At 40.5% G+C, this 144,179-nt stretch overlaps 3 protein-coding genes and 1 long non-coding RNA gene across 5 annotated transcripts; 2 read left to right on the top strand and 2 right to left on the bottom strand.

Annotated features, from left to right (window-relative positions):
• The first annotated feature begins 53,252 nt into the window (after positions 1-53,252).
• FHL2 (four and a half LIM domains 2) lies at positions 53,253-80,706 on the top strand. The gene is made up of 6 exons (XM_026103206.2): positions 53,253-53,472; positions 64,854-65,033; positions 73,694-73,868; positions 76,974-77,143; positions 78,796-78,982; positions 80,000-80,706. The coding sequence occupies exons 2-6, from the start codon at positions 64,878-64,880 to the stop codon at positions 80,149-80,151; spliced, it is 840 nt and encodes a 279-aa protein (XP_025958991.1). The 5' UTR covers positions 53,253-53,472; positions 64,854-64,877; the 3' UTR covers positions 80,152-80,706.
• On the bottom strand, positions 67,762-72,434 carry LOC112984964 (uncharacterized). Its single transcript, XR_003259624.2, has 3 exons — positions 71,894-72,434; positions 70,931-70,999; positions 67,762-68,393 (listed from the first exon to the last, which is right to left on the bottom strand). It is a non-coding gene; the product is annotated as an uncharacterized LOC112984964 (long non-coding RNA).
• A 1,778-nt stretch (positions 80,707-82,484) lies between the features above and the next one.
• Positions 82,485-93,791, bottom strand: C1H2orf49 (chromosome 1 C2orf49 homolog). Its single transcript, XM_026103207.2, has 4 exons — positions 93,603-93,791; positions 91,055-91,221; positions 85,741-86,113; positions 82,485-84,023 (listed from the first exon to the last, which is right to left on the bottom strand). The coding sequence occupies exons 1-4, from the start codon at positions 93,741-93,743 to the stop codon at positions 83,967-83,969; spliced, it is 738 nt and encodes a 245-aa protein (XP_025958992.2). The 5' UTR covers positions 93,744-93,791; the 3' UTR covers positions 82,485-83,966.
• Positions 93,792-95,983: 2,192 nt separating this feature from the next.
• On the top strand, positions 95,984-135,690 carry TGFBRAP1 (transforming growth factor beta receptor associated protein 1). Of its 2 annotated transcripts, none has more exons than XM_026103194.2 (12): positions 95,984-96,269; positions 99,066-99,767; positions 108,339-108,533; positions 109,483-109,637; positions 115,144-115,226; positions 121,548-121,889; positions 123,306-123,363; positions 124,782-124,925; positions 125,987-126,130; positions 128,072-128,231; positions 129,662-130,095; positions 130,958-135,690. In XM_026103194.2, exons 2-12 carry the CDS (start codon positions 99,083-99,085, stop codon positions 131,144-131,146), a joined length of 2,589 nt encoding a protein of 862 aa, XP_025958979.1. In that variant the 5' UTR covers positions 95,984-96,269; positions 99,066-99,082; the 3' UTR covers positions 131,147-135,690. The 2 variants fall into 2 exon arrangements, with proteins under 2 accessions (XP_025958979.1, XP_064359056.1); XM_064502986.1 differs by lacking the exon at positions 95,984-96,269 and adding an exon at positions 96,333-96,527.
• Positions 135,691-144,179: the final 8,489 nt, after the last annotated feature.

Raw genomic sequence — 144,179 nt, 5'->3', positions numbered from 1 at the left:
AATCACTCGAATTATGGTTCGTTCCCCAGGGCAATAACCCTAGATTACAAAAATTTACACAAAGTGTTCAAAGAAGAAAAAGCAGAAGAAAAAGCAGCCTAGTCATTTGGCAAGCAAGAGCTATTATTCTGTTGAGACTTGCTTAAAAGAATCGTTATCAAATCTTATTGTGTCCTCTCACCAAGGAAACTATGTGTAAGCATAAATTATTCAAGCATTCAGGATTTAGGATGTGCCAGAGTTGAAGTGTCCATCACTGTACCCTCCATTTGCCCTATGTTCCTCAAAACAATCCCCCTGTGCTGAGTTGCCTAATGATCCGTAAAAAGTTGGCCTGCTGATCACGCAAAGTGACTTTCCTATTCCATAGAAAGATGGTTCATGTCAGAGCTATGAACAGCAGAAGAATGAGTTGGGAAAACTGTTCAGAAAGCTCTCTCGCTTGAGAAGGGAGACATCCAGATGTTTACAGCTGTTGAAAGACTCAGCAACAAGCTTCAAAACAAGAGGCCACAGGACAGTGATTACAACAATAAAAATAAAGATGTTTTGCTGGAGATGTGACTGCTGACTGGAAAATGGCCTGTCTATGGCTCTGTTCCCTGCAGGTGCAGGGGGATAGTGTCCACCATCCAGCAGGCACTCAGGTATCACACTCTGGTTATTGAAGTGAGTCATAATATGGACGAAGCAGGGGGACATGCCTACGGAAATGTTATGAATGCCTAATCCCAAGCAGGCATGCTCAAACAGACTCTTTTTTTTTTGCTTCTCATGATTTGTCGTGAGGAGAATATAAAGTTGCAGATCAAAGCAATATTTCCAACTCAGTTATCATTCTTTCTGCTACTCCTACAGCACAGCACATCTAAATTTAGCTAATTCTGACCTCTTAACAATTTGTCAGTTTTTTTGCTTAGTCTTACCATACCTTTCTTGCTTAAGATCAATGTGACAGTGATTTTTGGAGACTGGGAGAATACTCTGGGAAAGAAGGATTCCTGTTATTACCTCTACACATCTACTTTCAGCCACTTATGGAGGTTGAGGCAATTGGACTTCTGGTCACATGTCATAATAGTTTTCTACCCCTCAAAATAAAACTGTTTTCTAAATGACAGCATACATAGATTGACCATGGCTATGAGTAGCTTTGTAATACTGTTCTCCAAAGCTGCTATAGTTTTGGCTGCTAGGTCTGTAGTACAGAAGCCTTATATACCTTTCCCAGGTGGATAACCTTGGGTAAGAAAGTGTTGTGGGTGGATCAAACTCTTTTTATCTTTAAGTCATTTCACAAATGGCTAATGAACAGCCATGGTTTGGCAGAAATTTTTATGACCTCCATTGAGCTTATTCTGCAACTGACTACCGCTTCTTAAGGTGAAATTGCTGGCTAAAAAGACAGCACTATCAAGCATTTGAAAACTTAAAAAAAAAATCATTCACTGATGACTTTGCTTCTGGAACATATGTTGAGCATTGTATGTATTCCCTCTAATTTGTTAGTTAAGATGTAAAAACGAGTAGCAGAAATAGCAAAGCAGAAAGCCTCAATCATACTGTTTATCCCTCATCTAAAGTCATAAGACATGGTGATATAATCAGCTGAGGTGATGCAGATGACTAACAGTTATATAGATACAGGATTATAATTTTGTGGAAGAAAATGCAGAGGAATGGTTGACTCACTAGAGCTGTAAGAAACAAAAGAGCTATTTTCCATGCTTAGTAACCTTAAAGAAAACACAATAAAAGCAGGAGAAAATAAATCATATGACCCAATAGATCAGTAAAGCCATCTTTACAGAAGATGTTGGGCTTTTTCCAAAGTACCAATTTAAATCATTTCTGCAGATGAAGGGAAAAAACAAACAAACAAACAAACAAACAAACCCCACATATCCTCACTCATGAATTTATAGAGAACAGGCCAAGAACAGTATCCTGATTCCCTTCTGTGACACAGCAAAGCTCTGCACAGTGATCAAAGTTGTACCTTTAAGTTGTAGCCCATGTGACTTTTCATTTATTTATTTTTAATAGATAGCAAAACTAGAGAAGGGCTTTACATCATCACCTGAAAGCGCAATGACTAAGGGTCAAAACTTTCTTTTTCTAAAGTCATACAGGGTGGGAACTAGTGATTTTGCACTCTGTGAGTTTATCCTGGAAGAACAGAGCTAAATTTATGGGTAGGAGGGTATTTCAGGTAGGTAAGTATTTTGTTCTGGTCACAGTCTGATCAGGTAAGAGATTTGGGGTCTGTTGATGGCTGAGGAGTGTTTGACCAACACTGATCATGCTGCCGCTTGGCAGATCTGTGACTGGTTCAGGACATACCAACTTTCCCTGACGGAAGGACCAGAACCAACCATTTCTAATGAATTCTCTCTTTTTCCCCTTTTTTTCCTCTTTCTTTCTCTCTCTCTTCCTCTTTTAACATTATAATTAAAATACAGTTTGAATAAGGGATAAGATTCCTGTCTGGACTTGACTTAACCTTTGTCAGTGAAGGCCATTAATCCCAGAGACAGGGAAATCTCCCTCTCTCCCCATCTCATTTTCCCTTCTGCTTGAACACTCCCCTCCTTTTCCTCCTAACCTCTCTCCCAAATGCTGTCAGTGAGATAACAGCCTCTCCTCCCCAGTGGGTGCCACTGGCTGGAGCGCCTAAAGAGAAGACACCCCGAGGCAATTTAGCGGGTCAGTCACTGCACAGTTATGAACTTGGCTGACAGAAGATCTCGTCCACCTGCCCTCCCTTTTTTCTTCCCAATATCAGCCTGCTTGTTTCCAGTATCTGCAATACAAAACTGGCAAGTTTAGGGGGAGAAAAACAAAAGTAACTCAGCAAAGGAAGGCTGAGAAAAGTCAGGGATGAGATGGAGAATCAGGCAAGAAAAACTACAGCTGAGCAGTGGGCAGGGAACTGGAAATAAAAGCCCATAGCTTTCCTTGGATTTGTATAAACTTTCTGCTTTTATGTCCATGAAAAGGGCTCACAACTCCCTCAGAACTGAATCTCAGGATGTTGAGGTAAAACCTGCCAGATAACTTCCCCTCGCTGTTCCTCCTCCTGCTCAGCACTGTTTCTCTACTCCCACATGGCACTTCCTTTAAAACACTAGAGCTAGTTCTGGGGAGAGTTTTGAAATGCCAGCACAAGGGCAAAAATAGGAACTTCACTTCCAAATACATTTACCAATTAATTTGATAAGGAGGAGCCTGGCAGGGAAGGTTTTCAGGCTGCTGTGCTCTGCAGAATGATGAAAGACTTAAGGGAGAGCAGCGAACCTGTTAGCTACATTGCTGCAGATGTCCTTCTGTCCAGTCATATTGGGTGTGGGCTCATCCAAAACCCAGTGAACCCCCTTGATAATTTTATAAAAACTGATAGAGGGATACTGCTCTCAAATAGATTTGCTTTTTCTCTACAGGACTCATGAAAATAAGCTGCTAGTTAGAGGGGGAAAAAAAGTAAAGTTGAGCTGTTCTCATTAGATATCAGAAAATCCACACCTAAACACAACTATAAATGCCTCAAACAAAGCAGAGGTTTCAATTTGAGCTTATGCATTATCTGAGAACAGTGGATCTAGGACATAGCCATAAGAAACTAGTTTTCTGTTTCGTATTTGTATAAGGCAATAGGACCTTGTTCTTGCATTTAATACTAAAAAGTCTCTGTTTCTAGCAATAGCTGCATATGTACTGGCATTTTTGGAGATTTAATATCTTATAGATAAGAAATCTCAACATATCACTATTTTAGTTCATATTTATTTTAGATTTTCACCATGGTGTCTGAAAGAAACCAAGGGATTTGTCAAACAAGTGCAAAAATTTGCTATTTGTCAGCTAAAATCTGTTACCTCAGCTTTACATAAAAAATGTTATCCTGGTTTGTGTGAGTTTCTGGTCTCTATCAGAGCTGCTAGACACTATGGCAATACAGATTAACATATGAAGAATAACTGTATCTAGTGCCAAATGGAACAGCAGAAAACTAGCTGTACCAGCTGGGCAGAAAATGGATGTTTTCCCCTTCCTTTGCAAGGGAAATTTGAGTGTCTGGGAAAAAAAAGAAGAATGGAAATCTCCAGGTTATCCTTTTTGATAAAAAATAAGAACAAGAATCTTTTAGCCTCTGAAATGGCTTCTGAGAGCTGTTATCTGGCCATCTCACAACCTCATTCTTTCCATGCACCAGGCTTGCTAGGCAATCAAGACCTGTAGCAGGTCACACTACTTTGCAGCTGAGGAGCCGCAGGTCCTCAGGAAGATGCAGTGCAGAGGAGAAACCAAGCTGAGGGAGGAGACAGGCTCATGGGGTGGCTGAACCACAGCACTTGTAAGGTCCTAGGATCAAGTTTTCAATTCTCAGGTGTTTGTTTTCTCAATAAAATAATCATTTATTTTAGAAAGCAAACATTTCATTAAGAATAGTTTAAATTTTTTTTTTGACAGAAAATTAATTTTGATGGAAAATTTTGGACTAGACATAATTGAGAAGCAGGGCATTTATAGGGATATTTAGTCTTATAGGGGTGGTTTGCGGTTCACAGCAACTGGCCAAAGGCAGTAAGAGTCTATGGTCACAAAAGCACAAAAGAGAGAAATTTACTCCTGCAAGAGTTTGTGCTTCCCTGGCTCTTGGTTGTGGTAGATGATTAATATATGATATTCTCATCAGAAACTCTGATATCTCTAAAGGATGAAGGCCAGAATATGTCCCAGGCTGATCGTGATACTCATTTTATTCAACAGTTAAATGATATTCCATCTTTTACTTCAAGCTCCAGAGCCTGAAGACAGGGATTGAGTAAAAATCTCAGCTTTCACTTTTTTAACTGACACCTTCAAGCCTGGTGATAGAGACAGAATGCCTGTAAAGGTAACATCTAATTCTTCCCTTCCCACGCATATCCAACCCTTCTTTATACCACAAGCTCAAATATCAGGAGGCCATTAACACAATCCAGAGGCAATGTTTTTAATCTCTAGTTTGTTGAAATTTGCCTCATTGTTTGTCTTTTCCTCAACATTTGGCATTGGCAATGATTAATGCTGCGAACATTTTCCTTGCCAGGAAAGATGTTTCTTTCCTCTCTTGAGTTCCAGTGGAGGCTGGAGAAATCTCTCACTACAGGGCTACCTTTCCACCCTCACCTCTAGGAAGAGCAGCTAAGGAGGAGGAATGAAATCCTATGCCCCTTTCAGGAGCAGGGAGGCATTTCCAAGTGGGAGGAAAGGAAAAGAAGCCATTTACAATCTTCTTGTGGGTAAAGAGCAATGGGGAAAGAGTCAACGAGCTCCAGACACCTGTCCTCCTTTTCCACTCCTGCAGAAATTTAACTCCAAAAGTCCTGATGATCATTTTTCTCCCCTCCTCAAACACAGCACTACCTCCATTAATAGCCCCAAGAAAAGCTGGTGGCAGACATCAGAGCAATTTGGCTGGCCTACAACCTGCTTTGGGTTGCTCCACAAAAATAAGGCTACCAGGATTGGGACAGCTGTTTTTTCTTAGCAGACTGTGTCCAGCCTATGGGTTAAGCACACCTTACTTACATTGATGCAGTGGTCTGAGTTAAGCTTTGCTGAATGTAGGGCAGATCTCTACCTGCCTCTTCTCAATTTTTGCGCTCTCTGTGTTCCCCTGAGATGGAGGGACCAGGAGAGACGTTCTTGGCTGCCCATTTACAGCTGGATGTTTGCCAGCCCCTTTTCACCTCCTGAACATCACAGAAGTGCCAGATCAGATTTGGGAATCTGGCCTATTATTTTTTTATTATTGTCCCAAGGATGGAAGAGTACCCTCTTCACTTGTCATCAACTCGTATGTCACAAGTCAGCTAGTTTACCAAACATGAAAACAATTTGCCGACAGCATGGACTTACACCCTAAAAGGAGAGGACAGACTTTAGCTGGCAACTTTGTCACCACCCTGAACAAAGGAGAGATATGGGGTATCAGTAGCTGCTTTTAAGTTGTCCTGAGTGCTAACTTGTTTCTGATTTCAGAGTGTCTGTCCTTTGAATTTTGCTTGTCTATTGCTAACACTGCTCAGTGAGCCAATACTTCTCAAGAGCTGTTATCAGTCACCCACCCTGCCTGGTCTGGGAACCACATATGCAGTTTTTGATAACTGGATACTTATCCCACTGTGATCAGTGGAGTGACAACTGCATCTTACTTGAATACAGAAATAAAAATTCCTATTTAACCCTAATAGTATATTAGTATATTCTAATTGCATATTCTTCCTTCCCTTATATACAGTAGCTACAGAATTCAGAAAGAAATCCCCAAAGTACATGAATAGGGCATGGAAGTTTTACACAGGTGTGGAGGAGGAGAGAGAAGTTTTAGGAGGGACTAGAGCTCACCTCCACTCCTATCGGCAACACTCCCCCAGTCTTGCCTCTCTGCAGCTCTTCTCTGAGATTTCCACCCTACTTTGTAACACCCTTCCACTAAGGGGATGTTTAAACAGGAAGGGAACTTCTTGAGCACTAAAATGCTGCCCATATCCGTGATTCGTTAGGAACAATGCTCTCTCTGACCCTTACATTTGGCCCTATAGCATGGGAACAGAGGCTGGTCTCCAACACCTGAAGTTCATGGAGTTATAGCAGGAACATGTTTTGTTCTCATAAAGGTATTGAGCACCTGAACAACAAGTGAGTGTAATTTTTTTCAGGTATTTGTGGTAAGATTCATCAGCCTTGATTTGAACACCTATGAGTTAGGGACTTGATTCAGGTGCCCCTGCAAAGGTGGCTCATGCAATGTGTGATGCTGGGGGCACCTCAGGCAGCTACTGGCTGCCACTCCAGAATGGCATGGGTCAGTCTCCTATCAGCCTGCCCTACACAGGTATTGCAGATACGCCAGGGCATCTCCAGAAGCACTAGACAGCTCTGTGTGGGCAGCTGCCTAGAACCCTTGATGTCTATGAGGTGCCTACATTAAGTTCTTTTTATAGGAAGAAATAGGCACCTCCAGAGGGCAATTAAGCTTCTAAGGAATGCTGGATGAATTGCCCTCTGTAGGTTCGTGTTTCACTTCTCTGGCCATGCCCTCAAACTTCAGAATTCTAACCTTCTTATACTTTGCATTGAGACAAATCCTACCTATTTTGTAGCAAAACAATGTGCAGGCAAAATAGATTACAGTCATTATTTAGAAGCTCATTTAGGATCAAGTCACAAACCAAACTATTTACAAACCTCCATTTATCCTCTTTTTCCACTCACGCATTGCCTTTCTATTTCTGTGCCTCTCTCTCAAGTTCCCCTTTTAATGGTTGCCAAAACAATGGCTACTTATATAATGCATTTGCCATAGCTGCTTCCCACATTTAGCCCCCAGGAGTGATTTCTCGGAGGTGAAGAGAGAGCAAGCGTCAGCATGCGTGAGCGAGTGAGCATACGCTATATAACAACACTGCAATTCTGAAGAGCCGTAGCTGCAATGTTGATCATATCAAGGCAGCGTTACCAGGAGACACCTCACAGCATGGCAGATACACTCAGTTTAAGTGTCTTCACCCTCTGGAAGGTAGTGGGTGTAACATTTTACATTTCTGCTTCACTCACACATGAAGGACAAGCAGCCTAACAAGGTCACATTTGTTAGAGGCATACATATTTCCATCTGCTCAGGCTGACTGCAAACAAAGTGCCTGACACAAAGTAAGACACTCAAAAAGGAATTGTTTAAGATGGATTGTCTAGGCAAAACCTGGAGGATGAGTGGTGGTTGTATACTGTACACTGAGATAGTCATTAACACATGAAATCAAAACCTAGTGTGTTTATTGAACAAAATGGTAAAAGCTACTTTTGATTTTCAAAATCCTTCCAATTGTACTGCTTTCTAGAGCACTAGTGACCAGGAAGAATTTTATGCCTTAGCAGTGATTTACCCTCAATGCTGAAAGCCTACTCCTTCACTTCTAATGTAGAAATACTGCAGAATGGTTCCTAATTACAACCTTTTCTAGCCTTGAGCTAGCGCTGTTTCAGCTGGTGAATCTTAGACAGGAGATGTGCAATGGCCAAATGCGGGCTTAGGCTACAACCTGAAGCTATTTCATTGGTGGCTGAAGACTGAGAAGCTCTCTTTAATGAAAAAACGTGGAAGTCAATAGGAACTTGACACTGTTTCTGAGGTGAGAAGGCACAGTCTGCAAATATTCGACTCCGGACATTAATTACACTAAATCCCCTTAAGATGAGAGCTATAGTTCCACTTGTTTTGTACTCTGGCCTCAAGACTCTTCACAGCAGTGATGGTTCAAAGCGAGATTTTGCATCCAACAAAGTCAGATATCTTGCATAATTCTAGAATGAAGATAGTTCAATCTTAAAAACATTTTCTTACTTAAAGAATTATTTTGGCTAAATATATTAAACCACTGCCTGTCTTCTACATGCCTAGATAAGGCATAGCCAATTGCAAAGGAACAGAGAAGAGTAGAGTGTCTAAAGCATAAAATTCCCCTTTCATGTTTTTCTTTTCAGACTTCAAGGGACATTGAGTAATTAATATGAAAAGGACATGAGAGTGCAGGATAAAGAATGCACAGATGAAACTTAAATGAGTGGAGTGCCAAGGCATGTCCCACACATGCTAGGAGGGTAAAGAAATGGGAGCCTGTGTGGTGCGGGGCAGTCTGCATGATCACGCTGCTGGGAACAGCGTGGCCTGGGGTAGAGGGGGTAGAGGGGGTGGGCAGGGGTGACACAAGGTGGGTGGCAGTGAGCAGAGGAGGGGGAGGCTGGTGGGTGACCAGGACTGGGTGACCCAAGGCAGACAGGATGCCCATTGATGCATATAGGTACCGGAGGCAACCGACAAGGATCAAACTAATGGACAGCTGGGCTGCATGGTGCCAATTTGTGTACTCACATGTGTCCAGCCTATTTCCAGCGGGTTCCTTCAGACCAGCTTCAGCTGGGAGCCATCATAGGGACTGCAGCAGGGGAAAGGAGCGATGACTGTGGCGGAAGCCCCATACCAGCCAAAAATATTCATTTGGCTTCATAGCCAAAAAGATTGGCCAGACTGACTCAACCCATGCACTGTATCATCCTACCAAGGGTCTTCCTGGAAACCCTTCCCAGACACCCAGGTGATGTTTACAGACAGCTTTTTTTACTGTCATTGGTGTAGGCTGACAGTATGCAGGTTGCTAAAAATTGGACATGGCATAAAATTTCAGCCATGCCAGAAGCAGGATGACATTCTCTAAAATTAAGAACAAATGCAGTCTGACACATATATCCAGAGAAATTAAGAGGTACTTCACTCACTTTCTACAGATGCTAGGGTATGAATGGACACTTAGAACAAACTATTAATGCTCAGGAATGGCTCCTAAAGCCATTGTTTATTTTTTAATTAGCTTAATTATTACCTAATGACAGGCACCTACCAGTGGATAGCCACTGAGCACCTTAATCAATGTCCAAGCCTTATGCAGCTCCTCATGGTCTATTTTACTCATTTGAAGGGGACTATCGGCATCAATTCATCACCTCTGAAGAGGTGCTGATAAGCAGCAGAGAGCGTTCTTGGAAACTCAGCTGCTGAGGAAGGAGAGCAAAGCTTGGCTTTGCGAGAACAGCCCCGAGGTCAGCAGCAGTTGTCAGGAAGGCATTTCAGGGGCCAAGTCCCCTGCTCCAACACCAAGGGAACTGCCTTAAGATATAGGGGAATAGCATAGCAGAGTCTTTTCCCAGGACGAACTCTGGTGAAATGGCATTGTTTTGTTCTCTTGCTCTTTTGTGTTGTATTGCAGGCATTTCAGAAGGAGTTTTAGCATTCTGGCTTTCCCTTCTCTTTTTTTCTTTCCTTTTTTCTTTTTTTTTTTTTTTTTTTTTTTTTTTTCATGTTTAGTAACCAGAGGTCTTGACTTCTGATTCTCTGGAAGGCTTCAAAAGACTCAGCCACAAAAATAAGTGATATACAGCTGCTCAGAGACCATGATAGTAGCCAGAATAATAGGCTGGCCCCAAAGTGGTGTGTTTCCCTGAACTGAACTGGTTGGGGAGTGAAACGAGAGTCCCCTGGTGCCAGAGGTCTCAAATGGCAGATGTGCTTCTGCATGAAGCCACGCTGGGGATACAGGCAGGGTTAACCTCTGTTTGCTCTAGTTGGCAACTGAAGACATTTCCCAGTTTAGCCCATGATAGCCCTCTACATTTGCAGATGTAAGAAAATATTAGATGTTGAATGAGTAAGTAAGGAGCATTTACATCCTTCAACTGGCCGATAGCACAATTTTTAAGGAAGGATTCATATTCATTAATAAATCTCATAATTTCGTCGTAATTGCATAGTAGTGCTGAAGAATTTCAGCATAAGAAAGCTTATTTCTGGAACTTTTCCACAGTACATGAGAATGTGCTGAAATAATCTATGATGTTAACTGGAATCCTCTTAAAGACAATATCCACATTTATTTTTAAACAAATATTTTCAGTTACTGCAGCACTGAAGAGCCAGTTGGGTCCAAGGCTCAAGTGCGTTAAGTGCTGTACAAAAGTAAAGCACAGGCGAATGCTCAGAATCTCACTGCACAGTTATAGCATATGCCAGCCTGCTCTGTGTTTTAAGTTGGGAATAACCATCTCTCTGAAGTAATGTTGTGCTTTGCATTCATTTAAAAATGCCTCCTGCTATGTGCCTTGGTTAAAACTAAGAAGGAAAGACTTTAGAGGAAAAGCTTCATTATTTTTCTAGGTGTGTGGGTTCCTCCTTCCATACATACCTTATCCTCTTCTGAAGAACAAATCTGAATGCTTATACACTGATTTATCTGTTTAGCTGGACAAGTGCTTTCCAAGCTGTGCTGAAAGCAGTATTGCTTCCCATGCACAGATTATTCCCTGTAGTTTGTCCCCCTTAATCAAGAAACTGAATACTTCTTGTTATTTGAGTCTCCCAGGCAGATTGCATGCCCTCTTAACAGGAGGGAAAAAAAGCGAAATAGGGATCATGTTACAGCTCAAAAGTGGCAGGAGGTTTCTGTTGAGCTCTCCGGCTTATTTTTGTCATTTGGCCACCTTCCCACACCAGATAACACCGATTTGAGGTGTAAGTTGTGGGCTCTGTGTGGTGTTAGAGATATGCTGGACAAGAAATACATTTTGGAGAAAAATTCATGGAAACGAGTCATGCCCAAAATTCTCTGGCCACCTCTGTTAAGCAGTAATACTGTTTGGGGAGTTTTTTTGTTGTTTTTTTCTTCTCTGGTCTCTTGGGAATGGAGAATTGCAAACACAGAGGCTTAGCCTGAAAATTTCTGACTATGGCAGCTTTCTACAGTGCAGGCACCTCCCTACAATACCGCAGATTTCTCTTTCAGTGGTCATTTCAACTAAAGGATCCTCAGTCTAACTCTCTGCCTTAGCCAGTTGTTTCTACTACTAGACTGCCACTTAACTTGTGTTGCTAAAACTGTTTGTGGGAGCCACACAATGACAGAGAAACTGTTTGGATTATAAATATGTGTATATATAAATATATATACTTTTTGCAGAATTATTTTTTTGGGTGGTTTGATTCCCCTAGCACAGGTTCAAAAGGAGCTGTGTCAGCCCAGCTGAGCTGGTTGTCCTCTGCCTTGCAGTAGCAGGGCTAAATGGTTGGGGGACTGGGCAGGGGGAGAAGGAGTAGAAAATCTGAAGATGGCTTTGCCACAGCAGGGGGAATTATCCAAGGAAACATGGCATCGCTTACAGAAGAGATCACTTGTACAATTCTGAATAGATTTGCTATCCATGAATATACTGTTGCTTTGTGAAGGGAAATGGACCTGTGAATGGGCAGAGGAATATATTCAAGAGAATGGAAAAGGGCAAATGGGTTACTTCGGGAAAGCTCCTGAAAGATTTCCTTTTGGGGAAGTTCAGATATTCACCAAATAGGGGTGTCTAGGCTTGGACAAATAAGCAGTACAAGCCTTTGAGGTAGCAAGCCCTAAAAGTATGTCTTCGTGGAAGAGGAAGGTGTGATGGTTGCATAGGCCTGCATCCCTGTGCTTGCTTAACCCAGCTATCTTTTTAAACAGAGGCAGGGGAGACCGATTTAGAGTGCAGGGTCAGCTAGAGCATGTCCTGCAGTAATTAAACACTGATAGTCCATCTAACCCTCAGGCTACCCTGTACCTACAGAGCCTATCTCTGTGTGAGGCAGACTGAGCTAACACATGCCACAATCATACCTTCACTGCATATTTATTTTTAAAGACAATTTAACCCACCTCTTTTTCTTCATTTGATAGTCAAGAAAAGAGAAGATTGATCCCTCAAGCACAGCACCACTGGAAGTGCTCAAGGCTGCATTTCTAGATGCTGAATACAGGGCAAATGAAGCACTAGAGAGTATGACAGACTACTGTGGATAGACTAGGTTACAGCCATGACCTTAAGAAGCAGTGCCTTTTAGACCAAAATAAGGCAGATATAGCAGGTTAGTTCAGGGTCACAGGTAGCCTACTACAAACTATTCCATTTGTCCTGTGGAAGTGAAGTTGCTCTATAATAAATTACAAATGCTGTATGTGACCTGCTGTACATCTCAGGTCCCCTTACACTCTTGCTCCCAATCATGTGCCTGCAGCTGTACATTCAGTTTTGAAGTGCTGAAGAGCTGTAACAGGCATTTCTGTGACATATGCATGTGTCTGAAAGCCTGGGCCCCAAAGTTGTTTATTTATAGGCTATTAGACGCACTCCTATTTCTGAAACAGGCCCTTCCCCCTCACATTTATGACCATTGTGACCCACATTCAGCTTACGCAGTTTAGGTTTTATGGTCTCTTGTGCAGTCCCTTAGTAGAAGATAAAAGGTGGACCCCAAATGAACTTCTCAAGCAGGGAAGAACCATAAGCAGAGGGTTAGATCTAGTAAGAGACAGAAATTTACAAGAGCAGGGACTCAGCGATCAGCAGTAGGTGCCTGACCCTAATGCTGGGATCCCGCACTCAGGGTTGGGCCATGGGAAATGGAGGGGCCATTAGGGGTGGGAACTAAGCTATCCAGTGCGCAAGAAATTAATAGATCAAAATGTATAAGGCAGCCCCTAAGCTCAGGGTTTGGGATTTCTTTGTATCACTGTTTTGGGTTTACATTCCAAAATCCCCATCTGGACCTACCCCAGGCATGCCCACAGCCTGGGGACACCAGATGAAGACAGGGTGTTAAAACAAAGTTGATAACAGCAAGTAAGGATTTTGGAGAGGGCACTCCCAATGACATAAGCTGTATTGCTTTTAGTATGGGCACCATATCTCCAGATCAAAAGGGACTGAAAAACAATCCAAAAACAGCTCCAAACCTCTCTCAAGTGTAAACTAGTTCTCTCAGTCAACTTCTTCTTTGAGGTGAAGAAAGAGGCCTAGAAAATACAGAGAGCTTAAACAAAAGGGGCCCACATAACTCTCCAAATATGGGCTGCCTCATTGCTGTAATTCCCCAAGCAAACCAATGTTTCACTAGCAAACAAACATATAGGGAACATTGATCTTCTTGCAAGTAGGTGGATGAAAATTGCACCGCCCCTTCTCCCTCTGCCTAGCACACCCGACAGTGCAGTTGCGATGGCCTGTGTGAACCCTACCAAGTCACTTTGCCTAGACGTGGTAGTGCCAGCCCCGGCCGTAATGCTTGTTCCCTGCCTGCACGCTGCAGTGACTTACAGGCTCAGGCAGCTTCCTCTGCAAGAGCTAGGCTTGCCACAGTACTATGTGTTTATAGAATGGTCTTCGAGCTCTGAATCATGCTGAGGTTAACAGCTGTTTAAAAATGCAGACCTCTTTTGTCAGCATATTAAATCTTGCACAGTTTTAACTGACTGTTCACATAATATAAAAACATATTTTGAAAACACCTAAGCCTGTAGTTAGAAGTGGTTTAATTTATTTCAAAGTAAAATGTAGTGAAGGCTGCCAAGATTCTCCAGTAAAAGGCCAAAAACTCTAGCAGAGGCCTAAGGATTACTAAATTAGAGGAAACACTTTTGAATACAGAGCATACCGGCACAGGAGGAGATGAGAAAGTGCTATGTTGACTGAGGAGACAAGATCCTGCCATCTTAAATCAGGCTGAATAGCTGCGACTGAGGGAATCATCTCACCGAAGAGAATGGCTTCCTTCTACTCTGAAGGTAAAAGTGCTGCAATCAAATGTGAAAATTTCAGTAGTTCCCTCTGATTAAATCTTTTTGCTCCCCCAAACTTGCATCCAGTAGTCCTCAGCTAACTGAGCTGTCCTCTCAGATTATCGCTGTGGTGGCTGATGGATGCGTACCATCGGACTGTGTATCAAAAACTCAAGGAGAGTAAACATTCAAATTGTTCTGGAAATCAACTTCAACAAGCTTATACAACCGATTTTCTTGGAACAGATTAAGAGCATGCTTAAGACCTCTGATTCAGGAAAAGCCTTAAACGTGTTAATGTCCATCCTTTGTAAGATATGTCATAAACACGCACAAGTCTCAATGCTGAGCGCATGTTTAGGCGTCTTTGTCAGGTTGTGGGGCCACAGTTGGAGATCCAAGGCTTGGAGCTGATCCCCAAGGGGCAGCAGGACTGGTACAGGCCTAGGTACCAAAGACATAGCAGCCTGCAAACTGCCAACATTTCTTCTCCCCTCCCTCGCCCTCCTGGGCTGACCTGGGGCACCTCTTGCGCATGGGGCTGGGAGGAAGACGTAGGAGCTTCCTCCTTCAGCAACTGCTATGGTGCAAGGATGGAGAGGGGAAGCTTCCCTGCAGTGAGTTGGACCTGCCACCTCAGCACGGCTGTGATTGCTCTGCTATTAAATCCTTATTAACTTGCCTTAAAGGTTCAGCCCAGGCAAGCATGTGATATACAAGGACTCCTCAAAGCAGCTCAGGTAAAACTATATGCTTTCTAACCGCTACTTTTGGTGCCTTATTTTAAGAGTCTATTAGCTTAGTGCATAAAACACATCTTTTAATACAGGAAATTGAGTTAGATTTGAATTAGAGAATGCCTGAAAATGTAGGTTGCTTGTTACTGTTTTTCCTTCAAATCAAGAGTGGACTACTAGTGGTAACACGGATATTCCTGAGTAATGCAGTTTAAGCTAGATGCTTTGAAATATTTAAACATAAAGGATCAAATTCTTCTTTATATGAAGGCCTCAGAGTGACAGGAAATAATATTTAAATGTACTTTAATTTTCATAGTATGTATCTAATCCAGGCTAATCTTGCAAAAGATGGTTTAGTGCATTTAGTAAAAATTGTTTACATGATAACAGATAAAATGAATATATCATTTTGCTAGCTATTAAAATATAGTTAATAATTCCAGTTCTAGTGCTCAGCTATAAGAGCTGCTTTCCATTTCAGTGAACTTTCTGCTGCGGAAAGGAAAGAAATGGTTTCTCCACATGGCTGACCATCAGGTTTTTCTGAGCATGAAAGCCAGCTTGTAAATGTTCAGTGCTTATCCTTGCCTGTCTCCATCAGGAGTGTTTTCTGACTTGCACATAACCAACCACCCATGAGCACTCTTTAAGCAGCACCACCATAAAACCTTCTTCGGCAAGCCCATCTGCAATCTGTCCCAGAGTATGCACATATTAGCTTCATTTCAGGAGGCTGTGTAATTTCTTTGGTGTTGTACAGCTATTTGAGTGAGAAAATGATGGTGGTCATATTACAGTCCGCCACCTAACGTGACTGGACTGCAAGAAGTTTGAAGGACAAAGAAAGAAACCTGGTCTGATGTGTGGCCCCCATTTGGGATGGGCGGGATGGGGTTGGTTTCTGTATGTGTGTGAAAAGCACTCAGTGATAAAATGAAGAAAATGAAGAAGGTACTTGTGGATCACAGATGGTCTCTTCTGCCCTTCTCACTGTATGAACTCACCTCTGAAGAAAATCTTTAGTAACTTGGCACACTATCAGGGGTAGGTTTTGGACTGGGTGTTGACGTGAAACAAGGATTTTTCTGAACTAGTCTTTACAGCTAATAGCTGATTTTTTTTTTTTTTTTTGTTATTTTGTTTTCATGGTGCTCACTGTTTAAACAAGTGAGGATGTTTAAACTAGCGAATTTTAAACAAGTGAGGATGTCCTCATACTTTAGGGCAAGCTGAGTGTGCTGTAGACTCCACAGACTGCATATGGCGCCTGAGGTGACACACTCAGATATTTATGTCGTAGGGTCTACACGTACTCAGCTGGTCCCCCCTTTTTGTATATTAGTAACTCTTAACTGTACATTACAGGAAACCAAATGACTGCATTGCACATCTCAACTTAAACCATAAAAATTCCAATTTTGTGCCTGGCATCTCAGGAAGACCCTTCAGCTGAAGCCAGAGACAATCTCTGTATTTGAAGTAATTAGGGGCTGCACTGCTTTTACACTTACCCAGCAGAGTGGGGCAGGCCAAGGGCTCCCCCTGGCCCTTCCCGCAGCTGCCTGCAGCTCTGCTTTCCGCACGTGGCAGCGTACGTGTGGCCCTGCTCCATGAAGTCCCTGAGGTAAAACATAGCTTACCTGGGGAACATGGAGAGCAAACGCCAGACATGCTGCACTGGCATCAGAACTGCACAGGAAGTAGTACTTTCAGCACGTCACAACTCACAGTGACAAAAGCAAAACAGCAAAAATAACTGAGCGGATGTTTCTGAGGCAGCTAACATTATGACGTTTTCTTGCAAGGCAATTTAGCCATGGCAACTTCACATAGCTGGACATCGGACTTCCCATAAATAGTTAGTATTGCAAATCTTCACCTTGCCTTTTATCTTTGTCACAGCGACTGGAATGCAACTCAGTCCCATCTGTGATTGTAATCCATGCGTCACTAAAACCACAAGGTATGCTTTGTACTCTACTAATGTCCACCCCTCCGCCCACCAGCACTGCCCATAAATCTCAGTTTTTTTTCTGGAGAAGCTGAGGCCCATTGACAAAATCTGAAGCCTTGCCAGGTATTTGCTTGAAATATTAATATATCATTAAAAAAAAGAAGCTCTTGACAAAAGACCTATCAGACATTTCCAAAGAGTGTCTGGTGAGCTAGAGTATCTGGAAAGTGTCTGCTGTGAGCATGATGGAAGAAGTGGTTCAGAACAGTCTTTGGCAGCAGAAAGCAGCTTCAGCAATGACGCCACGAGATCCTTCTGTGCTGCTAGAATCTAACCTAAAGCAGCTGCTATATTTATTATTATTATTGTTGTTGTTTATAGAATTGATAATAATAATAATAATAATAATAATAATAATACAAACCAGAGCTACCAAATTGCAGAAGGATGCTGTGTATTCCAAAAAAAGCAGGCCTGGGTACTCACAGCAGGCTCACTTGCCCCATAGCCTTACCTAGTTGTTTACTTTGTTGTATAGTGCATGATTCCTAAAAATGGCTGCATATTAAAAGAAAAGAAAACTAAAAACCCCACTGCATATATTTTAAGATCTCCTGAAAGTTCTGTATGCGCTATGAAAACATGTACAGTCCAAACAGCAAAATAGTAATTAAAAAACAACCCAAACAATCCAAACCAACAGCCCTTCCTTGAATATACAGTGGCAATTCTAAATAAAGCTGGTGACACTGCTTAGGGCAGGGGCTTTCAGAGGCATGGCACTATGGAAAAGCAGCCCATTCTTCAAGGGATTGACATTGGTTCCTCAGATATCTTGCACATTTGGCAGTTAGCACAGGCTGACACAGTGTTTTTATTCTGAAGTTTATTCAGGCACCCAAAATTATCTGACATCATGAAATATTTATTTATGTGTGACCCCCATACAACACTGTCAGTTTTTTAGGGAGGACACTGTACCCCAGGCAATAAGTTGCAAAACCTTTGCTCTGCTTAGAAAATTTATTTTTAAATTTTTCCACCTCTGCCATAATGATGCAGGTATAGTTAGTCCCCCTACAAAGCAATCTCCATTACTTTGTCTAAAATGACCAACATTAATGTCACAGTCAGAGGAAGAGGACAGTGATTCCTCTGCCATACAATGCAGAGCTTGCAGCAGCCCAGACTGGTAAAATGGAAAGTGAAAGATACAAGGTCACTGAGCACTAACTTTAGTTCAGACACTCTCATTTTCTTGTGTGCTGTGGGGTGTGTGTATGTGCAGCTTTCATAATAACCAGTACCAAGAAGAGATTTTTGGTAAATGTGAAAACAACTCTCTCTTCTTACTTATCTTTAATTGTAGCATACCTGTTCCCTGCTTTTTATCAAGGTTCAGTGTGTTCACCCAGGGAGAGGCATGGTCCCTGCCTGCGGTGCACCTCCGTGGCCTCGTTCTCAAAGCACCTGCAGCACAGCTGGCCAGCTGTGCTTCACCCCTTCTGTCTTTACCTCACCAAGCAGGGAGAAAGACCCTTAGAAGAGCTGTATTCAGAATCAGTCTGGTACAATATAGATATGCACAGAGCAGGGTATTCATGTTATCTAATCTTAATTACCTCTGCCAAGGATCTTTCATTCATGAGGACACCCAGGGGATGTGCACCCCTAACAAAGCTATCTGACCAGCACCTTCCTGATGGCTGTAGGAATCATGAATTTTTGGTGGGTTGAACTTCTTCAATCATTCCTTCTTTCTCAAAGCTGCAGCTGAGCCATGCCTGGTAATCAGAGGCAGTAGAGGTTATCACGGTCCTACCTGCATAACAGACCACTGCAAGAGAAAAACAAAATAAACTATTTTCAGGTCCATGGCTAGAGACAGCAAGAAACTATAGCAGGAAAGGCTTGGGTCAGGCATGAGTAAAAGGACATAAGCACTTCAGGTAGATTGATGGATATTGCATAGGCACTGCAGGTGTTTAGGAACAAGTTGACATTTTGTCAGAACATCTGTCAGAAATGAAGTGTCTATGGTTGATCCTGCCCAGGGGCAAGGAATCCAGCCCTGTTTTTCTGTGTCTCTGTGGTATCTACTGAGTTCCACAGCCAGGAAGAGGAAAGCTGGAAGAAACCACAGAGACACTGAATTTCTCAGGAAGCTGTGACATCTTAGAAAAAGTTAATGAAAAAGAAAAAGCTTTGGGGAAATGCAAAGACTATCAGAAATTTAAATTTTGAAACTTGCCTGTGGCATCATTTCTCAAAAAATTAAGCTACCGTAATAAGAACCGGCTTGATGAGGGGTTTCCCTTGCAGCGATGTGATTTTCATTTTCAGTAGAAAATGGTGCTAAGCGAGAACAGGGCTGTGTGCTTTTTGCTGCATGATTCAGTACCTCTGTGAAAGGGTCCGGTGAGGGACTTTGGTAAACCTTTTCCTGCACTGTGCCCCATACAAACTATACCAAATGGAGCTTATTTACTGACTGGGAAGTCTTTAGCCTTTGCCTCAGTCATTTGCAAAGTAAACTCCGGGAAGCAGCTTCTCTGTTGGTTTAACCCAGAGTAGCTCAAATGAATCAGTGGATTTAAAACAATTCACACCATCTGAACCTCTACTACCTTATCTGTATGTATGTGGCACTATTTTTACACAATAAACAGATATTTATCTGGCCTCTTTCACAGCCTTGGTGCAAGGGCTACAGGCAGACCTGTAGGCACCCAGGTCTGTAGTTGACCCATCTGTGGCATCAGCCTCTGTTTCATCTGTTAGGCTGCCACAGGCACAAATATTTACCTGTCTGACCTGAAAATTTGCTGTCTAAGATTATCTGCACACTAGAGAGTAAAATCTACACTTTGGCTTAAAGGCTGCTGGTTTAAAACACAAATGGCCTGGGCTGAACAGATAGTTTGGTGAACATCTGCAGAAATTATGCTGAGTTCTTCGGCCAGTCCTGGGGAAGACGGTGCATTATCTGGGGGTGTGCGGTGGTATCAGGTACAGCTTCATTCAGGTAAAGAGTCACAGCGCTCTGTGTGAAACTACACAGCCAATTTCTCCTTTCTGCTTGCCAGCTCCTTCTTGGAAAGGAAGAAAAGTTCAGCTCTCCTGTTGCTGGAGAAACCTGTCAGTGTGCTAGTTATACATGGAAAGGGAGATCACTGCTTGCACAGCACTGTAGCGCAAGGTTGCTAAGGTGCTTTTATGTTTTCACTCTGAGCATAAGGCAGGATACTCATCTTCATTTCTAGCCCGCATGCAGGGACTTTGAAGTCCCTCTAAAACTTTCCAGTGATTTCAATGAATCATACTTTAAAACTACTTAGCAGCCTGTTTTCTGCCTCTGGTTTCTGGAACTTTCCCCTGCGCAAGCTGAAGGGGGAAAAATTGAATGGACTTTCCCCTCTACAAAGATCAAGTTAAATAGTTTAGGCAGAGAGAAGCAGGATCCTGGATTTGTTGTTGTTGTTGTTGTTTTTTCCACAGCAGCTCATAATCTAATGCCTGGATTATTTTTAATGTTACATTCTTCTTCTTGCTGTGATTTCTAAGGAGAACAGCCTGTCGGGGCTCTGGCTGTAGTGTCTGCCAGACAACTGAAATGGAGCAGCAGGAGTTTCTGCAGAGAAATGCTATTAATGGCCTAACCGGCAGTCTGGGCTCCCAAAGGGCTGAGGAAAGAAAAGGACACTGCGGAAGGAGGAGAGCACAGAGCTGCTCCCGGCTCTCCTCTCTCCAGAACAACGCTTGTCAAAAAGTGTTATGCAGAGCAGAAGGTGTTCGGCGACCTACACAGTGCCATCCATCGAAGTAAGGAGATCACTCCTGAGCTATCGGTTGGCCCATATATTCGACAGTAGAGTTTACAAGCTCTTCATGGCCCTCATGGCTATCCCATTGGTTCAGGAGAAAGTTTAAGGGCAGATAGTGGTTTGTTCCTCTAGATTTTGGCTAATGCAAGCTGGACTGTTGTTTAGTTTGGGCCTGGTCCAAAGCAAGCCTTCATGCTCTGGTTTGTGTTCTGACCGAACTGAGCTTCGCTTTTCAATTTTGAAGAGGCATCAGAGAGCAGGCTCTGGGTGTGAAAACCGTATCAGCCAGGCTGCTGATGTTTTACAAGTATCACGTTTGCTTCCTTTCACATCCTTTTGGTTTAGGAGCACATAGATACAATAAACAAACAAACAAAAAAAACCCTAAAAATATCTTCAAAACATCTGGAAAAATCAAGATTTTTAGGTTTTACTGCTTAGCTTAAGCAGCCTTATTTTTAGGATCCTGCGTTGGAACTGATAGCACACAATCTACCATACAAACAAAATGAGTTTTTATACCTTTCTACTTTGAAGACAAAATGCCTTTTTATGGCCTTTCTATTAATTGGCTGCACTAAGTTCCAGTCTGTGGGCAGACCCTCTTTTTTTCCCACTGTCAGTCAAAGCACCAAGCATTATAGTCTTTTATTCAAAGGGGCTACTTTCTCCCCACTGATGGCCTGCTCCCAGCTGTGCTGGGCAGATGTTACTAGGAGTGGGTGGAAATGGAGAGTTGCCTCAGTATTGCTGAAGTGGCCAGGAGGAAGGAGCAGAAAGCTATTGCTACAGACCTGTCACAGATTTCTTCACTGCTAGAAGAAAGTACAAAACCCAGAGGTAATGATGGGTAGCCCCTCACCCAGGATATAGCGCGTTGCTAAGCCCTACAGCTCTTTCAGAGGCAGAGCTTGTTCTGCATCTGACATGAAGCTCCCATACAGCCTTCTGCTTTCTCACAGCAGGCCTCTTCAGTCAGAATGATGTGCCAATAAACATAGTGTCAGTAAAAAAAAGAAACCATCTGAGTGTATATAAAAATGGCCAAAGCCCCCTTAGCTGTGGTCAGCCTCTAAGCATCCCCATGATCTTGATTTTGCCAACAGCAAGTCCAGCTCTTGTGCTCTCCCTCTTACAAATGGCTTTGCTCAAGCAGTATCAAGTGCTGGCTTGGCTAATATCAATAGCGGATATAAAGGGAAATGCACACAATCACACTGCGGAGTAGAGAATGGTATGGAGCATGCTCTTGGATGCCCATTTTAAAATAAACCTTTACAGTCCAAATTCTTCAGAAGTCCATGACAGGATCAGCCTAGTGCCATACTCCCCCTGTATTTATCAGGTTGGATCACACTGGACATCAGCCTTTTTAGTCTTACACTGCAAACTAGCTCATTATTCCTAACCAATGCTGTGCTCGTATTTTCCACACTGTTTCAATACTACACTCAGACTTTTTAAACTGGTAGTTTAATTAAATTATGGCAATTGAAGTTATTTCAGTTCCCAAAGTATATGAAGAGGGAATGCCAAGCATAAATGTGGCACTTGAGCTTTCAGGGAAGAGGACAGACTCCATTCTGCATGAAGGTGAAACTTTCCAGGGGACTGAATTTCATCCACATCAGAATTCTGTAAAACTCATGTTCCTTTCGTACCTTTTGAGTTGACGCTCCAGGATGAGAGCCATCAAAATCACTTCTGGAAACCTTGTCCTACACAGTCAAGGAGAACTGGGAATGCAGCTATTCCTCTGAGTTAAAGACGAGTGTTTAAACTGTTTAGACAGACTCCCTTGCTACTGGGAGCACTGAGACAGCACATCTCCCTGCAGGAAGCACTAGCTTGCTTTGGCCTTTACTAGCCACCCGAAGCGCAGTGTTGCTCTGTGTTAGGTTACGTGATTAAAGGTTTATTGCAGCAAACAGTAAGACCAGTGAGGATCAGGTGACCAGTGGAGGAACCCTAGTAACCTGATAACAACACCCCCTGAAATGGCTCCTCCCTGAGGCCATCAAAGGAGAAGGATTAGACCATTCCTGGCTTGAAATCCTCCAAGATGTGTCAGCCAAAGAAACCCTCTCCCCGGACAACCATGAAAACAAAAGGGAAATACTGCCTAGGAGGGTATAGGACTGTGATTATTGCAGGGGGAAGAGAATTTAGGGACTGCATGAAACATTATTTTTTTTTTTGAAGGGCACTGTAGAAATGTGTGAGACTCATTAAGGGATGTTTATGGGAGGGACCAAAAGCTGGGAAATGGAGGGATCGGGGTGAACTAGGGAGGAACAAGCATGAGAAAACAGAGGGGGAAAGGAGATAAAAGTGCCTGGTCGAGTGTAAATAGTTTGATGGTCAGTTTACTTTCCTGACTGAGCCCTGTGCTTGATCACTGCAGTCTATCCTATATCCTATTTCCTATATCTTATTCCTAACGGGTGCACTCTCTATTCTGAGTGGTTTTGTGTGAATGCTAGCAAGACTCAAACTGGACTAGCAGAATAACAGGTCTGAGTACCAGCAACCATAGTGGGACCATGAACTTCCAGGGCTCATAGGCCCAGGCGCCAGCAGTTGGAGGAGACCTAGGGTCTAGGTGCCAGCTACAGGATAGACTTATGAGCTGCTACTGGAGTGACCCATATATTGTGCATATATTCCACTAACTGACTTCAATCCTGACCATCCAGAGAGGAGAAATGGGATCAGGCTGTTCATGCTGTTCATGTTGATGTGAGTGCTGTGTGTATTTATGTGTGTGCTAGCAAAGGCACTGCTTTCTCTTCTGTGTGACAGCAGTGTGTGTGTTGTATTTGCATATGTGTGTGTGTGCTACAGGCTGGACCTGGGAACACGGAGCCACAGCAGCCTCATGTCCATCAGGCTGGGACAGGAGGAATCCACCTGGGTCCCAAAGCACACCAGATTCAGCTGCCCCTAACAGTGTGAACTTGCTGAAGACTCTGTGTTCAGGCACTTTCCCAGCTCTCCAGCTGCTTACCAGAGATACTTGGTTCCTGGAAGACATCCCTTCCAAGCTGACAAGCTTCATTATCAATTTTCAAAATGGTCCATGCAGCATGGGGAGAAACATCTGGCCACTACTGGTTCTGTGTCTTTTATAGGAGTGTACAGCATTGCAGAAATGGTCCAACACTCAATTTAATGATTTGTCGCCTCTTTGGGAATGGAATGGCTGTGGTTTGCCAGTTATCCTTAAATCACTCCTACCACCAGACAGACTTGAAGATACTGTAAGGAATGCATTTATTCAGGAATCCAAAGATCAGCAATATGATCTCCATATTTAGAGACAGCTATACAGAAATAAAAGAAAACTTGCTTATGACTACAGATAGATTATCCTAACTCTGTCTATTCTCCATCTTAACCAGCTAAAAAGCTCTCAGGGTGTTCACACAGCTTTCAGCTGGAAACGGGTCCTTAAGCGAGACCTGGTTCAGAGCATGAATTTCATTGAAGGGGTCTTGATCTAGGGATATGTTTGTCTGTGTACATCGCTTTTCTCCCTCTCCCACTTCTCCCGTTCATGCTCCCCGCCCTTAACTTGAGATGTGCTAGGTAGGTGAAATCTCCTCCTGCCCAGACAGGGAAGATGTATCACTGTCCTAGTGCTTACCCTAACGCATGCTGACTGTGAGGGAAAGCTCCCCCTGGAAGGCAGAGCAGGATTCAAGCCTTTTTACATTAATTCTTTATACACTCAAAACACCAGCTTTTTTGTACATAAGCTAATCATAATAGTAGATATAAGCATACAAACAGCGCTAATGCATGTAGTTCATTAGATATTAGCTGCACTGAGACAAGAATCGGTGATAACCAAAGTACTTCAGGATGACAATGACTCTGGTGTGAACAATGCCCTTGCTATAGCCTGTGAGTGCTTTTTCTTCCTTTGAAGGTATGGCTATCAAATGAGAGATTTTGGAAAACAGTAAAGCCAAAAGTTCTGGAAAAGGTGGGCAGTGCCGCGGAGGAGCAAACAGTGCTCTGTGCTGTTTTGGTACCCTGCTGCAGTGTAAATGGAGCTTCCTACCACTTTTGTACAACCCAGATTCTTATTTTTTTAAGATATAACGCCCCCATCCTATTAAATTCTGTTAATGAAATTATTGCATTTCTATAAAACCCAAGTGATCTTTTTTTCCTAAAAATTTGATCTTAAAAAGGCAAAGCCGTCTCCAGAGCGCTTCCTGTATAAGAGGATGAATCAGGTTCAAACTACAGTCAGAGCCAGAGATCCCACAGGAGAGGGAGTTGGTGGTGTTTTTGTTTGTTTGTTTGTTTTTTGACAATCCACAGAGTTGAACCTTACCTCCTGCCTAAAAGCATTGCAGTGTGCAAGGTGGAGATTACTTTCCTTTCTTTCAACTTGTTCAGCTCCTTCAGCGCTAGACTCCAGAGTGCCAGCAGGCCTTTCTTACTGTACCCCACTAGGTCTGGCAGCTACCAAACCGCTTGAGGCTGAAGTGCTCAGCTGGAAAAAATGGTTGATACCTGTGGCTCACACATGAACTCAGAAAAAAATATCTGCCTTTCAATACACCCTTGCGCAGGAGCACATTCTTCCTAAAAGATAAACAGAAGTGGTGCTGCCTGCTGAGCCAATGCCAAATTTAGTGAAATCACAGACCAAAGAGAAGTGTGACCCTCTAGTCTCCATCTTGGCACAGTGGTCTCTGGAATATTTAATGCTTGTGCCCAAAAATTAAATGACAGATTTGTTTACAGAAGTGTTTTCCAAGAGATGTTTCAGCTATGCTCGGCAGCTGCCCTTATCGCTGGTCCTGGACATACCTAGCCTGTCTGGGTGATTTATCGATTTGAATGGCTTTCCATAAGACTTCTGTTTGCAAGACACAGGCATGTTCCAGCATCACAGAGGAGCTGTAAAACAACAGCTGAAACAGATGGCTTCAGTTCTGCTTTTGGTTTGGAGCACCCTGCCAAAACAGTGCCAGACATACATGTATGTGGGGTTTGATGAATGAGGAATAAAGTGAGAACATTTGTCAACTGAAAATGAAGAGGACTGATGTGCTTTAGGGAGTTAAATGGAGAGATTTGGAGAATGAGATGAAGGGGAAAAACTGCAGGTGTTTTGAGGAAATGCCTGTAAATCCTTGTGGTAAAAGAAGTGATGGTATGGATACTGAGGACTCTGAGACTGAGAGGATTAACTTGCGGGTTTAATGCCTTGAGTCAAGGGGGTAGGTTGACAGATCACACCTTGACACCACAGGTGCCCAGGACAGAGAGGAAGCAGGAGGAGATATGAAGTGCCAACAGTAAAAGGTGAGAGAGGCAGTGATGGTGGAACTTGGGGAAAAAAACAGAGAAAATAGCTACAATGCTTAAGTGGCCTAGTATTCAGCTGAAAAATAGTCTTATGAAGTAGATAGATGGCAATTACAAAATTCTACCACATTCATAGTCAGGCTATGTGTAAAAGCAGAATGCAGGTTCTGCACAATAAAGACTCCTAAGTCTTTAGTTATCCAAGGATACCTAGGACAACTTATTCTAGGAGTTAGCCTCTAGTTTATTCCCTTTAATCTGAAAATCAGAAAGCTATTTGTGTATTTTGGTCAGTGTATAGCTAACAGATTAGCTTTTTTCAGCTGACAAGACACACAGCAAAGATGCATCACTTCCTTGCTCAACATGTTTTGGTTTTGGTTTCTGTGCTCAGAGACTTATCAATGGCTAAATGTCTGTCAAGACTTTTAAATTGATATTTGGTCATAGAACTGATTACTTGTCTTTGCATCACTTAAAACAAATCTGAGCAGCTCTGATTACAATACAGGTTTAACTAAGGTACCAAAAAGGGCCATCACTCTCTTAAAAGTCATATTCCCTCTGAAGCTTTACAAACAACTGTGGGCATATAAAGATGGTGCCATTTTTAATGCATATGGCTTTTTTTCAACTACCAGCAAATTAACTGTGAGCTCTCATAAAAGACATCACTGAAACAGCTAAAGTATCAATACAATCAGTTTAAGACTTTTAATGTTGTGGATGAGAAAAGAGGCCAATCAGAGACTCAATGAAGAGAGAAAACAAGCTTTTGAGGCTCATCATGGTAACATGCAAGATCTGGAGAAGGGAAAGCAATAAGTGTCAGGTTTGACAATCATTCTGGCATTTGCATCCAGACTAATAGAGGATCCCTAGTGAAATTCTTCACATTGTGTTAAATGACCTAAAAGGTACATGGTTCCCCTGGGCTGCACTTTTAGCAGCATTGCAAGGAACTCAAAGGCTGACTTACCAGTTATGCAGCTGATTACGTCTTCAAGGGAAGCATATATACCATAATGCCAGCAGCTGCTGTTTACAAACACAGCTTTTTAATATCGCTATGCTTGTTTCAAATGACACACAGTAGCTTTCGGGAGACTAACCTGAGGCTTACATCAGGCTTACAACACCTGGCTTACATCAAGGCAGTACCAAAAAGGGAGATCACTGATCTTTTGGCCCTCCTGTCCTGTTCCACTGTGTACAGAGATGATACAAGGCTTAAACATTTTGTTGAAGATTTTAGGCTTATTGCCAGCTGCATTATCCCAATAATGATTTAGAATTCTTCCTGTTCTTTCCAGTTTCCATTTCTGCATTGTTTTGGGAAGTGTCTTTGAGGGCAATACAATGGTCATGCATACAACTGAGGGCTGAAATCCTACCTAATGCGTCCTAAGAATAGCCTATTGATTGCAATATGGTGTGTGCAGACAAGATGATTTTCGTGCGAGATAGACAGAACTTCTAATGCAATTGGAGAAAGTCACACTGATAGAAAATTTGTGACTGGGATGTACTAAAGGGACCATATTTGTGCTGGTTCAGTTCAGCAAAGCTCTCCATAGTGACAACTCAGAGCAGTTTATAGGCTTTTTAAAACAGGCAACTCAATCTGATTCCCTAAGGATCACTTGCCACCCCAGCACTGCCAGAGCACTTTGTGCTTGAGACCATGTCCTCCCCTAATATAAGCCTTGAGGCAGACAAAGTGGAGAAAGGGCTATTACAGCCAGTCTTGGGGCTTTTTGCTGGGAAATATGCTTATGACAGAAAGCTTCCTCTAATAGCTGTGGAGGTTTGGGAAATTCTTTTTCCACTAAAGTTTAAGTTCTCAGCATATTTTTAAGATCTTGTTCTCAACTCATAGTTTCCCCTATAAGTAGGAAAGCTGAGCCCCAGGGAGCTTAATTTGATTTTTTTAAGTGCTTGGCACTTGCAACTCCTCTGTCCTTCAGTGGGACTTGCAGGCACTTGCCAGTTTTGATAATGTGGATGTAAGTGTCATGTCCAAGGTCACCTCGTGAATTAATGCCAGACCTGGGATTATTATTACTTATTATAGGCAGGCTGGTGATTATACCTATGCTTAAGGCAATCTACATCTTCCAATACAAAAGCTTGTCTTACTCTCTTATATGTGCCAAAATATAACTGCTCAGGCTAAAATTCTTCATCTATACAAGCACCCTTGTAATGCAGGTAGGTGAAGCAGACAGGGCACTTGCTTGGTTGAGTTTGCTGGTGGCAATTACTGACTGTTGCTGCTGGGTTCATGATACTGTATGTTTCTCAGATAACAGTTATCTCCTGAGAAAACGCCTGTCTTCTAAAAGGAGTCCTGAAAGTTTCTTGTGCATGTATGCTCATACTCACTGACTGAGCTAGGTACAGTGGGGTAACGATACTAACACAAACAGGCAGGTGGTGTGAAAATAGGGTGCTGAAATTCAGTTTTACTGGGATTTCTTCCCTCTTCTGTTTTGAACTCAGGCAGTCACTCGGATCCTTTTGTCACTGCAGCTCACAGATAGTTACATCCCAGCATGTCGTTAATGAAACCTGTCTCGATTTGTCAGGATTTAGTTTGTAGTTTTAGATTTGGACTGAAGAAGTCTTATCATGACCCCAAAACAGCAGCGAAGACAGGATGAACAAGCAGTCCAGACAAAACAGTGAAGGGCAGAGGTGGGACCATGAGACAGCTGCTAAGAGCAGTGGCCTTTCGTGAGCCGTAACATTTGCTGGGCAGTTAAATGGAAAAGTGAAGAAGAAATGATTTGTGCTTTTCCAACCTTGATGCGCTCTGAAAATATATCTAGAGCTCCCTCTGCCTAAAGACGTATCATCCAGTCCTGTCTTTACTCAGGGCATTTGTCAATGCTGTGTCACTGGACTTGCAAAATGAGCCCTCAGATATAAGGTTATGAAGTAAGGGCTGAAAAGCAGCAGTGCAGACGGGGGACTGGATTACTTTCCCTCAGCGTGAGTGGGGCAGGGGTTGAAGAGGGGGAGAAAGGTGGGAGTTCCCTAGGTTTTCCATGCAAAGCTTGTTTTAAGAGGTGTTAGGTCACTAGGTATCTGAATCTTCAAATGAAGGTTCATCTGCATCACTTATGGCCTAGCATATATCCAGGTGCAGGTATTGTTTGTGCTGGAGGGAGGAACTCAGTCAAACAAACAGCACCCACATCTGAGAGCTCCCTCGGCTTCTGCAAGCCACCAGGCCTAGAGGAGTGCAGTCTGCCCTGACTGGATGTGGCATGGAAAGAAAAAAACCCCATCAAGGTCATTAAATATAGCCCCTGCTTCTGTCTCATAGAGTCCCCAAACCAAAACCCATAGCAATTCGAGAGAATGCTCTGGAGAATATATATTCTCAGGGCATTGGAGTCAGGCCTTGGAGTCAAGGAAATGGGCTAGACTAACCTACATCTGGCCCAACACAGGCATTTTTGTGGCACACTAGACACAGCAAGGGCATCTCGTTCTGAGTTAGATGCATTTCACATAGCTTTAGTCATCAAAAGTTAGCTGGTGTGAGTCATCTACTCTGCCTCTGTAGTAAGCAGCAAGAGATAGGCACCTCCACATACCAAAGAAAGCATATAGATAACTGGCTTAGACTAATGCCAGCTTTTGATGGCAAAAAGTAGGTGAGGTGAACTGCTGATGACAACGCGCATGGCAAACACAAAGGTCGCAGGGCTCCAAGTGTTTCAGCCTGCTCTCAAGCCTGCATTTAGCTCTGCCGTGCTGACACACTCTTGGAGTCTTGACTCAAAAAGTGGTGCGGGAGGGGAAGCCAGACTGAAATCCTTGGATATCACACCAGCTTTATTGGTTGGTATGAGAGTGCCTTAACCTCGTCTGTTCTCTGGAGCCCAGATGAAGTGATGGTGGTGAGGATAGCAGCCTTGTGGGGAGGTAGCTGGGGCTGGAGTCCTTCAGGGGCATCTCAGTACCTGTGGCCCCAGAGGTTGCCAGGTTCCCAGGAAGGGAAAAAAGGCTGTGTGCCGGTAGGTTTGTGTTTGTGAATGTTCTTCTTCCAGCTGCAGGGAGGCTGGGTTCGATGTTTCATGTGCACATGTCTAATTCAGAATTGGAACAGTGATAAACTGTGATTGCAAAGGGTAAGAACGGATGAGCTGATGGCTTGCTAGCAGAGCTGAATCTCCAGTTCATAACAGCAAATGCTAATCCCATCTTCCTCGCCACATGGGCCTGAATGTAAAGTGTTTGCAGAATCTTGACTACTGGCAAAATCTCCACAGACTCCCTCTTCCCCTCTGGCTCAATATCATATGTACAGAACCTATCTCTAAACTCACCAAATTAGATTAAAGGCTCAACAGCATCATAATGCAGTTTTAATCCCCTGTGCTACTATCAACACAAATGTCAGGGCAGCAAGGTCAGGTTCTCATGAATATCTGGTAGTAGAGTTCTTTGGAAAAGACAGTACCAGTGCAAGCTGGTGAGATTTGGTTTGTTAAAACTCTTACTGAAAATTTACATCCTTCTTGGATGCCCAAGCTCCATCATCTTCTTGCAAAAGATGGCACGCCCAAAATCTGATTGTGACAGATTAGTGCTAAAACTTCTAAATTCTGCACAATGAATGGATAACAGGACCTCATTATGGTTTCCACAGAAGACTGTGTTTTAAAGCATGGAGCATTTCCTTTTCAGTGAAACTGCATGGGAAATAGTTATTCTAGCACAGTCACCTGCTATTGCCTTAGTGCAGGTGGTTGGCTCAAATTCTTGCTTTGTTTCCTCCTGGGACCATAGTCCTGGGAGCAGCAGGGCTGGCTGTGAGGCAGACGGGCCCAGTGTGGTGGACACATGTAGCTGGCAACAGGGGCCATGGAGATGCTGCTTTGCTCTCCGTGTCAGAGCTCTGAAAAGCTGGGAGCTGTCATTTCCTCAGTGAGCCTCATCAGAGAAGAAAGCAATACCCAAAATGAAGCTGGACCGTTTTAAATTAGGACAGTCAATGGCAACCAGCTTTACGGGACAGTTTTTCAGAGAGAAAAGCAGTAACATTTCAGTTAATGGGTCTGCAATCCACCTTTCTAAAGTAGCTTTAAGCATGTTAGGAGGCCATGTTTACCCAAAACTGGTCCCCCAGTGCTTGATGTTTACACCAGATCCAAATATGCTCTGTGATCAGACTGACATGTGGGGAATAAACACATCATCAGTGCCTGGTATAGAGTGGACTGGGGTTGGGGACAACTGTCTTTTATCCAGGTTGGTTTTACAATGTAGCTGGGATCTTTGAATCATACAAACAAAAAATTGGCTAATATGGAAAGGTTGAGGCTTTCCAGAGCTGTCCAAACATATGTGCTAACTATCATGTTTTTGCTGCTTATACAGCTTTTCATAACTGTTTATCATTCTGGGAAATGAGAAAGGGCTGTTTACACAGTAGCTAAAGGAACATGTGGCAAAAGGCCACTAGCTCTAGGATGAAGAATATTTTCATCAAGAAACAACTGTAGGATATTTCTCTTATCTCCTTAATCTAAGTCTTTAGGCCATGCTCATAGTCGATGGTGTCTGGAAGCAGGGAATTTTTGTACAGACAAAAGGAGACATGTGAAAGTCATTTGTTCCAGGAGACTTGACTCAGGCTGTCAGATTGTGTTGCTTGGCACGGGCTGAGGACATGTTGTTATAAGCTTTTATGTTAGGATGAACCCTCCAAATGCCAACCTCTGATTGGTTTGGGGTCAAAAACATAAAACCTAACTGGGCTCTGTATCAAACCATAAATCAATTTGTCATGTCAGAAAACCTGGCATGCTTTTTGTGTTAATATCAAATCTCCACAGCTTGACCCATGTTTGCTATCCAGATGAATTATTCAGAGAAAAGCCAGGAGGTGAGAATATCTTCTAATGGATATTAATATGCCAATACTTGTTTTTCAGCTTTTCAGATACTGTTGTATATGGATAAGGAAGCTTGTGTATACATACTGCCATTTACAAGTGGTGGGAGAGCTCTCAGTTGCATACTGTAGTAGTAGTTAAAGTGAATAGTCTTGTGTTCTTACAATAGCAGGATACAGGTTCTATTATTCTTTGTAAAATATTATGAGTTGCTATATGAAACTTGAATTTACCCTCCATTTCTGGATATAATTTTTTCTGCACTTCTTTTAGTGTTCTGATTTAGCAAAACAGTTGTTCTTCAAAGGTTTATTTTAATTTACCTTGGGAGAGTGAGTGAAAGATAGGGAAATCCATTACGGAAAAGGTGGCTTTCTCTCAGAAGTTAATTCTCTCCAGAATGAAGGTTGTTCAGGGAAAGAAAAATAGCACTCGTAGAGGGCTTGTGTTTGTGTAGGAGTATTCATGCAAAAAAATAGAGGTTGTCCCTGTCAGAAGGAGTTCCTCTGAAAGCTGGGATAAGGAAAGGGAGAAAATGGCTCTGAAAATGTGTATCTTTCTCAAAATGACAATCGAACTGGATTCTCCCCATAGCATTTCCCTCTGTTTGGCCCATCTCTAGCATGAGGAAAAGCTGCAGGTAACAAGAAAGGGGAGAAACAGATGCAGACACGAGTGCTGCCTCCTCACACTTTCCCATGAAGCTGAAGTGTCTTGTGGGACGCTTCCTCTGGTCTCTCGCAGGGAGCAGCCGCTGGCATCACAGGCAGGGCTGTCACAGCCAAATGCTGTGCCAGGCCCCAGGGTTCAGCCTCGTGCTCATAGCCTGGGCTGGCTTGGAGGTGCCCATCCACAGCTCCCACCTGCCCAGCCGCAGCCACCTCATTTCTGGGCACCATGCGAAAGACCCCAGCTTGGGGCCGCCATCCTGACAGCCAATAGAGTGACACTCCCAGGCACAATTTTTTTCCAAACTGTCTCAGTGCTTGGGGTGAAGAGAGTGGTGGCAGGGTTCTCCAGGGATGTGGAAATAATAAGTAAATCCAGCAGTGGTATCAAAGCCCTCAGCAAATACAGGACAGCTGCTTCAGCCATGAGGAGGAAGGACAGACGATCTCAGCTTAACAGAACAGTGCTTCATCTGAGAAGTATGTTGCTGTGTAAAGCAGAGGGTCATTTGCCTGTTTATGGCCAGATTGCTGTCAGGAACCAAAAGGACCCATGAGGTTGCCCTGCAAGGAGAAGTGGCATGCACTGAGGCAATTGCACTGTATTCTAGGTGAAACTTCTGGGTGAAAAAAGACAGGTTAAAATAGTTCAATTCTGGGTCAAGGACCATGTCTCTGCTGCAACGTACTCCAGAGTAGTGCATTAAAGTGAGAGATGGACCTTGTACTAGCAAAGAGATAGGTTGTAACCCTAATTTGGCGTGGAGTCTTGCTTGGGCAGCTTTTCTTCCGAAGCCAGAGAGGCTTTGCCAATGTGAGCTGCTGAACTTTTTTCACCTCTAATCTCTCAATCTTTAAATGTGTGAATGTCCCCTTAACCTAACGTAACAACTCCATTACAGCAGGAAGGAAGCCCAAAGAGGAAAGCGGTCTCCTGAGTTATGGCTGCCCACTGCTAGCCTGGCATGGATTTATTTTATGACCTCAGGCTAGTCACTGGAGCTTCTTTTTCCTGTAAAAATGGTATATCTAGCAATGCCTTCCCCCACACAAGGTGTTGCAAGAGTAAAAAGTGGCAGAATATGAGGTGCTCAGACTCCCTTGCAACAAGGCTGCATGTCTGAGACTGATGAATGAAAGGAAGTTAGAGTCTATTACATCCTCAAAGTAGTCAGCATTTCCTAGAGTGTTTTTGTTAATCCTAAAGCTTTGACAAATAATCTGATTTAGAAGCTAGACTCCTACAGCTCAGCTAAAATATCAGGCCATTAAGTTACTCTTGTTCTTTGAAGGTCCCTCCCAGAACCTCACTACAGTAGGTGAGTATATTTTAAGATCAGACATTCCCAAATCAAGCAGAGCAACGGGCTAGGGTTGCTCAGGAGAGTAGCAGCCCTTTCCATTGCAGGTCTTGTGCTACCGTAACTATGATGCCTTAAAAGGCCAGCAGCACAGAGGTGCTGCCGTTCTTATCTCCTGTGGGTGGCTGGTACTTTGGAGATATTATATTTATAGCTTGTCTGAAGAACAAATGCCTGACTGCCTGATTACTAAATGCATAGTTTGGGTAATCCAATAAAGCAATAAGTCTCCGCATTTGTCCCTGTCTTCTCTCATTCTCAAACTAGCAAGCAAAGGCACCACCGAGTTGCAGCAAGGTAAGAAAGTGACTTATTTTGATTTTTGACGTCCCTTGGCCCCTTTACTCCTTTCATCTTCCCTTTCAGGAGGAGGGCTGGAAATTTGTCAACACTTTCTATATAGAGATCATGAGTGGGGTGCTTTTTTATTACAGGAAGAGTGGATTTTCAGTTGTTTGTTCATTTCTTGCTGTCTCTCAGAGCACATATATAGTGTCTCACTTTGCATCTCCAGTCTGCTCTTGGGAACCAGGTGCCAAGTAACAGCTGCTCTTTAGTTTCTGTACTAATAATATGCTGTCATGTTTTCATATTCTCAAGGAATACAACCATGTCTAACTATAGACACTTTCCTGGTTTGAATAGGAAACTGAATGACTTCAGGCAGAAAGCTTTTGATTGAGTTTTTTTTTTTTTTCTCTATCAGCATTTTCTTCTTTGTGATGACTATTTGGAAACTGAATAGACAGTGAAAAAAAGGGGACAGAAGGAACATTTGACTTTCCTTTTTTCTCTTTGACACCATTTCCTAATTCCCTTGAAAGAGAGAAAGGCAAATTACCCACGATGCTTGCTGATTTCATGTTTAAACAATTATTTGTTATGGATTACAGCAGCTGTGTGAAAGGAAAAAGAAAGAAAGGCATTGAAACGTAACTGGGTGTCAAAGCAGGAATTCTTCAGAACTTGTCTATAAAACAGCATTAGCAATAACTGCCAAATGCCAATTATTGGGCTATTGTTACATTAAATTACTTTTAACCTCGTCTCATGAGAGCACTAATTTTCAAATGAAGCCAGTAAAAGAAGACCTCTTTGGAAAAATAAGATTGTTTGTGCATGTGTGTATGTGTGTTTGGATGCATTTACACATGCATTTTTATTATAAACATTCTTATAACAGAGACCTTTTCAAGCAAGGATCACAAAGTATGATACAAAGGTAAGAAATATTAATTTATTTTTAGCCCGAGATCTAAAGCTATCATGCTTTGCACAAAAGTTTATTTGCTATTGCATTATTTAGGAAAATAAATAAAAGAAGGCTTATTTTCAAATTGCTGGGCAACCACTGCTCCACGGAGTCTGATAGAGATGTTGGACTTCTGGAGAGCAGGACTGCTTAGGCCTGATCCACATCCAAGGCCTGTACAAACGGCTCATCTTACTTCAAAGCATTTGGGACTGGGTCTAATGCCTTTGGGGACTTCAGAGGCAAAAGGGAAGATCCTTACTTGATACAAACTACCAAAGATCTATTGACATTAGCTGAAATATGGATGTTTCCATCAACTGTTGATTGGGCCCATAAGCGTGGAAATGTTGGACCCAATCCACGGGTTGTTGTAATAGTGAATGAAATACGTTCAGAAATGCTCCTGCTGGGAAAAGCGGTCCTGGGGCCACCTGGCTTGAAACAGTCTGTGTCCATCCCATTACGCACGCCCAGTGTCTGAACAAAGTGGCCACATCCCCAAGGTATCCTGGGAACAGGGTGTCCCAAACCATGCCCAGGATCTGGCTGGGAGACCGTCAGCCAGCGCAGACTAAAACTGCACCAGGGACCATTTGGACAACTGACCAGTGTGGCCAATTGAGTCGCAGTGCCTGGAGCACCCTGTGGTCCTGTTTGATTTATGAGTATTGTCGTAGCCCTGAGTACACCTCTTCATGCATCCAGCCTCGTTCCTTTACCACTCCTGAGGTGGACAATCTCCATTAATGTGCCTCATCCGGTTGAGCTATCCTGGCTTACTCTGGTGGGGGCCTGTGACCATCGGTGTAGAGAGTATCAAAAGAGCAAGGTGAGAAACTAGTTTGTTCCATTTTTTTATGTGAAGAACAGCGCATAACTTAAGCTGAAGAAAAAACAAATGTAGAGTACCGAATTGGCTGCACACATCTATCTTACCTAGAGGCTTACCATCCCCTCACTGAAGCCTGGGGAGGCTTAACTTCTTCAGACATTGCAGCAGGGGTCTCTGCACATCTCTCTGTTCTCCAGCAGTTACTGTCCCACCACTAGCCCAGGATCTGCTCTTTTCAGATCCTTACAGAGCTCCGATCTTCTCGTTCACAGCACTGGCAAAATGAGTTTTGTAAGTTGCGTGGTGCCCAAAGGTACGGGCTTCCCACTAAAGAGTACAGTGTTGTCTTTCAGCAGTCCTCCAGTGTGGACTGGGAGCTGCCTTGCTCAAGCCCATTGCCCCACGTTGTCTCGTTTATCCAAGACCCTGCCATTAAGCTGAACTGACGTGCCTCTGCAGTAAATTGCACAATAAAGAAGTCATGTACAAAACTAATATTTTTTAATAGAGTAGCCTCACTTCTGTAGTGCCAGAAATTTACTCATGTCCTCAAATTCTTTGTCTATCATCCAAGCCTCAGGCAAAAACAATAGATACCACAAAATCTTTCTGTTTAGGTACTTAGTGTTAAAGTATCATCACTGGTGTATTGATAGTATTCCCTCTAAAAACAAGAAGGAAAGTAGCATTCCAGTCATGTACAGCAAAACATTAGGCCTTTTAAAAAAGCTAGCCAAAGATCCTTAGCTTGAAAAATTTCAGGAAGATACATGCTAATGTAGTGATTTTTCACTGCATTTGAATTTAAAAGTGAAATAAGACAAAAAGTCCAAAAGCCTGTTCCCAAAGTGAACCTATTCTAAAGGCAGTCTTTCCAACAATAATACTCTGTTCTTACCTAGCATTTGAAAATACGATTAATGGATGAATAACTTTACTTTTTCCCTTCCAAACAGTAAGTCATCAGAACAAGGCAGACCTTTGATAGCAGCTGGCAAGAGGCTGGGAGGGGGCAGATTCATTCAAACACTTCTTTAATATAGAAATTCTAAAAGGCTGTTTTATAAGGAAGAAAATCAGAGAAGGAAGAGAATGTGAATACTTACTTTGGGGTGAAATCCTGGCCCTACTGAAATTAATGGGAATTTTGCTCAGAAACATCCACTGATTTTAATGAAGCCCGGATTTCCTCCTTTTTCTTTCTAAGCTTAGTAGTGCCAAACTTGTGTTGGTTCGCATCAGCGAAGAGTTTTCACATTTTCCTTACCAGTTTTCCTTTTTTGTAGCTGTGCATTGTCTAATCAGAACATAGGCAATCTGGATGCTTCAGACACAGTTGTTTTTCTGTTGGATGAATTATTACTGGCTGTAATATTTTATCTCTGGCTTTATATCACAGTGAGTACAGTTTCATGCTGATAAATCTCAGGCAGTTTCAACAATGTTCATCATCTAATGCTGATTAGCTCAGAGGAGTGTAGGTCATATTACAGAGCCCTAGTTTTTCTAAAAGCAGTTTGAGCAACTCCGCCTGTTTTCTCTCAGCTTATTCTGACACAAACATGGAAGGGACACTAACTAGAAATGCAGATTTTTAAAGGGATCCATCAACTTTATAAAATCTGAAACATTTCTGCTGAAGGTTGATTTCCTGACTGCTGTTACAAATGCCACCAAGAAGCAGTTAAACAGAAAAAGCTAAAAGAAAAGGTATTTTCCTGCAGTTTTACTTCATATTTTCAATAACACTTTGTGTGCAGCCAGTTATACTGCTTCTCGTTTATAGTTGTTTTTTCCTGCTGTCCCTGTGAAACTTTCATATAGCAACAAGTGATAGGAAAACACTCCTTAAAAACAGGAAAATAAGTAAATTTTCAAATTGCATTGTCATGGGAACAGAATGGGCACAGATGTGGGAACAGAAACTGTTTCAAACACTTAAACAAAGTCAGTGGGCTTTCAAGCCAGCATATTCCCTGTGAAGCTTACCAGATATTCACCAGTCTTACTGGAGATTTGCACACTTTCTGTTATAGGGAAGTAGGTAACAACGACTAGTAGCTGCTTATTAGTCTGCAGCTAAGGAAGAAAAGCCCTTACATGCCTACAGATTATCATATGAAAACAGGAATGCCTACTATCCACAGATACCACCACACAGTAACCCATTATTCACTCATTCATCCCATTTGTTAAATATCGAGTATCTTAATTCGCTGTTCACAAAGTACATTGACTGTCTCAGTGCAACACTCTCTACAGCCACTGGTGTTGGGTGCATTTGGAGATGTGAGGGCAGAAGGCAGCATGATACTCAAGGAGTTAAGAGATTGCTTGTAGCACAAGAAAGACAAACTAACATTGTGTAGCTTGGCACTCCTGGTATAGAACAATAGAAGAGAGCAAGCTGTCAGAATAAACTCTGTTTCTAGTAGTTTTGACTTTTAGGTCTAAGCTCCAGGTCAGGAATTCAAATAAGCATACATTAAACACAATCTGTGTTAGGCACTCATATGGTCCCTTAACACCACCAAGTTGCTTCACAGTCTTTGTTGTATTTCTTCTCACAATATCCTTTTACAGGAAAAAATAGCATTAATCCTAATTTAGAAAAGAGGAACTAAGGGCCAGATCCAAGAGCAGACTTGAGTGTTGAAATGTAGTGAGAATTGCTAAGCTGTGAGACCCAGCTCAGGGCTGCCCTGACATAGGGCTCCAAGAAGTAACTCTGAGAGAGAGACTCTCCCCTTTTTTCCTTTCATCTGCATTAGAAAACCTCTAGCCATCATGAGGAATGCAGTGTCCAACTCTCCTAATTTCAGCAGAGGGAATGTGGGAGCTGAAACTGGGTGCATTAATTCTGCTCCTGGACATAGCTGCCTAATTTTTACATGCTCAGCATTACGGTGCTTACGCCTCTCTGCAGGCCTGCCTCTAGGGCTAGAATTCCTCTCCTCCAATATTAGCTATCAAAAGGTCAGGTGGGCATCAAAACTAGACATCTAGATTCCCTCTATATGCAACATGGAAAGAAAAGTGTGTCTATAGGGCAGGTAATTCCATCTTCAATAGGTGTCTAAACAATTACTTCTTGCAGGTGCCTCTCTTTCTCTGTCCACTATAGTGGGAACATGGATGTCTTGTTTCAATCAGCTAACATTTGGTCAGTTAAAATTAGGTGAAATGGATGCTACCATAAATTATTTGCCCAGAGTGCACAATCTGTTGATCCAGAAATGTACTGTGTTATCACAGGTGTCTGACTGGGGACTTGTGCTCTTCTCCTTTTTCACTTCTATGCACCAGGGTGCTTTCCTGCACCAAAGCCCTAGTTTGGAGTCTTCCAAAGGTCCATACAGAAAAGCTGAAGTCACATAGACTGTCTGTAATAAGAATGGGGTTGTGCTTACTTCTCATGTTTCTCCTTTGTCATTTTTGCTTCCTGTGCAGGTTTTCTTGCATATTGATATATTTTGGGGCATTCTGTTGAGGAGTCATGAGATGAACCAAGCCATTCTTGGGCTGTAAGAACTCTTTAAAATCTGCCTCCAGATGGCAAAGCAGGACAAAAAGCATAGGAAGGAGCATGTCAGATGAATGGGAAGTGGTTCTGGTGTAGGATGGGGTTATATTTTTTTAGGAATTTTTCCTCCCAGCTTGGTGGAGCTGTAACAGAGAGAAATAATCTGCAGAAATTACTTTGCCTTTCAAAACAAAAAGTCATGAGAGAGTGCATTCAGGAATGAAGGGTTACAAAAGAGAAACAGAAACTCTGGAGCAGGGACTGAAAGGTGGTAGTTTGCTAGACCATCCATTTCACTAGCCTCATTACCTGCAGGAAAAAAATGACACAATTCTTCTCAGACATAGTAAAGCTACAACATGCTGTAACAAATTTAGGTCCCCTAGGCAAGCTTTCCTCTTACACCTATAGCCCTGTTAACCACAGGCCTGTGTTTGGGAATCTGTATAACTCACAAGACTGATAATGACTATGAAAACTCTCTCTGCTCAGTTGCCTTGGGCATGCAGTTCAAGTTGGTAACAACAGAAAGCTTCACATGCTGTTTGCTCCCTGACACAAGAAGTGAGCAGGTTGACTCAGTGAAATGTCTTTTTGGTAGGGAAACACCTCCTGATAACTGCCATTGTATCTGTTTCTGTGGGCTGTACTTCATGGCTTCTCTCTGCAAAGACCAGATGGTCTTTAAAAATGTTTGTCAACTGTTCACTACCTGTAACTAATTACTCAAAGGGAAATAACTGAAAAACTACACAAATGGAAAATAACATTTTTAATCACTAGGTTTAAAAAAATATCCTCAGAAGGAGAGACAAATTTTTTAAAAAATTTGCAATGACTATAGTCCAATAGTCTTTTCAGCCAACATTACCAGAAAAAATTTCGGTCCAATGCACACTTTTATGCAAAGTTAAACATCTCTGAAAAATTGGAGATTGTGATGGAAACATTAACAGTTCCTTTGTAGAAATCTTGAATGGAGAGAACAGGTTTTGCGGGATGATTGATACTTTCCTGATCTGATGCAACGAGTTAGACCTATGCTTTTAATTATTTTTACTGAACTGCTTCCCAAAAACATTAGTGTGACCATGCTAGCAATGAAAAATGGCCAGCTAGAATACTAGACTAGCGTCTTTCATTTTAGACTAATCATTTAAAATAAATAAAATGAGATCTGAAATGAAAGCATGAAAAATAAGCCATACTACCAACATTTCTAGTATAGGCTTTTGATCTTAACACATTGCATTGGCTTTGTCCCCTTCTAAAGACAAAGGTCTTCCGAAGGTTGTTGCTCCTTCATATTCTTACTCACAGGTTTGACAATTTCTAGCATACCCAGACTGAAGGTACAGTGCTCCACTGAAAAGTAACTGTAAGGGCTATATGGCTTGCCAGAGCTCCATGCTTACAGCTCAGTATACCCAAAACAAAATGGATTTTGGCTCGTCCTGCAGTTCATCCTGAGATCTGAGTATCACACTGCTTATGTTCTGGACCATGAACTGCAACCTAGAATAGAAAAAGGTGCCTTCAGTTATATCTATGCCACCAGGCTAGCATCGTTCTGTTCTCAGTCCTCCACAGAGGAGTCAATAGGAGAACAGAACTTGCCCCTACTAGTGGAAGCTGCCTTTGAAAGTTTGTTAGTGAGGCAATCAAAGGGAAAATATTCAATCATTACAAATAATCCAGCGTAGAAGACGGTTGGAATCTCTTATCAGGATTGATACCAAGGTCATTCATCTTTAAATTGTTTTACCCTCTACCCAAAAGTCTCATCAGCTTCAGCAAGAGTTTCACTCTGAATAAGGACTCTGACTTTGGCTGCAGAAGCATTCTTCAGTTTCGCTGTAATAATATTCATGTTTGTGAGCAAACTGCAACCTTAAATAAAGTCACGGTGCTGTTTGTAGTGTCACCTCACTTAACTCTGGCAGTTCAATAGCCTGCAGCTTCATACATAACCTAAGGAGGATATAATTTATTAATGCAATTACTGTCTGAGAACATAATTATTTGTTACTGTGAAATACTGGTGGCTAAACAGAGGGTATGGTTATATGGACACAATTATATGAATATAGTATGTGATGTGCTCCAAAAAAAGACATAGTCTTCTACTCAGAAAGAGCTTTAGGTGGATAGGAATGAAGAACGCAATGGTTCCGTATGTCAGTATCCCTGCATACACCTGAAAAGCAAAGAGCAAAACAGTCTGTTTCAATAATCTCACATCCAGGCTTGACCAGGTCTGAAGACCACGGGATCACAGAACCATAAGCAGCAAAGTCTTCAAGAAAAACAGCTATGAGTAGGTTGAAAAGGCCTTCTCTTGGCTGTGAGGAACAAATGGTCGATGAGATAAAGGAACAAACCAGATCAACCACACCTTAGAAATCACAGGAATGGGCTTTCTAAGGACTTCCTTATAGAAAGTAGATAGAGCTGACTTATTACCATTTTTCTCTGGATTAGCTTTGTCTCAATGTTTTGTTTTACAACAGAAGATTAGCCCTGAGGCCAACTAGCATGGCACAGTGTGTCTGTACAGTTACACTGTCTAACGACGCGAAACAAGATGGCCACATCCACCCTTCCTATTAGGAGTAGTCCTTAGTGCACACCAGCCCTTGAGCCATGCCCAGGACTTCTTTGGGAGAGCAATAGTTGGCTTTGGGCACATATAGGCCAGAGATTGCACTCATGAATGAACAGTGTAGACCATCATCTGCCCATGTTTGGGCCAATGAGGTCTATTGGCACAGGTGCGGCCACAGAGAGCAGAGAGGTTGGAGGGGCAGGAGATGCAGTAACTGTGAGAAGATCACTCTGTCATTGGCTCAGGCAGGAGGTTGAAGCGTGTGAGGGCAGTTGGTTCACCAGTCCTTTTCTTGTCAGCAGACCTCACTCCATTTCCAGGTGCCTGCAGCAATACATACAACGAGGTGCAGTGGTCGGGCTGTACACTACCACCACCACAAGCAAGAGCACCTAACTAGCGCTTTAGGGATCATTAGGGTATGGGCACAGGTTTTCTTTCATTCCAGCCATTCTTTCCCCTGTTATCATCACTTGCTACTGGAGTCTGCCACCCCTCCTGGTTGCCTGCTTTTTGTAATTGTTTCCTTATTTGCCTGTTCAGAATGGCTGAGTTAGCAGAGACCTAGCACGTGAACAGCACGGGCCAGGCCAACTTGTCACGCCTGGAAGGGATTAGGGATCGGTTACACAGGCAGCTGTGCAGGTTGCTGGAAAAGGATGTGTGAACAGACTCTTAGCTTGGATTCCTGCCCAAGTATGTATACCTGTGCTTTCTTTCTGCCTTTTCCTTCTGTACTTACAAAATTCAGATGTAGGGTAGGTATGTAGTTTAATAAAAGAAATAGCACACTGCTCTGCATCCATGGCATGCTTAAACAGAAAGCTGGAAGGAGACCGCAGCCTGGGCATGGCTGTAGAAGAGAGGTGGACACCCAGACTGAACAGTCTGCTTTCCTACAAAGTCTTCCTTTGCCCTTTACTGCAAGTGTAGTTTCCGCTGTCTGTCAGTGCTGTCTGCTTACAGAAACAAGCAAGCCCCTTCCCCTTGTTTTCTCTGGATGTCCAAGTCCTAAGAACGCTTCCTTGCAAAATTGGAGTCTAGATTCCTGAAAATGCTACTGGATATAAGGAAGAGCCAGCATGAGGGCAGACCACCTCTCTGGAGAGTAACCTGCCAGTCCGGCAGTGCAGGTAGGTGAAATAAAGCCCCCAGCTGGGACTCAGGAGTCCTGGCTCTTTTCTTGGCAGCCACTGACTCCATATGCTACTTTGGGAAAGTTACTCAAACCAACCATGTCTCAGGGTATGTCCATGCTGAAGGCACAGATGTGACTTCAGCGGAGTATGAAAAAACAATTTCTAGACTATTTCCTACTATTCGAGATAAATTCTGACTATTTTTTTGCTGAGACGCTACCACCTATTTCACTGTTTTGTAAGGCATCAGTATTGCGGCAACCCAGCAAGGACCCTTTCGACTTTATGATTAGACGTTAGGGCTGAATGAAAGGACCGGCACTGCTTCACAATGTGACTTCTGACTTCCCTCTAATGATTTTTTTAAGAATCACTTATCCTTCAGCCTGAGACACATTATCTTCAAGATGTGCCATTGTCACAAAAGCCTTTATTTCATTTTACTCACAACATTTCAATTGCATTCACATTAAGACAGCAACTCCTCTAGACACGCATGTGCATACAAACTTGACAGGGACAAACACAATCCATATGTCTATCAGGCTGACAATGGATGGTATATTTTTTCAGCTCAATGAGAAGTGTTAGACATGAACATTCACATTAGCATCAAAATGATTGCTCTGATCCTAATATCTAAAGGTCCTGAGCACTTATAGAGTTCAAAGAAAGCAAAAAGCTAACAAGATCAACAGCAAGGACTCTACTTCAAAGTGCACAACCTAAGCTCATAATTTTAATCATAATATATGTCTGAGCCTCTGTCTCAGACCCTCTGTCTTTATGTGTAGAATGTACAAACAGTGGCTGAGCAGAAAAATAACTGTTGCTGTACAGTGAGATCTTTGTGCAAAACAGGATGTCCCCAGTCATATTCAAAATGGAGAGGGGGACTGTTTCTACTTCCATCAAAATATTAGCCTTCTGAAGTAATCTGGGAAGTGTTTCTTCATCTCTTTACTTCTTTTGAACTCAAGGTAAGCTGAATGATTTGGGGAATGACTGGGCCAATAGATAACCAGGGCATAAAAGGGAAGAGAAGGCTGTAGCAGAAAAACTAACTGATTTTTTTTGCTCCTGTGTTCACTGTGGAGAACTTGGAGAGGTTCCCACAGCAGAACTCTTCCTTATGGGGATCATCAGATGATCTATTTCAAGCTAAAGTGTCTGTAGAAGAGGTATGGAGCAAATAAACAAAATGAACAGAAAGAAAATGTTAGAATGGTGCACCAGATGGTGCTCACCCAAGACATGCAAAGGGACTTAAGGATGAAATAGCTGATATAAGTGTAGCGCATAGCTTCTTATTTAAAACAGGCTTAGAACTGAGCACCTGCAAGTAGCTAATATAACGCCAGCTTTTAAAAATGGTTCCAAGGGAGCCTGGAGGAATTAGAGCCATGTAAAGCTGATACATTTAGAAGAAAAGTGTGCAGGATAAGAAGATGCATAAATATGACACATTAGGGAAAATACAATACAGCTTTGTATAGGGAAATCATGCTTCATAAATCCATGTGGTTCCTGTAAGAAGATAAGATGCATGCATATATGGAAGATGTTTGGTTGGCAGTATCTGCTTGTGCTTCTACCACTTATTTAACACTTATTTAACTAAAGGCCCTTAAAAACACATAAGCAGCCACAGGATAAGAGGGAAGCACTTTGGATGGATTGCATAAAATTGGCTAAAAGATAAACAGGTAGTTTGTGCAGCAAAGGGAGATTAATAGTGGAACTCTACAGAGACTGAAGAACACAAGGAGATAGAACAATTGGTCATTGGAATTGGAATCTTAAACTGTATGTGGATAAACGTAAAGCAGTGCACTTGGGGGAAAATGTAACTTTACCTATAAAATAATGGCTCTGAGCTGACCATCTGAGTGTACAACATGGGGGTTATATAAGTTTATGAAAATATCTCTTCAATGCTCAATAGCAGCTAAGAAAGCAAACTGAATGTTAACATTCTAGTCACTTCATCTGAAAAAGTAAATAGTCATATTGAAAAAAGTTCAGGAAAAGTTGATAAGACATATGTAGCTTCCATACAATGAGTGACTAGGTACACTGGGACTCTCCAGCCTGGGAAAAAGATGGCTGAGGGGCAATGTGATAAAGATTATATTATGAAGTCATGCAGAGCAGTCTATAGAATGTGAATAAGGATCAATTGCTCGTTCTCTCTTCAAATGTAAGAACTAGGAGGCATCAAAGAAAGCTAGCAGGTAACAAGTTCAAAACAAACACAAGGAGATGGTTCTTCAACAGCACAGAGTTGAACTCCCTGTTACATGAAAACTAAATACTAAATGTGAATACTAAAGTTTTCGTGGGATCAGAAAGTAACTGGACAAGTTCATGGAAGTGATATTCAGTATGGATACTGTCTCCAGCTCTAGAAATCCCTGAGCCACAAGTTGCCGGAAGCTGGGAGAGTATTCTGAAGAGATATCACTACAAGCTATTCTCATTTTATTCCCAAGACACTTCCAAATGCTGAGGAAAGCGGGTTAGAAGAACCATTCTGTTCAACCATTTTTATATTGCTATGGCATAATCTGAATATGTGCAGCTTGTAGGTTCTGCCTCATATTAGCCTTTACAGGCATCCATGTTAGACTGAAAACTCTAGTCTGAATGTAAGGCTTGGTTTGCTTTCTTTCTGCCTTTTCACCTCTATGTTGGACTGATACAACTTACTCTCTTTTGACTTTGGAGATTACTGAGGTTACAGAGTCTTAACCTGAATCTTGAAGGGCAGGTTAGACAAAGATCTGGCAGGAATGAGATAGACATTGTTGATCCTGCCTTGGGAATGAATTAGATGAGTTCGTGAGGTGTCTGCCAACCATTCAGTTTTATGAGCCTCAGTTTGCTCAGAAGCTCCCTTGTGTGCTGATTGCCTGATAACAGGAAATGACAGCTACAAAGGTTGCTGTTGGCTATTTCCAGAGGGGTGATGAAAGATGTCAGGGATGCAGGCTGCAAAAACGTTTGGGGGAGCAGAAGAAAATTATTCACATAGATGAAACGTTTTGTAGGAGAAACCATGGACAGTGATATAGTGGTGGTGGATTCTGGAACAGGGACTTTGCCTAAAAACACAGACGTATGCTGGGAACACTGAGGAGAGTACATAGGTGTGTGAGTTATTTTGTATAGAATTGCATGTCATTTGTGCTATCAAACATAAAGAGTGATTAGCTTTTGGACCAATTACGGTGTGCTTGTTTCATGTGTCTGAAGCAGGGAACTATAAATCATGATTATACTAAAATAAATAAATGTTAAATTAAGGGTAGTATTTACCAATTTAGAACAAGAGTAATTACCGCAAACTGCAGCAATTTGACAGCTCATGTTCCATCCACAGTGGTAGGAAACCCAAAAGCCTCTTACCGTCTGTCATACTCAGTGCCCACCATGGCAATTAAGCTGAACCCAGAGGAAAGGAAAGAGGCAACAGTTTCTCCATGTGTCTCTGCACTATTACCTGCATCTCCTCTACCACATACAGAGAGAATACACTGGGGGTCAAAGTAGAAATCAAACCTGCTTTCTCATCCTCATTTGTAAGACTGTCTAATAAAGTCCAGTTGATGCTGTCTGATGTGTATGAGTAATTTCATCTTTCTTTTCCCAGCAAAATGCCCATCCCCAGCTGTAATTTTGGAGCTTATATTCATGTCTTGTTCTGCCCATCTCCAGCTCTAATATCAGAGTTTATATTCACATCTTGTTTTGTCTCTAGGAGTGTTAGAAGGATTATCATTTCCAAAGACTGCTCAGCTCTTGTCAGAAACTCCAGTCTCTGGCTCCCTAGGCATTTCTGAAGATGTGCCACTGGGCTTCCTATCCCTGGTTGCAGATGAACAAACTATAGATTTGAGGGGTTTGAGGGAATGCTTAGAGCTATGAGAAGAGTCAAATTGCAATGCTAGGAAGAAGTTCTGACTCTCTTTTTACCCCTCCACGGTGAAGTGGAACACCTCAGGTGAAAAGGGGAACCCTGCTATTGCCCAAGTTTTCTTTAGGTAGGTTATTTTGCCACATCTGCCCAAATTTGTTCAATCAGTCCAAAGAGGTGTGAGGATGGCAGAGATCACAATGTTTCACTCTAACTTCCTTAAAAGTAGAGGCACCATCCATTCCCTAGTGGGAGAAAGAAAGAGAAGCAACAGCAGGAAAAGTAGGAAATGAAGAAAGATTATACTAAACAACAGAAAATTATTGCCTTCTGCCCCCTTCACTACAGCTCTTTGTACTTTTTCTTCACTTGGCCAGCATCATGATGGGGTCTCTCTAGACTGGCCCTCTGGCACAGTGCAGAACACGTGCTGCTTGGGGAATCATTTGTCTGACTTCCTTTACACTGCAATGGCTCTTATGGGCTTCTTTGAGTTTGTGAGGACTTGAGATATCTCTTCTGATAATTGCTGCTTGCCCAGTGAAGGACCTGTCAGTTCTGTAAGGTGATGTCTCAGCATTTCAAGCTGTTGAAACTCAAGCATCATCAAGAGAGATTTTCTTTAGCTGATACCAGTTCCTTAAAACCCTGGTTTGCTCCTTGAAGCCTGGTGTGCTCTGTTCCCACCTTTCCTCATGCACCATTGCTCTTCTCTGCTATGATCCCCTTAATTCACACCCCTCCAACCATCAAAGTCAAGAGTTGTTTGTCACCATTGATGAGACAGAAAAACTTCAAGCAGTGGGGATATAGCTGCCTTTCCGCCTGTGTCATCCATTACAAACCATCTTTACACTTCAGTTGTCCATGAAGATACAGGCATAGCTGTAATTACATAGATAACTGCAAACTGCATATTGCCTGGTGTCATACTGACACATTTGCTTTGAGACATCTTTTTCAGGAAACAGATTACTGTGAGTGAAACTGAGGCTAACTGAATTTAAAAGAAGGCCCAGATTCACTTCCTGAAAATCTGAACAAAACCTTTGCCCAAGATGACCATAACAGTCCAGACTGTTTTCAGCACTATTCCAGACCATTCTGTCACAGAATTAGCCCTGAATTTGTGTCAATACTATGCAGCTTAGCACATAACAATATTGAAGCCTTCTGAGGAAATAGTTGACATTGCACTAAAAATATCCCAAAGTGATGGAACTTTATACTATATAGAAATAAAAGTTCTTCAGTGCTACTGAGCCTTGACACCTCTCTCTAAATTCACTGAAGAAAATTGTTAAAAGACTGTATGTGGAAAGTATTCAAAGACATTAAGAGAGCAAACACAGAAACATGATTTTTTTCAGATTAGCTCAGAATTTCTAAAATATTAAGCTTCTCATATTGCACCTTCCCAGAAATGAAAGTCTTGCACCAACCCAAAGCAGACAGATTCATAGTTCATGTGAAGTTACTTATATGCCTTCACTGAATTAGGTTTAATGGATTGCCAAAAGGTATCTGTCACCTCATTGGAGTCTGTGAAACTCCAACACTTCTTACTTGCTGAATAATTCTACTTGAGACTCTAAGCCATTTTACAGGAAGAAAAGAAGATCAGAATATTACAGAAAGAGATATTGCTGGGAGACTGAATGGGGACATAAAACATGCACTAAAAAAAATCTACTTATACTTTGCATATTCCTGATATGCTTGGATAAAACTACATATCTGAAAATATCCTAGTTGGGATTTAATACTGCCTTGCTGTTATTTTAGGTTTAATGAACTAAAATGCAACGTTTGCACGAGTCTATATTACTTCCTAAGCAGCAGTGCCAAAAATAGCAGTTCTCCTAAATGGACCCTCTCATGTTCAATGGGAGCTTGTATTACATGGGCTCCAGCATCAGAAAGGGATCTGCTGAATTCTGATAAAGTAATGTAACAGATTCCAGGATAAAACAGTAGTGGATGGAATCAGTCAGTAGCTTAGCCATTGTCAAACTTTAAAGTGTGGCTTTCCACTTCCCCTACCCCCTCAAAGATGTTAGATTTCTCTATGACTCAAACAGGGGAAAATAGAAATATTCCACTCCCAGCCATTTTTTCCTTTCCCTTTTTTTTTTTTTTTTTGTGTTTTTGTTTTTGTTTATTCTTTTCAGCCAGAAAAGGAGATAAGTGCTTAGATGGTAGTTGTTTGGGCATCAACCCAGTAGCTGAAGTGAGATTTCTGAAGGATTAGTAAAATCATCGAGAAGCCCTAGTATGAGAATTGTACTTTTTTTCCATCTTGTTTCCCGTGTGTGAGGTATGGCTTTCTCCATGTCAGAATTAAATCTGTTAAAACACATAGACCACTGAAAAAGAAGCAATATATGCTACATAAATGCTACATATGCAAGGAATATGATAAAAGCCATATGATATGGCACTGAATGGTACTTATATTTCCAACTCTAAATTTAGGCTCCTTTTTAGAAATATTGCCCACAGTTTTCATTGCAATGTCTCCTCTGAAGCCTTGAGAATGTCTTATCTGTTCTGGGCTGCTCAGAAAACCAATGATGTGGGGAAAAAAAAGGAGAAAGTGGGTCACTCGAACATTAAATTTCCCAGAAAGGAGAAGCTCCTGCCCCTTCCTCCTCCTCTCCCTGTACTCAGCTCAGGCCTGGAGGTGCCCCTCCACCAGCTTCCTTCCCCACAGGGCAGGGGTGCAACCTGCTCCAGATGCGTTGTGAAAGCTCTGGATGCGTCTCAGACCTCAGGTGGGCCCCCAGCTTCCTTGACGGTGACCTGCCCCAGAGATACAAGGTAGACTTCCAGTGTTGGCAAGGTCTGCACCCAATTTAACAAACAACAGAGGTCCCTGTGTAGCTCAGTTAGGCTAGAGAAACTATGCTAGCCCTGGCTGATGGAAGCAGAGAAACCCTGCTTACCTTTAAACCCCATTTCAGCACTTTGCTGGGCTGGGAGGATTGGTGTGATCTGCTAGCAAAAGCAATGGCTCTCTTTCAAGCTTTACCATGAAAGATGGAGCTCGAGCTGTTCCCTTTGCTTCTTGCATGGGGGTGGTAGATGGGGCAATTTGCGAGATACAATATAGGGCCACATACACATCAGAATAAAGCAGAGAAAGGCTAGCCCAAGGTCAGAGATGGTCACGAATGCTGAAACAGAGGAGAAAGAAAATAAAAAAGCATCAAACAGTATAAAGCGTGGAAGAGCCACCTCTTGCTGGGAGATGAGGAAGCCATTCTAGTCCAAAGAACTTAGAAACACTGATCTCTTCTTTTTTTCACTGAAGGGTTGTGTATAGATTACTTAGCATTTCATCCCAAGTGGCAAACGACAGTACAAAGGAGTAACGTGAAAATCTTTTTCTACGATCAATTGCGTGACAGGGAGAACTTACGAGTGGTTTCCTGACTGAAAAACAAGGTGGGGGGGAAGCAGAAGAATTAAGGAAGTTTGGTATCTTATTGCCCAGTTGATTTGATGCTGGTGGAAAAGTGGGTGTGCGGGCTTTGCCAATCACTGAAAAATACTTGCCTGTCAGAAAAAAGGTGTTGTTAGCAGGGTTGGACCAAACAAAGGGTGATAAAGGGTCAGGGGCTTCCCCCACGATCCTTAGTAGTGTTTGATATAGTGCATACACCACATCACGGGACGAGGGAAGTAACTGCTTGGTAACTCGCACTTACCAGTTTCAGAGCTACATCCCGTTGTGGTGTGGCTGCTGAGCATTGGGTCCACTAGTGAGTCCACAATGCCACAAATCATCAGCTTATGAATTGGCAGACGCTCTTCTGCCTTCCAGGACTCACAGACATTAGATTAAATCAAAAATGACAAAAATGATCTTATCTTCCTAAGAGCAACCCATGACACCTGAGAGTTAAGTAAAATGACTTCAGCTAGAGTCAGTATATATTTTAGTTCAGAATTATGGACAACGCTGTACTGTATTCCAGCAGGTCTGACCAGAAGATGTCTGGCAGAGGTGCTGTGGTGGCTGCCAATGGATAGGGAAATGAAAATATCACGGAAATAGAAAAAATCCAGTATCATGTTAGGAATATTTAATTTGTTTTAGAAGGGCCTGGAAGTAAACTGACTTAAATAGCCTAAATCTAATCACCTTTGGGGCCGATCTTTCTTCTTTACAAGCATTTTTAAATCAGAGCTGAGGTAAGAACTGTAACTAAGGTGGAAAGTAATGGTTATTGTTGTCACTATGTGATAGTTTAACATAATAAGAAAGAAGCACTATTACTACTCTTCTGCATTAAGTAGTCCTCTGCATATACAAATTTCTTAACACCTCACACAGGATTTCAGCCGTCCTGAGCTCTATATTGATAGGTGGTGAAAGCGAAGAACAGAAAGATAAATTGTCTTGTCCAAGGGCATCCAGCAAGCCCACAATGGAGCTGGGAACAAAACCAGCAGTTCTCCCAGGACACAGGTGCAGCTCCAGGGCAGCTCAAGGGCTCCCTGAAAACCACTCATTTTGTTGCTGATTGAGCTCATCTTCCAGTGCCAGTGTCAATGAGAGGGAGAAGCCAGGCATGTGTGGCTGCAGACTGCAGTGTCTTTGATTTAAATGAGCTTTAACTGCCCAGGAATCAAACTCTGTAGCCTCATACATCCACAGTCTGTCCTCCAGGGCACAATGCCTGTGTTTATTAAATGTAATGCTAAGGGCTGAAGCTTTACTCCTGACAGAAGAACTAGGAATGGCCCTTACCTCTCATTTCACTATGTCTGTACCAGGACAGGCTTTTGTAGAGCTGACATTGACTAACACGTTTCATCCCAGCTCCAAATCTGAAACCGTTTGGGTGCACCAGGGGACAGTGACTAGAAGGCTTCTGGGATAAGGCTTTTTGCTGGAGAAACCCTTATCAACCCCCTACACATGTAGGTCACCACTGCCCAGGCACATACCAGGATCCAATGTCCAACACAAAAGGACATTGGACAATTTTGCTCTATCTGGATGCAAAATAACAGCAGCAATATCTCAGGCTAATGGGCTTTGTATTTTTATCCTAACACTTTTTCTTAAGGCTGAAAGCATTCAATGTAAAGTACCTCCTTTTAGCAGGCACCAACCATTACTGAAATATTAAATTGAATTGCCTCCCCGCTCTACCCCTCAAAAGGCAGAGAGTAAACCTCTCCCATTTGCTTCAGATCCAGATTCTTCCCTCTGGGAGGTTTTTCCACAGCCCTCACTGTTTTGATTAACAGAATGTGTTTCTACTAGAACAGCTGATATACAAAATTGGATTTTGTAGCAGTAAAATTAGTTCCTGGTTACAGGAGGATTAATGCTTCCCCCCTCTCTTTAACATGTGCCCACTGGCAGGGCTCTCTGCTGGGTCCTGAGCATGTGCTGAGACAATCTGTTCCTCTGGCTTTCTTTTACACAAGGCTTTTTTTGGTTTCATTAATTTCTTCTGCTTTTCTTCTTTTTCCTCCTCACTATGGGGGACTTGGAAAAAGAGAAGGGTGGAGAGATGCAAGAATGAGCTCATAAAGAAAAGGCTGCACACTTGCTCCTCGTAAAAACCTGCACCTCTCCGTGAAGAAGAAGAGAGAGCTTGTTTCACTCTTCTCTGGGCAAGAGGCTAAGTCACAGCACGCTAAATAACCGAGGCAAATAAAGCCTCAAACCAATTGCAACCAGTAACTTTATTCTCTCAGCCAGGTGAAGAGACTTAGAAATGTTTGTGCTTGAGCTGCTGTAAAACCTTTCCTTCTGCAAACCTAGAGCCCTCGGATTTAGCAAAGCTACGTTATTAATAAGCATCGGGGGTTAGGAAAACAAAGGCTGGAGGAGGGGGGAGTCTTATTTTAGGAAGGGGTCCAACAAAGACAGCATGTTTAGGAGGGGGAAGTATCTACACCCTTGGAAGAGAGAAAGTGTCGAGTGCCAGCTGCAGAGAGCCTAAAAGAATGAGTGTCTTGGATGCTTTTGTCTCCTTATATGGTAAAATGATACAGAGGGGTTTCACTAGGCTGGGGAAGGCAGCAGCCTGTTTCCACACAACACTGACTGCAGAGCTGAAATCAGGAGAGCTGCTCTTCGCAGGCACTAGAGAGCCCTGGCTAGCTGTACAGCTCTCTTCTGCAAGCAGGCCACTGAGCTCTTTACACATTTGTTAATGGATGTGACCCCCTGTCCCTGGTCCAGGAGGTGACATTAACTGCCCGCTACTGCTCTGTAAGTAAATATCCTTTTTCCCCCCCCTTCCCTCGCCAGGACCCACGGACTATATCTTTGAAGGTATTGCTTTAAACAAAGGGTGCAGACAGAGAGATGGAGAGGGATGTTTAGTGCCCTTGTGGGTTGCTGGATAAGGATGCAAAGAGAGCAATTGCCAGTCCCCCTTTCTCCTGAGCACACAGCAAGGGCTGTGAAGAGGACAAAAAGATGAATTTCTTATCAAAGCAATATTTGCTGCGTGTCCATCTGTAAGTGACACATCAGTGAGCTGATGAGGCACTGGGTCATTGCACTTGTAACTATTTTTAATGACGTTATTGTACTGTGTATGTAATCCGCTGGAGAGGTCATAAAAAATAGAAGCTTGGGTCTTAGATTTCTTACACCTCCGTGCACACTTCCTGCTCAACAAAGAGTGAATTTTGCATGGTAGCAAGAGCAGACGTACATGAAACAAAGGTAGCCTTTCCTGTTTGCAAGCAGACATGAGGGAGAGATTGTGCACAGGAAAAGAGGGGAGCCATCAGCATCGTATTTCTTATTTATATGTGGAGAGATTAAATTAGAACGCAAATCCCAACAAATAGCTCTGAATTCCTTCCTTTCATGCTTCCCTCTGTGTGCTTGTGTGCAGCCACAATAACCTAGGTCCTTCATGTATGACATCTATCATGGATTTCTCTGTGTACATAATAAAGGTAATACTAACTTTCATTGTCTGCATTAATGGTTGTACTAAGCTTTCTGCATCCCTAAAAGGATACAGCTTTTATTTAGCTCACTAGATGACCCACAGATTTGAGCCTTGCTGTGTACAGAGACATACTCATAATCACAAGGCTATCTATATGCCGGCAGCAGTTATTTTGTTGTTGCTACTCCCTTGACTCCTATCTAGAAATATATTACTAAGATTGCTGATTGATTGTTACGTCCAAGGTCAGTAGTTATAACATTTATTGTTGGCTATACATATCTGTTCATTGTCTTAAATAGGAATTGTCTTAGAAGTACCAAGAGAATAGTGTGTATTATTAGCTACTCACATGTATTCAGTTGTAAAGGAATGCTATAACTGAGGTTGCCATTCAGTTTCTGTTATGATTCCTGTTTTCATTTGTTCATACATTTACGGAAAGCCCTGCTTTCTAGCTAAAATCTTGTATGCCTTTTATCAGCTAAATGGTGAACTTTGAAAATGCTTCAGGCATTTGGATATGGGAGACAGAAAAATACTTTTTATTTTTTTAATTTTATAAAAATGACTGCTAGTTTTCTGTCCCTGCACATATAAATGGGAAAGGATTAACTCTAAAAACTGCTATATGAATATAGCCTGTGAATATTGACCAAATTTGGAAAAAATAATTAAAAAAGAATACTAAGCACTAGATTTATTGAAAACTCAGTTCCAACCACTTGACATAGTGGGACTACTATATTCCAAATCTGACCAGAGCACCAATAAAACTCTCTTTTATACTAGCCATAACATAGATATTGATCTTTGGGGATATCTTTTGGGTTGAGAAACAATGTGTGGTTGAGGTGAATTTGGGTAGCTGAAAGGACACAAACTGCTCTTGCTGCGAATTCATATCTGGGGTTCGCACCTGACATCTCCATTTGACAGAGCAGGCCTGAGGCTGGGAGAAGCACCAGTTCTGGAAGTCTTTTGAGAAAGTTTAGGAGATCCTGAGACAACAGAAATGCTGGGGTAGAATATTCTTATTTTCACATAATGTGTTACTGAGGGAATTGGCAGTGCTACACAGGCAGGCACCAAATATTTACTACCAGAATGTATTTTTTTATAGCAGATAATCACTATTTTTATGAGATCACTGCTATCACATAGCAATGGGCGTGCTGTGTCAGAAATTGTTTGTATATGCAAAGCTCCTGCCCTGAAAAGCATGCAATTGTGATTCTCAGCTAAAGGACCCAGATATAGATAAGGCCTTGTTTTCTACTTAATACAGTATAGCTTCTTAAGGAAATGTAGGGAAGTCCAGGTACCATTCCCTGAAATCACATCTTTCCTACCCATACAGATAGACACCAGAACTCCCAACTGGGACACTTCAAAAAGGTGACACATTTTATAAAACCTTTAAACAGCTCCTTGAATCAAGTGTGACATAGTCCTCCAGGTTCCCATCATGCTTATCAGGGTGCATAAAAAATCATGAGCATAAAAAGCAGGTTTGGTGGCAAGGTACAGCTCCTGCTATTGTAACAGTTGGTGACAGTTTCTGCTGTATCACACTGCAAATTCACCATTTCATCAAAGAGGAAAAAAAAAAAAAGAAGATGACTCTGAAGACCTATATTCACACCAGTGATTCCTAGCCCAGTTCGCTACTGTGTTGAGCCCTGAGAGCCAAGCAGTCTCTTATCTGCTCTTATCCTGTTATCCACACCTCTTCTCCTTACAGGGTTCAGGAGATACAGAACTTAAGGGAGGACTGGGTAAATGTTGACACCATCAGCCAGAGGAAATGTCCTCTTCTCCATGCAAATGAGGCTGAAAACTGAATTAATGCCTGTTGTTGCTGGCCAGTACACTGCCACAGACTAGTTATAGGCTGGTCTGAGGCTCACCCTTCTTATGTTGGATAAATTGGTCCAGAGCATCTTCAGAGAAACTCTGGTTGGGGTAGTGATCCAGGCAGTCACCATCCCCCACTGGGGTACTGCTTCAGAGATTGGGGATCTCATAATTTGCATTTTTAGACTGATTAATTTTAATTGTGCAATTTTGATGTTTCATTTACATATGCACAGTTATTTGTGATGCAGATTCACCCCAAGTGAGAGTGTGAAATGGCAGGATAATGACAGGTTTCATGGAAATAAATCTTGGATACATTGACAGCCACTGAAGCATTAATATTTCAACAATACTAATTAGCTCTTTTTATATATGTGGTTTGATTACAAGCCACTGGAGGTTTCTTTTAAGGCTGAACACCAAAATACTCATGCCAGGTGAAAAAAATATGATCCTAATTTCATTCATTTTCACATACTTTTGTGCATTACATTGTGTAATATTAACTAGGCTGCCAAATAGTTACTGAATATACAGTAATACATACTAAAAGGAATGTAGGGAGTGTAACACTGACATAAGGTTTAATGTCTCTCCCTTTCACAGCAAATTTGCAACTTTAAAGTTGCAAATATGTCAGCCTCAGTACAGCAGCCCTAGGGTTGCTCTTTCCTTGGCAGGGAGCAGTTTTAGACCCTTGGCGAACGCTGGCACAAGGGTTCACAACCTACCACTCTTTACTTTATCTTGCACAATAAAAGCAGTTACAAATAAACTGTAAAACACCTGTAACCATTTTCCTAACTCTGTTCTGTCATTGCTCTGAAGCATTCCTGGCGCTTAGACCAGTGCTCTCTTCAGAGTCCAGGATCCCACCTCTTACCAATTCCTCCTCCATACTGTGCAGTGTGTCTCTCTATGGTGCACCCAATATCTTTGCTCTTCGGTAAAAAGGCTCTCTCCCACAAAAATTTTCCTATATCCTTGTCCCCAGGCTCCTTTTGCCTCTCTGTGGTCACTCATAAGTCTCTTATGTACCATAAATTCTTTGACTCAACATTAACAGCTGTTCTGTTTGCTCCCTTTGTGCTGCCTCCAACCCAGCAAACAAGTTGGACCAAACTCTTTTCATCCTGGCTGTAATCAACCTATTTTCCTAGGATGTGCCCAGCCCAATGGGCACATCCAAGGTTTAACTAGCCTCTTTTGTCCCAGTTTGGAAAGCTGAAGGCGCAGAAGCTCAGCAGAGAAGTCTGGATTGCTCAGAGTGTGGAGGCACCCACTGATACAGTAGCTTTATACAGCTACTGAAAGATGTACATTAACAGATCCTCCAAATCACCACATGTGCCAGTTATCTTAGACAGAAAGGGCCTTTGGGGTCTTCTCTCTATAAACAGTACCAGACAGAAAGACCCAGATCTGCTTTGCTAAAGGCCAGGACAAACAGCAGAGCATTCTTCCTCCATAGTGCCGTACCAGCTTTGCTTCTAGTCTTTCCAGAGAGAAGGGAACAGAGAGTATTTGGGACACTTCTATTTCTGTGTCCTAGGTCATGTTATGCCGGATTTCAAAAATACAAGAGAATTTGAAAATTTCACTGTATGGTAGCACCTGAAGTTTTCTAGATATTTTTATCTTGGGGTCTGATTTCCCTGGGATTAGCTGTGATACTATCAGTAAGCAATTCCTTTCTGGGAAAAAAAACAGAAAACAAAAAACCCTACCTCCATACTTCCACTGGTGTTTAGTCCCTGCAGTCATTTGGCTCACACATTATTTCCACAACGTAGAGACAGAAATAACAGTAGGTTTTTTATTAATCCTATAACATTTTTATCCTCTACCACCTTCCAGTGTCTGCTAAAATGCTCTTTTTAGAAATATGTCTTTCTATGTTTAAGCAAAGGCAAGTATTTGATCTCTCTCTTTTGAGTAAGTCTTTGTTTATTCCACAGGAGAAAGAAGGCAGGTACTTGTTTCGAGTATCTTTAAAAAGAACATAAGAACAAGCCTTTCAGCCTTAACTGTGCTTTTTCCTGCTATGATAGACTTAGGAGTCATGCTCCTTGTTATTTAAATAGGCTCCTTTTGGAATTGAAATGTATAAAGGAGCGTTTGTAAAACCATACATCCTCTCTCTAGTCATTTCAATAGCAAACTCAGATAATCATAGTGTAAATTGTGTGGGATACACTGTCAAGGTATCAGTGCTGATCTCTTCTGTGGCATCTGTAGTTGTTACCACTACCACTGGTAGCTTACTAACTACTGGAAAAGCTCTAAACTGAAGCGGATCCTTGTTGATTGCCAAACACAGCAAACTACATGGAAACCATGGCTGGACTGTCACTTTTCCATTACTGTCACTGGGATTACTTTAGCCAGGCACATTAGAAACCTAAACCTTCCTGCACAAGAAACATTTTCTGTTCCCCCTCCTTTCTTTTTGGAAAACCATACTTTCCAAATATCTTACTTTCCAATTCATGATAGGCTGACTGTGCAATTCAGACAGGAACCAGGTACACTTTCGTTATCTGCACATGCTAATGCAGTCTGTCTGCTCAGAAAATTACTCTAAACTACTTAAGAAGAGACATAAGAATGTTATACCATAGACAAAATAAGTCAGCCCTGTAGAAGAAAGCTGAGTTGCTGAAAAACCTGAGACATGACTCTGAAGAATGTTTCAAGGTAACTTTAAAAAGTCTCTTAAAACTGAATACTGCTTGAAATACCTTCTAATATCTAGCATATATTTAGAAAGAATGTACTCAGGTAGCATATTTAGGAAGAGATTTTATTACCTAGGTTTCATTTTTATTTTTATTATTATGTTAAATTATCAAACCATGACCTGCCTAGCTTTGCCAGAGAGCTGCTGGGAGATCTAGGAAATTTTACTGTGAGCTTAATACTGTCAGGAGGAGCAAGAAAGACCTCTCTGATTAGATACTTTGCTTTCAATATCCTAAACTGGATGTGGACCCTGGTAAAACAGTCCGGATACATTCATGAAATGTTATGTTACGAGGCCTTGATTTCTTAAAGACAGAGTACTGAATTCCTCCCATAAGGCTTTGGGTTTACACTAGCTGATTGCTCTTCCATAGCAGCGGCAGCAAGAGCAAGAGGCTTCCACTCTCTCCTCAACTTAAAAAATGACAGAGAAAGAAAGAGTGCAGCCATGTCTGTCTGAGCATCCCAACTTCATTTACAAGCTCTGCATAAATCCCAAATCATGGGATACAGGGATATGCAACAGCTCATTCCCTACAGTAGTCGTGCCTCCCCTTTTCAAGGGCCTGCACAAAGATGATGGTAAGAACAAGTGTCTTAGTAACAGCCTTCAATGTCTCAATAACCTCAATAAATACTCTCCTTTTCCTCTTCTTAACCAATAAATGCACCTTCCCAGAGAAGTACCCCATCAGCCACTGGCAGCAACAGAGAACAGACATCTAGGCTTTCCACAGGGTGAGGTCTGCATCACTTCCCTCTCACTATCTGGCTTAGCTTTTTGCTTTGGCCAGCTTTGCTTAATGAGATAAATCTCTGCGGTCAGTGTAGAGAGAAGTGGCTGTTCTGCATCACCTTCCGCAGGAGTCCAACTTCTTCTCCCTCCCCAGGTAGGGAGGAAGGCTGAGGAGGAGAGCCACCGCTGGTTACGGATAACCCCTGCAACATCCCCCTCACTCCTACTGCCCAGGGGAGGTGAAGGGTCGCTGCTGGCACCAGAGGGCACAGCACAGGAATGCTCCTTTCTCCTCTCTTCAGCAGCATGGCAAGCAGCAAAGCCCAGGTGCCTCCGCACTGGGAGAAGCCCAGCTCCATCCCCTTCTCTCAGCTCTAGTGGTGCTTTCAGTGGCTTTGTAGAACTAATCATATCAGGAGAACTGAAAGATGTTACATGCCTGAGAAGAAAAGGAATCACATTAAAGAGATACGCTCTGACCCTGGAAACAGGGAAAGTTAATTGCCAAAAATTTCATATAGCAAATTAATTGTGAATGTACAGACACATTGCTGAGGCAGAGCACCAGGAGTGCTAGTGTTTCCCACCATAAGCAGAGAACCAAGACTCCGTCCTAAATATCTGTGGTCTTCTTTCTGAGACATTTAGAGGTTTTGATGCTGAACTCAAGACTAACCCTTTGACAGGTTCTGAAGACCTCTCAGCTGGCAGGACCTGTTGTGGCTCCCCTTGGCCCAGAGCACACTAGCCAACACAGTCCCCTGGAGGGCCAGGCACCCAAGCAACATGAAGACACAATGCCTGCCTGACAGCCAGCTAGACTCCAAGCACTTAGGGTTCCCTTTCCTCTCTCTTTGTTCTACCATCAGAGTGTCTGCTGACATGCATCCCATGAAGCAGAACATAAGCTACACCTGGACAGCCAAAGAAAGAGGGCTACAGCCTCTTAACACATTCAAGTAAACCTAAACCTGATGCATATAGGACTGCTTTGGGTGTTTGTGGTTTGCACCTATTCTAGCTTAGTTGCAAGCGCTGAAATTCAGGTGGATTCTGACTATATTTTATATCTTTTTTTTCCCTGACAGTGCTCCTGGCAAGTGATTGTTTCTTCTCTTCCTCAAGTAAATTAAAAAGAAATAAGATTAGCTTTTTTTCCCCCTTGCATGGCATCATGGCCTTGATTGGAAAAATGATTAGCTCCTAGAATAGTGGCTTGCAGTTTCTTCAACAAGATGATAGATAATGAATATGACAGTAGCTGCAAAGTTACGGGAAAATAATCACCTCTTGCCAGAAAGATGATCATAGTTTGATCTGCTACTTCATAGTTGCAAAGGACATCATAAATCTTGGCATTTTAGCCTTCTGAACATTAACATGAATTGTTTCCAAATGCTCCAGACCTGCATGGCTTATGTCACTAGAGTTGCCAGACACAAATCTTCCTTTCTCGGGGGAAGGAAAATAAACAGAAAATGTCTCCATGTGCACAGTTCTTTTGGAAAAAAGTAATGTGGGAGAGGTGTGTGTACATGTTGGGGGAAGCTGGGGCTCTCCAAAGAGCTGTTATTTCCTGTGCAGGCGGCTAGCAGAACATCCTGCTCTCGGGGCACAGGTAAAGCCCTAGCCCCACCAATTCAATAGCAAATCCCCTCTGGCTTCTACAGGGGTTTAATTCTGTATTTCCACATACCATTAGAACAGGACATCAGAGCTTCATTTCACTAAATAAATTTTGATTTCTACCTTTTGTAGACAATTCCTCCTTCCTTTTTTTTCTCTCTCTCTCATGTGCATGAGTCTGTACTTTTCAGTGTTCAACAACTCCCTGTAAGGTGTATTGAAATAAGATGCACAGAACATCTCTTACTAGGCTTGAAAACATAGCTGGAAAAAACAGACAAGATTAGGGCAGATAGTCCCTTCTTCCAGTAGTTAATACTGTCGCGGGATGGGGGAACACTAGATGATTTCTTAAGGCCATTATGAGCCCTAATTTTTATGAGGTAGTATGATAACTTTAATAATTACTTCCAGTAAAATGAGTCTGTTTGAGAGGAGAGGGAAAGAAGAAGAAAAGAAGCATAATTTTTAAGTTACCCTACTACATATTTTTCAGTAATTTTCATATCAATTCTTAATTCCTGAAAGACACCATCTGGGTAGTGCTAACATTGAAATAAGCTGTAACTTCTCTTCTGGGCATGCAATGGAAAGATGTTTTCTTTCTGAGATGTGCTTGATGTCTAATGTTGTAGGAGGGAGATTCTATGGCAGAAAAGTAATTTCTCATGATAATGTTGAGAGCAATCTGAAATAGCATACCAATAAAATGACTACTGGGATGAACTCTAAAGACTTTGTTTTACCACAAAGATGTGTAAATAAGGTGAGTCTCTGGCCCCACAAAGCTTCCAGTCAACAAATATCAAACAGAAGAGGAAGAAGTAGATTAATGTCAAGGAGGCTGAATTGTGTTTTGTGTCAATCCACAACTACCAAAATCTTTGCGGCTTTTAAAGCCCAAAGCAATGCATAAAACCTGTACTAAAGCTAAGCATGGTTTTTGCATATATAATGAACCAACTGACTAGCAATGTAAAGGACCACATTCACTAAGTAGCAGGCAAAAACGTTGTTCAGTATAATATTGCATTTCTTGTGTGTAAGACAACAGTGAAATGATTGGTTTGACCTTCCTCCTAATTCTTCACTAGGCAGACCTGTGATTACTTTACATTTAATTTCTTCTCTCCAAAGAAGAAAGAAAGGTTAAATATTAGGAAAATATCATTAGTGGATAGTGAGATCCAATCCAACACTCAGATTTGAACAGCCTGAAATTTGAGGATGTTTCACTCTGGATTCGAACTTTCTGAATGAAATCACATGAACCTGAATCCCTAAATTTATAGATATTGGTGTGAAATTGGTGCCAGATCCAATGGAAGTTCAGGTAACTAACTTTAAAATGCAGATCTTGGAAATTTTTCCTTCTCATCTTTTAATTTCCCGTATCACTGGAGTTGTGCCTCTAACCCTGTCCAGAATTGCCCCCTTAGTGTCTTCATAGAGTGGAGCTCCCCCCTAAATCTGTTTGGGACATAGAAATGAGGTCTGTCTCTACCTGCTGTAGTAGGGGCTCAATCCAGTGTGACAGTCTTAGAGAATATTTAATCAGATCAGACCCCTTTCAGGATATGGGGACAAGTGCCACTGTATTTTACAAAATAGTGGCAGTGACTATTCTATTAAATAATGCTTGCCTCTGCTCCTATGAAGAAAACATAAAAAATAATATGACACTTGAGAAGAAACTCCCTGTAACAAGGACACTGGGGCATTCAGTTCTGAGGGAAGAGTCCTTGCTCTCAGTCACAACCCACTTCTATATTCTGCATTTAACAGCCTTTGGACAAAGGACAGAAATGACATAAACCTAAAGGAATCACACTTTATGTTTTTGGGTTTTACAAATCTTGATCGCAGAGAAATTTTTCACTCTCTGGTATCGTGTCTACTTCTAACTCAGGGCTGGAAAAAAGAGTTTTGAAGAAAGGTGAAAGGTGCAAGTTTGTTAACAGGTCCTACTCACACCTCATCTTTTCAATAATTCAAACTGACTGTGCAACCAAATCCTATCATTTGAAAAAAATGCCTAATAAGGCCTGAGAAAAAGCCTCTGAAAATCTTTTTTCTGTCTTACACATGGACTGTTTGGACAACGTTATCAATCCTCTTGGATCTAGTCATACATAAACACACCAGTTTATACTGGTCTGACTCCATTCATTTTGCTGAAATTACCTCCTTGAAGGAAAGTAAGTCCTCTCTAGTTCTCTCATGGGAAGTATAAATGTGTTATGTAGGCTAGCAGTGTAAACTTTTCCCCTTCAGAGTGCCCTAAATCTTTAACTAAACCCCAGCTGCAGGGAATACAAGAAAATAATAAAAACTGAAACCTTGGAAAAGAACTGAGAATTTCAGAATGCCCTGAGGGTGACTCCTGCAGCCAAAACAAGAGGACGAACTCCAGAATCAAGGAACCTTTGCCAAGAACACTAAGCAATTGACCACTTTTTGTTTCAAACAGAGGGCTGAAGTTGGCAGAAAGACTGCAGCTGCTGTAAATGTCACATGGGTGTGAAAGATAGAGGTAGTCACTTAAGCCATTAGTATTCAAAGCATTTAAGGCTTTATAGATCAAAAGTGGAGATCAGGCCTGGCAAGCAGTAAAGATCATGAAATACAGGTGGAGCGTGCTCCATCTGGGAAATGCCACTTCATCAGGAGGCAGCTATACCCTGCTCCTGCTGTAACTGCTGAACAGATTGCAGGTGTAACACACGCTGCAAGCCTCAGGTAAGAAAAATGCTGATGACTCTAATGAAACCCAGACACAAAATAAATTGTCTCAGGCAATAATAAACATTCAGGCAAGTAATCAAAGGAACTTGTGTCCTTTTTGCTTGTGTGTACAGCCAGAAAATGCTGGAGACAGAAAACTGAGGGAGCAAATAGCAGGTGTCCCTGTTTCAGAGAAGCAGATACTTCTTTCGCTGTTTCTTCTCGTTGCTTTTCCCCTTCCATAAACATTATTTGAAATTCACCTGAATCAGGGTAGCTAGCTCCCATTTGTGTCCCAGTACATCACAGCTGTTGGATAACTCATTCACCTGCATCAGAGAAGAAACAGCTACACAAACACAGACCCCACATCTCCTGCTATTAACAGTTCCCAGAGCCCTATGTGGGAACAGAGATGGAGGGTTACCAGGCTCAGTGCAGGGCAATAATTGCCAGATATTGGCTCATTAAGAACATACAGAAGGAAGGAGTGGAAGCACGTAACAGTGGTGCCTGATAGCCTGTATATGGCTAAAGCCTACCAGCAATGCAAACCTTCATCTCTCCTTATGGGAGAGATGTTGCTACTTCCTGAGGCATGCTGGCTCATCATCTGAAGCTGCTTGGCTCACTCCATTGGCTACAGAGGTAGCTCCTCACTTTGAGGGCTGTAGGTTGAAGTTACTTTATATTCCTTAAGCATCCCATGTGAATTCCTCACAATCAGGTTTTACTCATATTTCTCTCTCTGGTCTCCAGTATAAGCTCCTGTAAAAGATAGATTAGTGGATAGCTAAAGTAGATGGGCTACCATCTATATCCAGCACTGCTAGGTTTATAGCCCAGTTTCTTCCTATTGCATTGATTTATCTGACTGAAAGTTGAATTGAAATGGAAGTACAATGTGGTAAACTGGAACTGATAATAAACTCTTATTGGGGGTTTGGGCCAACAGTAGCTCAATCTGAAATGTGCCTGCTTTTCTCTTTGCCGCAGGATAGACAGACTCCAGACCCCACCATGACTGAATGCTTTGACTGCCACCACTGCAAAGAGTCCTTGTTTGGCAAGAAATACATCCTGAGAGAGGACAGTCCCTACTGCATGAAATGTTACGAAAGCCTTTATTCCAACACCTGCGAGGAATGCAAACACCCCATAGGTGCTGATTGCAAGGTATGCTGGATTTGTTTCTTGTCACAGAAATCTTGACATCCCTTAGCCCTGAGCACCTGTCTTCATGGACTAGGGCACAAACAGGAAAGCCCCTATATGGAAAGTGCTTATCCTCTAGCATCTTATTCACTAACAGGATGAATGAATGATCTGATCCTCCAAAGTGCTAGACACTTTTTGGGGACCAATGGGAACAGAGGGTACTTAGCACCTCTCAAAGAGCAGCTGAGCAACAAATTTTCAAATGTTTGTTAATTTGGTCTGCCTGTTTTGCATACAGCTAAGAGTACTGAACACAGGGAAAAGTGTCATGAGTACTCAGGACCTTTGGCTAGAGGGCACGATGTATGGGATTCATCTCACCTAACTTTAGATGTCAACAGTTGCCTTGCCCTGTAGTCAAGAGAGAAGAACAGATGCTCTGCAACAGCAACAGAAACAATTTAAAGCATGAAAAAGGTTTTCAGGTATAAAATGCAACCCTTGATATTAAAAACACAGATGCTGCCTCTGCTTTCCCCAAAGTTAGTTAATGGATTATGTTTAGTGAATTTTGTTCAGAGGTAATAAGTGCTGACATTTTAATATATTATTAAAGATGAACAACACTGTCATTATGCTGGAGCCCTTACAGGTGTCTGAGATATGGTGCTATCAGTTGGAAGGATCCATGAGTTCTTCTTAATGGCTACCTAGGGATTTCTCTTGGTGGGAGAGCATGCTTTCTGGACCCCTATACCTGATTTTCACCACTTCTCTAATTTACCAAGCATGTTAATAGAAACACAAAAGCACCCCTCTCTTTTTGTAAGCCATGAGAATTTGATGTTAGAAAGCATCATCGACTCATTAGGAGGGTCAAACTGTCCTTGGGGCTAGCTGGGATCTGGAAAGGCAGCAGAAGTCGGTTTTGTCTACCTTTGGACCAGAGGGAGCTAAGCCACTGTGGGCTTTACAGTAACCATAATTCAGGTATCATCAAGAGACAAGACCTGTGATATCAGAACTGTGCTCAATCCAATCCAGACCAATCATAATGAGCTTTACATGGTCTCATAAAGACCATCTCAGAACCTTACCAATTTTTGTGCTTCATATTTATCCTACTTTCTTTGGAGATTCCTGTATGTGCTCAGGAAAAGCTGCCAAATCACGAACCACAAAAATCTGGCTAACATTGACTTGAGTAACAGGCCAGTTAGGATGTCTTTAGAATAGTTAGCATCTTAAATGCAAACTGATGATACTGGTGCCTAACTAAAGATTGCAAAGGAACAAGCATGAGGCAGACCAGCAGCCCTGCTGGCTTGAGCTATGCACTGCTGCACCACATGGAAACACTGACCTGACCCAAATGAGGTATGACCACCTGCATTTCCTTTAAATTAGCCAGAATACCTGGAATGTATGCCAGTTTCATGCTGACTGAATGAAGACAGATGATATCTGACTGATACACTGTAGTGGTTGTTGGACTGCCACAGATAGACTTCATCCAATGTACAACCTCCTTGTACAAGTTTGACCTGTTCAAAGTTGGCCAAGAGTTTTACTGGCAGAGTGACTTTGCACTAGAATAGCAATTTCCATCAGGTGGCTATGGGATTTTTGACTGGTACAAGACCTGGCATTTGATTTCCTATAGTAGCAATCCGTAGCTTGAGAAACATTAGGTGGTCCCTATTACTGGTACTACCAGCCTACTACTAGCTTGTAAAATCAGAGTTATAAAAATGTATGCAAATTTGGATTGGGAAAAATCTAATTCTTTTGTCTTCCAAATTGATCTATCTCATCCTACTGGAAAATCAGTAGGAAAGCCTCTCTCAGAAGCCTTAGAAAGGTGAATGTTTCACCATCATGACAGGGAACTGGCAATAATCTGTAAGAGGGTGTAACAGTGCCAGCTTTCCTACAGCTCATAAATTAGAGCTGGACTGACATGAACAAGCAAAATATTTCTGACCCATTCTAGAATGTACTTTGTTTTAAGGTCTCTTTCTAATCCCCTGAGAAGATATTTCTATGTGTTGACATCCAAGAATTTCAAAACTTGGACTGGCTTCAACAAATCTCAGACAAAGTATTCAGAAATTAATCAGGCTGAACTTTTCAACCCAGATTTATGGATTTAGGGCATGTGGGTATTATCCAATATACTTCTCTTCTATGTTTTTAAACAAAACACAATCTAATAGCAGATAGAAATAGAAAAAAAACCTAATTGTTGTAATATAAAAATTATTTTAAAAGTGTAAAGAACCAAAACTATATCTGAAGAACACAACTACAAGATAGTGAATAAAGATTCTTAAACAGTGGAAAAGTATACCGGAAACAAATGCATCCTTTTTAGTCTCTGTGACTGCTGTTTGTGCCTGTCCATCCTTCGACCCTATAGTTTTTGAACCTGTTGACTAATTTTAACCAAATCTTCATGGATGGATAAAAGTTCCATACTTATTAAGTTCTAACAATTTTTCTGGGGGGGGGGGGGGGGGGGGGAAATACCATACACACATGGATGGGTAGAAAAGAAGAGATCCTATTAATGTTACCGCTAAGAGAAAAACTACATTTCAATTACAGGAGTAGATACCAGAACACATCTGAGAACCCTTATAACTGCCTCAGCCACAAGAAAAGTTTCAGTCAAAGCTTGCATACGATATGACTGTGGATAATTCAACCATGAAACACAAAGTCACAAAAAATCATGTTTCTGCTCCTCATTAACTATATATATACACACACATATATACATAAGTACATAAACACATAATAGATTATATATAGAGATACACATATCTAATTTTTTAATGTATCTTGTTATGCATTGGATATATGTGCTCCAGAAGTCTTAAGATATTTGTATCTTGCCCTGAACAAAGAAGTCAAAATGTACCTTGAATGAAACTGGTATGTTTACTACATGTACAAAGAGTTGATTCCATTTTTATTTGTGTGTTCTGACATAATCTTTATACAGCTGTAAAATTCAGAACCAAAATTTAATGGAGTGACAGTGATACCAGAAAGTGTAGCATCCAGGCCTCTCTATCTTCCAGGGAGACCCACCCTCACATCCACAATAGAGCCCCAAAGACTCCATTTAACTCTCACCTCGGATCCTCCCTTGTGAGTCCTTTGAGTCCTTTGTAGGCCACCACTATTTTTCTACACCAGGAAGAGCTGAACTGAGAACCCAACTGCAGTTGAGATGCTCCTAATTTCACCCTGCAGAGAATTTTCTTCTTGAGGAATAGCCATGTAGTTAGTCTATGGCGGCTTTCTAGGACTCGTAAAACATGAGACTACAGAGAAGGATTAGGTTTGGAGCTCCGGATTCTTCATTCTTATCTGCAAAAGTAGGTGAAAAGTACTACCTTAATTGTGAGTGAAGAATTAGCTTTGATAATGTCTTAACTGCTTATTTGTCTGGGTGGCAATTATCACAAAGAAACAAACAAAAAAAACCCCCAGCAGATTCTTAGTGGCAAAAATAAGAGCAACCCTCCTATAGCTGAAAGAGTTGTATCAAAGTAAAACAGATGCTGACAAGAGAAGAGCCAGCTCTCCACCTCTGACACTAGCGTAGTGTTTTTCTTGGTGCATATCAGCACTGCTGCACAGCATCATCTCACCTGAGTTAAACTTAAGCCTGCTCAGCACTGGTAACAGTCAAACTTTGATAGCGTTGGCTCTAAGAGAGTCAAACAGGTGCCAGATTTTTACCCCACATTGTAACCACAGCACAGAAAGGTTGTAAGATATCGATCCGAAGACAAGCTTTCTTTGAATTCAAAACGGGCGAAAATTTGTTTCACTACCTTCCAATCTTCTTTTTATGGTTAATTTATGGTTAATTGTGAATGTAATTAAGAAATAACTGATTTGTTCTTTATTTTAAATGCTGTTCTTTTACAAAAAAAAAAAACAAACTGAATGACAACATGTGGTGTTAATTACACCTTTGGATTTAGGCCATTTTGTTAACTGTAAACAGTTCTAGCTGATGTTTATGAAACTTTCACAGGCAGATTAAGAGTTTCATATATACTGAGTGGTAGGAGGCACTGGCAGACAGGAGCAAAACAGAATGCCATTTCTGTTACAGCTATTACATATTAGCCATATGCCCAGAGGTTCTAATGGAAATTTATTCTTAAAAGAATTGGTTGGCATTTCATAGCCTATGTCTCTGGTGAATGCTCACTACACCTACTGCTTCACACCTCTGCTTGCCTGAAAGAAGGAACATTCTTTCTGGAAATCCATCCATTATGTTCTCATTTGCTTAACAGCTTAAATGTGACTTTTAGTTGATTTTGGCTTTTTGAGCAGTTTCTTTGCAGGCTCTTTGGCAGAGAAACCATCACAAATACAGGAAATACCTAAATAATCCAACGTTTACTGCAGGCCACAAGCTGGCCTTGGCAAGGAGGAGGGGGTGAAAACTCTCCCTGTGAAATCTGAGAATGAAATTAAAAGTGGATTGTGATATAAAGCTACTGTGTCAATACACAGGCCAAAAATGAATCAAAAGGGTCAGTCTTACATATAAACTAAGCAAGGAATAAAGCCTCTAGTAATGTAGAGCAGGAAAGGGAGAAACGATTTGTCTTTAATTTTTAAATCCTGTACTGAGTTGCAACACTTTTTCTCTTCATTACTGAATATCAGACTATTTGTGAAGTAGAATCGTAAGAAGACAGATACCTTCATCTCTTTTCAGATCAGTGAAGCGCTGAGTTCAGTACCATGTCACTTAATTTTGCCTTTTCTAAACTCTTCTTGATAGGGAAGTACCAGTCTAATATATTAAGTGTTCTGCTAGAGGCTGCATGCCTAAAATCTGTACAGCTTTTTTGTTGTAGTACCCCATTTCCTGCGCTCAACCTTCTGAATAGAGCATTGTGGGAAGCAAAAAAGCCCGATGTACTTCTCATTCATGAACAAACATATACAGTTACTCTTCTGGTAATTACCTTTCTAATCTTTTTCCTGTTGGGTCCCCATTGAGAGCCAGTTCAGGGGAAAAGGTAACACATAATGGCCTAAGTTTACCTATCAAGCCAGAGTAGAATGCAGTACAGTTGCAGGAGATAAGGAGTTTATGCTTAACGCAGTTACCTAGTAACTGCAGTCTTGTGGCTTTTCCAATTAAAAAACAGAAGTAACAGGCAGTCCCATCCTAGAGGCCAACAAACCATACTGAATCAAAGCTACACAGAACTACAGAAAACTATAAAATAAATTATGATTTTACCAATGTGGAAAACGGTCATCCTGACAATGTTTTCTTTGAGGATGTCATTATGAAAGTAAGTGAAAGTAAAATTAAGTGTTTAAAAGGCAAAGGAAGCTGCTTTTCAAAATCATAAGTTTCAAACAAATTACATAAGGGATGACTGAAAAGTTTTGGAAAATATAGGATCTGCTCTAAGTTTTGTTACAGTCTTACCAGATTCTTACAAGTCCTTCTGTACTTCTCCCTGCAAATTCTGCTGCAGGATTTATCGTAGCTCTGCAGAGGCAGGCATTGCCCTCGTCCCCTTTTACTTTTACTAGTAACACATCTGAAACTGGGCTGAAACTCTCTGCACTTCAGCTCCAAAATGCTCAAACAGGACAGATCCGTATCCATGAGCATCTGTGCACACTCATCTCTATATATGTAAACCTCTTATCTGTGAAAGTGTATGTGTGCTTTATCTAACAAGAGCATGGTATTGTCACTTTTCACAGATAGATGCATAGATAGATTGCAAAGAAAAAGAAAGGCATTCTCCAGATTTAGGCAACATAGGAGGCTGCATTAAAAACTATAGTTAAAATAAGCATCAGGGACTTAATTTCCCCCAAGCTGCACAAAACAGCTATGAAGTTATGCTCACCAGTATTTTAAGGATACACTCCAGTTGAGTCCACAATAGCAATTTTCTGTATCTGTTCTTCCTGGAAATCTGTGTAATAAACAGGAATTAGCTGTAAATCACTTGTATCCTCTTCTGCTGGAAGAGATTTATTTGGGCTACAGGCAGCTAGCACAACCTAGAGCTTACAGGCTTAGAGTAGACCTGAGGCTCTTTCAGCTTAAGTGCGGACAAGCCTAACAGTCAAAAAAGCTTGAAATCATCTTTGTGCTTGCAGCTTCTCCAGCGTAGAATCTATTCTTAATTAATACATCTACAGCTAATGTATAAGCCAAAGGTTTCAGTAGATACACAACATACTGAAGTAGACAAAACCTCATTTCCAGTGGCTTTATTACATTGACTTAAGAACAATGATGGTTCAGAAACTGCTTCATCAGTACCTTAAACTTCCTTGCTTTGGATGTGACAGACTCAGAGAGAGAAAGCCATAATCATTTCCGCTGTCTAATATTCTGCTGCAGGTATGCTGAAATCAGACATCTAGGTGAACCTCTATATTAAATGGCAGTATCTGCTGTTATCAACCAAGCTATCGAAAGATTGCTTAAATAAGCCTGTATCTTGTGCAGGAAAAAATGATTTTCACTACCATTATACGCACTAAAATACAAGATGACAGTGCAAGTACATATGTAGGACAATTGCCATAACAAAATACCTGCTACTTTGACTTATCCAGCTAGTGTCTACAGAAGCTGCTATCATAAATCTGACTCAAGGGTTAAAGCTCTTCTTTATTAAGATGTACCCCTAATTGTTGTCTTTATTATTCCTCTTCTAAAAGAAATATACCTTCTGCGAGATATATTTTTATTGATAAAACAAGGCAAATATCAGCATATCAACTGTGGAGGTAAAAAAAAAAATGTGCAGAATATTGCAAAAAGAGGAGAAAGGCAGCAAGAGGGAAAAAATGAATACCTTTTGTCTCACAAGAGAAAGAAAAACAAATCTGTTGTCATTCCATTTTCTAGCAGGCAAACTTCACATTTTGGAAAACTCCGTGTTGGCTGTACATTGCATTTTTCCATTGAAAATATTATTCCTCTCTGAAATCGGAATTAGGATATTCAACTTCCTGTAAAGAAAAAAAGAATGTAAATAACTTCTAAAAAGCTTTTTTTCATTTTGATGTTAGAAAATATTGAGATTTTATGGTCAGAAATTGAGTTGTTTCAAAAGGATTTAACTGAAATGAATAGACAAGCTGAATAAACTATTTGAAAGCTGTAAAGTGGGAAGCTTACGTATTCTATCTCAGAGCACAACCTCAGAGATGAAAGACATACAGGGCATCAATGCTTACTCACAATGACTGAAGAAACAGAGGCGAGTACAGCAGATATTCAAAAAAAAAATCCTCTATTACAAGCTCAAATTATCACTGAAGTTATTATAGTTTAATAGGTGAGCTATGCAAAACTATTTCAATGTTTCCTGTTAGCTACTTATGAGAGCAAGGCTCCAGCAGACAAAACCTGTTCTTATTTCAGGTTAACCTATATCCACAGAACCTTTTGATTGCTCTGAGCGAAGACTGCAAAATTGAAGTTACCTGTGGCTCAACTGACATACAGTAGATTAGGCAAGAATAAGTTTGACTTTGTTTTACTTATGTTTTACTTTACATATGATAAAAAAAATTCTGATATCCTACAGCTCATTCTTTCCCTTTGGTTAATCAAAGTAATTCAGTGCTTGTATTTAAGTTATAGTAAATCTTGAGATAGAACCTGAACAGTTATTTCTGCTGAATTTTTATACTTCCCATTTATGACAATATCAACACTCCACACCCACGTCAGACTGACAACCTACATATTTAGGGGGAGATATCGACAGATAAGTCTATTATCCCACCTTTTCTTTTAATGATCTGAGCTCTATTTTGTTTGAAGTACCAAAAACACTGTTATAAAATTAGACCACTCTAAATTTTAAAAGGTACAGTCCATTCCTTTATGTCACAATATTAGAAGGGCCCTTTTTTTAAAGAATAAAAATACCAGTGGGGAAAACTAAGGTGCATTTTAAATACTGAGATGCCAATGCTAATTCCATGGACAGAGTATTCTGAATCAATAGCTGCAGATGCAATGTGATATCTCATTTTTCGGTGTGTTTATTCACACCAAAGAATCTGTAGGCAGCACCAGTAAGGAGTCTGACCTACATTTAAAACATAAGTAAAACAAAACTAAGACTTGGAAAAAAAAAAGTTCCAATACAAAAAAGGAATTCCACACTTGGTGTAAATCTGTTGAAGTGAATAAATACCAGAAATTAATTTGGAAGATGATTTCTGCCCAGCAATGAACAGCTATGAAACAACCTAGAATCAGCAATAGCTAAGACAAGGAGGGACAGTCAGTTATATCTATAAGGTTAACAAGTTCTAATCTGACTCAAAAAACAGGACTTTATTTTCAAAGGAAATACCTAAATAAAATTAGTTGTTCCTCTGAGGCATACAAAAAGTGAAGGTTATCTTGAATTACATTTGTTAAAAGCCTACTGAAAAAGGGACAAACGTTGTCATTAGCCGTTTCTGGTAATCATATCAAAATGTGTTCATCCTCATCAGAACATTTTTTCTTCTTTAGCTGTGCGAATGAGCCTTAACTCCTGGCTGGGATTCAGATTTGGACATATTTACATTCTCTGAGCTTCCAGTTGTGCAAACTATTCATTCTGTTTACTCTGTCGTTTTGGATTCTACAGGATCTGTCTTACAAGGACCGGCACTGGCATGAAACCTGTTTCCACTGCTTCCAGTGCAAGAATTCACTGGTGGACAAGCCCTTCGCTGCAAAAGAGGACCATCTACTTTGTACTGATTGCTACTCCAATGAATACTCTTCCAAGTGTAATGAGTGCAAGAAGACTATTATGCCAGGTTAGGATGCTAACTTTTTGGACTGAGAAAAGATTAGGTTAAATATCAAGCCCAAGCTGAGCAACAGCTGTGACAAATGTCTTTCCCTGACTCACTCACTCTCAAGTCATGGTGAGCTTTGTAAATGTATCATAACCTCTATTTTAAGTTATTCCCATGACCAGATCACTTATTTTTCATAATGAATCTTGATTAAAATGTTCTGCACATGAAATGGGTTAACACAAGTCTTGAAATCTACTGCTTATTTCATTTTGCATTTTTATTAACAGGCATTTACATTTTTCTATAGAAGTATTTAATAAAAGACTTCTGAAGGCTGGGCAACTAAAACTGATATTTTCCATCCAATCCCAGCTTTATATTCTGATTGGCTTCCACTGTTTGAACAACAAAGGAAGCTTCTAAATTTAACAGTTTACTTAACTCCCAATTTAGCTTTTTATGTAAATACTCTAAGTTTAGCTTCTTAAATAGAAATGGAAAGCTGGTCAAAGTATCTTTAAAGTCTTCTTAAACACAAAGATCTAAAGAAACAGGAAAGATCTATTTTTCTCTTTCAGGTTACATATAAAAGAAAACAGATGTCTGAAACATGAAGTTATAGTAACAGATCGTTAAAATCTGATTTGCTGATGACAATACATGCATTCTGTGATGATTTGAGGGCTTAAAGGGGATGGAATATTGGTCCAGAAATAAAGCATTAAAAGGCAATTTGAAGAGTCTCTATACATGCTACATAATGGTTATTGGTTACTTATTCCAGTCGAACTTTTCTAGGGCTGGTTCCTACATTGGTCATCTTAGGCAAAAGCCTAAAAATGCAATTCTGTTTGTGCACCTGACATGTTTTGATAAAAAAGAGCTTGGTGATGATATACAATGTACAAATAGAAACAACAAAGATATTTAAAAACAGATGGCCCTATCCACTCATGATTCAATATAAGCATCTCCTATTATTGTGTGCACCTGTTTTTTCAGATACAGCATTAATAACTGACATGTTTTAGAATAGCCAGTGCTATTTTAAAACTAGAAGTTTTTTTTTTTTTTTTTTTTAAGGTAATTCATCAAATTCACCCTCATGATCAGTAAGCTTATTTACAGAACGGATCTCTACATATGTTATACAAGTTACAGATTGACAAGTAGTAATGGAGGCTAGATTCAATGACCTAGAGAATCCCTTTTCTTACCAACTGAAATGGAAGAAATCCTTTTGTTTATGAGGCTTCACAACCACTGCCTCGTCTTTAATTGCTTCCCCAAGATAGACTTGATGTCAACACATTCAGAAAGCAGAACATCGAGCATATATTTTCTACTTACATTGTACACCATGTTAGCACAGAAGCTAAAATGGAGCACTATGGTCATCAACTGAAATATAATTCATTTTGAAAGAACCAGCAAGTGGTTGGATACCTATTACGGAAACTGTTCATGCTACACTTGCCCTTTGCTTTGCTCCACTAAACATAAAATTTAGATTTAATAAAACATTATCATGATAAGCATATGAGATACTACGGTAATTAATTATAAGCTTGATCTTTCAGTCCTTCTGCAAACTGAACTCTCACTGACTTCAATCCAGCAGGTAGTAAACAGGTCTCTCCCCACCTTGTGTTTCAGTGATAACACAACCCCAAATAAAGTCCAGCCAAAAAAATGAAAATGAAACTCTCTACTGTTCCACATCTCCTCTCCCCAGGACGTCATTCCTTCAAGGACTGATTCATTTGTGCCTTGGTATGATATAGAAAGTTAGTAACACACAAAGTAACCTTCTTAAAAGCTGTCCATTAATAAAATGGATCTGAAATATTGAGGTGTGTAAGTACCATACAGACAGATAATTAACAATACACTACACAGCTGCATGCTAATCCTGTAAAAAGTACTCCTGAAGTGTGCCTCAGGGCAGAATTTAATGAGACCAAAAAAAAGGTTAAAAAAAAAATGTTACTAGTAAAGAAAGAGGAATTAATACTTGGAAAGGGAGAAGTCGTAAAACTTAACCCTATAGTAAGGGGGGGTGGGAAGATGTGGCATAAAAGGAGGTAGTATGGCTCTTCATCTTTAGTCAATACCTGATAGGCTTGTCAGTCCTCTTCTAAGCATTTGACAGCATGCTTGTTACTAACGGCGTTGAGAGTAATACAGAACTGTAAGCATAATTTGTTTGCTTTTCCTTCAGGCCAACATCAACTATTCTGGTTCAAACTAAGACATAGTGACTGACAGATTATATATAGAGAGCATAAAGAAATCTGCCCATATAATGGTAAGCCCATATAAGCAGTAACAGTTACTTTAGTTACTAATAGAATCCATACTCTCAAAGCTAGTTCTAGACAAGTATATCCAGCTTCTAACTACTATGCTATTTTTCAGCATTTCAGTAAAGGATTATTTCAAGACTTTTCTTCCTTTCAAAATACAAACATGGTCTAAATACAACTGATGCCAGACAGAAAGCTCCTCCTCTTTTACTGACAATTTCAAGAGACAGACAGCCATTTAGGATCCAGTGTTGTATAGGTGGAAACCATTCCAAATTTATAGTGGACTTAGCGAGGACAGGAACAGGGCCACAGAGCAGATATAAAATAACCCTTTGTCTGAAACAGTAACTATACTTTATTGGGAAAGAAGGCAGGAAGCTTGACAGGAACAAACCAGGCACCTTGCAGCTGTCTGAAATACAAACAAAAGGGATGCTGAATGAACAAAGTCAAACTTTTAACAAGGAAAGGCCTTATCTTCACACAGCACTAACAGCAGCTTTTATTGGCATCTCCTCAGTTACCCTGAATCTTCTTATCAGTTAGAATTCATTATTAATTCTAATAATATCATAGAAAAGCAGCCTAAGCCTTCATTCTTAGGAGTAAATGTCTCTCCTCTTCATAGGAGAAAAACCACTTATTCTCCAAAAACTTAAAACGGTACCCAATACCATTCAAAGCTGGTGGGAAGACGAAATAGCCTATATCTCACCATCGTACTGCTTTTGACTGACGACCAACTTGACATACAAATAAGAGTCACAAAAAAGCTGAAAGAACTTCAGTTTATGCTCTGGTTGTATTACAGGTACTCGGAAGATGGAATACAAGGGCAGCAGTTGGCACGAGACCTGCTTTATCTGCTACCGTTGTCAACAGCCAATTGGGACAAAGAGTTTCATCCCTAAAGACAATCAAAACTTTTGTGTACCCTGCTATGAAAAGCAGTTTGCCATGCAGTGCGTCCAGTGCAAGAAGGTAGTGCTTTTATGTTATTTACCCAAAACCTCAGAGATTGAGCTCCATCACATTTTAAATCCAAGTAGGTAGAATATCTTATTTTTTTTATGTATGATAGTTTGCAAAATCTATGTATGATAGCCTGCAAAAGAGTAGCAGGAACAGTACAGAATTCTCTTACTCAAGGTTAAAGACACATTTGTTTAGAAACCATACAGAGAAAATATTAAAAAAAAAAAGCCTCTGCATTGGAATAACTTCATTCCCACTGAAATCAATCATATACCCCAAAGACTTCAACTGGAAGGCAGATGGGCTAAGACTGTTTTCTTTTTTTAAATATTCTAATTAAGTTTGAGACAGAGAGGTACACTTCACAGAGCAAATGCCTTTCCTGAAATAAATGCTGGTAAACTCAACATGCTCAGGAGTAGGATTATTTAGGCTCACTATCTTTTATCTGTCCACTTTCTAAAATCTATACACAGCCACAGCTAAGAATTTTAGAATTCTTTTCTAAAAAAAAGAATTCTTTCATCACTTATGGAACTAACAGATCTCAATTTGCTATGGATATATCCAGGAACAAAGACTATCGAAACTATAAATACATCCATAATAAATTCCCCTTCCTCTGTTCCCTCCTTGTTTCCATTTTCCCCCAGTATACTTGCAGCCACCACACTACTCAAACTTTCCTCCACATCTGTTATCTGCTCTTGTATGGTGTTCCAGTCCAGCAAAGCTGCGATCTGGTCAAACTGGCCAGAAGCTACAGCCTCTTTGCTACTCTGCTGGCAAAACAGAACAGGTAAAAGCTAAGTTCTTCCAGTCTTTAATTTGAAATAGACCAAATGACTTTCACTATCTCCTATCCATCCAGCAATTTTTTTGAAGTTTCTAGGAGCTTTGTATCTTAAAAGCTCTGTCGTTCTGGAAAATTTAACTATATTTGAGAATAGGCTAAAAAAATACCTGGGAAAGAGGCAAACAGAAGACACAGATGGACAGACAAACTAAATAGCATGATAACACACTAGCCTGATCTTCCAAGGAATTTCCCTTTAGTGAAGAAAGAAAGAAAAATTAAACTGAATGATTGTACCATTTTCTTGGGAACATTCAAAGGAACAACGAAGTTTAGTTTGTCTAATACTAGGGGGGCTGTTTTGCGGTAAGTGCCAAACCCCATCCTGAATTCAGAAAACAGAAAACAAAGATGTCAGCTGAAGTTTGAAATAAAACAGGTCTTTGAAAGGAAAGTAACAGGAAAGTTGAAACACAGAAGGCAATTCTTTCACCACCAAGAATGGGACAGGTGAAGAAACAGATGAGAAAGACTGCTAGGACAAGCCTAAGAAAATTGACCTACAAAGAAGGCTGGCCATAGAAACAGAAAGGACAGTTCAGAGTGAGATTATACAATATATGAGGAATAAAACACTTTTAGTATGGGGCATCTTTGTATAAATTGGGAAATAATAATGAATCACTTACATTCTTTCTCTTGAGGACAGCTCCTCACAAAAATGATGATTTTGCTATTAAACTTTCTTTCCTCCCCACACCTCCCGCCTGCAAAAACCTTATCACCCTTCCTCCCTAACAAATCAAGACAAAAACCTGACGCCCTCAAGAAAACACTTTCTGCCTTACTTTCCATAAAACAGGCTATCACTACAGGAGGTGTTACTTATCGGGAGCAGCCATGGCATAAGGAGTGCTTTGTTTGTACTGGATGCAAGAAGCAGTTGTCTGGACAACGCTTTACCTCCAGGGATGAGTTTGCATATTGCCTGAGCTGCTTCTGCAATCTCTACGCCAAAAAGTGTGCTGGATGCACAAACCCAATCAGTGGTAGGTCTCTCATGACCAGAGTGGTTTTTTTTTAAAATGTTGGAGTTTTTTTTCTTTTAAATAAACTGCTTCTAGTATTAAAAATGGTTCAGTAACTCATTCTGAAGAGCCTAACAGAATCAACATACTATTCAACTCAGGAATCTGTGATATTTAATACTTAACGATACTTTTCACCATAGGTGCTGTTTTTCTATTGCTGTGAAAGATGCATTTCTCTTCTGAGTGCAGCCCTTTCTATCATATGATGATTTTTCAAAGTGTTGCTACTAAAACAAACAAAAATACCCTCATTAGTTAAAGGATATGCCCAACTGTAAATCTCTTCACTGACTTCCAACTAGTCATCCCAGTATATCATATTCAAATGAGCTGTTATCGTTCTCAAGGTTAAGCAACAGATAACTCCTACCAAGAGACATTTGCCTCTTTTCTTTCTTCTCAGTACAGCTTCTATACCACTTATGATACCAACCTCCCCAGCTTCAACTTTTCTTGAATGTTTCTGCAGTTTACTAACCTGCTTCGAGACACCTCTCTTTGAAAGCTGTGAATCAAGTCCTTGCCCAATCTGTAAGATTTTTTAAATGCATTTTCTACAAAAGACAAAATTAACTTAAATATTATAAACATTTCTGTAAATAACCACCAAACTTCTATAATTCACATGCAGTTTCTGCCCTTTTCTTCTGCTGTATATTGTACTTCCATCCCACTGTCTCAGCTGAGGCTGAGCTTGACAGTTCATTTCTGACACCTTCTATCACCAGTGATTAACAGCCTATTTCACTGACTCAGCTGAAAGAAACAGAACTACCTGAGGATGAAGGTACCACTCTCATGGAATAAGGGTAGCAAAGCGAGCATGGCAGAAAACAGATAGATTTGTCAAAATTGCATTTTTTTCATTACTGAATGTCTCCACAGCAATCTGTACGTACCATTCTGAAACAGCATCACTTGATGACAAACATTCTGTTATTTTCCCATAACTGAATGCTTTTGGTTTTCAAACAGGACTTGGAGGAACCAAGTACATCTCTTTTGAAGAACGACAGTGGCATAATGACTGCTTTAACTGTAAGAAGTGTTCTCTCTCACTAGTAGGACGCGGCTTCCTCACAGAAAGGGATGATATTCTTTGCCCTGAATGTGGAAAGGATATTTAAAGCTCAAAAAGTGGGGGCAGGGGGGGCACATGGTGCCAGGAGGAAGCTGTGCTTGCAGTATATACTCTAAAATATGCAGACATTTGGAACTAGCTTTGGCATTCTGTGTTTCTCTGTACCATTCACATCACCTAACCTTTTCCTTCAAACTCTCCAATGCTGCAGGGAAAGCAATTTCAAAAGCTCTAGTAGCAGTGTTGGTGTTTCAGAATTTCTGTAGCTAACCAAAACTAATGCAAAACCTGAGACGTAAAATCGTTTGGGTGTTATTGACATAGCATACTCCTTTCTTCACTAAATATTCCAGTTTAAGCATCTGATTTAATTTACAAGCAAGCGATACAGTTCAAGGATTACGATGACCACACACAAATTCATAGATATTCAGGATGAAACCCTCAACCTATTGAAATCAATGGCAAAACACCATCAATTTCAATAAGGCTGAGGTCTCACCTCAATGTTCTTGAGCTATGTAACTAGTGTGTGCTGTCAAGTGCATAGAAAGACTGTGGATGTAGTGTGTTTTGATGTACAGAGATTTGTGCCATGCTGTAAAGATAATGATAAAACAGTTGAAGTGGGAGTGCTGCATAACAGATACATATTTTATTGCATGACTAGCTGATCTTTGTGTGAAGTACAAGTTCTGATTGACAGTGTCAATATTACAGTTAGTTGACATTACACTGTGCATTGTATTTTCAAAATAAAATCATTTAAAACAAAACTGTGATTGTGTTAACTACATTTACATATTTGATATTTACAAACAAAATGCATTCACAGTCTTAAGAAATGCAATGCAAGAACCATACAAATGCAATCCTTTTTTGCCCCAGAAGTCATTATGAATTTGTAGACTTTAAATAATCCTCAAATGGGTCCCACTGGTATAGCAGATAAGTCTCCTACTAACCGAAATCAGTGGGAAATTAGCAGTGAAACCGAACTGTGTAAAAATACTTAATTGATGGCAGCTGATAACAGTGTTCATAGACTATAAAGTCAAAACCAAACATTGTTCTTTTCAGCAACAGAGGAGGTCAAGACAACTCCAAAGATGTTTATCTTTGTGAAAATCAAAAGTTTAATTTCTACACTAGGGCATGATTTAACTTTGCCACGTATACAATACATAACACCCTTTACTCTGGCATCATTTCTGCTACATGTTTGCTACAAAGGCAAGTGCCAGCACGCTATTGCTGGCAGAACAATAAAATTGAGAGGAAACAATCCAAAGGAGGATACCTTCTTCCCAAAACAAACTTCAAGAAATATGGTCATGTCATGCAATGCCTGATCCCTGTACACTTTTCACATGGAATTTATTTGTATCCAGCAAGAGGAGGAAAGCAGTCTTATCAAGCCTCCAACAGGGATCTTCAGATGTGGAAATAAGAACTAGGAGCATACTTACTATGTGTGTAAATGGATAAGGAAATTTTGCTTCCAATTCCTGCCATCACTCTTAAATTTATCTCCTTTGTACCAAGCCTAAAGTGATCACAGGTCATTCCTCCCCTGTTAATTCAGCAAGCTAAACAGCTGCATCAAACCAGGTATGGTCTATTGTACACCACTTGAAGAACTTGGCTGGCTGACATTTTTGAAGCACACGCCTCCCTAATCGAACCTCACTGGATGACGAAATTCTAACCCTCAGTGACTTCATTCTGTGGTGAAGGCTGTAGTAAAAAAATAGCCATAAAATCCCTCTTATTCCCAGATCCCCAAAGGCAGGAGAGCTCACACCTCACTCTCCTCTAGGGTCCTGGTGATTCCCCAGCACATTTCAGCTCTGCTCTGGCACTTTGCTGAGAGGAAGGACTGCTATTAGCATAAGAGAGCAGCGGAAGGCAGTAAGGAGAGCATGGCTTGCATCCTGCCTGCAACTGTTACAGCAGAAAGCAGAATGGTCCCAGTGCTGGGGAAAGGGAGGTGAAACATGGCAAGCCTGAAAGGCAGACCAGCCTGAAAGCAAGGCTATTCTCACACGTTAGTGGCATCAGGTTATTATTCCAGTACACTTCCACATGTCACTCTTCGAAAGATACCAACATACACACTTCTAGCAGCTGGAACTACAATAAAATATACCACAGACTACAGCCAAAAAGCCACCCAAAACCAGAAGTCCTGACTGTTAAAATAGAACAAGGACGAGCACATCATACAACTCTAATTGCTGCTAAGATTCCAAAATAGTTACTGAGCCTCCTACGCTGTAAGCTTTTCCTTAAGTTCTAGTCACTTCAAGTCCACTGAATTATAACTGTAAAAAAAGAACAAGCATAATTAATATAAAAAACAAGCCAGCACTACTTAGATTGCTTTTAATTTAATTTATTTAAATAGGATAAGGCTACTTAAAAGACAACTCTTTACATACAAAATGTACATTACGTTAAAGTTTGCTGTACTCAAGTACAAAAACTGCACAAGTGTTTAGTAAAAGAGAAACAGCACACAATATTTCAAAACACATTCTTACCATTTTACAGCATTCAGGAAGTGCCTTTTATGTCATAACAGTGAATGGAGAACTTCTGTCAGTAATGATTAGGCTACAGTTTTCGGTTTCAATACCAAGTATTTAAAATGTAAACAAGCTTTCAGATCACTACTGACAGCATCTTTTAGTGGGTTAACTAGGTAAAAAATGGAATTTCTGCAAATTTGAAATTCACTCAGAAGTGAATATTTTTTTTAAATCAAATCTGGAAGCATTATTATTTACCTCCTATACCCAAAAACAGATCTAAACTGGCTTCATCCTTAGCCACTGAAATTTAATAAAAATGTTTCCATCAACTCAACTGGATTCCTGCTGCATATGGCACTAGCAATAATACAGCTGAAACTCATTCAGAAAACTAATGTCCACCTTAAATGATCACAGAAAGAGAAGGTAAAAAAGATTTTTTAGAGTGCAACTACATACACTAATATTCCTCTTCCTCTCCAACTTTCAGTTAGTAAAGAAAGCACTGACTCGCATTCCACGTTTTCCCCATATTTTATAAGCATGATTGTAACCAGGAAAACAAGCAAATATGTGACACAGGCACATTTTTACACTTATGTATGTATAAAATATGCCTGTGTATACAAAAGAACATGGCACTAATCCATTCATTACTTCCTCTCAAAGACTCATTTCAGACAGTCTAATAACATGCTTCCAACTGTGCATTTCTTATTTCATATGACAATAAGAGAAACTTCAATTTGAAGTAAAGCTGTTACATAGTTCATCTCTTATTACCAACCTAACTGTAAATTCAACGCTCCTGTTCTGCATAACGAAAAGAAAAAAATTTGTCTCAGACTACCTGGTCAGCAGAATGCTCAGTCTCTTCATCTAAATTAATTACATTTTTGAAGCCAAGAAACCTCTTGAGATCATTCTCAGTCTCAATAACAATTTTAGCTATTTAACCAAAAGTGGATCAAAACTGAATCTTACTGAAAACAAAAAAATATTCATATTTATATGTGTGATTTGTAGGGACATGCAGGAGATGAACTATAATAACCTTGAGAACTAAAAGCAAGGAGTTTTAGTATATTGTAATACTACCACCTTTTAAAGAGGGAATGAACTACTTGGTGCACAATAGTAGACACTCTTAAGGTGACTGGTGATAATGATTCCAGCTTTACAACAGGGAAATTTTAAACTTGTTAAAACTTCACAGCAATCTGAATCCCTGTAAGGTCTAAAAAGTAGTGAACTAAACTGCTCAAATATGACTTATCTGATTGAAAATATGGAAGTAACATTTATGTTTCGAGCACCATTTGCTGCTTCATGGCCATGTAACATGCTGGATTTTCTTCTTTGCTTCTGTAGGCTTTAGGTCATTCTGGAATAGAAGAAAATATACAACTACTGTTAGGTATGTTACACCAACTTGAAGTTAGTAGTTAACAGCAATATTCAAATCTAGTACTGACTATTGATGTATTCAGCTATATGCTACTACAGTAGCTTTCTATTGCCATCTTGTGGAGAAAGTTAAAACATCAGAATTCCTCTAGAGACGACGGAAATACAGGCCAACGAATAACTGCCTGCAAATCATGTACATGGCTTTTCTTTTTTGTCTTTTCTTAGTCCTCGAATTAGTTATGCAAAAGTATCTTTCAATAAGAAAATCATGCAGGTTAGAAACTGATAAATACTTGAGTTTCAAAAGAAGTTTAGAAGTTATTTCAGACTGCCTTCTCAGAATATTTAAAAGGAAAAAAATAAAAATACTACTGGGAAATCAATTTACTTTTGTCAAATAGCAAAAAAAAAAAAAGAGAGAGAGAGAGAGAGAGAGACAGACAGACAGACAGACAGAAAAGTAGGTCTTCCTTTGTAATGACCTGTATAAAAATGTGAAACAATTTCTTAAGCCTCAGATGAACGCATATTTAAAGGGGGGGGGGGGGGGGGAAGAACCACACATTCTAAATCAAGCCCAAATTAAAACAATTGTAGACTGAAGTGGTGAAACAATTATCTTCTACCTTCCACCATCTAAACTATGAAAAACCTGAGAAATCAGAGCTCTGGTTAACATTCAGACATGCAAAGTAAAGACAGATGTGCAAGTTTTACAGCATATTCTCAAACAGTGGTTTGGGGAGTGTGTTCTAGAAATTTACTGACACCAACATAAATTCTTGAGAGTTTAAGTGTTATGTCTATTTGCAGCATTCCAATGGATCTCAACCACTGAAAGGCTGTAGGGAGCTAGACCTAAAGACCATAAGGATAACCCAATATTTGCCTAACAACTTCAGATTTTCTTGAAAGCTAGAAAATAATCACTTGCTTGAGGTGGCAATTGTCATTACTGTCATTATACTAAAAATATATCTGCCAAGTGTACTGATGCTTCCTGGCTGAATCAGCCAAGTGTGTTCTTCTGATTCAAACCCACAATCTGGGCAGCTCTTCACATTTTCACATGCAGTTCACACCGCTAGCTTGTAATTCCTCCTATGCAAGATTTAAAACAAATGGCCTTTTTTACTTTAAGAATATTTTCTACAACTCTCAGCATCAGTTGCTTCAGTTTCTGTAACATCTCTTTCTTCACTTTGACTAATAAAAGCTTGTCCTACTCAACCATTGAAGCATGACTGTTGCAAATATTTGTTATCATTCCGTTTTTTTCTTCCCTACTATAAAACAGGCCAGGTAACCTTGCTTTAAGGCTATACACACTCTTCTCTACTATCTGTCCTCTCTCATACCTACACAATAGGGTTCTTTTATTTGTGCTTTGTTTGACTCTGCTACCAGTACCACCAAGTTTTATTACTTATTTATTCATTTTTAAAACACATGCATGTTTTCTACCAAGCTGATCTCTCACACACAGAAGGTTCCCATGAACAAGTATAAAGCACTTCTTTTCTTTACTTCTAATCTCTTTCAAAACAAAGCTACTCTTTTGCCTGTTTCTAAATAAAGACTGTTATTACTCTAACATAAAATAACCTTCAAAAGCACTACAAGTATTTACCTTTGGCTGCTGCAAGTTTCATTAAAAATAAGTTGCAAAACAAAACACTGAACATACATACCGCCAAATCAGATTCTTCTTTTGGAATAGCTCTCTTTAATTTCACAACAGTAGTTCCAGCTACCGAGGACAAAGGGTACACCTTCAGACTAGCCAACACACTGCTATTAGTCTTTGAAATATTGTTCTGCTTAGCCTCATTATTCCCAGTTTCCAGCTTAGCGTCCTCTGATAAACTGGAGGCTGAAATATATGTTGACACATTTGAAGGAACTGATAATCTTCTAACAGTGTTGGTGGTGCTTCCAGCTGGGGGAGGTTTTAGGCGATCAGCAGCTCCGTCCTCAGTCTTCTTCACTTTTATGCTTGTGCTTGTTGAACTGCCATCAAATACAATTAATGGCCGTTTCCTTAAACCTTCCACTGTTGTAACACTGAAAATACAAATTGTAAAATTCTCAGAAACACAAGCTAGATGATGCAAAAATAGCATATCTCAGACCTGAGTAGTGAAAATGAATTTAATCTTGCCTAAAGTAAAAATATTCCAACAACACTGTCTTTAAAATCTTTTAGCTGCTCCAGATTTAGGCAATAGAAATTGCTTAAAAAAAAGAATCAGGGGAGAGGGGGTAACTTTCTAGGTAGACAACTCAAGTTGTACCATCAAAGATTGTGAGCTTATATCACTGGAGATATTACAAAGCAACAAAAGAGATAATAGTTGTTAAGTATTTCAAAAGGTGAGTGAGCATATATGAGCTTCCTTAGCTACAAGATAGGAACTAATATGCTGATGCCTCTAGATCTCCCTGATTCCACACTTTTTTTTAAATTATAATGCTAAGATAGTCTAAAAGAATTTTTTCACTCCTTGCCTAACATTAAGTTAAAAAAGCATAAATATCTTTAAAATAAGTTGTTCTTGAATATCAGAGCTCTAAGCTGATTTAATGACTTTGGGTTTTGACCAGTTTATGCTTTTAAGCTTACATCTAGTCAGAGCTGACTAATTTTCTAACAACTGATTTACGAAAAAAGAACACTATCAAGCTAAAACAAAACAGTAGTACCAAAAAACAGACTAAGCAGAAAAGAAAGGATAAAGCACAAAGTTATGATAGAACTCTAAACTGGTGTAGAGTGAGCTAAAAACGCATCGCTCAAGAATGACACAAATAAAGTCACTGGAATGTGCAGATTTAAGTTAATGAATGATGCTTTTCTATTTGTGATATAACATTAGTGTTTAGAAACACCAGTTTTCAGTACACACTTACTGTTTAATCATCTCACTTATTAAACACAGGAGTAAGTGTTGAACTATGTTTTCAACCATTAAATGCACTAGTTACAAATTAACAAATGTATCTGACAATACTGGATGGTAGGTATCTCAACAGACTTTAGAAGAAACTGCAAACATAGACTGCGTTTGTTTGACTTGGAAAAACATTAGATTAATAGCTGCTGATAATCCTCACATATCAAAATCAGGAATTACACATCTGCTGTGTAAATTCCACCAACTCAGGAGGTTATTGAAAAAAATGAAAGGAGTAACAGTTTAAGGGCTCATAGAGCAAGAGTTCAGCTCTTTTTCTGATTTGCTTCTACATTACTACCTCTTTACAATAACATATGGCACACTATCCCCTTTTCTTTCCATTCATTAGGTTCCCAGAAGTGATAGATACAGAGAGAAACCTTTGTTTGTCAGGAGTCATAAAGCAGAGCCATGTCTACACTAAACTACAGCAGCTGTGATCTCTAGGAGAGCTCCTATGAAATGTGATTAGCTTCTAAGACTAAGAGTGTTCAGCCAGGCACAGACAAGGTTTCACTGAACAGCAGCAGTATTTAACATATTCACTAAATTAAAGAGTGTAACCTCACTTGAAAAAGCCCCCAAAAAAGATATACATTTCAAAAATGAAATCTGATACTTACTGCTCACTTCGAATAAATTCTTGGACAAAGCCAACATGTGTGACACTGACCACACTTCCCTAGCCCTTTCCCTATCAATTATGCCAGAAAAAGGATTTCTTTTTTCAGTTACCTTCCTTAACATATGAAGCCAATTTTTCTTATCAAGATATTCTTTTTTAAACATTCAGCTTGGTGAAGACTGGTAATCAGGAACTAACTGCAATTCTAGTAGGATTATTTGCTATCTATTCTAAACATCATTTTAGAATCACAACACTTGGTACAAATGACAACATGCTATACAGCACAGGTAACATTTCAGACAAGCACTTTGGGCAAGATCCAAAAGAAATTCAGATGTTGAACTATCAAGAATTGTCACATCTAATTTTTAAGATACCTGGCTCAGAGCAGAATGCAGAGCCTTGAATGTGACATTCCATTTCTTTATATAAAGCACATGAAACTCTGGGGGAGGACTCACATGAGCTGGCACTCTTCACAGGGAGGACACTGAAGCTAGCTAAGAAAAGTTGAAAAGAACTGTTTTGAGATCTTTTCCCATATTACAAAACATACTCTCCGGGAAACCTAGATTTTAATGTGCATCTACATAGAGGAATGCTCTAACCACACTACGGACCAAGCTGAAGGAAATGCACTCTCTAATCACGCTGTTTATTAGGCGGTTCATGGTAAAGATTGCAAGATTCACTAGATGAAGCAAAAGCTTCTCTACATGAGTAACGGATATTTTCACCATTTCACTGATTACTCATGTTATCAGGATGGCCTGCGCACCTCCTGATTCCTTTAAAGGAAAATACCCCCACCATTCTTGCCTAGCCTAGCATGGTACTTAAGGCAGCACTCTAAAAACAGGGAGCAATTTAGGTTTAAACTCCCACTTCCTGAGCATCTTAACTGTTCACATATTACCAAAAAAGGGCAGGTGATCATCCCTTCTGTTAATGTGAAATTAGTCATAAATGCCATGTTTCAGGTTGCACTCAACTTTATCAGCGTATTAGCAGTTCTCAGAGGATGCCAAACAAGCCAGCCTCTCAGGTGACTACGCAGAAACAAGTTCTACCAAGACTGCAGCTCTGAGCACACACAGCCACAGAGCTTCCAGAGACTGAAGAGCTTGTCGGTGAGATTCTTCAGGCTTCATGGTACTTCAGCAACAACACACAGATTTTGAGATTCATTCTCATTTTGAATTTCACCCAGGTCCTTCTGCAGCAGACTAAAACCCCTTCTTTTCCTTCTAATTGTCAAAAGCAACCCTGTCAAAGTTGCTGCAAAATTAACTGTTCCCAAACGCAAATATTTTGAACACAAATATAATGTGTTCAAAGTTGGATAGACTGCATTTCTTCTTATTCGGTATGGTGGCATGTTCAAAAATGAGAACTAAGAGGCATAAACCATCATCTATGACTTCAGATACTCAATTGTGTTATTGAGGCATATAACATGTTACTGCAGCTCAGCTGACTCTTCTAGCTCAGAAACTCTTCTAGGACATGCCATCAAACAGCAGCAGTAAGACTAAACACAATATTCAATATGGAGTTTTAAATTCCAGTGAAAAATAATTACGCTTATACCTCCTATCTGTAACTACTAGAGGCATGCAAACATGCACTTACCGAGTTCTGCCCAAGCCCCACGTTAATTCCACCACACTTTGGAAAGCTGTGCTTTCCACAGAGGAACTCCTCAGAAAGGTCCTATTATTCACATGCTGAAGCAGCTTATTTAATTTCTAAACTGTATTAACAGTATGGTTAGTTCCAGCTTTTGACTTGCACATCACTTACAGACTCACAATATAGAGATTTTTTTTTTTAAACAAGAATGCCAAGTTCTACTTCCTCCTCTGCACAATAGGATCAAGCTGATTCTTTTTTAATGCTGAACACAACTACAAGGAAAAGAACAATAATATCTAAAAAGATGACCGAACTTCTTCGATTCTTCCCATGAATATATTTTAATTGAAGTTTTCTCTGTGCAACTTATACTTACTAGAAGTGCTAAAATTCTCTTACCAAATTCTCCAGTCTGCCTTACCCAATTACTCCCAATTCTCTGGAGTCAGTAATGCCAGCAGTAAATATAAAACGTAAAAATACCTTTCTAGAAAAAGTATTTTGCCACTATGTTTGCCATGTGTAAAAGATACAATATAAGCAAACACAGTAACTGCTGGAAAATCTTAAAGCTGTATAACAGTAGCCTGGCATGCTAGATGTTAAATGCTAAGAGTAATTAGTAAAGAAAAGCAGACTAGTAGACTAAACATACCTACTTTTACTTACCATCTTCTCAGCAAATACTAAACTGGTTTGCCTATGACCTAGCATACCAAACTAGTAACTCCCACATAAACTCAGGGTGAAGCCATTCTCCCATCTAGAAATGCAGAGTCTGCATTTCTCAAACATTCCTGCTTGGTATATTTGTTTCTCTGATAAAAAAAAAAAAAGTCACTTTTGCAGCTATTTCAGCAGATCAGTCGTGTCCTGTTATTTGAACAATAACCTCGTGCTTTTATCTTGAAGTAGCAAACTGTAAACATCAATGCAGAAATATAGAGCTATTATAACCTTTTATGCACGAGGGAAAAAAAAAAAAACTAGCAAAACAAAACAACTCAGCGCCCTAGCCTTTGCTAAACAAGTTGCTTGCCAGAATTTGTTTAGCTCTTTCTGTGCTAGAGACTTCAGTAAGACTGAAACAGACTCATGAAATTAACAAGCTGTAATGGTGTGAAAGCATAATGACACTGTCCATCCTTCATTTAGCATATACTGCTGGAACTCAGAATAGGCTATGTCAGAAAGGTGCCATCGTACACTACATTTCAAAGTCAGTCTTGCTTGGGGGAGAGGGTTAGGAAGAGAAGAGCTTCAGTAAAATAAAGTTCTGAGGAACACTTTGCTTTCTGATCAGATACAAACACAACAGTTTTAAATATAAGAGAGAAAACCTGTGTGAGAAGGGAGATGCTGGATTTGACTTGGACACACAAAGCTGCTGCAGCATATACCCATGACCCAGTGTATATCAACCCTGTGCAGTGAACAAGTAAATATTATCCATTAACTATATACTAGGTCCAGCTTGGTTAAGTATACTACTGGTATTTTTCTTCAGCAATATTAATATGAGTATTGTCTAACAATTATAATGTGACATTGAAAATTACAAAGAAGAAAAATTCATTAAGTATCTTAAAAGTATTCATAAATAGAAGCTCTATAAGTAAGCAAGACAACATTAACAAAATTTGGATAACAACAAAAAAAACCCAACTTTCCCTTTTTCCTATCACTGTAGTAGCAGAATCCGACGCTTTGACACAGGCAGGTAAAGATTAAACTAAATGCATTTTCCTAAATACCCCAAATCTATTCCATCAAAAGCTGAATTACCTTTTATTCTCACTTTTCAACTCATTTTGCTGTCTTTTCTTTTCCATCATTTTTCCCCATCTACTTTTTGGTAAGTCACGCTGAGGCAGTGGTATAGCATGCTGAATATAGAGATCAGTGAGTCCATCCTTGTCCCTCTTTACATCATTTTCGACTGGTATATTCTTCTGTGGGGAAGGCGGGAAAAAAAAAGTTACTATATTATGGCCAATTTAAAGCATAAGCAACTTAATGGCATAACTTAATTTCTCAAAAGCCACTCTCAAGTAGCGTACAGGGCATATATCACAGGGTTTTGGTAGCAGGGGCCATGGGTGACCTCTGTGGGAAAAGACCATGAACTGTCCTATACCAGCCACTGCTGCATCCAGCTGGCTCTAACACCTATGTGAGCAACCTATCGGGTGCCAAAACTTCAAGCAGGGGAGCACATGGCACCTCTGTTCAAACATACTTAACAAAGAGCAGCAGCTGCTAGAGGAAGGAGACACAAAAGAACACACCTGAGGAGACGCATGAGATACGCAAAGAGACATTTGGAGATAATGGAGAAAAAACATTATGCACACATGACCCCAGCCTCCTGTGCTGCCTGTTGCTTCACCAAAGGAACTGGGAGACACTGAGCATAACGTGCGACAGAAACAAGGACAGCTGAGAGTAGGAAGGGGGGAGGAGAGGTGTTTGACCCAAGCTGGGGCTGGGTAAGGGGGGATAAAAGGTCCTTCCAAGTGTTTGTTAAATGGTTTCTTTCTATTGTTCCTTACTACTTGCTCATTTTCCTCCACTGCTCTTTGTTTCTTACTTCTTTGTCCCTGTTCCAGTATGGGCAGCCCACAGGCTGCAGTCCCTTCAAGGGTGTCCCTGCCCCAGCATGGGTCCTCCACAGGCCACAGTCCCTTCAGAGACATACTTCCTCTGGCAAGGAGCACCTTCCAAGAACGCATCTCCAGCTGTGGTCCTAGAAACATCACCTTCCACATATCCCGCCCATTTCTCTGTTATCTCCAAATACATTTCTTCAGAGATCTTCTTATGTGTCGCCTCCTGCGCATCCATTTGCCTCTCCTGCTCCTGGCAGCTGATGCTCGTTAATATGTTTGAGTAGAGGCACCATTTGCTCCTCTAACTGGTTCAGGCTTTGGCACGCAGTGGCTGTTATCATTGTTTTTAAAGTTGGCTGAACCCCGCTGCTGCTGGTACAGGACAGTTCACGGTCTCCACCCACACAGGTCACTTCTCCAGCCCCCTGCTACCAAAATCCTGCAATTTATGCCCAATATAAGTAGTCAACAAACAAAGCATTTAGATTATTATGCACATACTGTTGATGACTGATGTTTTAGTGCACTCTTAAACACATATGCCTGAATCCAACTACAAGGTCAGAGCCCTCCACCACACTCCTAAAAAAAGGCAACTAGAACACACTACAGTTCAAGCTTTCTGATGCATAGATTTGCTTCCTCAGTTCCCAAAGCATAAGCTTATCTGAGCTAAGACAGATTTATAGTAACTATCAGTAAGAGCAGAGTTCCAGTTTTCTTTCTAATCATATACAAGGTTGTGAAAGCAAAACTCTTTTGGTACCTGCTGCCAAATTTATTAAAAAACCCACTAACATACTGCACACTAGAAGTCACTGAAAGCAGATCCAAGTCTTTGCTGCTACTGGATCTGGCAACAGCATCACTACTCCATGACCACTGAAATGAGCTTGAAATCTGTAATTTTTTCTGTACATAAACTACATATACAAGAGTATGCAAAAATTCAGTGACCTAACATAAAAGCCTAGAACATAGGTTACCAGCTGTTCTGTGCTCCTCCATTTCAAAGTAAGACAGCAGCAAGTATATTAAATCATATCAACTCAAACTAGATATGGCCCAAAACTGGCTGCAAACTCATATATTTCAACCATGCACACCTAAACATTAACTTGATAGATTATACAGGTTACATTTCCTTTAATTCACCAGATGAACACAGACCCGCTTTAACGAAGTGGTGATCGTCTCTCCACAGACAATTTTACTGAATGTAAACACTGTCTCACAGACATGCCAACCTGGGTAAATTACCCTTACAGCCACACCACTGGTGCTCAAATACAGTTCCTTTGCAAAACCCTGAGACACTGCTCAGGACAGATGCAGGCATCCTTCAAGCAAGGGCCCAGCCTACGGAGGATGACCTTGTTTCTTCGGTTTTTTTGAGGGAGGATTCGAGTACTTTTTGTTTGCCCCTTAAATACGGTATAAATACTGAAAATTAAAGAAAGACTGGAAGAGAGGGAGCCATAAGGGTGATGGGAGGAAGGGGGGCGTCTCCCTGCAGAGGAAAAGAAAGCCGGAAAAACAAACACAGCGAGTCTAACACGGGGGACGAGATACGTAAACGGACAGAGCCGGAGATCCCAGCAGGCCTCCGATCCCTCTCCCTCCCCCCCCAAGCAGGGCCAGGCACCAGGCTCCACCTTCCCCCCGGCTCAGGGGTACAGCGCCGGGCCGGGCTGGGCCGGCTCCTAGGCGGCGCACCGGCGCACCTGCTCCAGGGTGAGCAGCAGGAACTCCTCCGAGAGCAGCTCCGGGTGCAGCAACAGCAGCTCCGCATCCGGACGCCCCGTCTCCCGCTGCTGCTGCTCCTCGCCGCCGCCACCCACCCGACCCCTTCTCCACGCCGCCATCTTCTTCCCCTGGCGACCCCCTTCCGGCCTCCCACAATGCCGCAGGGCGGGGGGGGGAGAGGAGTGGCTCTCACTGGAAGTGACGTTGGGAGCAGTGATGTCAGGACGCTGCTCGTCCGGGCGCGGGAATGAGGGAGGCAGCGAGCACCTAGGGTGCCTCGGGAAGGCGTCGCACGAAGGAGGCTTTTTCACGAGCACACTGCTCTGTTTTGTTTTGTTTTGTTTTGTTTCTCTATGCAATTCCATTGTTGCTTGGGGTAACTTGAAATAATCTTGCCCTATTTTATACCAAGGCCAGGTTCTTCCACTGAGTAGGTGCATTTCATGCACTCAGGATAATTAAAAGATTTGTTGTGGGAAGGTGCAAGCCAGCTGAACTCATAGCAGCGTTCCCACTGTCTAAAAGTTAAAAAAAATCTAGTGAACTAGAAAGAGCCATTAATTCACACTGATTGACATGACTGACACTACTTCTAAAGTCAGAAAAAGTCTATAAATGACAACTTTTAAGATTTTAATGTAGGATAGGCATTGCTCACAAGTGAAACACTAGTAGAATATGTGCAGTCTTTATGGGGGGTGGAAGAGGACCTCAGCCATCTGATACTTACCAGTTAAGTAATTTGGAATATTTCCAGTCTAAGACATAACTAGGTGCAGAGATAGAATACTTGGCAGGAAGAACTATGTTAGTACAGAAAATGGAAATTCACAAATGAAAAAGAGCAGATTCTGCTCTTACTTGGCTTCTGCTCTAGACTTTCTTTTAGTGTTTCATGTATGCAATGCCTGTCTCCTATAAAATGCGGAAATAATGCTGGAAACAGATCAAAACAGAAATGGAAAAGTCTTAGACTGTTAATTTACTTCATCATAACACCCAAAGGATGCTGTAGAGAGTGACAACATAACTAGCATGCTTAGTTGCCTAGCAAAGCCTACAATAATAACAGTTCCACACTTGAGAACTATTTTTCAGAATAGCTACACTGCACTAAACATTGTTTTTTAATCAAATGGAGCAGGTGGCAATACACAGGTTGTGAAATGTGCTGCATCACTTAACGATAGCAAGAGCTGGAGAAACAACAAGAAGTGAAAAGTTTTCTTTTGCTGCTAAGGAAAGGTCATTCCAACATAGTATTTTTGAATAAGGAATACAGAGGTCCATTTTATTATAATTTTGTCAGCATATGAAAGTACAAAATGTTAATGCTACTACACACAGGAGCTTTGCTACTGAATTAAACAGGACCTAAATTTTGCCCATAAAAGTGATAACTGCCAATTAACATTTGCTGATCTGCAATAACAAAAGATGCTTTGTAATTTCAAGGTAAAATAACCATTTGCTAATTTGAGTTAGTAACCTGCTTATCCATTGAAAAACAAAATAGAGTATTACAAATAATTATGTTAGCAAATTAACCATGCTGTCATTATAGCATAAAATTGCAATGCAATTTGAAGTACTTAATGCATTTTACAGAATTAAGCAGTACAGGCAACAAGCAGTGTACACAGTTCATCCACTATTACTTGCTGAACTTGAACACAGCTATTCTCTGAACCTGCCTAGGTCATGACTGGCGTTATATGCTTTTTACACTACTCAGATTACTTGCAGTTGGATTTATTTCTGTGTAAATGTAGAATTGATTTCAATTCCTGACAGTGCATTTTTAAAGACATAAGAGCCACACTGGGTCAGGCCCAGTCCAGTGGCCAAGAGGAGGCATTTCAGATTATAGGGGCAGAACGAGGATGCGATTAGACCTCCTTGGCATAATTCTCCAGGATCTAACAGCAGGCAGCCTGGGAATTTCTTAAATTGAGGAAGGTGGCTTGAAAGTTGGCAACTTTACAGTTAGTAACCGATAATGGAGTCCTGTGCCCTGGCCCATTTAGATGCGCCAATCTGAGCAGCGTGAAATGTGCAAAAAGTATATAGGGCTTGGGGCAGCGCCGGGAGGTAAACCGTGCAGGGGCCTCAACGGCAGAAATGACGCCCACAACATGGCGGGCGGCCCGCCCCCGCTGCCCCTCGACTGGCAACCGCCCTCCTCCTGCGCGCACACCGCGCCTGCGGTGACGTAGGCGCCCCGACAGGCACCGCCCACAGTTCGGTCAGGCTCCACCCCCAGCGCCGCCGGGCCTTTGGCGCCGGGACGACGGCTCGTCCCCACGTGACCGGAAGCCTGCCTCCCCCTTGGGGAAGCCGGCTGCCCTCCCTTCCTTTCCTTTCTGGGAAGCCGTGACGCGGCGGGGCGGGGTCTGTCACGACACCGGAAGTGCGCCCCCCGCCGCCGCGAGGCCCAGGCGCTGACAGCGCGGCGCGAGGCGGCGCCCGCCCGGTCCGGTCCGGCCTGCCCCGGCCCCGACCCGTCCCGTCCCGTCCCGTCCCGTCCTCGGGCTCCGGCGCCGCTCCGGCCCTGCGCAGCCGAGAGGGGGCTGCAGCGCGCCGCAAGGCCTCGAAGCGGCGGGCCCGGCTCCCGGTGTGGCGGCGGCGGCGTCTGGCCCTCGCAGGTGCTGGGGAAGGGAGGGCCTCGGTCGCCTTCCAGGGCGGCGGGCGCTCGGAGCTGGGCCGCGCCGTCGCGGGGCCGGGCGCGGCTTGTCGGTGTTGGGTCTAATTCGCCGGGCGAGGCGCCTTTGTGGGCGCGTGAGGGTCTCGGCGGATGGCAAACGGCTCCGCTCCTGCCGCCGAGCGGCCCGGCGTTTGGAGGGAGGTGACTCGCCTGTGCCGGCACGTCCAAGATGAAACGACGCCCCTGTCCTGTTAGGGGGGTCGGTACCGTCAGTCCCCGCCTCGGTGCGGCCGAGCGCCTCGAGTGTGTTGAATCACATCCGTAGGTTAATTAGTTTGCACGCAGTTAATTGCACGGGATGCAAGAGTACGTCTATGGGAACGAGTTAGTCGGAGTACAGCAGTAGGGTGCTGATCGGTTGCAAGCAAAATGTAGCATGTAACGAACGCGGGAGGACTAATTTACTGCAAATGAGTGTGTGCAAGGTTATTAGTGCACTTAGGAAAATAAAATTTTGGTAGACTGATAGCTTGCTCACCTATTGATAGATTTTGATAACCACATCCTAATTAACTCATGTTCTGGAGTTAGGAACATCTAAAAAGTAGTCTGCAGACTTCCATTTGTAACTTTCTGAAGTGGTGTCTGGCTCTTAAAGGAACAGCATGTTCTGCTGCACCTATTTCTATGTGGTGAGCATATGCCACCAAGTTCCCAAAAAGGAGAACAAAAATAAGTAAATGTAGTGTGCAGGGTACATGTGCATTGATGTTTGTTCTCAAAAACTCTTTTCACAGCTTAACTTCTGCCTAGCATGATTGTTTTATTTTCTTGGTTCCCAGTTTTATGTGGTATTACATTATACTTTTTTGTTCTTCCCATTCAGGAATTTGTCTGTTCTTTTTTTTTGAGGGGGGGGGAGTTTTGTTTTTTTTCTTCAATGCCTTAGAAATATTGCCTGTCTATTTTGATGCCTGTGCACTTTTTCATCTGCTTTTATTTTGTAATTTTAGGGGTTTTTTTTCTTTTAAATGCATCTTGGTTAAGTGCAGAATTGTACAGTTCTCCCAATGGCACACGTTAGCATTTTAGCATAAAAATCACTGTCTGCAACTTGAGGCAGTAGGCAACATAATCAAAACCAACCTCAATAATGTCTTTGCATGGTGTTTTTGCATGTGGGACTCTTGTTGTGATTTTGCAGCACACCTCAAGTGTAGTATCTAGCTTGTCAGTACTGTTTTTATGAGCCTATGTTACTTAGAATTGGAAGCAATCTCAGGTTGAAAATCTGGTCACTTCTAATTAGATACTTAAAATGCAAAAGTATTAAATAAATGTTAATGACTTGGGGAAATAAATAGAGAAGTTTGGTTTAACTTTATTCAGTGATTAATTGTGAGCTTTGTAGCTTAACTTTTCTTACTCAGTTTTGGAAATTTTTGCTGTGGTTTTCAATGTTGTTCTGCAAAGGCAAAGTTTTTCTGGATCTTATAATTTGAAAGTAGCTTTATTCTTAGTATTTGTGTTGTCACTTCAGAATTATGAACAATAGCATTGTGTTAGTCTTTCTATTTGTCCATCGGAATTTCATTTGATGTTTTGTGTCTCCACTGTACATGTGGACTGGAAGTAATTGCATGTGATATTTCTCAAATCTAGTGAAGACATTCAGTGTAGTTTCAGGCTATGTGCTGGCTAAATGGTCATTACAGAGCACGGCCATGACTTATTACAAGGTGATTAAACAAGGTCAACAGTTTCTCATCTTCTCTTTGGTATTTTCAAGACAGTTGCCTGCTGGGTTTTTTTTTTTTTTAATAGGAATAAAAATCTACTGTACAGCAAAATTCTGGAGATTGTTTTGACAGACACTGATAATTGCTTCATAAACTGGAACTTTCCCTTGACAGAGCTTGACTGTGAAAGAATAGATATAGTTTGCAGAATATGAATATAATGAAGAGTTGATTAACTGTTGAAGACAATCTTTTGGAATGGTTGTGAGAGTAGTCAACAAACTTAATTTCAGTGATGTCGCTTCTTAAGCTTAATGAATGCTTTATGAGCCTTGCTTCCAAGTTGGCTGTGCCTAATAGTTGTTGATGCACATAGTCCAGTATAGCGAATGTGTAAATACCAGTGAATGAAACTGAAACTGTGCAGTTAAAGAAAAAAAAAACAAAAACACTTTGTGAGCCAGGTGATATCTTGAGTAAATTATTATATAAGTGTCTTGAAAGTTATCTTGCATACTTTCTTGTTGCTGGGCATAAGGAATGTAAAGTATGTGTTAAAGTGGAATATGTCTATGATATTTCACTATAAGGGTATTTACTAATTGCTGTTAATTTTGTCATACAGAATATAAATAGCATCTCACATTACTCTATATTCTATCTTGTAGCACTAAAAGTCCTTCTCTAGAAATCAGTCAAATCATGTATCTTCTGGCATCTAGAGGTGATGTTTGAAAACAACAAAATGCTAGCAAGACTTGCTTGTAGAGCCAAAATTGTGCTGCTTATTTGTGGAGTAGGCATCACTTTCAAAATAGCTGGGTGCTGTTGTGAATCTACTTCATGTAGAAGTAGATTTTGAAGTGAAAGCATACAATTTGAGTCATTTCTGTGGTTATTGGTGTGCTTGGAGTGGCTTGTTTAATCTGGTTGGAAATAATATAGATGGTTAAAAATCCAACAACATTTATATTGGTGAATGTTAAATTGTTTGCTCTAATATTTGATTTTGTGTGTGTGGAGGTAAATATGTTTTTTTTCCTCCCCTCTTTATTCAGATCACCCCAAAGGCACAATGAGTGTCAAAGCTTTCAAGCTCGTTTCTGCTGTTGAGCGGGAGATGTTAATGGGAGACAAGGCTCACATCAACATTGAATGCATTGAGTGTTGTGGAAAGAACCTCTATATTGGAACCAATGATTGCTTTATCTATCACTTTCTGTTGGATGAAAAGATATCAACAGCTGGAAAAATAACTTTCTCTGCCACTAAGCAACTGCATAAATACCTGGGCTTCAAGAAGTCTGTGAGTGAGCTAAAAGCCGCTTCTGCACTCACCAGGCTTCTTGTGCTTTGTGACAACACGATAACACTAGTTAACATGATGAACTTGGAACCTGTTCCCACTGGCGCTAGAATCAAAGGAGCTGTGACATTCACATTAAATGAAAATCCTGTGAGCGGGGACCCTTTCTGTGTTGAAGTCTGCATTATCTCAGTCAAGCGTCGGACCATTCAAATGTTCATGGTGTTTGAAGACAGAGTCCAGATAGTGAAGGAAGTGTTTACTCCAGAGCAACCCTACGCTGTGGCTGTAGATGGTCATTACTTATGTCTTGCACTTACTACACAGTATATCATATTGAATTATAATACTGGCATCTCCCAGGATCTCTTTCCTTATTGCAGCGATGAGAAACGGCCAATTGTGAAAAGGATAGGCAGACAGGAGTTTCTGTTGGCTGGTCCTGGAGGCCTAGGTGAGACAAAGGTTATTTTTTGCAACTTTTGAACTTCTCTCATGTATTTTATTTCAATTTGGGAAGCAGAGCGTGAGTAACTATCACTAATGTACAGAATAATGCTACTTTTCCTTACAAAGCGGTGCTGGAATATTGAGATCAAAAGGTAAAAGGTAAATTATTGGTATTATATATTATTATCCCCTCCTGCCTTTTATATAAGTGCACAAAAATATGCTTAAATATTTGTGTTTTAATCATGGTGCTAGAGTGTTTTGTTTCTATATAGGCAGCTAATAGGATTGGTACTGTTTTCTTGCAGCCCAGAGTAAATAAAATTTGTTTGGTACCAAGTGAAGTTTCAAAGGCTGATAGCTTGTCTGTAGTGACTAGCTGGACTGCGTTTTAGGACCCCATGCTGCTATAAATTTGTTGGACTAGTGTAGGCAAGTTAATTTCTGGCTGAGTTCCTATTAGGAGGAATTCATGTGAACTCCCTTTTGTAGAATGTAGTAGCTCCACAAACAGGTATGTTGCACTACAGTACTAATAAGAATGTTATTTGAAGTAAACTCTAACTCCTGTAGAACTAAACCCTATCCTGACTGTAGGTATTGTCAGATACTAGCCATTTTTATAATCTCATTTCCTCAGTTTTTTTAAGAAGTATTTTTCAGGTCCATGTTACAGAAAATGATGGTTTAAGTAAGCTGTGTAATATTAAGTCCAGTAAAAAGCAAAATTGCTATGATATTAGTTGTTTATATTGAATTTTTCTGTCTTGTGACCAGAATGCAAGATACACATTAACTCACCAGTTTGACCTGAAAGAAATAGAGATTCATTTGCATATCAATGCAAATTAAAGATATTGCAAGAAGAACTTATTTTTGAGACCCGTGGCTTTTCTTGTATAAGTCATCTTGTTTGCATACATCTTACTAAAGCTGTTTGTTGCTTTAAATGTGGATCTACACCTAACCATTTTAGTAGTACTATGAAAATTAAGATCACATTAGTTATTTGCCTGTCTGAAAGTATTTCCTTATGACACATTTCTAAACAGATCACATACTTTCTTTCAATCTTGTTTATCTTTTTAGGAATGTCAAACCAGTTCCTGTTCATCTGCTTCATCTCTTTTTGTTTTTTTTTTTTCTTATTTAAGAAGAACAGATATATCTTTTAAAAAGAGAAAGCTCAATTGTATTTAGTCAAACTTTTGCTTTTATCTGGTGTCCTGGAAGACAGCTATACATTAGGACCTCTACCTATAAAATTCAACATCCCTGTAAAAGTAGTAGGTGTATTGTACTAGGATTAAAATACTATGTGATGTCTTAAGCAATCATGTTTCTACAGCTCTAAATGTGCTGTAAACTTCTCTTTTTCTAATAATACAGGCAAAGTCTAACTTAAACTAACTCAGACAACTTACAAAGACTCCTTACTCTGGATTGTCTTGATTTCCCTTGCTAGATTCAACTTGTAATCTTTTTTTATCATCTATTCTCTTCTGTTGCTGTGTTTTTGTTTAGTATTATCCATCTTGCTGTTCTTCCTAAGTAAAATTTTTAGTGTCCTTAATGCTAGTCTCTTGGAAGTTGTGAAGATACTTCAGCACCTTTAAAATTAAGTTTTTTATGTGTTGGCATTTGAGGCGTACAAGTTTCTTATGTGTTGGCATTTGAGGTGGTGCTCTGCCATAAAGTGAGTGGACTTGAGAAAGCGTGATGTAAATAAATTCTAATTTTGGCTTGCTTTTGTACATAATCTCTTGTTACAGAAGTTTCCCATTGGTTAAGACTTGTCTGTTTGGCACCTCATAGGTCATCTATGCTAAGTTTAGCCTCTTGTTAATGAGGTGAATATAGTCAATGTATTTGGCTTTGTAGTATTTGGTGTGACGTTTTTCTACTAGATTAATTTGTGTTTGAGTTAAGACTGGAATTTAGAATGGCAAAGCAACTGTTTAAGTGGTAGCTATTAAGTAGAACATCTTTGATTTTTCTTGGATATGCAGCCTTTTTCCTTATCAAGACTCTTTGCCTTTAAGACTACTAGAATTGCTTGTAGTTAACAATCCATAGGTTTAGCCATTCAGTACTTTGTCAGCTCTGCTTGCAATTAATATATAGCTCATTCTTTCAATCGGGGGGGGGGGGGGGGACTTAACTTCTGATACGTTTTCAAGCAGTTCAATAATTAGTTCATTCTGAACTAAAAATCAGTTTTCTGAATTGATGAATTGTATGAAACTCTGCTTGCCAATATTATGTTTATTTCATGAAGCTCTTGTTCATGTTTCTAATCATTTTTCCTTTAGTAGAAAGGCTTTATTTTCTTAAAACTTCAGCAAACAGTTCTTGCATATTGCCGCAGGGCACAGTTCCTAGCACCAGCTGGACCAGCTACTACTGGAAAATCAATCAGAGGCTTTGGCTTAGACTGAGCTCCTGAAGGAGGATGCAGTTCTCCAAGTCCTGGGCTGCTGGGAGTGCCTGATGGCCTCTTGCTGGGTCTGGGGTAGATGGTGTTCTTGTCTGCAGGAGGTGCGTGCTGGTTGAGGATTTGTGTTGCCAAGTACAGGAGCTGCAAGAGGAGGAGGTCAGCAGACTGTGCAGCATCAGAGATGATGAAAAGGAAATTGACTGGATCTTTTCTGGGACCTTGCAAGAGCCTGAGCCCCCTGAAGGAGGGGCAGGCTGAGTCTGTTTATCAGGTTGAAAAATGCAGACTCCCGTGATGGCAAATATTGTAAACTTGTGACTTTTGGCAACAGCAAGAAAGCTACTTCTCTATCTGCAGATCTGCATCTACAGAAAAGGTTCAGTACTCTGGTAGCATATGAGAAGTGGGAAGCTCTGTCCAGCGAGGCATCTGAGCCAGCTGAGCCTAAACCATGAAGCAACACTAGGAGCAGGTGGCAAGGGATAGTAGTGGGAAACACCTCCCTATAGAAGGTGGAGGCCTCCATCTGTCAATCTGACCTGCTATCTAGGCAGGCTTGCTGCTTGCCACGGCAATTGCACAAGACTTGCTTGCCTGGGACATTGTGGAGAGACTGCTGAGGCTTGTCTAGCCCTCAGATTATTCCTCCCTACTGCTTTTCCATGTGGGTGTCAGTGATGCTGCCAGAGGAAACTTGGAGTGTTATTAAGTGTGACTACATGCCTCTGGGGGCAAGGGTATGGGCACCAGATGATTTCATCCCCCACCTTTGATTCTGCTGGTGAAGGGGGAGGAACCTTAGGAGGAGTACATAGATCCTCCAGGTCAGCAACTGGTTGCACAGCTGGTGGCAACAAGAGTGATTTGCCATTTATGACCATTAAATCCTCTTTGATCTTCAGAAGACTGCTAGGAAGAGAAGGGATCCACCTGACCAAGTGAGGCAAAGCATTTTTGCCAACAGGCTGGCAAACTTGGTGAGGAGAGGTTTAAGTTGGGAACAGCACGGGAGGGAGATGACCCACAAACAAGTGATGAAGTGGTGGACCAGGCTGGCAAACAGTGCAGGGCAACGTGAACAAGAAAGATCTCATGATCAACAAAACGGGGCTAAAGGGGGCCCACTTCAAACATGCACACAGATGAGGGAAGCATTGAAGGGGAAAGCTCTTGCACTTTTTACGGAACATCAGCATGCCTAGTGCCCATCTGAAGTGCTTGCACACTGACGCACACAATATAGTTTAAAAAACAAGAAGAATTGGAGGTCTTAATGCAGTTGCAAGACTGTGATCTCTCTGGGATCAGAAACTTGGAGGGATAGCTCACGTGACTGGAGTGTTGCAGTGGATGGATATAGACTCTTTAGGAAAGACAGGCTGGGGAGTGGGGGGATTGTGCTTTATGTGAGAGCAGCAGGAATGCATGGAGCTCTGCTTGGGGATGAGTGATGAGCCAGCTGAGGGCTTATGGGTTAGGGTTAGAGGGCACATGAATGTGGTTGGTGATGTTGGTGTCTGCTACAGACCACCTTATCAGGAAAAAGAAAGATGAGGCTTTCTTCAGATAACAGGAAGAAGCCGCATGTTTGCGGACCCTGGTCCTCATGGGGTACTTGGAGCACCCTGGTACCTCCTGGAGGGGCAACACAGAGAAGCACAAGCAATCCAGGATGTTTCTGGAGTGCATTGATGACAGCTTCCTAACAGAACTGAGCTGAGAAGGGGATGTACTCTGCAGAACCTCATATTTACGATCAAAGAACAACTGGTTGGGGATGTGAAAGTCAGAGGAGCTTTGGCTGCGGTGACCATGAGATGGTGGAGTTCAGGATCCTGAGAGAAAGGAATAAGGCAAATAGCAGGACTGCAAGCCTGGACTTCAGGGGAGCAGACTTTGACCTGTTCAGTGAGCTGCTTGGAAGAATCCCATGGGTTATGGCCCTAAAGAGAAGGGGAGTCTAGGAGAGCTGGTTGGCTTGTAACAATCACCTCCTCCAAGCTCAAGAATGGATCATCCTGACAAGCAGGAAAACAAGCAAAGGCGGCAGGAGGCCTGCATGGATTAACAAAGAGTTCTTGACTAAACTCAAATATAAAAAGGAAGCATGCAAGAGGTAGCAACAGGCACAGGTGACATGGGAGGAATATAGAGATGCTCCGAGTGTGTGGGAATAGAGTTAGGAAAGCCAAAGTCTATCTAAAGTTAAATCTGATGATGGACAGGAAGGGTGACAAGAAGGGCTTCTGCAAGTATATCAGCAGCAAAAGGAAGACTAGAGAATGTGGACTGTATGATCGTCCTTCAGGAATCCTGGGCTCCTGAGCCCAGTGGTAAAGACTGGAGCAAAAGACTTATTCTCAGTGGAGGGGTCTACTGAATGTAGACAAGTCGACAGGACTAGATGGGATGTGCCCATGAGTGCCGAGGTAGCTGGCCAATGTCACTGTGAGGCCACTCTATCTTCAAAAGGTTGTGGCGATAAGGGGAGTTTCCTGAGAACTGGAAGAAAACAAATGTCACTTCTTCCTCCAAGGAGGGCAAGAAGGAGGTTCTGGGGAATTACAGAATGATCAGCCTCACCTCAGTCCTCAAGAAGATGATGATAAAAATTCTCCTGGAATCCATTTCAAAATATACTAAAGACAAGAAGGTAACTGGGTTTAATCAGCATGGATTTACAAAGGGAAAATAATGCTTGATGAACCTGATAGCCTTCCGTGATTAAATGGATGCTTGGTGGGATTTAAGAGGCTTGGTGGATGAGGGGAGAGCAATGCATGTTGTGGACTTCAGCAAGGTTTTCAATGCTATCTCCCATATCACCCTCTTAGACAAACAGATAAACAATGGACAAGATAATTGGACAGTGAGATGGACTGAAAGCTGGATGAACTGCCAGGCTCAAAGGGTCGTGGTCAGTGGTACAAAGTCTAGCTGGAGGCCACTTACTAGCGGTGTCTCCCAGGGGTTGATAGTGGGGCCAATATTGTGTAACATCTTCATTAACAACATGGATGATGGGGCAGAGTGAACCCTTAGCAAGTTTCCAGGTGATACAAAATTGGGAGGATTGGGTGATCCAGCAGATGGTTGTGCTGCCATTCAGAGGGACCTTGACAGGTATCTCATGAAGTTCCCTGAAGGGAAATGTCAAGTCCTGTACCTAGAGAGGAATAACCCCATGCTCCAGTGCAGGCTGGGGACTGACTATCTGGAAAGCAGCTTTGTAGAAAAGAACCTGGGAGTCCATAAGCCAGTGACGTGCCCTTATGGTAAAGAAGGCCAACATCATCCTGGGCCACATTAGGAAGAGTGTTGCCAGCAGGTTTAGGGAGGTGATCCTTCCCCTCTACTTGGCACTGGTGAGACCCCATCTAGAGGGCTGGACTCCCATGTACAAGAGACAGACAGACATACTGGAGCAAGTCCAGCAAAGGGAATCTCTCATGAGGAGAGGCTGAGAGAGCTGGGGCTGTTCAGCCTGGAGAACAGAAGGCTCAGGGGGATCTTAACGTGTGTAAATACCTGATGGGAAGCAGTAAAGAAGACTAAGCTGACTCTTCTCAGTGGTGATGTAGTGAAAGGATGAGACGCAGCTAGGCACAAACTGGGCTGTGAGGGTGGTCAAACCCTCGAACAGGTTACCCAGAGAGATTGTGGAGTCTCCATTCTTGGAGCTATTTAGAACTTAGCTGGACAAGGTATTGGACAACCTGCTTTGTGTGTGTGGGGCGGGGGGGCGGTGCTGGCCCGGACAGAGGTCCCTTCCAACCTCAGCTATTCCATGATTTTGATGAGTTATAATACAAATCTTAAATATTTATTTTAGCTTATTCCTTTGTTTCTCTAGCATAAACTCTTGGTGGCACATGGTTTGAACAATTGCATAATGACTGAGTAGACTACAAATGGAGCTGGAGAACTGAGTCTTACAACTTATAAGAACCACACATGTACAGAACAGAATGATTTATAGAAGGTTATGCAGTGCATTTCCTCGTAATTGCTGATACTGTATAAAGCAAAGTGGTCAACAGTAACCAATATATTTTTTCCTTCCTGTTTTCATCTACTTTAGTGTTCTCATGCTGTCAACTTTTATGGTATCCAGAAGTTTTCATACTGCTTTTTTAAACAAGTAAACATACTTTTTTTTTTAAGGGTGGGGGAAACACTATAGTGTGGTGATAAGCTACTCTATTGGGCAAAGCCCCAAGTTACCTGAGTAAGCTCAAGGAGTAATGCAGTGTTCTACCACAGAAGCCCCTGCTATTGAGGGCAGAGGGATTTAGACAGACACTGACTTGGAATACTACTGTGTGTACTACATGGTATGGTATGTATGTATGGTATGTACTACACTGTGTGTAGTACAGCTTCCAATTGGAAGTACACTTCCAATCCATAAAGGAATTTTCTGAATTATCTCTAAAAGATGCTGTAACTAAAAAAAATATAGCCGGTATGTTAAGGTAGCTGGGTATGTTAAGATGTAAGTCAGATAAATAGAAAACTTAAAAAACTCATATAGCTAGTCCTGGGTTTACTGCTGATTATTATGCACTTAATAAAAGTTTTCTTCTGCTCTTTGAAATGGGATTGTAGTACAGGGTAACAACTGCAAGGCATCAAAATGGATAGTGCAGTCTGCCTTGCATAAACTTCCACTTATGATCTGTAAGGATGTCAAGACCTGTAGAGCGAATTGGAATTATGTCTTATGGTAAAGCAGTATTTTCTGCGAGATGCACTGATAATACATTTACTGTTTCCTCTATAGTGATCAACTGAAGCTAATAGTCAGATGCAAAAACAAAATTCTGTGTTGTGCCCATAGTCAAGGGAAAGGGCTGATCACTTCAGAGCTGCTCTAAAGGGTCTAGAAGCTTAGTTTTCTACTCCACAGCTCTAAAAATCTGCAATCCTGTGGTTTCCTTTCTCCAGGATGGTCCTTTTACCCAGCTTTTACCCTTACCTTGTTATCCTCAATTTCAAATAGTTTTTGTAAATTGAATAACATAATCTTTTAATCTCCTCTGTCCTGTAGAGTTCAGAATTACTCTGCTGGCTTTCAAGTGGACCTTTCCTGCCCAAGACAATTTTTGAACTAGCGTAGGCATTTTTTTAAATGGAATGAGAACATTGATTTTAATTGGTATGCATTCATGTTTAAAACAGTTTACATGATGCTTCAGTATGCCTCAGTTGGCAAAGAATTTCTGAACTATGTCTGAAAACTCAAAATAGAATTTCTTTTGAATTGATGCTAAAAGTCTCATGAAGCAGAGATGGGGAATGCTGAATACTATAAATAGAAGCAATGGTGTATAGTCCAGGAACAAGTGAAACTTTTATTAAGCAGTCACTTGGAGGGAGGAGTGAATGGACAGGCAAAAAGATAATGTGGCAGAGAAACCACAAGTTAACTGAAGGTGCTAGATTGAAAGTGGTTCTGTTGTTTACAGTACTCAGTGTAGGTATCATTGGGATGTTAAGTCTTCACAAAGACTCTGGATTTCTTTGCAAATGATTGAAAACAAGTGCCTTGCAGGAAGTGACTCTTCCAAAGGAAATAGGCTCTCATTCTGTGAAAATTTTGCTATGGTAAAAGTCAAGAAGTATAGGTAGATGCTTGTTTATAGACTAATACCTTCTTGAGGCATTTGACACTACAAGAAGCAAATATGTCTATATTGCCGGCTGGGTCAGGCAGTGCATGTCTGCAGCTCTTACTAGAATGGTATTTAAATGTACTATCTCACTAAATACTTTGTGTTTTAAAGTGGATTCAAACTACATGGCATATTTCTTTAACAAAAAAAAAAAAAAGCTGATAACTGGACTTGATTAATTCTTGTCACCTTCTCCCCCCGCCCCCCAGTATTATTTTCTTTTCACTCTTTAGTGTTGTCCCTTTCTGTGGGTGAAGGATGAAGAAAAATCTTGAGCTAACTAGCAGGTCTTTAAGATCCAGTGACTTGTAAAGTTTGATGCCCTGTCATTTTGCCCTCTAAATCTTCTTTTGAGACTTGTTATTTCTAGTCCTTGATACCAGTGCTCAGTACTGGGAAAACAGTCTTAAACTAGCATAAGTCTCAGGCTTTTTTTCTTTCTTCTGTTCTTTTTTATCTGTAGGCATGTTTGCAACTGTAGATGGCATTTCACAGCGTGCCCCTGTGCACTGGTCGGAGAACGTGATTGGAGCAGCCTTGTGTTTTCCTTACGTGGTTGCTCTAGATGACGAGTTCATTACAGTGCACAGCATGCTGGACCAGCAGCAAAAGCAAACCCTACCTTTTAAAGAAGGTCACATTCTGCAGGACTTTGAAGGTATTAAAAAGGACACTTTTTTCATCAATAACTGGAACAAAAGCCGCTGATATTAATGTGGGCGCAGACTTTTCTTGATTTATTTAAAAAAAAAAAAACCTACCCAGCATGTTAACCACTGAAACTCTTTCATTGTAAATGCTTTCAGAATGCTTTTCCTGCAGACCCTGGTAGGCAAAACTTAGTCTTCCAGAAGACTTAGTGTGCTTAAGAATATGTATGCTCATTACATGTGCTCTAGCTGGCAATTTACTTGTCTGAGAGATGTCTGTGGGATTATAGTTTTTTCCTCTAATTTAATTATTTGCTTTCAAAGGAGCAACATTCACTTGATGCTGTACTTCAGCAAACAAGAACTACAGGTGTTTGTCCTTTGGATTTCTTGTCAAAGTTTTAACATCTTAAAAACTGTTATTTTAAATTTCTTCCTAAAATTCCTGTGTTAGAAATTCAAAAGGGAATGGGTTGCCCTTCAATTATGGACTGTTAAGTGTGGAATACAATGCATAGCTATTTTTTTCCAGGAGAGCTGCAAACTATGTGTACTATATACTATGTGTTACTACTTTTGATGTGCAGCTTACATGTTTCTAACACAAACCCAAAAGAAATAGCCTGGCAAGTTCGTAAGTCCCTCTTTCCTGGAGTGTAGTTCTATAGTGGTGACCTATACGACTCAGTTCATCATAAGAGATTAGAGTTAGTGTCACTTACTGAGAGTGGGGAAAAATCTGCTGGAATTAAATGAATTTCCCATTATCTTTGTATTTCTTTGAGGTTCAATTTACAGATAAACTATAATATGTAGTGACTATGATAACAAAGATCAGTTTTGGAACTTTTAACAGCTTTTAGGTTCTTGTATCTTAAGTGGTAAATCTTAAAACTTATTATTGTAATGTGTTTCTTCTGTGGAGAATATAAACTAATATTTGTTTGTTCTGTCCAGGCAAGGTAATTGTTGCTACTAATAAGGGTGTATATATCTTGGTGCCACTACCTTTGGAAAAACAGATTCAGGATCTTCTAGCTAGCCACAGAGTGGAAGAAGCCCTTGTTTTAGCAAAAGGAGCTCGAAGGAATATTCCAAAAGAGAAGTTTCAGGTCTGTTCTACTTTTAATTTTCATGGAAAATGTAAGTTTCACAGCAGGGCCAATTTGATGACCAGTGGTCAGCTGCCTGGAGAGGGTGGGGGAGGAGTTTACTTTGATGCATTAATATCTTATCCTTTCAGCGTTAGGAAATGGGTGTGCTGTTAAATTGATTTGTGCTTGTAAAAGGTTGTGATGTGTTGGCAGTGTTGAGTGTTTACCTATCCCCCCCCTACCTTGCAGTATATAACTTGGAAAAAAAATTAAACCAAAACAAAACTCAAAAATTAGTGGTAGAAAAGCCACTACAGTGCTAAGTAGGAGGTTCAGTTGTTAACTGGTACTGCTGTTTAAAAAAAGTGTACTTTATTTCTAGTCAGCATTTTATTTCTAACTTTTTTCTCATCACAGATTCTCACTGTGTCTTAAACTCCACAGTATTACAGCTTGGGGGTTAAGTGATGTGAAAACTAAAGCAAAGTCATACTTGCATGTAACTGAATATTTAAGATTTTTGTGTGGCAAGATATCTTAGTAGCTGTTTTATTAGTGTTAGATTAGAGGTTTGTATGCCTTTCCTTCTGTCTCTGGTTTATATTACAAAACATTCTACTGTATTTGTTCCTATCTGTTCTTTAGATTTTCAAGCTTGGAAGAAGTATCATGAGATTTCTGTAATATAAAGAAATCAGTTTATTCTTGAGCCATGTTTTAAAAACTAAATTTTAAAGACTGATCAAGTACATGAATGAACATTTTATTTGTTTTCTTTCCATTTGTAAAAGAAAAATTGATCTCTAACCTGCAGAGATGTATCTGTATTCAGATGAAAGGTTAGTCTTTTTTGATGCTTTGGAGAGTTTGTTCCCATTAAAATAGCATCTATTGCATTATTTTCAGTTTGCTTAGGAAGCAGGTGAAGTTTTGAATATGATTATGGAATCTAGAGGAGAACTGCAGTGGTTCAAATAAGCAGAAAATGCATTTAGCCTTTCAGGCTATTATTTTTAACTTTTAAAAGTTTGTAATTCCCTTAGCGTTTCAAGTTAGGTAAATGCCCTTGAAAAGGAGACGTGAAATTTGTATCAGATTTAATTCTGATCCATTAACTCTTCTGTTGAACAAATGGCTGGGAGGCTGTTGGAAGGAAAAGGCTTGGCCAAAAAAGTTTCCAACCCTTTGCTAAGGTAAATTGTCTGGAAATACTTGAAGCTGAAAACTATTTCAGCAAATAGAGTACTGTTTCCAGTGTTTTGCTTTGCATCTTCCCTTCCAGGTTTTCCTTTGCAGCCTATTCAAAGGAGCAAACCAAAAGTCCTGCTGCGAGGACAGTGATCTAATCAATGTTTTTTTAATCTGCATGAGGACCTCTAATTTTTCCAATTTTTTCTTTTCAGTTTATTTGGATTAAGTGTGGGAAATGTCTTTGTGTTTTATTGCAGATTTTAACTGCAATTCGGGATCTGAAATAGACTGTGGAACATCTTTCCTCTGACGTTTTCTTGATTTTTAGGATTTTGTCTTTAGCATAAGTTACCTTGTATATCTTATGTGTACTGAATGTCTTACCTGCACTTCTGCAATTACAGTTTTCTAGAATACTGTAAGTTCTTACTGACTTTAAGTTAGTGTTTTTTCAGATGAGTGTTCTTAAGGGTGTTCAGTTACTTTAGGTCTATGCTACAGCTGAAAAACAGAAAACATTTTACTTGCAAGCAGAACAGCCTGTTGTTGTTCTGAGCAGTATTTACAGACCAATATGACCCAGCTTAAAATGGAGTCTTCCTCTGATTCATATTAAGAAGACTGAACTTGGTTTAGCTGTTGAGAAGTTAGTCCAATTTTCAGAGCACATCAGCAGTTGCAAATGTAATGTATTAAGCTTGTTTTCTGATGTCTCTGACACTTAATGCTGTCAATAAAGGTTTGTTTGAAGCACATCAAACTTTAACTGTAGTGTCACATAGCACAAATCTGATGGAGCACAGCAAAATTGCATGCCTTAAATGCGTCTTTGGTAACATTTCTGTAGCATAAGATATAGTCATTCCCTCCTATCTAATAGGATAGGTATCTATTTTGCAAGCCTAATTGAGCTGCTTTGCTGATTCCCGAGTAGTTTATGCTTTTAAGGTCTTATTGGACCATTTTATACTAGCAGGAGCAGGGAGACAAAGGTATAGAATTAAGCTACTTGATCCAGCAGCTATAAATTATCCAAGCAGAAGAGTGATAGTAGTTGCGTGGTACATATAGCATAGCACCCCTTTTTTCCACATGCTCCTTTAATCTCCCCAGTTTGTTATGGCTTTTGCCATCTTATATGTGCTTTGAACTCAGTCATGACATTGTAAGACAGACTTCTTGAGGAAGTAGTTTTTTTGCTACAATTTAATACTACGTTGTCATTGCGTGGATGCATGTTGCCTGCCTCCCTCCTTCAAAATATATAACTTATGCTGATAATTCAGAATGACAGTGCAGTACTTTAAACTGTTTCAATCCCAATGTCTGAATTATGTGTACAGTCAATGTTTTAGTTATTGGGAAGAAGCAGGTCATACATTAGTAGCCCTGACCTGTTATTTAGCCCAGAGTCCCTGCAGACTGCAAATTTCTCTTTAATCTATTAGAGGAGAATTCTTTTGTTTTTGAGAAGCAAGAGCTATTGCTAGGTAAAAAATGCTAAGCAAAAGTGGTGCAAAGATATCACTTTTGGTAGAGGAATAGCAAAGGCCTTTCTACCATGCTACCATGAAATGACTGAACACTACGTATTCATTAATTTTTCAGGACAGCTGAAGTTTGCAGAAATCATGGTGGTTGGTAGTGAAGACCTTGGTTAGATTGACACACACCTTGCATAGGTATCTCTTTTTTGCCTCTCATTTTGTCTAGTTTCAAAAAATGTATTAACTACACCCAAACCAGGCCAAAGGTCGAAGTAACTTCCTAGAAAAATCTTTTTTGGTGATCTCTGCTAATTTTGACCATTCTAGTAAGGATTTTTCTAGCAATTGTGAGAAATAAAGCTTCACTATGGCTGTTGCAGCTTTAGCAGTAACCTTTCTGTTTACCAGAGCTTTTTTAAATACTGCTTTTCAGTTGAATCTTAAATGTTTTTGTAACTAGATTTCTTTGTTCTTGGTAGCTTTTTCCACTGTGAATTCAACCAGCAATATAGAAGTCTCTTAGAGCACTTCAAGTCCTAAAGCCTTTCTTCAAACAATGAAAGGGGAATTTTCATTGGATTTTAAACAGTTTATAACTTAGTACCTTTCTTTAAAGAAAAAAAAAATTACAGTATTACAGCTAAGAGGTCTGGAAGAACTCAAAAAGGTTGGGTTGTTTGTTTTCCCCTATCCCAAACAAAAATTAACTGGATATTGTTCTTGAATAATACAGGTCTAGCTCATTCTTAAACCTCTGGGAAGGAGATTGTAGAATTTTCGCCTGTAGTTTGCAAAATCCGTATCATGAGACATCTCAATGTCTGATGTGTATCTTGGCTAAAAATCATGCTAACTACTCCCTGTCTATCAGTGTGTGTCTCAAAAATTGGGAAAATATCTGTAGATGTTTTTTTGATGGGGGAGAGAAGGGAGCTTTGCACAACTTTGAGACAAGTGTAGGTAAGTGAACACTAGATAAAAGTGAGTATCACTCAATCAGTTTAAATTTAAAACTGATCTCTTAGCCCTATGCTTGCATAAACAATGACCTCTTTTAAACTTTTAATTGAAAAGATTGCAGTACAGACTAATCTATACAGTTAAAGGAATAACTTCAGATGGATTCAAACTTAATGTCACTATTCTGATTCCCTAAATATGTAAATACTAGTGGTCACTCTGTTGCAAAGATTGAAAACAGACTTCAAAAAATTACTTTTGAGATTAGTTTCCCTAGCAGGGTGAGAAATTGTTCTTCAACTCTCCCTGGAAAGTGTGAGGACAGATTTTGAAGATCTCTGATGCCAGAAAGTGCAGATATTTGCTTATAAAAAGACTTCAGTCTGCATCCTTAGGACTTTAGTCCTAAGTCTGCATCCTTAGTTGGACACAGTGCGTAGTAAAATTACTTAATGTAAAGATGCAGTGAATTACTTTATTTTTTTGTTTGTCTGAAAAAAATGTGCCAGATAACATTTCCGTCTGTTTCTCCTTCTCTCCTCTACCCTGGGGAGGCAAGAAAACCCTGCAACCTTACAAATCAATAGGTTTCAGTGGCTTACTAAGATCAAGAATAAATATTTTCGTAGGATAATCCATTAGTAACATATAGTCTAACTGGACTTAAGCCAAACTTTCCTATTGGTAATTTACAAACATTAATCAAAGTGAAAAATCACCAATTGGAGTATTAGTGTACCCTACTTGAGGTCTCTCACTTATTAGCATTTCCTACTTGAAATATGTTGCTTCATGTATTACAATTTCCCTGGGTATTCTTACTGAAAATCAAGGCCTGTTATTAACAACAGCACTCATAGTCCTCTGTTAGACATTAAAAAACTGCATATTCATGAGAAAGTTGGAGGGCAAAACTGAAGGCATTTGGATATAGCTAGCTGTGTTTGGAAAATACAGACCCAAAGAGTCACAAACAGTAGATGCTTTCCAGATGAGAGTTTACATTCCTTACTTTTATTAATTCTCTGTTGCCATTGGAAATATTTTGGGCACAAGGGTTTCATTTCATCTGGTGGCTACCAATTCAGTGTTCAGATTAAATAACTAGCATTTAAAGTAGATTTTTCTCTGTGCTAAATTCTTTTTGCAAACTTTTTTTTTGATGTCTGTCTGTGATCTTAGCAGCAAAACTTTGTAACACATTGCTTATCTTATAGTTTACTTGTGCTTCTCTTTAACCATATTTTTGTGTACATTGCATAATGTACTACAGATTGAATAAACTCAACTGCTTTAGAAGTATTTGCATTTTTAAAAATTACTGGCAGAAAGTCAGAAGTATGATCATCAACAGGGGATGAGGCTATGAAAATCAGCAGCAAGATTATTGGAAAACTGACGTGAGGAGGGGAGACAGTTGGCTGCATAGGGTCAACTCAGATCTATGAATTGGGAAAAAAAAAAAAGTGCCTGCTCAATTACAGGGATTTTCAAAGATAACCATTGGCCTTTACATTTGCAAGTACCACAAGCAAAAACTCGAGGAAGGTCACACTGATTTCAGATGATAAGTCATCATTTGAATAAGAAAACTTAAACTTGCTATTTGTTGACTTCACTTTTAGTAAGTACTCCCGAACAGTGTTGTGTTCACAAACTTTTTGTGTAAGAAATGTAATGTAAGCAGCAGATTCAAAGTATCTCCAGGTACATAAAACTTATAATGTAGAGGTTCAAGGCTTTATTTTGCATGTAACTTGATAGGCCTGGCTGAAGATCCTGTATTCAGTGGGGGGTTTTGTCAGGTAGTTATCATAGTAATGACTAGTACCATGTTGATAACTCCCTATAAATAGAATAAACTTTTTTTTTTCCCTCTTCCATAGGTAATGTACAAACGAATCCTGCAGCAAGCAGGTTTTATTCAGTTTGCACAGCTTCAGTTCCTTGAAGCAAAAGAGCTCTTCAGGTAATTGTGTGACAAGAAATTTACTAATCCTCTTTAAATAAGAAGTTAGTGTACTTGGTTTTAAAAATTCTTAGTGGCGGGAATGTTTTTTGATGTGGATGCACGATCACTGTGATCAAATGATTCTGTTGAGAGAATAGCAGAGTGATATTGAGACAGTTTTATAATTGAAGAGTTAATCCAAGTGATTTTTTTGTATGCTAACATACCATAGCATTAAGGCTGTAATCCTGTAATCTGGTTGTTGTCTGTGTGGAGATTTGTTGACTTGATGCCTATGAAGGTCACAGCTTTATTATTGAGCCTGTGCTGTGATTTATATCATGGACACTGCCTGGTTTCTTTTAAGTATGTGTTTCCTAAGAAAAAGTTAAAATTTAGATACTGTTCATGCAACTGTACTGACTTAATTTTTTTGAGAATATAGATACTGAATTTGTTTTAACACTTGTTCAGCTAGATCTCTTCCAGAAGATAGATGACTTTGTTCACAAGTTGATCTTGGTATTCCAGTTTGACTCCATAAAAGCAGTCGAAAATGCTGCTTGTTGTCTTTGTTTTACCTGACAATTTCACTTCTGCTAGCAGTGTCATTCTGTGACATGGGGCAGTTCAGAGTTAGTGTAACCCATGCTGGCCACATAAAAGAACTCTTCTTGTTATCTGCTGAAATTCATTTCATATCAGTTCAGAATGTTTAAAAAAGGACTGTTAAGGTTCGACAGGTTTTTTTGTATGTGGTAGGCCTGCAGCATAGGAAAAGTTGACCTTGGATTAATGGAGGTAATGTCAAGGAAAGTAAAGCTGTGGGAGATATTACTATTGGAGAGGGAATTCTCCATTTTTACCTCAAGCACACCAGGATAATGGGAAACATGGGGCTTTAATGGGCAATGCACAGTGAGCAGAGATTAGGAAATGACAGGATAGGCCTGAGCAGCATTTAGTGGCAGTTTTTGTTCACAACCTCTTTCTTTGTTGCCACATAATTTTTGGCTTTAGTGAGTAACCTGCAATCTTCCTTCCTCCTTGCAGACACTACGCTAAACCACTGCTGTGTTGTATAGCTGAAGTAAAAGTACAAGCTTTATAGTTCAGAATCCCTTACTGTTAAAAAATTTCTAAAAAGCCCTTGCATGCAGCCCTGCCTTGCTGGTAGTTGGCTGAGGATCTTGTTTTAAAAGCAGTGAAGAGAGGGAAATGTATCTGCTAGGATGATCTGTGGATGGAGGGGAGATGGATCGGTTGGATTGGGCTTGACTGATTGTGCAGCCCCCATCCAGCTAGCAGCCCATCAGGAGTCAGCTTTAAGGAACAGGACTTTGGGAACTCCTCTATAGAATAAAGTATGTTTCATGAGAAAACTCTGTCCAACCATGAATCTTGGTGCTGAATTGTCATCCCAGGGTGTTTTCTTCCTGCAAAAGCTGCAACTGCAAAGCTGAAAAGTTGTTCATGATCTGCTGAACCCTTTGAGGGAGAAAGTAAAGATAAATGTCCCTTCTAGACAGCCATATGTAAGCTATTTAGAGTATTTGGGTGACTGAAAAATCCCTTAAAGGAATCCAGGGTCCCTGATTTTTAGCTCTGGCTATCACACACACTTCAAATAGTATCTGGTTATGCCCCAGCACACTCAACCTTGTTCATTTTAAACATCCTGATGCTTGGAGGAAAAACAGGTAAGATAATGGCGGTCCATGCAGCCACTTCCTCCCATGTCTATGTGTTGCTTTGCGGGTCTTTCAGGCCAGAATTAGTCAAAAATAACTGCTGTCTTAAAGTGCCAAAGGCAAATGTGGTATCTATTTGAGAGAGAGGTGGAATTAACAGTGAAACAAAGTGAAAGCAGTACCTCTGGGAATTTGGTGTGATATAGAGTTGCTTCTGGCCAAATTTGAATTGAGATTTTTCTCATTCCTCAGAAATCATCTATTGGTTACAGACTAACAGGTAAAATAACTGTACTGGACTGAAAACCTCACTTTCTTCCTTCAGTACCCATTTTAGGTAACCTGATCAAGATGCAGTTGTAGCTGATGCTTAATTTCATAGTTAAGTATAGAAACTGTTAAAAGGAATGCTTTTCTACTAAGTTTCTTTGGGTTATGCTCTTATGACTACTAAAGAATGTTGAGGAGAAGGAAGGAAGTGGTAGCTGTACTGAAACTCAAATAGTTCAACAAATAAAGGAGTTATTTGCTTCAGCTGGATCAGTTAACCTTAAGCTGAGTGAGCTGTCACAGTGGGACTTACTTGACTGGGCAGATAGACATCTGTCATTACTTACAAATTTTAGTATTTCATGTCTCTTATCATTTGAAGGTTTGCATGGAGTTAGACAAAACAGAAATGTTTAGTGGGCCATTTGCTGAATTCTAGATGTTTTGCTGAAATGTTGATAGCTGTCACAATGAAAATATTTGTCTCCAGTATTCAGTTATATCCTTTTACTGGTTAGATGCTGCTTACCATCTGACAAATTGGATACTGGAACTTTTCTAAATATTGTTGGTGTTTCTGACAAATCAGTGTTAACTCCTTCTTTCCGCAGTGTTATCTCACCTGGGAAAGGGATATAGAGAGACAGCTATAGCTAAAGTCTCTCCTATGCTGGCAAGGTTAAAAACAGTCCCTGTCTTATCCATCCTCATGTAGACCTGGCGTTTATAGCTGGAAACATAAGAAGTATGACTCAGTGTGAGATTTATATTTTAAATGTGATTCAAAAGTATAAGCTTCCATTACAGCCAGTGGGGATCAAGGCAAAACAGCCCAAACATCTAGATATTCATCGTACAGGCTCTATTTAAATCTCTGATGCCTGTAAATTTAAGGGATCTTAATTTGGACCTAAATCTTCCCAAGATTTGTAGACTTTGCCTGTTGTGTTATTTGTACACATAAAGCCAGAAAAGACCTAATGCAGAATTTCTCAAATGGAAATTTCCACTTAAAACAGATCAAACTGTTAACATTAAGAACCTGTTTTCTATTCTTTAAGTTGCCACCTAGCTTTTGCTAAAGCTGAGATGATAGAAGCTGAAAACTCGCATGTTTTTTCGAAGGAGTTGAGGTCATTTGTAAATGACCTCTTAAATTGTTTTCTCCAGGTGCAGTGGAAAGAGTCTAAGCCAAAGGGCATCCCCAGATCCCAGGGGACATAAACCTGAAGTTCATCATCCATGCAGATGGAGTCATTGCCTAGTATTTAGTATTTTTTTAGAAATTTGTTTTGAATAATACTTTGTTTTTGGGAGGCTGTTTGACTGCCGGTTACCATGGCTGTAGGGGGAACAGAACTGTGCTGTCTGAGCTTGAGTCAAACCTGCTGAAAGAAGCACTGGTGATTCACAGCCCAAAGTCTGGCCTGGCCTGAATTGGAACCTGGTTTTGATTCTGCTCTTAGATTTTTGGCCTTAATGACCATCTGCTTCTGTGAAGTTCAGAGGTGAAGTAACTGACAAGGTCCTTATCTAGAAAGGATTTCTCAGCTTCTGTAGAAAATGGAAAATGTTTTAAAATTGTTAAATAGGTCATGTTAAATATGACATTTTTAACTTTTTCATCCATCTGCATGGTCACGTTCTCCAGCTTACGCCATCTCCAAATACTTGATGATGTAGCCAGTAAGGGAAGTAATGATCACACTTTGATTTTTGCAGATTGAGTAGACTGTTATTCTAGTTAAGGATTGGCTTTTGGTCTAAAATAAATCAGTGAAGAACCTTGTTGAAGAAAATGCATCTTTCTTTAAATAGGGTTAACTTACTAGTATAATGCATCTTGTGTAATACGTTTTATTTTCTGGTGGTCTTCAAGCCTTTTAAACTTTCACGGAGTAGTTGGACTAGCCAGTGCTGCAGTTAGATTACTGTAATAAGTTAATACTGAAAGTCCAAATGCTGTTTGAACCATGAGGCTATGCCACTGACAGAACCTGATGTTTCTTGGTTATTCTGCCTCTTAGAAATTCTTGTCTCTGTGAGTTCCATCATAACATGAATCTAAATTTTGAAACAGAACGTTAAGTCTGAAAAAAGAGATTCAAGGGACACTTCAACTGTAGAAATATGCATAGTAGACGTAGACACTTTTTCTTTCTTAGAGGCTGACCTTCCTACTGTAGAGGGTTTTTTAGACAGTAGAAGCTGTGTGTGTAGATCAGAATAAATTGCTATTCAAAACTCTTGTCATAAGAAGGTTTCCCATTTTCAGATTTTCCTCTGTTGCAGCTGGCTATCATTCATTTTGCTGTTTCCATGCTTTGCCATCCCTAGGTTGTGGAATAGGATACTTACTGCTTTTAAATTTCTTGCTGTTGTTGCTGTCGCCCATATTCTTCTGATACAGGTTTAGTAGCCAAAGGACAATTTTTACTGTCTCGAACGTTATTTAAAAAAAATTCTAAATAGCTGTTGCCATGTTTTTAATGGGGCTTATTTTTGTTTCTTAACCAGGCTCATATTTTCTGGATAGTTTTGGAAATACTTCTGTGGCAAGAAGTCAACAGTTCAGGGCTTGCCTCATTGCTTTAATTACTTTAGAATTATAAAGAAGGGATAAACCCATTTGGTAGGATTTTCCATACTTTATTGCTTGCAGAAGGTAAAAGTCTTCCTACTTCACCTACTTCAATAGTCTATAATTTGTTTCTTTTTGGAATTCTTTCTAGTAAGGGTTGTGGAGGGAAAAGTCTTTCTGAGGTTGTGGTTCATTGGATAGATAAAACTTTTTTTTTAATTTCAAAAAAATAGTAATTAACTAGGGTTTCTTTTCTAGAGCTTTCTGTTCATTCTGAGCTTTTTTCAGCAACAATATCTTCTGCATTTCAGAAATACTTCTCTTTAAGGATGAATTCTGAATAGTCAAATTCCCAGTAAAATGAAACCAGAATCCTGATTTCTTGCTGTTCTTAAAAGGCAAGGTCAGGAGAAGTAGTCACTCTAGCTGTGAAAAGTAGAGTTATTTGCCATGTGCAAAGAATCTTCAGCGGATGAGTGAAGTTGTATGTAGAGCAGTGCAAGGAGGCCAAGATAAAGATGACATTCAAGCAGGCTGGCTGAGAAATTTTCGGTAACCATATTTGATCTGCTTAATTAAATTAGTGTTCTAGTGATGTCTACACAATGAAAGACAGAACAGAAGTGGGGAAAAAGTATTATGAGTTGTTGTGTTACTCATTCTGCTCTTTTAGGCCTGTGCTTGGATTCTCTTGGACAGGGAGAATAAGTGGAAGCAGGTGGAAAATAAAATGAAGCAAGTACACTCATCCCATCAGTAAGGCTGACTTCATATATGCTTTTGAATTTAGTGCTGTTTATAAGGCTTACAGCATTTGGATCTACTTCACATAAATATTGATAGTTTGAACTTCTCTGCATTCAAGCAGAGACTGGTGTTGTAGAATGCAAGTCAGAAAACGTTCTGTGTCTCCTTAGGTACCCTAAAAGTTTCAAGGTGTGTATCAGTTTTATTTTCTGTCCCAAACTGCACTCTACAAATGCTTGAGGAGTTTCTTCAATTCAGGCTAAAAGTGTTTTCTGTAATACAGATATCAACTTTTTATTAGACTAAATACAGTTGTCATTTACACGTGAAGAGAAAAGCCACTCTGTAATATGTGATATCAGTATATACCTGACACCTATGTCTGTATGATAGACTACTACTTACTGGTTAGGTGGATGCATAATCAATATCTTCAGCTTGTATTAAGAACCTTCTTAAGAAGTGAGCTGAGGGAGAAATTTGGTGCATTTCAGAGTTGGGGAAAATGTTTTCATCATCTCACATATTCTGAAAGCTTCAGTTTTCTACAGAATTATTTACACAATCTTTGTGGCTTGCCTGAAAGGGTTCGCTGTATCCAGTTCTCTGCCTCAACCAGAAGACTAGCTCCCCTGATATATTGAAGTCCACAGTCCTAGGAACTGCACTAAGGCTATTCAGCTGTTTTATGTATAGATCACTGAACAGCTGTGGGATGTCATTCTGTCTACTTATCTGGGGTTGTCAGACTAGCAACTTAAAAGCAAAGGGCTCTCCAGTTTCCTAATTCTTGAAGCTCTCAATATCTAGAGGAGGAAGAAGAATGATAAATGAGTTTGGATGGAACAAATCTGTGTGTGGTTTTTTTTTTTTTTTTTGCTATTTCTAAAGATATTTTCCCCAGTGTAGAAGGCAGTAACTTTCAGAAGCTGACAAATTGTTACTGACTCTAAGCATATGTGCACGCATTCCCAGTATGTTATTTTTTTTGTGCCTATGTATACTTTTTCTTTCTTTTTTGCTTCATCTAGTTTGACACTGTAATTGCAGAAGCGGCCAGCTTGATGTCCGGGAGCTGATCTCTCTCTACCCCTTCCTGTTGCCTACTTCCTCTTCATTTATACGATCTCATCCCCCTCTGCATGAGTATGCTGACCTAAACCAGCTGACACAAGGGGACCAGGAGAAGATGACAAAATGCAAACGATTCCTCATGAGCTACTTAAATGAAGTCCGCAGCACTGATGTTGCAAATGGCTACAAGGAAGATATTGACACAGCTTTACTTAAGTTATATGCAGAGGCAAATCATGAAAGTCTTCTGGATCTGCTAGTTTCTGAGAATTTTTGTCTTTTAACAGATAGTGCTGCCTGGCTGGAAAAACACAAAAAGTGAGTCAATTTTTTGAATGTTGCAGTTTTGAGACGAGGGAAAAATGTTTGTCTGACTTAAATGCAATTGACTGCTGGAGCAGTAAGTTTAAATCTTTGTGGTTTCTCTGGGTCCAAAAGACAATTGGTTGGGCCCAAAAGACAATTTGACTTGTCAGCTTTTAAAAATTATGGGGGGAAAGGTATTAATTGACACTCTGAAGTGAGAAAAATGTATTCTAGCCTACACTGGTAAGTATTAAGTTTCCTCCAGAAGTCTCATTGTCCAACCCAGAAATAAAGGTTTGGTAGCAATTTGAAAAATAAGGGAATTCATTTGTGCTTGTAACAGTGGGAGAGCTGAGTGGATGCAGTAGTGGTACATTTCTGTTGATGTCTTGGACTGAATGAAAAGATGCCTTAATACATGCACTACTTCAGGTAGGAGCTATTAACTAACTAGTAGCTTTAAAATGCTGGTAGCTTATTCGGTGAAAGAAGTCTGTCTCTTGAATTGCGAACTGCAGTGTGCTTGTACTGATTCACTGCAAGGATAATGCTTAAGATGAGTGCAAAGATGTCAATTTGGAAATACCAGCAGGTGAAGAATTGGCTGCTAGTCATTAAGTGGGGAATGCTAGAAAGTAAATGTGTTAAGTACGAACTCCAGTCATACCTGGTGTCTCAGTACCTCTGTCTAGGATTTAATTTCTTTATCCGTGTGGTGTAGCTGTGTGGTGCAGTGGTAGTAACTACAGTGGTGAAGACTAATCCTAATTGTGATTAGATTTAGAGTAGTTTCACTTTTCAAATGCTTTGTAGAATTCTCTCTATGTATTCTCTTGCTTTGTACAATAAGCTTTGTAGTAAATATGAATGGTAGAACATCATTTCATGAGAATAACCATTATAGAACTTTAACACTATAGCATACAAAGAACTCAAAGGTACGGTAGAAAGCTATTCCTTGCCTAGCTCCGTTTCATGCTGCATTAAAAAAAAATCTGTTTCTGACGGAAATGACAGTTTTAAATGAAAGCTTCATACAAAATTTGATTCAATGATAACTGATTATCTCCTGAAAGAATACTTGTTTTGGGGAGCTGTGCATCAAGTCTATACCTAAAATACAAAGAACAGCATGGGGGTCATCTCTCATTTGACACATACTTCTAAATGTCTAAGTTGGAGCTAGTAACTGTAGTCTGCCTGTAGAGAAAGGAGGGCCAGACGGATACGCTTCTAGGACAGGACTTCTCTCCTATGGTTATAAAAATGAGCCTACAGTTGCTGCTTCAAATGTGGACGTGAGAATTTACACATCACCTAAATATCCCACCGTAACCAACTATTTGTTATCTTCTGTGCTATTTGAACCATAATGAAATTAGTAGGAAAGATCTAGAGGTTTTAATATTATTACTTTTTTCTGTACAGGTATTTTGCCCTTGGTCTCCTGTATCACTACAATGGTCAGGATGCTGCAGCACTTCAGGTTAGAGTAAAGCTTTTAGTATTTTCTGTGAATTGTCCCAAAATATCAGGTTACCTCTCTGAGATTAAAATCTCTGAAATGCTAATTTTATCTACTTGAAAAGTGATATGTATATGTAGGAAAGAGAAACTTACCCTAAGACTTCCTTGAATAAACTGATAGGCTAGATATGAAAAACCTGAAGAGCTTATTGAAGATAACTATTCAGATGCTTTTATGCTATTTTCTAGGCAGAACTCTGCATCCTTGTTTGTACTCTTTAAAGATGTACAGAAGCACTAAAATAATCAAAAGACCATTTAAGATGGTTTTAGAAAGGACGTCAGAACACATCCTGTGCTGATTGGTCTGTACACACAAACAGCAGTGTAATAAAATCTCATGGCAGACACTGATAGCAATTGGGAGTTGCTTCCTACTCTGGCTCAGGTGCACACAGTTGACAAGATCTGTGGGTTTCAGCTGGCTTTGTAATCATTTTGCCCCCCCCCCCCCCCCCCCCCGATGTCACTAGTCACTAAGACCAGCAGTGGTCTGTAGACTGCAAATTAAGTAACCTTGTTAGTCCTATCTGAAAAACTTTGTCTAGAAAAGTTAAATCTTTTTTACTGATTAAGAGCATGTATATCTTGGAAGATACACAATACCTTTAGTAGTTTATGTTACTGTGTGACTTTCAGAATGTGGTTATCACAATTACTGTCAAATGCATTCAAGACAGTTTGTAAGCGGTAATTTCCTGAGCAGAAACAAAAGACAGTAAGAAAACAAAGGCAGTAAGGGGGGGCGGGGGGGATTTAAAAAAAAAAAAACAAACCCTATACGTGACAAAGGTGCATATCTTTCTTTGTTTCAGGAACCTATGTTTATTGCTAAACTGATCTGTTAGGTGTAGCACCTTTCAATTCCAATTTTGATTTCTATATAAAAAAAAGTACTTTCTCATAGTGCTTTTAAAATCCTTCAGTCAAAACTAAAGAGCAAGAATTATGCTTATTCTAACTTTGCTTTTTTTTTTTTTTTTTTTTTTTTTTTTTAAGTTTGCACACTCAGAAAACAAATGAAAAATAGACCATGCATCGAAGGAATTCTGTCAAAAGCTTTCTTTGCAATTAGTGTACCTCTTCTGCAAGGGTTCTGGTAGTTGCTCTCAATGTGAGAACCCACAGTGATGTGGGTTCTGAATTAGCTGAATACAGCATATACAAGAAAAGCCTGTAATGGAGAGGTGTGAATTTAATGACCAGTGAGATTCCTGACAATCTGCCTTTATAGAAGCTCTTTTTTATTCCATAAGTACCAGTGGCTAATACTAAGTGTAGTAGTAGTAGTAGCAGCGTATATAACTTTTGAGTTGGAAGGCTTAATGCATGCATGATATCTAAATACACTTTAATCTCTGTGCATTTCCGTTGCAGTTATGGGTGAAAATAGTTAATGGAGACATTCAAGACTCTACACGTTCAGATCTCTATGAATACATAGTGGACTTCCTTACATTTTGCTCAGACCAAGATCTAGTGTGGAAATACTCTGAATGGGCTTTACAGAAAAATGAAGAGGTTTGTGATTGGCGTACTTCTTCCCAGAATATCACAAATATAAAGTATTGTCTCTGAAACACTGTTTGGGTGTTGAATAACATTTTTATCATCTTGCTAGCTAATCAGACCATTTTTGAAGAATATTTAATGACTACTAAATACTGACTGACGGAAGTAAACTGCCAGGTTTCTTTAATTCTTTTAAATCCCTCTGTTAACAATCTCTGTGCTAGTGGTAACTGCCACTTTTTCTTCTGAAAACAGTTTAAGTCTTTTTGAGCAATGAAAGATATAGCATGTCTTTTGTTTTTTTCTTCATATTAATCATACCTTCCTTTCTTTTAAGCTCTAAAGAGTAAACACAATGGGATGCATTGCTGCTGCTGTTCCTTTTAAAAGGATTTTAGTTAAGGCAGTATCTTGGTAACTAGGAAATGACATAACTTTCATTCAAGAATGAAACAGCCTTTGTTCAAGAAATGCCTCATAGCTACAAGAATTAGTATAATTCCACCAAAATTAAAAATATAATTTTGTAATATCCATTAATGTTTTGTGCCAAGCTAAGTGCCAGTGGAGTACTTTGTTGTATCAGGCAGAGTGTCTGCTGCAGAAACTTGTCACTACCTGACTTGTATTAATTTAAGGTACAGTCATTACATATAATGACCAGATTTATAAATCTTGATTTTGGTCGCTAAAGAAGTCTCTTAAATGTGGTGGCATACACAAAGAGGTAAGGCTGTAAACATTCCGGTTTATAACTTATGCTTCCTTTCTGCAAAGAACTAAAGTATCTTGTTCTGCTGTTATGCAGATCTGCTCACTACTTCTTGAGACTGGTAGAAGTTTTGCCCAACAGAAGGTATATAGGTTGGGCAATTGTATGGCTTATAAATTGAGGAAATGAAGATGGGGATAGGTAAAATCACAGTAAGCACCAAGTGGTGTAATCTTGGTTTGGGGGGCTTTGTGTTGTGTATCTTTGTCGATAATGTACTAACTACTCTGACAATGCTATTAAATAGGTATTTAAAAGGGTTGCCACTGACTTCCTAAATGCAATTAACTCTTTCTAGGTTGGAGTACAGATTTTCACTAAAAGGCCTTTGGAAGAGCAGGAAAAAACCATTAATCCAGATGATATCATTGGTTGCCTTAACAAATACCCTAAGTCACTTGTTAAATATCTAGAACATCTAGTGTTGGAAAGAAAAATAGAGGTAAGTCCTCCAAGAATACCAAAAGCCAGGCGTAGGATTCAGAGTGCAAGCTGTGATAAACAATCTGAAAAATGCCAATGTCTAGAAGAAATTAGTGTAATTTGAAGAATTTCAGATACACTCCAAGTAGGGAAAAAGTGACTCTGAGATTAAAGTACAAGATCCGGAGCTGAGATTACATTCTGTTACTAACTCTTCAACTTGAAAATGATAGTAAGACAGTTGCTTACCTCCGCTGAGTTCTTCCATGTTACTATTGCATGTTTTTCTACCTCACTGGTGAGGTTTAAATTGCAGTCTGTGCTTTAAGACTTCTAGGTCAGAGTTTCTCTGGGATGCTTTTTTACTCAGTATGACATTCACTTATGAACTGTAAATCCTTAAATAGGGAGCTGATTAACACACAACTTCATAAGCCACCTACAGAGTGCATAGGGAAACATGAAACAAGAATATATTTGGTCTGTCATAATTGACTGCATATTGATCTCTGGAAAACATTTTTAAGTATTTGCTGTTTTAGAACACCTGAGGTTATCGTGCTGTCACTTCTAACACTAGATAACAGGATTAGTGATTTATAGTGCTAAAAAAAAAAGTCAATCTCTGGTAAGGCCACAGAAAAATGGTTGAAAAATTGCTAATCCTATTGCACTGTGGTGGTAACACACTAACATCGCTAATTCAGTGTTTTACAAGTAGTTATGTGGTATTCTGTCCTGGAGAGATTCAGAGAAGAAATGACAGAATTAAGATATGTACCTCTTAAGTTGTAGAATTCCAAACCACTCGAAGTTGAATGTCCAAAAAATGCGTTCACTATTCATAAGCACCACTGTATTCTACCTTTGGATTTTATCGATATGTAAAACATAGTACAGAAGAAGCAAAATGTTTTGGGACTTGGATACGAGATGCTTTAAGCACAGGAGAAATGACTTTAACCTGTGAATAAAGCAAAGAAATTAATATTGAAAGAACTCAGCAGATGACCAGTTCCCTAGCTTGCATTCTTCAAATGTATATGCGAGATCAATGTTTTCCTTCTGTTGCTTTTTCAAATATATTTGTATAATGCAGTAAATATTTTCAAGTGTCTGGTGTATGACACCATGACCAATAATAATGCTAGTTTCTATTGTCATGAATATTTGCAAACAAATACTACCAGTTAAACAGTGTCTTAGAATTTTTCTAACAAAAATGATGCATAATTAAATCTATTCTACCTGCTAGTAAAGGCTGGATTCTAAACTGGCCTCTTCAGAAAGTGCTAGGTTATTGTGAATGCTTCAGTGAGAATGTTTCAAACAGTAATCAAATTATCAACTTGTTTTGCTGAATATGTAGTAGTGAATAATGTAAAAAGCATTATGCTAATACACAAATCGCTGATACACTTTCAGAGTGCTTGTCTACTTCTGGTGGCTTATTCAAAATATATTGCAGAAATAGAAGAGGTCAAAGAACTCACTTGGATATGAAGAATGAATTAGATTGAAATTACTCATTTTAAAAGGGAAATAAACATGAGGGCACAGCACAGGTTATACTTGTATTCGAAGGAGAGAGAGCTCCTTTATCGCTTTGACTTTCATTAGCTGAACATCTGAAAGGAAAACTTTTGCACAAGAAAACCTACTTATAGAGATTGTTTCTTTAAGGCAAAGAATGGTTTAGGACTAAGATTTTTTTCATGTCTGTATTTCAGAAAAATCTGTAGAATTAAGATAGAATTATAGAGAACCCAGAGCGCTTGTGATGCTCATCTGAGTAATTTGTCAGTTTGAATGAACAAAAGATTTTTCTGACTGATATAAACGAAGAGAACGCATTAAAACACATTTCTATGCAATTATGTAAATATTTATCAAAATATTATTGGTGGGGAGAAGAGGTTGTCTTTGTAAACTGAGCTAACATTTCTCTTTTTATCTGTAGAAGGAGAAGTACCATACCCATCTAGCTGTCTTGTATTTGGAAGCAATACTTAAGTTAAAATCTGTGGCAACGGATAATTGCACAGAAACAACTGAACTGCTGTTTAAACTACGCAGTCTTCTTCAGAAATCTGACCTTTATAGAATTCACTTTATTTTGGGTAAGATATGTGTTTTTTCTTATAAATACTATGTATCAGTTCCAGCAGAAAGCAGAATAAAGTCTTCATAAGGATAGAAAACTAAAAGATTCAAGGTTTTGGGGTGTATAGGGCAGAAGTAGGCTTATCATCCTCATTTCAAATATATGCAAGTTAATAGAGAAGGCATATTGGTTACCATTGTCTTTGATCTCTCACCTTTCGTGAGTTAGAATATTATGTTTGCCACTGCACCAAACACAGAATGCTATAGCTAGCTAGAAGAAATATCATCATACAAAAAACAAATTGTATAAGCTGTTTCTTTTTGATGAGCATTTAACTTGTGACAGTCTTTGCAAATAGAGTTAAGTTTTTGTTAAGCAGTCTGTTTCTCAGAGTCGACTATAGCTAAGCATTAAGGAATTAATTCCCAAGGACTTGTGGATTTGTCTTGGTTGTTGTCCAGAACTGCCTCCCCTCCCAACCCTGAAAACTGGGATTTATGGTAGGCAAAAATTTGAGTGCCTTTTTTGTGAAAAGGACAATATGCATCTTGGTGTAAGGCAAGCAACAGTTAAAGAGCTAAAATTAGTCCTTGGCCAGTGATCATAATGGCTGGTGCCTTAATGTACTTCCCAAAGGATGAGAGGGAAATGACTTGCTATTGTAATGAAATTATGAAATGTTTTTCTGAATTTCTGTGGAAGAATTGATGACTGGAAAAAAATGGCTGAGTAGTAACTAAAATGACTTACTGATATTTACCATCCGCTTGCCTTTCCAGTCAGCAAAACAGCATATGACAAATAATGTACAAATATAAGTCACTGACACTTGCTCTTTTTTAAGATTCTTGCTCTTTTTAACCCAGTTTTTAAGGGTAGGTGTTACAAGGATTTCAGGAGAATAATTTTTACTTTTTCTTGAAATTCCAAATGAACTTGCCATCATTCTCTGCCATCTGCATTGCCAGTTGCTAACACTTCAACTTTAGAACTGCCAAACTGGATCAATGATTTGTAATGTCCTTTTCTTACAATTGTATTGTCTGCTGTCTTTTATGGACTTTCAAAATGTTCTTTCAAAATCTTCTGTTATTTTTGAGAGGAGGAGGGGTTAAAATATTGCAGCTTTGTCTTCTGGTTTATCATAGGTGGTAACAGTGTGGGCAGAAATGGGCAAGGCTCACAAGCTAGAATTTTAGAAGATGTCAGTGACATTGGTTTTATCACCTGTTATTTAGCAGGGTGGGGAGGGTAGTTCCTATATCCTGTGGTGTTATTTTGTTAGAGGTGTGTTTATGTACATTTGGGCATCCTTCTCCTTTTATATCTGTCCTCTGTATAGCTGCCAAAAACTGTGCAAAGTTAGTGGGAATGGAGCTCTAGGTGTGTGTTTGCATTGACTCCTGCATTAAGCAGAACATTGTGTTGTTTCTCTCTTAACAGATAAAATCCGAGGCACAGATCTTCATATGGAAAGTGCAATTTTATATGGGAAACTAGAAGAACATGAGAAAGCTTTGCATATCCTGGTCCATGAGTTAAAGGATTTCTGTGCTGCTGAAGAGTACTGTAAATGGAACTCTGACAGTAGAGGTCTGCAGTACAGACAGAGGCTTTTCCATATGCTGCTGTCAGTATATCTAAATACAGGCACTTCAGACTGTGCACTAGTCATGGCTGCTGTGGATCTCTTGAATAACCATGCTTCTGAATTCGATGCAGCTCTAGTTTTGCAGCTGGTGCCTGACAGCTGGTCAGTGCAGCTCCTCTCCCCATTCCTGGCTGGAGCAGTGAGGCAAAGCATTCATACAAAAAGAATGACTCAGATTACACTTGGATTAGCACAAACTGAAAACTTAATCTACAAACATGAGAAGGTAGGGATTTTTTTTATAATGGAGGCATTTTGAAGTTTTATGTTTAAACAGACTGAATTGTGATCAGAAGATGTTTGAAATATTAGGATGAAGTTGTCTCTTCAGGTTCCAGGCAGTTTTAATAATTGCTACCTCTATTATTTTTCTTACTGTGGCTGCTCGATTCAAACTTTATTTTACCCTTTCCCTATAAAACAAAAGGGTTCCTTAGAATAGGAACTAACTTTAAAGTTCTGGACTGAATGAAAAGGAATCCAGGGTCTCCAGATTACTGAAGCTCTTGCATGAATTTTAACAAATTTGAACTGGCTTTTTGCTAGGATTTAGACTTGTCAGAATTTGCAGATAAGTTTGCACAGCACCTGGCATAAGTTCAAGCTTACCAATAGCTTTTATAAGGGGTAGATTCACTTGTGAAGCTTTCTCTTTCTCTTTGCTGGAGCTGTGTTGCTTAAAGCTCCCAGTGGATTCTTAAATCTATTTAATTCAAATGACAGTTTAACCTGCAGAATCTGTCTGGGATAAGAATCTGCTCAGTTTTCTGTGGAGTTGTCAGGTGCTCTTGTTTGGGAAGCTGCATCAGGTTTTGACTTGCATGCGATGTATGAATGCATGCACCACACACAACCAACAAAACCTAGTACTTAGGAGGAAGCAAAGAAACTGGTATGAATGTGGAAATGGACTTGAAATTAAATAGTTCAAACAGTCTTTTCCTATGACCTCAATCACTGACCAGGTTTGTCCAATTAATGGAGTTAATTGATACCACACGTGTATGCTATTTCAACTCTTCTTGTACTGCCTCCTAATTTCCCTTCCTTTCTTGCTGGATTCATGTTTGGATTCTTTTTCTTTTTAGGTTAAACAAAAAGGAACCCCAATTCTTCTTTCGGATAAAAAGGTCTGTCAGGTGTGCCAAAATCCCTTCTACGAACCTGTATTTGTGAGATACCCAAACGGGGGTATGGTCCACACACACTGTTCTGCAAACAGACATCTGAATTCAAACATGACGCATCACTCTTCCAGCTCCAACAATCAGACTTGAAATATGTTCCAGGTCCCACAAGTTCCCATGACTTTTACACCATTGGAAGTGGGCTGGAAAAAGAACAAAGTGCAGCTACTTTAGGTATAAATCAAGTTGAACAGATTGCCCTTGGGTTAACGGGAAGACTTTAGTAAATATGAAATATGGCCACTTATCATCTTGTTTTCCAATGAATGTCGATAGAAGAGAAAATTCACTACCAGAAATGGAGAGATGCAAATACAGGCTCTTCTGTATATTGTAATAATTAAAGAAAATGAGCCATTTCTTCACAGTAAAGATGAATGTTAGGGAGACGAGGCAAACAGCTATTTTAAAAAATGTCACTTTGCACTGAATGTGGTGTTGATAAATTTGTAGAGGTGGAGATAACATCTGTGGGAGTTGGAATTCTTGGAATGTTACATGACAAGACTGGCATAATGCAGCTTATTATCAAGACAAAAGTGTGTATTGGCTATCATGGCTGCAGCATGTCCTCCTTTGGGCTGGATTCTCTTCCCTGGGATCACATTATGAACTTGTTCTTTGCTCTACAAATTGTTGGCTTTTGCACTTTTTAGTATTTTTTTTCCCCTCTCCTCTGCTGTATAGGGTTTAAACAAACTTAAGCACTGGTCTGTTAGGTTTCTACTCTTACAGTTAATGTAATAAACTCAATGGGAACTGATAGCCTCAGTCACAGGTGTGCTTGAGAAAGATGAAGTCAGATTGGTCAGACTGTAGTCACTTTTATATGGGGGAAGAGACTTTAATATTGACTTATTTATTAATATGCAAATATACTGTACATACAAGTTGAATAAATTGATCTTATCATAGAATTTTTTTGGTGGATAAAGATGTAGCTGAATGTAAGTGTACAGGTTATGTGATGAACATTTGCTGTAACATAAACAGCCTGGAACTCCACAAGAATAAATATTAGTACTTGTGGATGACTTTGTGCAATCAGAATCCTGGAAAGAGAAGACTTAATTGGGAAGATGTCTGCAAAGGTGCACTACAGTGTTACTGCCTTTGGTGTATTTTACTAAACATTCTGTAAATTAGTACTTCTCAACAACGACAAAATCACTTTCCTTACTGCCCTGATAAGTATTCACAATGCTATTTAACCATTTATAAAGCAATCAGTTTAAAAGAGGCTGTTTCCCACAAGAGAGAGCTAGAAACAAAGATTTTTAATTAAAACTTGAGTATTTAAAAGTCAAAGTATTTCTCTTAATTCTGTAAAGCTCTAATAAATTTCAAGCTTACTGAACAACGCACAGTTGAAAGAGTCAGCATGGCTTGCTGTTTTAGCATTACAAATTGGAGTTCAGACTTTCAGCAAAATGGGATAGCTGCCCAGTATCTTCTAGACGCAATCTCAGCATAGGTCTTCTGTTACAGAAAGGCTGGCTCATGAAACAGCCTTGTAAACCTAGTGCTGCATCCAGGAAGAAGCAACCAGATGGCATCCAGGAAAAAAACAATCTGTATCTTTGTCTTGGAAACAAAAGTTCTTTGGATTTTTCCTTCCTTCCTGAGTTTGATATTACAGCAGTTGTGTAGGGTAAAAAAAAGTTGAAGTAAGGAATTTCAGCACTTTCTACTAAGATGTGAGCTATGTTTAGTGAAAAGCTCCAAAAAAGGACATTTGTGGGCATTTTTGGCTTAATTCTGGCATGAGTGTTTCTCCTGTGTTGTGTCAATGTGAACAGAATCTTCTGTGTTCATGGCTTTTAAACATTATATTCAAACAGCAATGACGAAATAAGCAAATTACAGTTCCGCTATACTTAAAGCATTGACTGATAGAGAGGAATTGACTTTACAAAGATCTGATAAGCCTTTTGTGTATAGTAGAATGCAATTCATAGGAAATATTTTCTTTTGCTGCAAACATCCTCAGCATACCCTTTGTTTCGATTTGATAAGGACATAAAGCAAACATCATTATCCATGATTAAGGCTAATTCTAGCCACTAGGTAGTGGTGAACTTGTCAGCTAGTCTTGTCAGCTAGTATTGCAGATGAATAGAGCTCATATCATTCCAGACTACAAGGTAAGTTCTTAAATTGTTACTGCATAAGAAGGTGTGGCATTAATATTTGATGTTCTCTAAATATGCATTTTGGCTAAAATGCAGCAGTAACTCATATCTAATTATACATATAGAACAAATACAGAAATCAGGATAAAGTAGCACATTTGCAATCATAGATGTCCAAAAGGATGATTAATATTAAAGTTTGAGGTTCTAATTCTTTTAGTCCTCCCCAGGAATGTGGATTAAAAAAGTACTAATACTTAATTTAATTCATGCATTGTTACCTATTTTTTTTATTAAGTTTTATACTAGAACTTACTTGGATGAATTCATATGAAAAGCCTGCAATAATAAAACAAAAAGCAAAGAACTGGTAGAGCAAGAGCAGTCAGGTGGGTAGGACAGTGGCCAGGGAGGGGGCAGTGAAGGGGCTGCTCCAGTGTGTTTTTACAGCACTTGGAACAACTGGGATCGCACTCCACAGGAGGAGGTGACTGCCCACATGAAAGTGTGTGGTGGCCTATATTTTATCATCAGAAACCTTATGGAAGGTGTCTATGTTACATTCCCTTAGGTAGGATAAGTGCAACACCATTTGGGTAAGAGTATTTTCAACTGGAGAAACTGAGTTCATTCCTCCTCCTCTTTTTCTTCCCCTTCTTAAACTGTCAATTTGCTCATTCGTGTTTTGTGTGCCTGCAGTCCTGGGCCAGCATTGTTACTTAGGTAAGTTGTTCTGATATACCTACAGTTGTAGTGATGGAATAGTAATCTAGTTATTAATTGCTGACTGGATTCATGAAGGAGGTGAGGCAGAAGAGAAGGAATATTTCTTTGATCATGTTCTGAGCTTTGAAATGAAGTGGACTCGTGCTCTGGGAGTTTAAGCTTGAATGTGGTCTTTTTCTCTCCAGTTAGGGTGTGTTGTCTTAGATATGCCCTTGGGGAAGAGGTTCAATCAGAATATTTCTTAATTTAGCTTTTGCTGTAGTGATTTCATGTATCTTTCTTTTATGCCACTTAATTCATCTCACTAAGCTTTTCTTCCAGTGAGTCCCCTGGACTTTGTTGCCTAGAATTTCGAAACCGAAACAGCACTGCAGTAGAGGTGTGTTTTTGTTATTTTTAATGTGACAGACTCTGTGATTCAAGATGTAACAGATGAGGTTAGTCTCTCATATCGCGTTTGCAAGTGTCAAGAGATGTTTACTTAACTTGTAACTTCTAATTACAGAAATACTGCAACTGACTTCCTTGGCCATTCTGTGTTATGGTGGCCGATACATGCAAAAAGCACAGGTTAAACCCTTTTCTCCCTCTTTCACATTTCTGATCTTCCTGTCATAAAAATTACCTATAAAGTGTTTATCTTCTGCACGGTTTCCCCCCCCCCCCCCCATCTGTTTAAGGCAAAAAGAGAGGAAAAATACAAACAGACATTGCTGATCAGAATCTGCCACTCTGTTCAAATTAAGATAAACAGCTCTACGTGTATGGTGATAGTTTGTTGGATCTTTCTCTGATTTAGAGATAAGCATCATGTCAGTAATGTTACCGGCACGATGATCTTAGTCATGAGAAAAGAGCAATTACTTTTTGTTAGAGAAAGCACACAATATGTACCTATAAACTGACTCCTTCAGGCAACCTGCACTGTGGTGGCTTAAGTTGTGCACAAAAATCCTGGTTACACTGAACTTCTCTCTTTACTCCCTGCCACTCCCAACCTGAAAAAATGCCTTCCAACTTGTGTTATCTGATTAATGTCACTTTTTTTTAATCACTTAATTGACATGGGTGTGAATCTTGAATTCTGGGTGGACTCCTCAGGCCCATCTGTCTTTGTTCAATAAGATGTCACTTTATTACATGAACAATGTGAAATCCTAATATCTTCAGCTATAGATGAGCGGTAGGGATGGAATATGGATATGTTTTCTGAGACCTTTATTACATATTTGAACATACAAGCATTATCCTGACTCTGCTTAATCTTTGTAACAAAATGTTCTTTGCAGGATTCTTATCCTGAATGACTTTAAGAAACATTATTTTATACAATTGTACTAAGAAGACATTTTTTATTACTCTTCCCAGTTTGCTTCAGCCTTTATTCGGTGTAGATTTAAGTCTTTTATTACATCCTACTGCTTATAATACTATAGGCAGTAACTAATACATTTTCACTGAGCTGTTCTCCTGTTGCCTGTATTTACTAGTTAATATTTCTCCTGCAATAGAACTTTAGGGCTTATGCCCTGTGAACACTGATTATTAAAATGTGCTGCTACTTTTAAAGAGAAAAGGAGGAAAAAAAAGTTAATGACACCTATAATGTGTGACTGATTACACAGCTGAAGCTGCACTGCAGTAAGGTAGTTCAAATGGAAATCTTTACTGTTAATGCTTTCTGAATTAATGGTTACGTTGGTGAAAATATACAGCAGTATGTAGAATGTACAAATATATAAATATGTTGATTTTTAATAAAATCTTTTAATTACATTTCTGTCACTCATTCCTAGATAGATAACCCCTGGGATGTGACTAGCTAAATGGGAAGAGTAAGAGATTCTTTACGATAAGTAAACAGTTCATTTGGGTGACTGACAGAAGTTGTCAAATGAAAGGGCTGAATTAAGCAACTACAGGGTAATAATGGAGATAAACAAATGTTCTTAAACACTAGTGAGTTTTACTTTTGGGAAGTTTTATTTTCTATTTACCTATTCCTTGACTGAGTTTGGGATTTTTACAGATTCAGGTGGAAGCAACTACTGCCATTCTGGATCTAGAAAATCTCGATCTGCTTCTGTGTAGCTAAAGTAATCCCTTCTGTGATTAAAGCTAGCAGTTACACTGGGAGATAGGGAATGGACTTCACCCCCTCTCTTCTGTGTCACTTTGCCAGAAGACAGACAGACAGACAAAGCAGGATCCAGCAGTGGGCATGGTAGAAGGGAATGATTATCTCATTGTCATGCAAGTACTGAAAAAATTCAAGATAATATAGATGTACAGATTTATGCACCCCAACCTCTATTGACTTAAAAGGCTATTTCATGGAAAATTCAAACAACTTTTTAAGAAACTTTTTTTCCAAGTCACATGATCAAAATTGACTTGGAAGGAAAACGCACGTTTAGGTTGTGGGATTGTGCTAAAATTTGATTGCCTTTTTGATGGTAATTGGTATAGCAGTTTCACCTCTCCTCAGCTTGATTCAACCTAAGTTGCCTCTTCATCAGTCCTTGAAAGGTAATGCAAGACTTTGCTTCAACATCTGCAGGGAGAGTCTGGTCAGTGTTCGTCTGAGAGAACACTATCACTTTTCTCACCAACAGAGTTGATACTTGGCTCTGCTCAGCAAATGCAGTTGCACCAAGAGGTCAGCTTGGTTCTGTATTTCTCAGAACCTCAATTCTGCAACTAGGCAGCATGCAACTTCTGAGCTTACCTGATACTGCCACAGAGAAATCTGCTTGCTGTTGCAGGAAGAACATGTGAAAATTGGATGCTGTGAGCTAAATAGATGAAAGCTCTGTGTTTTGGATACAACCTTTTTTGTTCAGTCTGCCTCCTGGATTGCTTTTGTGTGGACTGAAATCCAAACAGTTTCATGGGGGATCAGCATTCATCTGAGCACTTTCTTTTTCATTATACTGGGCTTCTAGTATTTCCTAAAAACTTGAGTTGAAATTTTGAATGTGAACTTTATACAAACATGCTCAAATTCTTATGCTAAAGGAGGATTTTCTTCCCTCCAGAATTCTTTTTCTTTCCCTCTTTTTGCCTTTGGAATGGACACAGATTTTTGTAAAGCTTAAAGAGGGACTAACAAACCCTGCTGTGACACCCAGGACTCTGCTGCTTTTCCAGCCTGAAACTGGATAGTTTGGAAGACAAAGCGTAGAATGTACATTGCCTTAATCACCCTGATTAAGCACAGGCTCACTTCTCCCCTTTCCTGTTACTGGACATCTAATACTCCCTTTTATGAGATGAAATTTTCTTTTCTATTCTGTTGTTCTCCTTTTTTTTTCTTCAATCTGTTGCTGAGGTAATTGTAAGCCTTGACACGCTTATTGGTTTGATACTTGTTTACACTGTGCTCCACAGATTCTGTTAATACCTACTACCCAGTTGTCTCCCTCGGGTGGGTGACACACTGAGACTGCCAGTGTCCTCACTATTTGCTGTTGCTTGTGTTCGTTTGTTCCTGAGTTTTATGCTTTATCTAGGCCTTGTTTCAGCTGTTTTTAACCCTACTTGGGGTTCTGATCAGTGACTGATGTTTAGACATCCTGGATCAATATGAATAGAAGTACTAAGAAGAACTGAGAGGAAGAGTGGCGCAGGATGTGTGCTGAACTGTGAGCATAGGCTGGTAGTTGAAAGCAGTTAAAAGAGATGCTATCTGCAGAGGTGTCTATGGGATGAGGAAGAAAGTGAACTGAACCTGCAGCTCTTTTGCTGGCACCTGTGGGAGCAGAACACAGAGAATGAGGACAGAAAATCTGTGAATAAATAATGCTAGTACAGACAGCAGGAGGTAGCCTGGGGAAAAAGTGGCACTCTATTACTCTCTGAAAAGGGAACTTGAGGAAAGGGAAAGAATCAGGGTTTCTGCAAAGATAAGGGCTGAGGAGGCTGTGATATGCCAAGGGAGCTGGCATATCTCCGGGGGAAGGCAGCTAGAGATAAAGGACAGGAACAAAAAAGGGAAGAATCTGTGTTTAGGATATGCAGTTGGGAACTAATTCTCCTGTATCTAACCCCACTCTGCATGGGGATCCCCTTGAGTATCCTGTGCATCTTTCCTGTTTGCAACTTGGGAAGAACCGTATATATGGCCAAAATACAGTGCTACTGAGGATCCTGACTAGAAAGTGCAGGCAAGTAGTGCAGACCTCTTGCTAATGAGAAATGGGAAAACTGGGTGAAATGTTGCTCAGCCCTAAAAAGCTGTCACTTGAAAGAATTGGACAGAATACGACAGTATGTGGGCAGAAGGAGAAGCAGCTGCACTCTAGTTGCTGCTATGCTTACCTATCAGTATGGGCCCATGTCAGGAGGGGGCTGGTAGGTCCTTCGCCAGGTCTCATTCTTCTGCTCTCTTTGTACTTGCTTCATGCTTTCTCTCACACATGTATGATGATGGTCCTGGTAAACTATAGAGTGAACAGATGTCATTAAAACTGCAGTTTAACTCTGGTATGCATTTCTTAACTTAAAGTTCATATAAAGAAACAATACAGTAAAAGCTTCTAAGCAGTAGCCATATGGTGTTCAGTCAACCTGCTTTTTAGTTACAAACAGGGCATTGACAGCATTGCACCCCTGTGGTCTTATTTGTGAAGGTGTCAAGGAATGATCTCAAAGCAGTAGCATACACTGAAAAACAAAAGATGCTCATTTCTTTGGTTTGTGCATGAAACTCATTGGGTGGTCAGAAAGAAGCAGAAACAAAATTTGGGCAGTTTGGCCAGTTTGTCCCTGATTTTCAGATACTTCCTGTAACTGCTTTAGCAGTTGACTGGCTCTCAACAGAAGTGTAGACTGTACCTGGTTCTTTTTTTTTAATTTCTTTTTTTTTCTTTTTTTTTTCCCTTTTTTTTTTCTTTTTTTCCTCATTCAGGCACTTTAGGGAGGGTCCTAAATGTCTTAAGAATGAACTTGGCTCAAGCCTCTGAGAGTATCTTGGTGCTTCAGCAGTAGCTGACAGGGTAAGCAGTGACCTGAGGCTGTTCAGCCAGAGCATATAGCTGCTAATAACACTGCAGGTGTGTGCTGGACCAAGGCTGGCTGTGCAACATGTGGGGAAACAGGGTGAAAATCCAATAAACAGAACTCAAGTGAAAGGTTCTTGTTTTGGAGCTCATGTCCATGTCTGCATTAATCTGATGAGGTTTCTGCAGAGCTATCAGCCAAGTTTGTTTCCTTGGCTGAATGAGCTGTCAGCATATCAGTGGATCCTCAAGACACTCCTACAGATGGTGTTCAGGGTGTGAAGTACAGCACGCTGCTGAAAGGAATGAAAAGTGTTGCTGCAACAAGTATTGCTTCGTAGGGTCAGTCAGCAGGAGGTTCAGTGCAGAGCAGAGCAGAACACGCTGAAAAGACTGGGTTTGTACTTCCACAAATATCCCCCAGTCAGTGAAGGAGAGGCAATGCAGAAAGACAGTGTTGAGGAGGGGGGGAAAAAAAAGTAGTCATGGCTTTGGCACAGTGGGGGTTCAGCTTGTTTTGCCTCTAGAAAGTGGTTGGAAAATGTTCCACGCTAATCATCAAAACAGCCACTCCTTCCAAGGCAAATAATCAGTAGAGCACAGCTGATACTTGACAGAAATGAGCCCCAAAGGTCTAGTTCACTGTAGCAACCATAGCTGGAGGACAGCATGAGGTCAAAAAGGCCAGGGTTGCTAACAGAAAGCTGATGGCTGAACACAGCATGTTTTTGGGAAGTGATGAGGCTGACAACAATAATGCCTAAAAATCCAATAGTAACTATGAATAACGTTATTATTGCTGATAATTGCCAATAATACCCTGAAGCTACTGTGAAGATACTTACTGCCTATGAATGTGGTGTTTGCATTGAGCTGGGACTTGGCTGTGTGTTAAAATCGTAGAAAAACTTAGGTTGGCTGGCATCTCTGGAGATCATGTTGATGAACCCCCGCTCAGAGCAGGGCCAGTCTCAATCGGGTTGTTTTTGTTGTTTCAGGCCATTGCTGATGAGCATGAAACCAGATTAGGAAGGGTCCAAATGTCTTCTGGTCAACTCTTTGCCAGAGGAATGTAATGTGCACATATTCACAAAAGTCTGTGGTAGATAAGTGGCTAAAATGTGCTTCTGTCACAGAGGAGATGTTTCTTCAAATGTTATAGAAGAGTTGAACGAGAAGGGGTTTTTTTTTTTTTTTTTTTTTTGAAGTAGCAAAGCACAAGCTGCTTGAGAATATACTGGGACTGCAGCTGATGACATTTTGAAGAGAATCTGCTTGGTGACTCTGACCTAGAGAAGTAGTTTATTAAAATGAAATGCAATTCTTTACATCTCCAAATCACAGACTGCATGCAAAGATGATTCAGTCCCTTTAATCTTGGTACAATGCAAGGTTATTCAGATGTGTCATGCCAGAAAGCTGCTGATTTTCAGTGGAAGTTTGCTGTTTCTACTCAAACCACAAACAGTTGAATTGGGGTGAGAGGGAAAAGGGTGCATTTGTAGCTTTGCTTTCAAAAAGATGCTCCATACTGTGCTTTTGTATTTGCAAAGGGGAGTGGATGGAAAGGCTTTCATTGGTGTACCTGAGACATCTTTAAATTTAAACTTGTATCTTATTTCAAAGCGTCTTTGTGGCCTGTTCAGACACATGGATTTGTTAAACTGAAGGTTTAGTGTTCTGCCTTCAAAACCTCCCTGAAAGCTGTTGTTCTGGGTAGCAGTCAGTCTCCCTGGGTACTCCAGTGGTCATGACACAAGTAGAAATATTTCTGAGAGCAGTTGTTCATTTTATAATCCTAAATGGCCATAGAAATATGATGGTTGAAACTAAGAACTACAACACAAAAGAAGAATACTCGATGCTGGAAAAGGAGAACTCTTGCCAACCTGGTCTCAAGTCACTTACAAGTGTGCATAGTGTTTTGTACAAATAACTGTGCTCTCAAAAATGGAGGAAAAATGAGAAGACTTCCTTGATTTAAACCATGCTGTGACAGGATTCCAGCCTGTTCAAAAAGATCTGCCAGAGCTGTCTCTTCAAAGTCAATATACTAAAAAGCACCCAGAGGACTCTGAATTCAAAGACTAGTCTTCATTAACTTATGAACTAGAACAATGAGCTTTTTTTAAAAATAGAAAAAGTTCCTGTGAAATTTTAAAGGTTTATAAGCATCTCTTTTCCACCCTTGCCCTGCTCTCTTGACAGATCAGGTTTTAGTTTCATGTTATGCTTCAGTGGTTTATTAAGTTGCAAAATGCCTCCAGCCAGCCCCTGGTGCATTCCTTAGGGAAAACCCTGCCACTGCTCAGAGCAGGCTGCTCCTGCTCCTAGGGGTTGTCTGGTCTCTGCTCTTTCTGGCGGCTCAGGTTTGCTCCTGGCCGTCTTGCTTCCTTTTTTCCCTTGGTTGGCTGCATCTTGTTCTCCAGATGTTTTCCCTGGCTGAAGAGTTGTGTGTCTCTCGGGGACAAAGCAGCATTTGCCCCCACCGCAGGAGGCTTCCCCTCACCTGGCTCTGGCTGTAGCCCCCAGGCAGCTGAGCCCTCTGCTGCTGCACCATGGCCTTCGGAGGGAGCAGACTGGGGCATGGGGAAAGATAGACACTGGAAAATAGTAGTTCCTGTTGAGATTTCATGAGCCTAGTCGAGGGATTTTTCATGAAGTAGTCATTTTCCCTCTCCCATCTCTACCTTTTTTACTTGGTATTATGCCATTTTTCTTTTCTCTTTGCTAAGCCTTTCAAGTAAAGACTTTTCACCCTTCCAGCTCTTCAACAATAAATGCATCAGCATCTTCTTGTCAAGTCTTAGTAGATGCCCAGGCTTTAGAGGACTCTGAGAGGAAGAGGGAAAGTATAAAGGAACTAACAATAGGTGAATATTTCTGTTTATTTTCAGTGTCAGAAACATGCTACTCTGTTTTTAGCAGACAGTTAACTCTACTGCTTACCTTTGTGTTAAAGCATGTACAGCCAAAAACAAGCGAAAGGGCAAAATACAGAGCTTGCTTTAGGTTTGATCACTTTTTCTTGCACACTGGTATCAAGTCCTTACCTAGTTTGATATTAAGTTTTAATACAATGCTGGAAAGTAAAACATAAAAAGAGGTCACTGACTTTAAGAAGCAATGCCCTGTTACTGTGAAGAGTAAAACTGTGCTCTAACACAAGATTTTAAAGTCTCTTAACTTTGCAGCAATAGCATTTTCTTTCCTGTGTTGAAAAGTTTTTATACGCTCACTATTTTAATGAAGTATGTATGGTGAAATATCTTCTCTAGTGGTTTCACTAGAGAAACAAGGGATATTAATTCAACTTACTGTTTTAACACAGAAAGGAATCTTAGGGCACTCCTGCCAAATTCTGTCCAGCTGAATCTGCAAAAATCTGATGCCTCTGCCTCTCTCTCTCTCTGCCTCTCTCTGCCTCTGCCTCTCTCTCTCTGCCTCTGCCCCCCTCTCTCTCTCTCTCTGCCTGTCTCTCTCTCTCTGCCTGTCTCTCTCTCTCTCTGCCTGTCTCTCTCTCTCTCTGCCTGTCTCTCTCTCTCTCTGCCTGTCTCTCTCTCTCTCTGCCTGTCTCTCTCTCTCTCTGCCTGTCTCTCTGCCTCTCTCTCTCTCTCTCTCTGCCTCTCTCTCTCTCTCTCTGCCTCTCTCTCTCTCTCTCTGCCTCTCTCTCTCTCTCTCTGCCTCTCTCTCTCTCTGCCTCTCTCTCTCTCTGCCTCTCTCTCTCTCTGCCTCTCTCTCTCTCTGCCTCTCTCTCTCTCTGCCTCTCTCTCTCTCTGCCTCTCTCTCTCTCTGCCTCTCTCTCTCTCTGCCTCTCTCTCTCTCTGCCTCTCTCTCTCTCTGCCTCTCTCTCTCTCTGCCTCTCTCTCTCTCTGCCTCTCTCTCTCTCTGCCTCTCTCTCTCTCTCTGCCTCTCTCTCTCTCTCTGCCTCTCTCTCTCTCTCTGCCTCTCTCTCTCTCTCTGCCTCTCTCTCTCTCTCTGCCTCTCTCTCTCTCTCTGCCTCTCTCTCTCTCTCTCTGCCTCTCTCTCTCTCTCTCTCTGCCTCTCTCTCTCTCTCTCTCTCTCTCTGCCTCTCTCTCTCTGCCTCTCTCTCTCTGCCTCTCTCTCTCTGCCTCTCTCTCTCTGCCTCTCTCTCTCTGCCTCTCTCTCTCTGCCTCTCTCTCTCTCTCTCTCTGCCTCTCTCTCTCTCTCTCTCTCTGCCTCTCTCTCTCTCTCTCTCTGCCTCTCTCTCTCTCTCTCTGCCTCTCTCTCTCTCTCTCTGCCTCTCTCTCTCTCTCTGCCTCTCTCTCTCTCTCTGCCTCTCTCTCTCTCTCTGCCTCTCTCTCTCTGCCTCTGCCTCTCTGCCTCTGCCTCTCTGCCTCTGCCTCTCTGCCTCTGCCTCTCTGCCTCTGCCTCTCTGCCTCTGCCTCTCTGCCTCTGCCTCTCTGCCTCTGCCTCTCTGCCTCTGCCTCTCTGCCTCTGCCTCTCTGCCTCTGCCTCTCTGCCTCTGCCTCTCTGCCTCTGCCTCTCTGCCTCTGCTCTGCTCTGCCTCTCTGCCTCTGCCTCTCTGCCTCTCTCTCTCTCTCTCTGCCTCTCTCTTCTCTCTCTGCCTCTCTCTCTCTCTCTGCCTCTCTCTCTCTGCCTCTCTCTCTCTGCCTCTCTCTCTCTGCCTCTCTCTCTCTCTGCCTCTCTCTCTCTCTGCCTCTCTCTCTCTCTGCCTCTCTCTCTCTCTGCCTCTCTCTCTCTCTGCCTCTCTCTCTCTCTGCCTCTCTCTCTCTCTGCCTCTCTCTCTCTCTGCCTCTCTCTCTCTCTGCCTCTCTCTCTCTCTGCCTCTCTCTCTCTCTGCCTCTCTCTCTCTCTGCCTCTCTCTCTCTCTGCCTCTCTCTCTCTCTGCCTCTCTCTCTCTCTCTCTGCCTCTCTCTCTCTCTCTCTGCCTCTCTCTCTCTCTCTCTGCCTCTCTCTCTCTCTGCCTCTCTCTCTCTCTGCCTCTCTCTCTCTCTGCCTCTCTCTCTCTCTGCCTCTCTCTCTCTGCCTCTCTCTCTCTCTGCCTCTCTCTCTCTCTGCCTCTCTCTCTCTCTGCCTCTCTCTCTCTCTGCCTCTCTCTCTCTCTGCCTCTCTCTCTCTCTGCCTCTCTCTCTGCCTCTCTCTCTGCCTCTCTCTCGCCTCTCTCTCTGCCTCTCTCTCTGCCTCTGCCCCCCTCTCTCTCTCTCTCTGCCTGTCTCTCTCTCTTCTCTGCCTGTCTCTCTGCCTCTCTCTCTCTCTCTCTGCCTCTCTCTCTCTCTCTGC

Source organism: Dromaius novaehollandiae, chromosome 1 (genome assembly GCF_036370855.1).
Source record: "Dromaius novaehollandiae isolate bDroNov1 chromosome 1, bDroNov1.hap1, whole genome shotgun sequence".
Lineage (NCBI taxonomy): Eukaryota > Metazoa > Chordata > Aves > Casuariiformes > Dromaiidae > Dromaius > Dromaius novaehollandiae.
Note: the sequence above shows the minus strand (reverse complement) of the source record. Positions and strands in the feature narration are given on the sequence as shown.

What these genes read in the sequence shown, in the direction of transcription:
- FHL2 (XM_026103206.2), top strand. Translation starts at nt 64,878, where the DNA reads ATGACTGAATGCTTTGACTGCCACCACTGCAAAGAGTCCTTGTTTGGC. An exon ending in AGTGCGTCCAGTGCAAGAAG is followed by an intron (nt 77,144 to 78,795) that starts GTAGTGCTTTTA and finishes TCCATAAAACAG; the next exon opens with GCTATCACTACAGGAGGTGT. An exon ending in ATGCACAAACCCAATCAGTG is followed by an intron (nt 78,983 to 79,999) that starts GTAGGTCTCTCA and finishes GTTTTCAAACAG; the next exon opens with GACTTGGAGGAACCAAGTAC.
- C1H2orf49 (XM_026103207.2), bottom strand. Translation starts at nt 93,743, where the DNA reads ATGGCGGCGTGGAGAAGGGGTCGGGTGGGTGGCGGCGGCGAGGAGCAG. An exon ending in TGCTGCTCACCCTGGAGCAG is followed by an intron (nt 91,222 to 93,602) that starts GTGCGCCGGTGC and finishes CCTTCCCCACAG; the next exon opens with AAGAATATACCAGTCGAAAA. An exon ending in TTGAAAAGTGAGAATAAAAG is followed by an intron (nt 86,114 to 91,054) that starts GTAATTCAGCTT and finishes TTGTATTTTCAG; the next exon opens with TGTTACAACAGTGGAAGGTT.
- TGFBRAP1 (XM_026103194.2), top strand. Translation starts at nt 99,083, where the DNA reads ATGAGTGTCAAAGCTTTCAAGCTCGTTTCTGCTGTTGAGCGGGAGATG. An exon ending in TGGCTGGAAAAACACAAAAA is followed by an intron (nt 121,890 to 123,305) that starts GTGAGTCAATTT and finishes TTTTCTGTACAG; the next exon opens with GTATTTTGCCCTTGGTCTCC. An exon ending in TGTTGGAAAGAAAAATAGAG is followed by an intron (nt 126,131 to 128,071) that starts GTAAGTCCTCCA and finishes TTTTATCTGTAG; the next exon opens with AAGGAGAAGTACCATACCCA.